Here is a 144,179-nt window from a genome sequence, read left to right as displayed (position 1 = left end):
AAGGGTGCGTGCTGGTGGCAGGGAAGTCAGGCGCAGGAGATCGAACTTGGTATAAAACGGAGCAGTTTAATAAGTGCTCAAAAACTCTGAAAAACAAAATATACAAAATAATACAAGTGGGTACAAAACCCGTCGCACACCAGAACATATCTTGCATATAGCTTACAAACAAACAATCACCGACAAGGACAATGAGGGGGAACAGAGGGTTAAATACACAACATCTAATGAATGTGATTGAAACCAGGTGTGATACAAGACAAGACAAAACCAAAGGAAAATGAAAAGAGGTTCAGCGATGGCTAGAAGGTCGGCGACTTTGACCGCCGAACGCCGCCCGAACAAGGAGAGGGACCAACTTTGGCGGAAGTCGTGACAGTACCCCCACCCCACGAGCCGCGCATCGACACCGGCCTAAGGAATGACCCGGGGGGCGAGGCGCAGGGCGATCCGGACGAAGACGGTGGAACTCCTGCAGCATAGATGGGTCCAACATGTCCTCGACCGGAACCCAGCACCTCTCCTCCGGACCGTACCCCTCCCACTCCACGAGATACTGAAGGCCCCTCGCCCGGCACCTCGAATCCAGTATGGAAGGAACGGAGTACGCCGGGGCCCCCCCGATGTCCAGAGGGGGCGGAGGAACCTCCCGCACCTCAGACTCCTGGAGCGGGCCAGCCACCACCGGCCTGAGGAGAGACACATGGAACGAGGGGTTAATACGGTAATCGGGTGGAAGCTGTAACCAAAAACAAACCTTGTTCACTCTCCTCAGGACTTTAAATGGCCCCACAAACTGCAGACCCAACTTCCAGCAGGGCAGGCGGAGGGGCAGGTTTCGGGTCGAGAGCCAAACCCGGTCCCCCGGTGCAAACACCGGGATCTCACAGTGGTGGCGATCTGCATTAACCTTCTGGCGTGTCACGGCCTGCTGAAGGTGGACACGGACGGCTTCTCATGTCTCCTCCGCGCGCCTGAGGCAGTCGTCCACCGCAGGAACCTCGGTCTGACCCTGATGCCAAGGCGCCAGAACCGGCTGGTACCCCAGTACACACTGGAAGGGAGAGATGTTAGTGGAGGAGTGGCGGAGCGAGTTCTGTGCCATCTCAGCCCAGGGCACGAACTCCGCCCACTCCCCCGGCCAGTCCTGGCAATAGGACCGCAGAAACCTGCCCACATCCTGGTTCACTCTCTCCACCTGCGCATTACTCTCGAGGTGAAACCCTGAAGTAAGGCTGATCGAGACTCCCAGACGTTCCATGAACGCCTTCGAGACCCTAGACATGAACTGGGGTCCCCGATCAGAGACTATGTCCTCAGGCACCCCGTAGTGCCGGAAGACGTGTGTAAACAAGGCCTCCACAGTCTGTAGGGCCGTAGGGAGACCGGGCAGAGGGAGGAGACGACAGGACTTAGAGAAACGATCCACAACGACCAGGATCGTGGTGTTACCCTGTGAGAGTGGAAGATCAGTAAGAAAATCCACTGACGGTGCGACCAAGGCCGCTGTGGAACGGGTAAGGGTTGTAGCTTACCTCTGGGCAGGTGCCTAGGAGCCTTACACTGGGCCCACACCGAGCAGGAGGAAACATAAACCCTCACGTCCTTAGCCAAGGTAGGCCACCAGTACCTCCCGCTCAAACAGCTCACTGTCCGACCAATCCCAGGATGACCAGAGGAGGGTGACATGTGGGCCAAATAGATCAACCGGTCACGGACAGCAGACGGGACGTACAGACGCCCAGCGGGACACTGGACGGGAGCGGGCTCTGCACGTAACGCCTGCTCAATGTCCGTGTCCAGCTCCCACACTACCGGTGCCACCAGGCAGGAGGCAGGGAGTATGGGAGTGGGATCCATGGGCCGCTCCTCTGTGCCATACAGCCGGGACAATGCGTCTGCCTTTGCGATCTGGGAGCCTGGTCTGTAAGAAAGGGTAAAAACAAAACGGGTGAAAAACATGGCCCACCTTGCCTGGCGAGGGTTCAGTCTCCTCGCTGCCCGGATGTACTCCAGATTGCGGTGGTCAGTCCAGATGAGAAAAGGGTGTCTAGCCCCCTCAAGCCAATGTCTCCACAGCTTCAAAGCCTTGACGACAGCCAACAACTCACGGCCCCCCACGTCATAGTTTCACTCCGAGAAGAAGGCACAGGGACGGAGCTTTGGTGGTGTTCCCGAGCGCTGAGAGAGCACAGCTCCTATCCCAGCCTCGGACGCGTCCACCTCCACTATGAATACCAAAGAGGGATCTGGATGAGCCAGCACGGGAGCCGAGGTAAACAGAGCCCTCAGGTGACTAAAAGCCCTGTCTGCCTCAGCTGTCCACTGCAAGCGCACCGGGTCCCCCCTTCAGCAGTGAGGTAATGGGAGCCCCTACCTGACCAAAACCCAGGATAAACATCTGGTAGTAGTTGGCAAACCCTAAGAACCGCTGCACCTCCTTTACCGTGGTGGGAGTCGGCCAATTACGCACGGTTGCAATGCGGTCACTCTCCATCTCCACCCCTGAGGTGGAAATGCGATACCCTAGGAAGGAGATGGACTGTTGGAAGAACAGGCATTTCTAAGCCTTGACGTATTGGTCATGCTCAAACAGGCGACCAAGTACTCTGCGCACCAGGGACACATGCTCGGCGCGTGTAGCGGAGTATATAAAAATGTCATCAATATACACCACTACACCCTGCCCATGCAGGTCCCCGAAAATCTCGCCTACAAAGGCTTGGAAGACTGATGGCGCATTCATCAACCCGTACGGCATGACGAGGTACTCATAGTGCCCAGAGGTGGTTCTGAAAGCCGTCTCCCTCTCGGATACGCACCAGGTTGTAAGCACTCCTGAGATCTAATTTGGTGAAGAAGCGCGCCCCATGCATTGACTCTATCGCTGTGGCTATGAGCGGTAGCGGGTAACTATACCTCACAGTGATCTGATTCAGACCCCGATAGTCAATACATGGGCGCAGACCTCCCTCCTTCTTCTTCACAAAAAAGAAACTCGAGGAGGCAGGTGAAGTGGAGGACCGAATGTACCCCTGACGCAAGGATTCGGAGACATATGTTTCCATAGCCTCCGTCTCCGCCTGTGAGAGGGGATACACGTGACTCCTGGGAAGTGCAGCGTCTGCCAGGAGATCTATCGCACAATCACCCCGTCGATAGGTGGTAATTGAGTCGCCTTCTTTTTGGAGAAGGCGAGAGCCAAATCGGCATATTCAGGGGTATGGTCTGGACCTGGTCTGGACTCTCCACCGTAGTAGAACCAATGGAAACCCCTAAATACCTACCTGAGCACTCTCGTGACCATCCCGTGAAAGCCCTCTGTGGCCAAGAAACAGTGGGGTTATGACAAGCTAACCAGGGTAGGCCCAGCACCACGGGAAATGCAGGAGAGTCAATAAGGAAGAGACTAATTCTCTCCTTATGACCCCCCTGTATCACCATGCCCAAAGGAGTGGAGACCTCCCTAATCAACCCGGACCCTAATGGTCGACTATCTAAGGCGTGAATGGGGAAAGGCACATCCACGGGAACGATGGGGATCCCTAAACTATGGGCTAAAGCGCTGTCAATAAAATTCCCAGCCCGCCTGAATCGACGAGTGCCTTATTCTGGGAATGCGGGGAAAACTCAGGGAAAATGACAAACACAAACATCTGTGCAACAGAGGGCGCCCTGCCTGCTGCCTCGATCCCCAGAGGAACCAACCCGACACCGACCTGCAGTGTGACCTCTGCGGCCACAGATGGTGCACGAGCGGGAACCCCCTCCGGTCTCCCTGCGCACCGCCCCTCCCAGCTCCATGGGTATCGGAGAGGGGGTGTAGGAGGATGGAACCACCAGACCCCGATCAGAACGTCCGCGGGTAACCAGCAGGTTGTCCAGCCAGATGGACAAGTCCACCAGCTGGTCGAACGTGAGGGTGGTGTCTCTGCAGGCCAACTCCCGACGGACGTCCTCACGCAGACTGCAGCGATAATGATCGATCAGGGACCTGTCGCTCTATCCCGCGCCGGCAGCCAGGGTCCTAAACTCCAGGGCGAACTCCTGGGTACTCCTCATTTCCTGCCTCAGATGGAAGAGGCGCTCACCCACTGCTCTACCCTCGGGCAGGTGGTTGAAGACTGCCCGGAAACGGCGGGTGAACTCCTCAAACTGGTCCAACGCCGCATCTCCCTCTCTCCACACGCGTTGTCCCACTCCAGGGCGGTCCCGGTGAGGCATGAGATAAGGGCGGACACCCTCTCACGGCCCGATGGAGCCGGGTGGACGGTGGCCAGGTATAGCTCCAGTTGAAGCAGGAACCCCTGGCAGTTCGCAGCCTCTCCGTGGTACTCCTGGGGCCGAGAGAGACGAATCCCACTGGAACCAGGTGGAAAAGGGGCGCTCAGAGAAGACCCCGGTTGGGCTGGTGGAGACGCTAGAAGAACTCCCTGTCTCTCCCAGCAGTCCATAGTCCGGACAACACGGTCCAAGGTGGTGCCAAGATGGTGAAGCATTGCTGCGTGCTACCGGACGCGCTCCTCCACCCCTATAACCGGGGTACCTGCTCCTGCTGACTCCATACGGGGTCGGTGATTCTGTAAGGGTGCGTGTTGGTGGCAGGGAAGTCAGGCGCAGGAGATCGAACTTGGTATAAAACGGAGCAGTTTAATAAGTGCTCAAAAACTATGAAAACCAAAATATACAAAATAATACAAGTGGGTACAAAACCCGTCGCACACCAGAACATATCTTGCACATAGCTTACAAACAAACAATCGCCGACAAGGACAATGAGGGGAAACAGAGGGTTAAATTCACAACATCTAATGAATGGGATTGGAACCAAGTGTAAGACAAGACAAAACCAAAGGAAAATGAAAAGAGGATCAGTGATGGCTAGAAGGTAGGCGACTTCGACGGCCGAACGCTGCCCGAACAAGGAGAGGGACCAACTTCGGCGGAAGTAGTGACATACACCTCGTTGATTTATGATTGGGACGGGACTTCTGCCTAGGATTTGAATATCACACCTATGTATGACTTCACACCAGGATGTAAACACTGTTTCACACCCATTGTTCTGATTTTATTATTTTTTTTACATTTTATTTCACCTTTATTTAACCAGGTAGGCCAGTTGAGAAAAGGTTCTCATTTACAACTGTGACCTGGCCAAGATAAAGCAATGCAGTGCGACAAAAACAACAGCACGGAGTTACACATGGGATAAACAAACGTACAGTCAATAACACAATAGAAAAATCTGTATACAGTGTGTGCAAATGAAGTAAGGAGGTAAAGCAATAAATAGGCCATAGTGGCGAAGTAAGTACAATTTAGCAATTAACACTAGAGTGATAGATGTGCAGATGAGGATGTGCAAGTATAAATACTGGTGTGCAAAAGAGCAGAAAAACAAAACAAATATGGGATGAGGTAGGTAGTTGGTTGGATGGGCTATTTACAGATGGCCGTGTACAGCTGCAGCGATCGGTAAGCTGCTCTGACAGCTGATGCTTAAAGTTAGTGAGGGAGATTTAAGACTCCAGCTTCAATGATTTTTGCAATTCGTTCCAGTCATTGGCAGCAGAGAACTGGAAGGAAAGGCGGCCAAAGGAGGTGTTGGCTTTTGGGGTGACCAGTGAAATATACCTGCTGGAGCGCGTGCTACGGGTGGGTGTTGCTATGGTGACCATTAAGCTGAGATAAGGCGGAGATATACCTAGCAAAGACTTATAGATGACCTGGAGCCAGTGGGTTTGGCGACAAATATGTAGCGAGGACCAGCTAACGAGAGCATACAGGTCGCAGTGGTGGGTAGTATATGGGGCTTTGGTGACTAAATGGATGGCACTGTGATAGACTGCATCCAATTTGCTGAGTAGAGTGTTGGAGGCTAATTTGTAAATGATATCGCCGAAGTCAAGGATCAGTAGGATAGTCAGTTCTACGAGGGTATGTTTGGCAGCATGAGTGAGGGGGGCTTTGTTGCGAAAAAGGCAGCCGATTCTAGATTTAATTTTGGATTGGAGATGCTTAATATGAGTCTGGAAGGAGAGTTTACAGTCTAACCAGACACCTAGGTATTTATAGTTGTCCACATATTCTAAGTCAGAACCGTCCGGAGTAATGATGCTAGTCGGGCAGGCGGGCGGGTGCGGGCAGCGATCGGTTGAAGAGCATGCATTTCGTTTTACTAGCATTTAAGAGCAGTTGGAGGCCACGGAAGGAGTGTTATATGGCATTGAAGCTCGTTTGAAGGTTTGTTAACCCTTTTATGCGTGAGTTCCAAATATCTCTAACGTTCGCCCCAGCGTGAGTTTTTTTATGCACGTGATGTGAGAACATTCTCTCCATTCCAGAATGTGATTGTTATGTAACAGTACATTTAATCCGCGCTGCCCTCAAACCAAAGCACGCAGACTGTTTTTATTTATCAGCTGTTTTCAACTTGTATATTTTAAATTATTTTCTAACACGTTTTTTATTTTCTAATAACAGTTTGAATTGAGGTGTGTTCCGCCTCATTCATTCACATAAATGTAGTCATTTTTACTGTTGCCGACCAATTGATTTTTTTGACATTTCTGACCCGGACAAAATTCCCCAAACACTTCCCAATTGTTTGTGCAGTTCAAGTCTGCAGACATTTGCTCATCTCCCGTCCTGCATACACGTGTTCACATTTTCTGTCTGTTGCCTGCATCGCAATCAAAGTTGTTTTCGTTACCAATAATAACTTTGGAAATGTGTGCGTTTCTATCAAAGTAAGTGCCTTATTACGTTATAATAGTTTCTGCATGTCGTGTTTTGTCATTTCTACTGTAGCATAATGTTTTTGTGTATATTCCTTATAACCGCGGACACACGATGTAACGTTACTCATTTCATAACTTTTATGGTGTTACACTCAATGCTTAGGTAGCTAGCTACATTCTTCTATTAGCTCTGGAAAACAATGCTAATTGCGTCAGAGAAGATTGAAGCATGGTGGTGGCAGCATCATGCTGTGGGGATGTTTTCCATCAGCAGGGACTGGGAAACTGGTCAGAATTGAAGGAATGATGGATGGCGCTAAATACAGGGAAATTCTTGAAGGAAACTTGTTTCAGTCTTCCAGAGATTTGAGACTGGGACGGAGGTTCACCTTCCAGCAGGACAATGACCCTAAGCATACTGTTAAAGCAACACTCAAGTGGTTTAAGGGGAAACATTTAAATGTCTTGGAATGACCTAATCAAAGCCCAGACCTCAATCCAATTGAGAATCTGTGGTATGGCTTAAAGATTTCTGTACACCAGCGGAACCCATCCAACTTGAAAGTGTTGGAGCAGTTTTGCCTTGTAGAATGGGCAAAAATCTCAGTGTCTAGATGTGCCAAGCTTATAGAGACATACCCCAAGAGACTTGCAGCTGTAATTGCTGCAAAAGGTGGCTCTACAGTGTATTGACTTTGGGTGGTGAATAGTTATGCATGCTCAAGTTTTCAGTTTTTTTGTCTTATTTCTTGTTTGTTTCACAATAAAAAATATTTTGAATCTTTAAAGTGGTAGGCATGTTGTGTAAATCAATTTTAATTCCAGGTTGTAAGGCAACAAAATAGGAAAAATGTCTAGGGGGGGTGAATACTTTCACAAGCCACTGTATAGTTTGATAACTGCTGAACAAAAAAAGTATATATTGTGTACCATTTATGTTTTCAATTTACATTTTAGTCATTCAGCAGATGCTCGAATCCAGAGTGATTTACAGAAGGAATTAGGTTTAAGTGCCATGCTCAAGTGATCCAAGTCATATATGGACGTGGCTGCACTACATTATCATTATCCATTTATAGTGTAATGTACAATGCATTGCTGCAATATCTGGGTTATACAGTGCCTTCGGAAAATATTCAGACCTCTTGACTTTTTAACATTTTGTTACGTTACAGCCTTATTGTAATATATATATATATTTAATTCTCAGCAATCTACACACAATACCCCATAATGACACGATGAAAACAGGTTTTGAGAAAAGAAAAAAAAAACAGAAATATCTCATTGACATCAGGGTGTTATGTAGATATCTATTTTGTTTGTAGCATGTGTTACAGTTGCATTTTTTAAAGACTTGTTTTGAGCATGCTTTCATTTACAGTATACAGTACCAATCAAAAGTTTGGACGCACCTACTCATTCAAAGGTTTTTCTTTATTTTTACTATTTTCTACATTTAGAATAATAGTGAAGACATCTAAACTATGAAATAACACATATGGAATCACGTAGTAATCAAAAAAGTGTTAAGCAAATCAAAACATATTTTATATTTGAGATTCTTTAAATTAGCCACCCTTTGCCTTGATGACAGCTTTGCACACTCTTGCCATTCTCTCAAGCAGCTTCATAAGGTAGTCTCCGGGAATGCGTTTCAATTAACAAGGTGTGACTTGTTAAAAGTTAATTTTTCGAATTTCTTTCCTTCTTAATGCGTTTGAGCCAGTCAGTTGTGTTGTGACAAGGTAGGGGTGGTATACAGAAGATAGCCCTATTTGGTAAACGACCAAGTCTAGTATCGCAAGAACAACTCAAATAATCAAAAAGAAACCACTACTAAAGGACACCGATAAGAAGAAGAGACTTGCTTCGGGCCAAGAAACAAGAGCAATGGAAATTAGACTGGTGGAAATCTGTCCTTTGGTCTGATGAGTCCAAATTTGAGATTGATGGTTCCAGCCGCAGTGTCTTTGTGAGACACAGAGTCGGTGAACGGATGATCTCCGCATGTGTGGTTCCCACCGTGAAGCATGGAGGAGGTGGTGTGATGGTGTGGTGGTGCTTTGCTGGTGACAATGTCAGTGTTTTATTTAGAATTCAAGACACACTTAACCAGCATGGCTACCACAGCATTCTGCAGCGATACGCCATCCCATCTGGTTTGCGCTTAGTGGGATTATCATTTGTTTTTCAACAGGAAAATTACCCAAAACAGCCTCTTGTTTGTGTAAGGACTATTTGACCAATAATGAGAGTGATGGAGAGCTGCATCAGATGACCTGGCCTCCACAATCACCCAACCTCAACCCAGTTGAAATGGTTTGGGATGAGTTGGACCGCAGAGGGAAGGGAAAGCTGCAAGTGCTCAGCATATGTGGGAACTCCTTCAGGACTGTTGGAAAAGCATTCCTCAAGCTGGTTGAGAGAATGCCAAGAGTGTGCTGTTGTCAAGGGTGGCTACTTTGACTGCAATGGTGGAAGAGTCAGTGGAAGGGTCGGTGGGATATCTCTGTTTTTTGCTTAAATGTATTACTCATTTCGGCCACGGAGAACGAAAGCCCACAGTCCTCGGGAGCGGCCTGCATCGTCTTGTGTCTGAGCCGTTGAATTGAGACCCATTTTCCGGATTGACTGACCTTTATGTCTTAAAGTAATGTTGGACTGTCGTTTCTCTTTGCTTATTTGAGCTGTTTTTGCCATTAAATGGACTTGGTCTTTTACCAAATAGGCCTATCTTCTGTATACCACCCCTACCTTGTCACAACACAACTGATTGGCTCAAACGCATTAAGAAGGAAATAAATTCCAAAATTGTACTTTTAACAAGGCACAACTGTTAATTGAAATGCATTCCAGGTAACTACCTCATGAATCAGGTTGAGAGAATGCCAAGAGTGTGCAAAGCTGTAATCAAGGCGAAGGGTGGCTACTTTGAAGAATCTCAAATATAAAATATATTTTGATTTGTTGAAAACATTTTTGGCTACTACATAATTCCATATGTGTTATTTCAGAGTTTTGATGTCTTCACTATTATTCTACAATGTAGAAAATAGTAAAAATAAAGAAAAACCCTGGAATGAGTAGGTGTGGTCAAACTTTTGACTAGTACTGTACATAAAACAAATGTTTTCACAGGTTGAATGTCTGTCTATAAGAATTAATATAATTGTGTGGCATCTTGGGAATAATTTTGACCCACCCTTGGTTTTTGATGTACATGACTTGATAATTCATTGGCTATTTTAGCAGCCCCATTTCACATGTTAATACTCAGAAAATATGTTTTTACAGGAAACTGAAATATTGTTTAAATGTTAAACTGTTGTGAAAAAGACCCTATGGTGAAACAGGGAGACACTGACGTTTTATATTCTACACATATCCAGATAGCTTGTTCTGACAATAAACAAGTATCTTTATACTTTTAAAGGATGTTACAATATATATTTTAATTGTCAAGATAACATACTACTACTGTACTACTATCCGAGGTGGTAACCCTTTACACTCGGACCCGTATGTATACGGGTCAAAAATGGCAGAGATTGGCACTGGTAAGCACCTAAACTGGAATGCAGTGGCTGTACAGTAGTATGATATAAATTACATCAGAGCTCAGGCTTGTCTTTGTGGGGGAAATGCTGTAAATTAAGAGGACTCAATGTATTTTGAAAGATATGACATTGAGGATTATAATAAATAACGCTTTGATGTCATACGATCAAGCCAAACACCCAAATGTGCACTTATGCCATATACAATGTCAACGTTTTTATCACTATGTTTGATGTACAGTTACAAGATCACGTGGTGTCATGCCCTGGGTTGTTCTGAACAGAATGACATATGTTTGTCTATTGTGAAGAAATTAGTCGCAGAACAAGCACCTGAATCATGAATGTTTTCTATGCGCACCAAAATTACAATTTGTTTCTCTGAATTTCCTTGTGAAAGCCTAACACTGTAAGATCACATTTCATAATTTAACTAGTCATGTTGACAATAGAACAGGCTTTCAAATGGTGCCCACCTGACCCAGATTATAATTTATAACAGGCCATTTTTGGATTGCATAAACAACAACAGTAATTGTGTGATGGTGGGGATGCAGAGTTGTGTTCCAAACAAAACTACTACAAGGTTGTGTTCCTCAACAGCCCAGCTTGAAGACCTTAAAAAAAAAAACTTAAAGTTGAAGACTCTTCTTTGAGTCATAAAAGTGCATTGCATTTACTTAGGAACTGTGCAAACTTCAGAGAGGTGTGGCCTCTCAATACCTTTGTAATTTTTTGTTTTATGTTGCACCTACTTTCCAGGAATATTATTATCATGTTACTAAATGTATCCAGAGTATTTTCAGATTTCGTTAGCAACAAATGCAGGAAAAATACAGTAAATGTAAAATGCACATAAAATGTGTAATGTTTGCATTCAGTGTAATGTCTGAATTCAGTCTTGTATCAGGTAAACTGTTGTGTCCTCAACTTTGGCCTAATAATTTTCTCATAATCGCTAAACTTCTCCCTTTCAATTGCTACAATGCTATGAAACACCAAGTTAAGCAGAGTGTAATGATATAATCTTTGTTATTTTTTTAATTATGTTTTGATAGTTTAATACATGTATAAAAAGTCTGTTAGCATAGAAGCAGACATCGGCTAAAGTTAGCTCCAGTCAAGCTAGCCTGTTGAAGACATGGCAACAGGACCAACGAATGTTAACACAGAGTGTAAACAGAGGGAAACATTCTTACTTGCTGTTTTTAGGGATATGTTGAGAATTACATGATGAATATGTATCTATGAGATAAGATGATAATGTGTACCTTTTTACACATTGTTTTTTAGTATGTTGACTATTTAGAATTGTACATGAGTAGCCAAGTCAGTTGAATGAAAGAGAGCCAACTGAAAACTGTGTTGAAGAGAGAAGCACCAGATAAATAATTTTAAATCTTCAAGGTTTTCAGACTCCCTTCATTCTTCTTACCCTAACCTATCCATTTCCCAAGGTTTAAAAGGGTACATTACACTACTAGACCATGTGTGTTGTGGTTTTTCACTATGAGCTAAAGGGGTTTAAGATAAGGTGACCAGATTTCTGAAATGAAAACCGGGGACATTTCCAGTTCGGAGGTCAATATATCATTAAAATATCCAATGTTATTATCTATGAAATAAAAAAGGGGGATAATTCCGGGTTCATGTATTTAGCCTAACAGGCTCACTGTGATAGAGAAAACAACTATATTACACAAACACTACAGACAAGAAAGAACTGTCCAATCTGAACAGCCATTCAGTGGTCCTGGTAGTCTGGGTAGAATAAGAGAACATGAGCAAAATAAAAAAAACAGACAATAGTATATGTGAAATACTTAACAACATAATAAAGAAATAAGACGATGATGAGGTTGGTACCTACATAGTATACTTATACCAACCTAATCTGTATATTTCTCAGAAGAATGTATCTTCTTCAGGATTGCTCTGTCTTTGGCATGCTTCTCCATGAACTCCTGGCAGGGGAGGTTGAAGTTTGTCTTCACAATAAGCATGGCCTTGATGGTAGGAACAGTGAACCTATTTCTTGCTGCTGTCCATAGATCATTCATTTGGGAGAACACTCTCTCGACTGGTGCATTACTTCCAGGTAAGCACATGACAACAGACGCTAATCTAGCCAGGTTAGTGTGTGGGATGTCATTCTCTTTGAAGTGGGTAACCACCATGCTCCATCTCTGACTAAGCAGTGTCTCAGATGTTTTCCATTCTTCAAGCTATCCCCCCTTTAGGAACTCTTGCAGGCCAGTAACCTCGTCAAACAATGCATCCTCATTGGTGGTCACATTGGGGCATTTTTCCTGCAGTGAGCCTGCTGCCTTCTGGATCTCTTCACGCTGAGGTTGCCTTTTTAAAAGGAGACAATGTAAATCTTTTAGATTATCTTGTGCTTTCCCATGCTTGCAAGTAGTTCACAGCCATAGTGAAGAATGATTGTGATGTTTTGAGAAAGCCCTCTTTAGACATTGCTCCATTTTCCTCTAGCTCTCTCAGAAGTCCTCTGACCAAAACTGGAATGAAGTTGTCATTATGTCTTGCAGTCAATTTTGCCTCAGTGTTTCTCAAAATTGCAGCGGACTCCACAGCACAGCGGTCCTGGTCTTCAAGCATCTTGATCGTGTCACTGAATACGGTCAGGTTTCCATGGACAAAGGCTAGTCAATGTTCAGTCAGTGGATCTTCGAACATTGTTCGCAGGACAACAGGGCATTTGTCTTCAGAAAGAAAAAAGGATTTCAATGGCACATACATTTTCAGCACTCTTTCTAGAGCAGGGAGCATGGACAGCCAGCGAACATTGCTGTGTCCTAAAATGTTATGGTACTCCTGGCCAACAAAATCACAAAAGCTCTTGTCTTTCTACTCTGACGGTGAAAATATGAAAATATCCAAATATCTTTGTGAGCAGGTACTCAACATCAAGGGGAATCATATCCAAAGCTGTTCTGGCCGTGTTATGAATGATGTGGGCAGGACAACCTAAGCCAATCACCTCCCGCTGCAGAGCATTTTTAACTTTGGTATGGACATTGACCCTCCCCAGCCTATTCAATCCACCAAAGTTGGTATTTGTGTTGTCGGCAGAGAATGCCACGACTTTGTTTTCCAGGTTACATTTTTGGATGACCACCAGGGCCTAAGTTGCAATTTTCTCCTTTCAATTCAACAAAATCAAGCAGTTTTGTTTCCACAGATGTGCTGCCATCATATATCTTACAATATCTGACTACTATTGGCAGTAGCTTTACATGTCCATGATTGGACGCATCAATGGACAGGGACACAAATTCAACCTGGTCTAGGTCCTGTGTTACCAAAGTAGTTGCCCATGTTGCTAACACGTTACTCACTATGGCTTCACATTTTGTCCTAGCACATCTAAACTTCGGCTCATAAAGCTTCCATGTGAGTTGTGCTGTGCAGTCCATAGATCTGTAACTATGATTGTGTTGCATAGTGTGGTATACAAAGACACCCTCCTGCAGAGCTAAATCATATTCTTCTTGGGAAGGCTCTACCTTCTTGAAGAATGTGGTGACAGAGGGCATACCAACACGGGCAATCAGAGAGGCTTTATGCTTTTTCATCTGTTGATGTTCTACCACTGCCGTTCTTCCCCGCTGTCAATTGAAAAAGAGGAATTACAAAGGGTGCAGTTAACCATTCTATTATCTTGACCTGAGCGTATAAATGGAAATTCTCTCATCATGTTGTCATTAAAATGGCATTTCCGTTTCTTGGAAAGAGCCATTGTACCTCCTCTGTCTGCTCTTCTTCACTCTCCTTGTGTCACTCTTCTTACTCTTAACTTTTTCTTCTCCTCCTCTTTTCTTCACTCATCTTCCTGCTCTTTCTTCCTTTCCTTCTCTTCACCTTTCCACCTCACTCTTCCACACTCTCCTCGCTTCACTCTTTTTACTCCCTTAATTTTTCCTTCTCTTTCCTCTCCAATCTTTAATAATAAATAGTACACTATTAGATAAAATACTTTGGTTAACAGATTTCCATTGCTTGCCTCATTTTTGTATTTAATCTTAAAAACATTGTTTGGAATAACAAATTGGCAGGTTTTCACACTACTTATAATGCCAAACCATTAAAATTGTAATCTACAAATAAATATTCTCAGAATTGTGCATTCATTTAACATAATCATATTTCCAAAATAGCCCGTCCACTGCATGTTTACATGTGAACGTTTTTTAACCTAGCTACCATGGAAGTAGCTAGCTAACCTAGCTAGATAATGTTAACTTAGTTGACATAGTTTATGCTAGTTAACATTAGCTATTTAAAACCTTATAAAGCAGATCATCCATCTATATAATAAATTGTGACATAACATTATTAGCTAGTATCTTAAACAATTGTAACTTACCTGTCTTGAAAAGACATTTGTGGTGATGTTGTGGATTCACTTGACACAGTTTTCTCTAAAACTAGCACGAGCAAGTAGTTAGTAGAAGAACTGTGAATGAAGCTGATATAGTGAGCAGCCCACCTCTGCTGGACAAAACAAGCACAACGCGATTGAGACGTCAACCGGTATGCTCTGCTGCCCCGTCTTTCTTGCCACGTAAAATATTATTTCACTTTGCAGTCTGTTTTTAACGCACAGTTAAAAACGGGGACATTTCCGGGGACAGCTCCAGCCGGGGACAGGCCACCAAAAACGGGGACTGTCCCCGGAAAACGGGGACGTCTGGTCACCCTAGTTTAAGCGCGTACTAGGCAGTGGAGGCTCCTCAGAGGAGGAAGGGGAGGACCATCCTCCTAAGTGAATTTCATGAAAATAAAAATGGTAAAACATTGAAAAAGTTATCCTTTTTAGATAAATCTATACTAAATATATTCACGTCACCAAATAATTGATTAAAAGAAACTGTTTTGCAATGAAGGTCTACAGTAGCCTCAACAGCACTCTGTAGGGTAGAACCATGGTGTAGCCGGAGGACAGCTAGCTTCCGTCCTCCTCTTGGTACATTGACTTCAATACAAACCCTAGAAGGATCTTGGTTCTCAGCCTCTTCCATAGACTTACACAGTAAATATGACAACTTCCGAAGGACGTCCTCCAACCTATCAGAGCTCTTGCAGCATGAACTGACAAGTTGTCCACTCAATCAAAGGATTAGAGAATTAATCTAGTACTGAAAGCTAAAACTACAGCTAGCTAGCACTGCAGTTCATAAAATGTGGTGAGTAGTTGACTCAAAGAGAGAGAAAGACAATAGTTGAACAGATTTCAACAAATGAATTTCTTCAAAAATGAAGGAGAAGCGAGAGAGAGAGAGAGAGAAAGAGAGAGAGATTGTCATTTTTTTTCCAGTTTCACTTACTTAGCTAGCAAATGCAGCTGTCTAGTTTAGTTACTCAAACACCTGGCTCAAACAGAGCTAGCTAGCTGGCTATGACTATCCAACACAACACTGGAACTCTTCCAAGTCAAGGTAAGCTTTTGGTTTTATTCATTTATTGCCAGCGGTGTAACTGCTTACTGACTATACACTGTAACATTACTGCGTGATTGTAGCGGGTTTACTAATTTGTTAGTTATATTAGCTATGTTGACTAGAACGTTACTTTAGCTAATATGGGGACAACTATGTGTTGGGGACAGATGATGTGTTGTTCATTTGAAGTCCACAAACGAAGGGAAAAGGTGAAAGGAGGAGAGTGCATAAAGGCTAGAATGAATACAACGTGGCTGCTATGTTCAGGGGTGTATTCATTCTGCCGATTCTGTTGAAAAACGTTTCTTAAACGAAAGCAAACGAAACGGGGATACAAATACCAGAATATGTACAATAGAAACTCTTGTTTGCAACTGTTGGACTAATGATTACACCCTAGATAAGGTAGATGCAGGCAAGAGTGTGCAAGGTGCTATTGAATGTGTCAGTGTCTGTCATCTCAAATATTTCTCTCTACCTGTGCGCGCCTACGTTGTAAACTTTCATTCATAGGCTAGGTTGTAGGAACCTCATGATGGGGATTGGGAAAATTTGAGTATCATGTAATAGCCTAAACCTATCGATGTTACATTGAACTGGGTGAATGGAATATGAATGACAGTCATCCAACATGCTGTAATAGAAATAAGGCCATGCTCATGGAAGAAAAAAAATTGTCCTCCCTCATCTTAAACGGCACTGACTGCCACTGGTACTACTTTGCCATTGCAGAGAGAGTAGTCAATGTTGCATTATGTGAGTAACATAAATTGCAACGTTTTTGGTCACTTTACCCCAAAAATGGTGGGACACAGACCATCATAATACATTGTAAACAATGACCATGCTTTCATGTCTCACTGCATACTGCTAGTACAAAACCATGGTATTTTTTTGCACCATGGTAGCTAGTACTATTAAAATGGCAGGAAAAAAACATGTTACTGGTGCAAATACCATGGTATTTTCCTGCCATGGTAATAAAATAAAAAAACAACCATGTATGTGCTGAGAAAATATACTATGTAGGCCTACTGTCAATATTTGTCAACATATAGAAAAAATAGGATGTCCACATAGGCCAATCTGAGGATATCTAATTAGTCCATGTCCGGCCATACCATGTATGATATCTCGAGGGACCTCAGCCAAGAAATATCTGCTCCTATTATAGCTTCCTATCTTGAATGTGCTGAGAAAACACAGATATGCTATGTATGCCGTTAGTATTTGTCAACATGAAGAGAGAAAAATAGGATGTCACATATCTCAGGATATCAAATGAGCAGTGGTGGAAAAAGTACCAATTGTCATACTTGAGTAAAAGTATAGATACCTTAACCGAAAGTCACCCAGTAAAATACTACTTGAGTAAAAGTCTAAAAGTATTCAGTTGTAAATAAACTTAAGTATCAAAAGTAAATTAAATTGCTAAAATATGCTTAAGTATCAAAAGCAAAAGTATAAATCATTATAATTCCTTATAATTAGCAAACAGATGCAAACAGATGGCACCATTTACTTGTTTATAAAATGTACGGATAGCCAGGGGTACACTCCAACACTCAGACATAATTTACAAATGATGCATTTGTATTGATGACAAAGTGTTCTCTTGATAAGTGTGTGAATTGGATGATGTACCCCAAAAAACGACTTAAGTAGTACTTTATAGTATTTTTACTAAAGTACTTTTCACCACTGCGAATGAATGAGTAAATATCTGGCCATAGGAAATGTCCATGTGTGTAATCCCAATATCATACATTGCCTTCAGAAAGTATTCACACCCCTTGACTATTTCCACGTTTTGTTGTGTTACAGCCTGGATTTAAAATGTATTACATTTCGATTTTTTTGTCACTGGCCTACTCACAATACCCCATAATGCCAAAGTGGAAGTATGTTTTTAGAAATGTTTACAAATGAATAAAAAAATGAAAAGCTGAAAGGTCTTAAGTATTCAACCTCTTTGTTGTGGCAAGCCTAAATAAGTTCACAAGTAAACATTTGCTTAACAAGTCATATTAATAAGTTGCATGGACTCACTCTGTGTGCTATAACACGTTGACCAGACCGGAAACGTCGTGTGCGCGAGCGTCGCAAAATAAATGTTGAAATCAATGTTATTCCATTATTGCTCAGGCGCCAACGAGCGTCTGTGTTGCCAAGGGCTAAAATAGAAATCCTTTCTATTTCTGACGCAGATCGCGCTGCAAGTCCTGCCTCTCCCATCTCCTCATTGGTTTATAGAAGCAGGTACCCACGTGGGAGATTGAAAGACAAACTGTTTTGCCGGTCATGGTAATACTATGAAAGTGTAGATGCCAATCACCATATAAGTTCAAAGATGAAAAGGCCTGGAAGGAGGAGAGATGACTAGAAACGATTCGGTTGGCAGTTTTATGTGTGGATTAATTGTCGGAGTAGAGGGCCTTGTGCATTTCAGGTAAAATAACAAGTCAATGTTTATATCCCAAGACAAATTAGCTAGCAACAGCAAGCTAGCTAAATAGGACAAATTAGCTAGCAAGTGCAAGCTAACTAGCTAAATTGCCGTACATGTTTAATGCTTTTCGACCTGTCCCCAAATGAATGTCATTGGTTCAGAGTTTGTTTTGATATTTTAACCTGCGTGTCGTGATCGCATTTGGTGTAGGGGGACAAAATACATTTATGCTCGATAGCGCACGATGGCGCACCCGCGCAGCCGGTTTGGGTTCTGTGTAAAAAAATGTATGACTACCTCATTTCTGTACGCCACACATACAATTATCTGTAAGGTCCTCAGTTGAGCAGTGAATTTTTAAACACCGATTCAACCACAAAGACCGGGAAGGTTTTCCAATGCCTTGCAAAGAAGGGCACCTATTGGTTGATGAGTAAAAATAAAAAATAAAACAGACATTTAATATCCCTTTGAGCATGGTGAAGTTTTTAATTACACTTTGGATATTGTATCAATACACCCAGTAATGACAAAGATACAGGTGTACTTCCTAACTCACTTGCCGGAGAAAAAATAAACCACTCAGGGATTTCACCATGAAGCCAATGGTGACTTTAAAACAGTTACAGAGTTTAATGGCTGTGATAGGAGAAAACTGAGGATGGAGCCACAATATTGTTGTTACTCCATAATACTAACCTAATTGACAGAGCAAGAAGAAGAAACCCTGTGGCTCAGTTGGTAGAGCATGGTGCTTACAACACCATGGTTGTGGGTTTGATTCCCATGGGGGACCAGTACTGGGGGCGAGTATGAAAATGAATGCAATCACTACTGTAAGTTGCTGTGGATAAGAGTGTTTGATAAATGACTAAAAGGTATTCTCTAGAGTATCAAACATGTGTCATGTAAAGCTATCCCCTGATATGGACCCTTTTTGCACAGTAACTTTGAATAAAGGATTGCAGCGGTCTAAGGCACTGCATCGCAGTGCTAGAGGTGTCACAACCGGATGTGATTGGGAGTCCCATAGGGCAGGGCACAATTGTCCCAGCGTCATCCGGGTTTGGCTGGGGTAGGCCGTCATTGTAAATAAGAATTTGTTCTTAACTGACTTGCCTAGTTAAATGAAGGTTAAAAATTAAATAAATACAGAACATTTCTAGTGTATATTTAGAGTTTGACCATTTCCAATCAATATCCTGACAATTTCTGAATTGAGATGTGTTTTTAGACATATACACTGGCTTCAGAAAGTATTCACACCCTTTGACTTATTCCATGTGTTGTTGTTACAGCCTGAATTCAAAATGGATTAAATTGATTTTTTTCTCACCCATCTATCTACACACAATACCCCATAATGACAAAATGAAAACATGTTTTAATACATTTTTGCACATTTATTGAAAATGAAATACAGAAATATCTCAATTACATAAGTATTCACACCCCTGAGTCAATACTTTGTATAAGCACCCTTGGCAGCGATTACATCTGTGAGTCTCTCTGGGTAAGTCTCTAAGAGCTGTCCACATCTGGATTGTCCAACATTTCCACATTATTATTTTCTAAATCCTTCAAGGTCTGTCAAATTGGTTGTTGATCATTGCTTGACAACCATTTTCAAGTCTTGACATAGATTTTCAAGTAGATTTAAGTCAAAACTATAACTCGGCCTCTCAGGAACATTCACTCTCTTCTTGGTAAGCAACTCCAGTGTAGATTTGGGCTGGATGTGTCAATGTGTAGTTCGTACATTCATAATCTATAAGCAGAATTACTATCTTACCTCAATAAGCCAAGAAATCCCTAGTTTGAAAGCTACAGTTTTTCTGGAAGCTGTGCTGTGCCATTTTCCCTATATTTTCCCCTAAATGGGCCAGTCCACTAGCAATTCGTGTTCAACCAATGAGCTTCAGCCCCTCGCCATTTGAGTGACAGCTAGCAAGATGCACACACAGCAGAGTGGGAGAGAGAGTAATGACGGGGTGCACATATCTGCACATATGTGACCTACTAGGATATTTTCTGGGATAACTTCTGGCTCTTGAGAAATACTGGCTAAAAAAGTCAACAAAAGTACCAGATAATCTCTTTAAGGCTATTGCCATTGGATAACCTTAGAGTTCACAAATACAGGCCTAGAATCAGGGAAAATAGACAGTTTGGGGGGAAAAGTCCACACCGGAGAATGTCGTAAAATAGAATGGTATTTTTTTTCTGGTTGAATTCTTTGGTTTTAATCTGATAGGCTACCATATAGATAGTCTAAACCCTAGTTTATAGGGTAATGTGGGGTAACTAGCCCACTCTAAGAACAATGTCCAACTGCTGACACAAAAAAGCAACGTTTGGTAAAAATGTGCTATGTGGATGATGGTTATGCTTAGGCAAACAAACTATGAAGGGAAATAAGTGGCTATAGTTTACACTTTTTTAGTTATTTAATAAAATTTTGTTTTTTAAAAGGGCATTTTTACCAAGTCCCGGGGTAACTTTGTCCTGATCGTGCACACATTCTGATTGTGCCCACATTTTCTATACTAAAATGTGCCACTTATCTGTCAACTGTGTCCGCATTGTGACCAGATTTCCTGGTCCGTCCCTGTATGTAAATTATTTGAAAGATATTATTTCAAAAGAATATCTATTTATTTATTTTAAGACACATATTGATGACATAAGTCAATGATTTTAGAATAATGATGATTTAAATGGTTTCACTGTCCAGATCGGTACACACTTGTAAGATATCCAGACACAATGCGTGTCTGACTACCTCCGGAGGTGGGCAGGATGATCTGATCACAATGTCTCTTTTAATAATCTACACCTGTCTACAAATGTGGGCACAGTCAGAGCGAACAAGATCAGAACAAAAGATGCATGTTAGCACCAGGTATAAACAGGGCTTCAGAAAGAGTCCTGTCATTGCCTCCTTTCCTTCAACACTGCACTGATGTGAAATAACTATGCAGGTGAATCTACATTTTAGGATGGGTGGAAGTCAATAACTTAGCATATTGCTTTCTCCTCTCCTATGTTTTTAGATCAGTGCTGAGGATCGACAAGAGAGGAAGGAAAGAAGACATGAAAATGAAGGAGTGGAGACGAGGAGAGGAGAGGAGTGAAGACGAAGCCAGCCAAGACTATGGAGATGAAGAGGAGACAGGAGGTAGGAGAGGTAAAGGTAAATAAGATGAACCAATACTGTATAAGAGCATTAAGATCAAGGAGATGAGATGAGGAGTTGAAGCCAAAATTAGATCATTGAGGTGCACCCCTCATGTTTCCTGTCAGCAGGTCAAAGGACCAGGTACTGTAGGTCCATATCTTTCAAGTGTAAAAGGACAGGACATCTCTCTCCTCTCAGATCGATCACCTTCTGTGGGATGCATTCGATTGGTATCATGGCAACCTGATAGCCACTCTCTCACCTAGTGTGTGTGTTTGTAGGCGTGTGTGTGCGCGTGTTAGTGCACAACTAAACAGGCCTCCACTCCCTCTTTAAGATGTCTGTATTGACATGATGTCACCCGTCTCTATGGGGCCACATGATTTAGGGAAGAAAATAATTGCTAATGTTATTTAGAAGTTTCAGTGAAGTTGGATTCACTGTGTAATCTGAGTTCACACATTGTTCAGAATCAGTAGTGCTGAAGGTGACAAAAAGCCACTTTGGGAGAAATAAAACAAGCAGATTGCAGGCTGCTTTTGTTCACAACTGAGTCACCGCAATTCACTTTGATAATGAGTTTCTGAATCTCAGAGATGGATTGTATACTCAGAGAGAAATACAGAGAGATGGAGGGAGCTCCTAATGGAGGGAGAAAGATACAATGAGGAAGGGAGGACGAGAAGATCAAAAAGAGGGGAGAAAGTTATACAACGAGAATCAGAGAGGGAGAAAATACAGAGAGGGGGAACAGAGAGAGAACACACACACAGCGCACCCTTATACCCTGTTATTTCCAGATTTATCTTGACTCTCCCTCTCTCTCTCTCTCTCTCTCTCTCTCTCTCTGTCTCTGTGTCTCTGTCTCTCTCTCTCTCTGTGTGTGTGTGTGAGAGAGAGCTGAATGAATAGTGAATGAGGAATTGGAGATTCATTTGTTTTTAATGTGCTGTGTCCATATTGGAGCAGAGCGAGGGGCCGTTACAGTAACAGCTGCTGTAAGACTTTGGATTACAGAGTAATAATACTACAATGTTTCTGGGCTAGCCTGACGTAGGGTCCTTTGGTTAATTATGTCACATGACCTGGATTTTAGGATTTTACCCTTCATATATATTTTGTTAATAATCAAACTCGCCTTTTCCTTTTTTTGACCAAGTTTTTATTTGTTTTGTCATTTTTTGTTGGGGGGTTTACAGGTACAATTTCAATTCATATATTTTGCAATATATTCATGTTGACAATAGATATTCTGCCGGTTAAAGCAGCTGAGATATTAGTCCATCTACTGAAGTCAGATTGAATTGATTTGAGCATTCTGTTAAAATTTCTGGCTATGATTTTATCTAAGGAAAGAAATCTATCTTTTCCCAAATATTTAGAATTGGAAACAATTGGGATTACGTAAGTAGAGATGGAGTCCTCCATTGGGGGTTTGAGAGGCAGTAGGGCAGATTTGGTTATATTTATTTTATAACTGGAGATGGAACTGAATTTTTCTATGATCTCCAAAGCGTTTGGGAGGGATTGAGATACATTGTCTAGAATACAGATGAAGTAAGATATCATTGGCTTATAATGAAATGACGTGATCTGTAGAATTAAGAGATATTGGTGTCATTTCTTTCGATTGTCGAATTGCCTGGGCCAGAGGCTCCATAGACAATAAGAATAGTAGAGATGAGATCGGCTCACCTTTCCTGCTACTTCTAGTTATTCTGAACTGAACAGAGCAGGTATTGCCTGTTATTACTATGGCTACTAGGGATGGAATATCATATTTTAATCATATTAATGAAATTGGAGTCAAGTCCCATATCTTCCAAAACAGACCAAAGACATGGCCATTCTAATCTATCAAAACCTTTTTCTATGTCTGTCACACCTTGATCTGTTCCACCTGTCTTGTGCTTGTCTCTACCCCGCTCCAGGTGTCGCCCATTTTCCCCTTTATCCCCTGTGCATTTATACCTGTGTTTTCTGTTTGTCTGTTGCCAGTTCATCTTGTCTAGTCAAGCCTACCAGCATGTTTTTCCGTACTCCTGTTCTCTTTAGTCCCTGTTTTCTAGTGCTTCCTGTTTTGACAATTTCTGCCTGCCCTGACCCTGAGCCTGCCTGCCTGCCGTTTTGTACCTTTTGACACTGCCCTGGATTACTGACCTCTGTCTGCCCTGACCCTGAGCCTGTCTTCCGATCTGTACATTACGGACTCTGTCTTGGATTACCGACCTCTGCCTGCCCTGACCCTGAGCCTGTCTTCCGATATGTACATTACGGACTCTGTCTTGTATTACTGACCTCTGCCTGCCCTGACCCTGAGCCTGTCTTCCGATATGTACGTTACGTACTCTGTCTTGGATTACTGACCTCTGTCTGCCCTTGACCTGTTGTTTGCCTGCCCCCTGTTTTGTAAATAAACTTCTGTGATTTGAACTGTCTCCATATGGGTCTGATAGCATCGAGAGCTGCCCAAGAAGCTTTGGATTCTGATGAAGCATGTAAGATATGTAATAGACAACAGAGGTTATATGAGGATAAAAAAATGTTTTTTAACAAACCCAGCTTTGGTCCGGATGTACCAAATAAGACGACATCATTTTTGAAAATAGTTTTATCTGTTTATCAAAGATAGGGGGCGATAGAGAGAACACTCGGTGGCATCCTTATTTTTTTTTTATAAATTAGTGCTGTATTGACATCCCTTCCAAATGAACCTTTGTGAACGGCTGTTTTAATCATTTCAAGTAACAGTGGACCTAATTGGTTCCAACCAGGTGATTTGCCTTTATTTATGTTATGCCTGTTTGAGTTAATGGAGAGAGATTTGGGCTCCCAGCAAGCTGGCTTCCACAGTTGAGAGAAGAGGAATTATTTTATAATTTAAAAAGGACTCAGTCTGGCTTGGTGTGGGTTTACAATCAGAGGTGTACAATTATTTATAGAAACGGGATAATCTTTGGTTGATTAATTTAGGTTCTGATAGTTATTAACCAGATTCAGATTCAATAGCTGTAATATCCGCTATATTACTGTGAAGCTTGTTAGCCAGTAGACGACTGGGTCGATTGCCATGGAAGTAATGGTAGAATCTAACTCGATTGGTGGCAAATTCTGCTCTCTGTCTTACCAATAAATGTAGTTCTATCTTGACTTTGGAGAAAGAAGTCGCTACCTGGTCTAAAAAAAGTGTATGTTGAGAACACTCTAACGTCATTAACAACTTTTCCAATTCTGATTTCTTCTTTAATTGTGATTTAGTCAACCCAAATTCAAGTGCAGTTCCATTTTTTTTTTTCAATTTAAAGTTTTATTAAGTTTTCTTGTTTTTCAATCAAGCAACAAAACACATTCCACATTCACAGATGACAGACTTTAAAAAAAAAAAAAACTAACAATAATAATAAAAATGTGAAAAAAAACGAAGAAAAAACCCCTGATAATAACCAACAATTATTACAAAAATAAAGATATATATTATAACTTGCAACAGCACTATCAAGGTTCTTATTAGCTATTTCCAGCCTTAGCTGAGATAGTTCCATTGTTTTTAATAAAAGCTTTGATGGGGTCCCATAAAACCAGAGGATCATCGACTGAATTTTTGTTAATAATTTTGAATTCATTAAATTCAGTTTCAAAATGTTGATATAAAATAGGATTTTGTAGTAAGGAAGCAATAAAGCGCCATCTTGTGGCTATTTTACGAGATTCTGATGTTTGCTTTTTGGTCGTAAGCATGATGATCAGAATTTCCATTTTCTTGAATAAAGAAAATAGAGGAGTACATAATAGTATGAGATCGATTCGGGAGAATGTTTTGTTTCTGTTTGAATAGAAAGTGTACTATTTTGCTTTAGGGTTATGAGCTCGCCAGGCATCAATGAGGTTGTAATCAGAGAGTGAGTATATGTTGCGGAGCCTTGGTTGCCTGTGGATTGTAGTTGGGCTTATTAGATTTGTGCCGGATATCCAGAATTGCATTCATGTCAGTCCCAATAACCAATTGGAATTCAATTAATTCTAACAACATGCTGTTCAGAGAATCAAAACAACTTTGGATCATATGAATTTGAGGCATACACATCAAAACCTCTTAGATGTAAAGTCCCCTGTTTAGGGAAACTGTGGGGTTCTGGTAGCAGTTCCGACAGACATTGTAGCTTATTAATTGATCTGTGGACACCATAGATCAAAATGGCTTGCATTGATAGCCCTGGTTCCCATGGACACGATAGTATGTTTTCTGAGTTTGTGTGATGTAGGATCTGAAATCTGAAACCATTTCAAGCTGGGATATCCCTCCTACCATTTAATTTGCTCTTCCGACTGTCCATCAACTCCTGGCTGAACCCTATGTCACAGCAACGGACAAAGCACATGCATGCAATCCTTACAGAGATTGCAGGCATAATGGTTTCATAACTGTAGCACACTGTAGCACATTCAGAGATCAATTTATATTAATGTACAATAATTGTGTGCCGCACTATTGGACTTCCAATCACGTCCGGTTGTGACACAGCCTGGAATCAAACCAGGGTCTGTTGTGACACCTCTAGCACTGAGATGCAGTGGTTTAGACCGCTGCACCACTCGGGAGCCCTTAGCCTACTGTTCTGACTTGGTGGTGCACATGTAGTCTATAGCCTGTTTTAGAGAAACGTTATCATCGAATATTGTAAGAGCTTTTATTGTCTGCTTATATGCCCCCTTTATTTATCCTACGGTTCTGACTTGGTGTACAGGGAGAATACTGTAAGAACGGCCTATGTTCTGAATTCTGTCACTTTGCATTTCAAAAGTGCTGAACAAATAGTTATATATTTCATTCTTTAGCAAGCACTCTTATCCAAAGTAGTTAGTATATACATGTTTAAATTTATTTTCATACTGGTCCCCTGTGGGAATCGAACCCACAACCCTGTCGCTGCAAGTGCCATGCACTACCAACTGATCAGTTGATTGGTAATATTGACTACGTCCGTCCTAGCTCACTCATTGTCTTAATCGAAATTACAGATTGCATTTTATCCGCTCATTGTCCCCTTAAGCCGTAGTTTGTACATCTCAATTGCCAGTAGAAACCACATTTGTTTAAGCAAGTCAGCCATATCAGCTATGTTTTTTTTAAGGCATTAAATGAGCCTGAATGAACTGTTTCGCTGCCAGACAAGGCTCCGCTGATAGCCAGGTATAGCTGTGCTAAGGTGTTGGGACTTCTGTTGGGACAGTTTTATGTAGGCCCTAACAGTTTTGTGGCACCGTTTGTCACTGTTATAGTGCAATTTAATGTATTGTTTAGTGTTGTGTAGTGGCTTTGCTGGCATGCATGAAAAAAATATAATTTAACTTGCCCCACCAAGATTTACATGCGAAAATGTAGAAAGCATGTAAGTCATTTCAAGCCTTATTCATCCAGTTTTGTTGAATAGGAAATACATCATATAAAATATTTCATATTCTCATGTTTGTATCATATTTGTACTGTGAACTTCAGCTTGTGTCCTGAAAAGTGACCACACCTCAGCAATTTCTAACTATTTTTCCCAGAAAGGTGAGATTTTAACCTCTCGTGGAGTATGCAGCATTACTGGCTATTGTTTATGGGGATTAAGCAGATTACATTTGATTACATTTAGTTACATTTAACTGGTTTAATAAAGGCAATTTTCTTTCCATTATGGATACATATAATTAATGAAAGTGATTCTGCCATCTTGTTCTTCACCTTTAACAAGGATGGTGATTTTGAGTTTCTTATGTAACATTATGATTTTACCCTTAGTGGGTAATGAAGAAAAAATAAAGAACATAAAGATATGACAGAAATGTCAGCCAAGTGCCTAAGCAGTCAAAAATAGGATAGATGTAGGACCAATAGCCCTTAATCCATTATCTTCATTTGTTATTAGCAATATGCTTTAAATTACCTTAAACGTACATTTGCCCACCTTTAAATGCTCTATACTATGTAAAAAAAAAATGTATGTTCAAAAGTCTGGACTCTAGATCAGGAGTATTCAACTCTTACCATACGAGGTCTGGAGCCTGCTGGTTTTCTGTTTCACCTGATAATGAATTACACACACCTAGTGTCCCAGGTCTAAATCAGTCCCTGATTAGAGGGGAACAATGAAAAAAAGCAGTGGAACTGGCTTCGACATCCAGAGTTGAGTTATAAGGCTCTAGATATTATATAATAATTCAGGGGCAAGTCCTCCCTCTGAGAAATTCTGTAGCCTAAACAGAGACAGATAGGAATCAACAGGAAGAAAAACAAGGAAAACCAAAAAAGCTATTGTGTAGTAGTAGCCCATCTCTCTTTACCAATAGCAAAAAATGAATACAAAATAAATAAATAAATAGTAGGGGGATAGCGACCAACTTATATTGCCATATTTAGCCCAGATAGATTCAGTGCTCTGTAGCCACACGAGAGCAGTCCCAGTATGTATATTGTCCATTGTTCATTAATTGCCATGGTGTCATCACTGTGTAAATATCCTGAACCATAGAGTTCAATGCTCAGCATTTTTGTTCTAATTCTCATTTCTGGAAAAGGCTTAAAATAAAGGTTAAAATCCAGGTCATGTGACATGATTAACAGTAACACAGTGCCCTAGTATATGGGATGGCTTGGTTCTATTACACCTGCTTAGGGGGTAGCTAGGCTTCTTAGAATGAGGTTTACAAGTGTGGGTGTACATCCGTGTGAATGTGTGCGTGTCAGAGCTGGGATCAAATGTGCATTTGTTATTTAAAATCAAATCAAATTGTCACATGCGCCGATTACAACAGGTGTAGACTGTAGCTCTATTCACGACAACAGACACAGGTTGGTTCCTTGAAACGGGCGTTTATTGCATTGCACGTCTTTTTCTCCGATGCATCCACGTCACGCCGTGAGAACTATATGTTTGAATGAACACAGCAACGTTGATAAATTATACAGTACTGAAACAAAGAAATACAAATGGCGCTCGGCGCAACAATACAAATGGCGCTCGGCGCGACAATACAAATAGAACTTGGCGCTTCTATAAACAAAGTTCTATAGGTTGAACAAAATACCTCGTTGGCTGCTTGTCCTGAAAAGAGGTTCTTGAATCCTTAAAGTCCCTTGAAAGTCCCTTTACTGTCTTTCTTAGCCTCTGCCAGCAACAATTATGACTCCGACTAAGATCTGCTTAAGTAAGATTGCACACAGTCAATTAACAAATTCCGTAGCAGTTACGTTAGTTCCGGGATGGAACATAAAAACACAAACAATGGCCTAACGTTAATTTACCTGTTACATCACATTTAAATTCTTATCTATACATCAATAAATCATTTATTTATTTACTACATCAAATAAACCTTGAATTATGTATTAATCATGCATAGTGAACACAGCATCTATGTAACAACACTTACATAGACCTTACAGTGAAATGGTTACTTACAAGCCCTTAACCAACAAAGCTTTAAGAAGTTAAGAAAAAAAAAGAAAAAATAAGTGTTAAGTAAAATTTTTTAAATAAATTAACAAATAATTAAACAGCAGCAGTAAAATACAAGCGAGGCAATATGCAGGGGGTACCGGTACAGATTCAATGTGTGGGGGCACCGGTTAGTTGAGGTAATATGTACATGTAGGTAGAGTTAAAGTGACTATTATAAACAGAGAGTAGCAGCAGCATAAAAGAGGGGTCTGGGTAGCCCTTTGATTAGCTGTTCAGGAGTCTTATGGCTTGGAGGTAGAAGATACATTTTGTTTGTTTATTTTTGTATTTTCAAATACACAGCCCAAAACAATAACTTTTATTTGAGTATTTGAATGGTTATTTGTAAAAACCAAATAGTCTTCCTAATTGTATTTGAAAGTATTTTCCAATACTTATTTAAAATACTGTTGTAGGCTCGACCTTAATGTATATGCTCTCTGTCACCTGGAGCTGCATGGCAAATGGTCCAGGAAAACAAGGAAAGCACAAAGGACAACGCCCAAGGACCAGTCCCTGGTTTAAATCCAGGCCGTATCACATCTGGCTGTGATTGAGAATCCCATAGGACAGCGCACAATTGCCCCAGCGTCGTCTGGGTTTGGCTGGGGTAGGCCGTCATTGTAAATAAGAATTTGTTCTTAACTGACTTGCCTAGTTAAATAAACCATTCCCCCTCTGAGGGGCCAAAATGTATCTCTCTGTTACAGTATCCAAAGGACTGACTACTGTGATAAAATAATGCTATAGTATCTATGTGAAACTTGTTCACTGAGGATAACTCTGATGCTCTCTATATGGATGTATGATCTCCGTAGTTACTTGTATCTGCACAGAGTAAACTCTGAATGACTCTATTACGTAAAGGGGTGTCTTCTCGTTAATTCTGTCTCGTTTACATTGGTCTCATCCCCCACACAAGCCTCTAAATGCTGTGACACCCTGTGGAGATTGGGTAGGTTTAAGTTACTGTAAACTTGGTATCAGTTGATTGGTCAATGGTGGTTGGTTTTAGGTTGAAAGGTTACACCTTCAGATGTTATAAATGGAACTAAATGCCTTTGTTTTCTCTATTATCCTGTATCCAGTCCATGGAGGAATGTTGTATGATCAATTCTAATTTCCTAGGCTACTAGCCCTCTGGCCTACTAGGCATCTCTTTGTGCGTTGTCTTCTAAATTAACCATAGGTTCTACATGGCTAGAAGTATGATTGGTAATGATTGTTAATGTTTGTAACTTAAGCTTCATGCCTTGTATGTGAATCCATTCATTGTACAATGTTAATTAAATATCTGCCTTTGATGTAGACAATTCTCAGACCAATTCTTGCTAGTCAACGTTAACTCATTGCCTAATGCTTGCTTGTATATTTTAAGTATCTTTATGGAGCCAGTTAAACATTTTAATAGGCAAATTGCTTAGTCTTATTACGAATCGCATGTGATACATACATATCAAATATTAATGTCCACTACACTATTTTGAAATGCATGGTCGCGGCTGCTGAGAAAGTCGCCCGGTACACCCCAATTGCTCCGTATATTGGAACTGCCCTGAAAGTGAGGAAAGTAAAGGTCTTTGGCTTTCCGCTGGGAGCTCGAGGCAAGTGGCCAGCCGGCAATAGCGGGCTGCTACGGGCCTTGGGGGTGAGTTGTAGCAGGGGGAAGCAGCTGGCCAAGCTGTTCAGCAGGAGGGCTCTTCTGTACTCCCTGGATGTCCTCAGGGATTTCTACAGAACGGGGGGGAGATAGTGGACTCGGATGGTGAGAGCGAAGAGAGCCAACCGTAGGCCCGGAAGGCGACTATTGGGGGGTGCCTGCCGCAGGGGGAGGCACTTTCGCTGTTGCCCCCTAAGCATGCTCAGAATTATTTATTTTTTTATCAATGAACCTACCAGGTACAACCCCAAATCCATAAACACGGGCACCCTCATAGATGTCATCATAACTAACTCATCCTCCAAATACACCTCTGCTGTTTTCAATCAAGATCTCACGACCACTGCCTTATTGCCTGCATCCGTAATGGGTCTGCGACCAAACGACCACCCCTCATCACTGTCAAACGCTTCCTAAAACACTTCTGCGAGCAGGCCTTTCTAATCGACCTGGCCGGGGTATCCTGGAATGACATTGACCTCATCTCGTCAGTAGATGATGCCTGGCTATTCTTTAAAAGTGCCTTCCTCACCATCTTAAATAAGCATGCCCCACTCAAAAAATGTTGAACTAGGAATAGATATAGTCCTTGGTTCACTCCAGACCTGTCTGCCCTTGACCAGCACAAAAACATCCTGTGGCGTTCTGCATTAGCATCGAATAGCCCCCGTGATATGCAACTTTTCAGGGAAGTTAGGAACAAATATACACAGGCAGTTAGAAAAGCTTTTTCAAACAGAAATTTGCATCCTGTAGTACTAACTCAAAAAGTTCTGGGACACTGTAAAGTCCATGGAGAAAAAGAGCACCTCCTCCCAGCTGCCAACTGCTCTGAGGCTAGGAAACACTGTTACCACCGATAAATCCACTCTAATTGAGAATTTCAATAAGCATTTCTCTACGGCTGGCCATGCTTTTCACCTGACTACCCCTACCCCGGTCAACTGCCCGGCACCCTCCACAGCAACCCGCCAAAGCCCCCACCATTTCTCCTTCACCCAAATCCAGATAGCTGATATTCTGAAAGAGTTGCAAAATCTGGACCCATACAAATCAGCCGGGCTAGACAATCTGGACCCTCTCTTTCTAAAATGATCTGCAGAAATTGTTGCAACCCCTATTACTAGCCTGTGCAACCTCTCTTTCGTATCGTCTGAGATTCCCAAAGATTGGAAAGCTGCCGCGGTCATCCCCCTCTTCAAAGGGGGTGACACTCTAGACCCAAACTGCTACAGACCTATATCTATCCTACTCTGTCTTTCTAAGGTCTTCGAAAGCCAAGTTAACAAACAGATTACCGACTATTTCGAATCCCACCGTACCTTCTCCGCTATGCAATCTGGTTTCAGAGCTGGTCATGGGTGCACCTCAGCCACGCTCAAGGTCCTAAACGACATCATAACCGCCATCGATAAGAGACATTACTGTGCAGCCGTATTCATCGGCCTGGCCAAGGCTTTCGACTCTGTCAATCACCACATTCTTATTGGCAGACTCGACAGCCTTGGTTTCCCAAATGATTGCCTCGCCTGGTTTACCAACTACCTCTCTGATAGAGTTCAGTGTGTCAAATCGGAGGGCCTGCTGTCCGGACCTCTGGCAGTCTCTATGGGTGTGCCACAGGGTTCAATTCTCAGGCTGACTCTCTTCTCTGTATACATCAATGATGTTGCTCTTGCTGCTGGTGATTCTCTGATCCACCTCTATGCAGACGACACAATTCTGTATACTTCTGGCCCCTCTTTGGACACTGTGTTAACTAACCTCCAGATGAGCTTCAATGCCATACAACTCTCCTTCCGTGGCCTCCAACTGCTCTTAAACGCAGGTAAAACTAAATGCATGCTATTCAATCGATCACTGCCCGCTCCTGCTCGCCCGTCCAGCATCACTACTCTGGACAGTTCTGACTTAGAATACGTGGACAACTACAAATACCTAGGTGTCTGGTTAGACTGTAAACTCTCCTTCCAGTCTCACATTAAGCATCTCCAATCCAAAATTAAATCTAGAATTGGCTTCGTATATCGCAACAAAGCATACTTCACTCATGCTGCCAAACACACCCTCGTAAAACGGACCATCCTACCGATCCTCGACTTCGGTGATGTCATCTATAAAATATCCTCCAACACTCTACTCAACAAACTGGATGCAGTCTATCACAGTGCCTTCCGTTTTGTCACCAAAGCCCCATACACTACCCACCATTGCGACCTGTACGCTCTCGTTGGTTGGCCCTCGCTTCATACGTCGCCAAACCCACTGGCTACAGGTTATCTACAAGTCTCTGCTAGGTAAAGCCCCGCCTTATCTCAGCTCACTGGTCACCATAGCAGCACCCACTCGTTGCATGCGCTCCAGCAGGTATATCTCACTGGTCACCCCCAAAGCTAATTCCTCCTTTGGCTGCCTTTCCTTCCAGTTCTCTGCTTTCAATGACTGGAACGAACTGCAAAAATCTCTGAAGCTGGAGACTCGTATCTCCCTCACTAGCTTTAAGCACCAGCTGTCAGAGCAGCTCACAGATCACTGCACCTGTACTTAGCCCATCTATCTACCTACCTCATCCCCATACTGTATTTATTTATTTATCTTGCTCCTTTGCACCCCAGTATCTCTACTTGCACATTCATCTTCTGCACATCTACCGTTCCAGTGTTTAATTGCTATATTGTAATTACTATATTGTAATTACTTCGCCAACATGGCCTATTTATTGCCTTAACTTACCTCATTTGCACTCACTGTATATAGGCTTTTTGTTTTCTTTTGTTCTACTGTATTATTGACTGTATGTTTTGTTTATTCCATGTGTAACTCTGTGTTGTTGTATGTGTCAAATTGCTACGTTTTATCTTGGCCAGGTCGCAGTTGCAAATGAGAACTTGTTCTCAACTAGCCTACCTGGTTAAATAAAGGTGAAATATATATTTTTTAATTCACTACTGTCTCTCTCGCATTTAATGTTTAAAAAAAGACTACATATCTTGAACTAAACCGAACAGACCTAAAAAAGCACTAATCACTCAGCACACACACAACAACACAGACCCACACAGACCCACACAGGCACACACACCAACACACAGACCCACACAAGCACACACACAATCACACAGACTCGCACACACACAACCACAAACCGACACAAGCACTTACACAACCACACAGACCGACACAAGCACAAACACACACAAGCACACACAGAAACCCACTCAAGCACACACACAATCACACAGACCCACACAAGCACACACACACACACAAGCACACACACAAACCCCCTCAAGCACACACAATCACACAGACCCACACAAGCACAAACACATCCTGATCTATGCTCATCAACCCTGCACTCACAGAAAACACACACACCATCTCCACTCGAACTATCTTATCTATCACTTACAATAGAAAATACTTCAAAAAGTGATTCACTGTTTTTATTAGCTGCATCTTCACTGATCAGAAGTCTCTACCTTCTCCTCTCTCTCCCTTTCCCTCTCTCTACTTATCTCTATTTCTCTCCGTCTCTGTCTCATTAATCAGAGTACCAGAGTGGAGCTCCACACAAGCTGGTTGATGGGTATCTGAGCCCCAGTTGGAGACCTCTAGGATGGGAAATCATCTTAGCCCTTTCCCCTGGGAGCGACATTCTAACACAATATTACTGGGCGTATAAGAGGAGAGGAAAGGAGAGATGAGCTCAAGTAGGGGTGAGGAAAGTGGAAGAGGGGGAATAGGAGGATCAAATCTTATCACACCCTGCTATCCCTCTATCTGTTCTCTCTATTTGAATCACTCTCTCTCCCTCCATCATCCTCACTCTCTCTGTACTACCCCTCTCTTTACCTCCATCTAACACATATGTCCTACCAATTACCTATACTTTAGGTTGTTATGATGTACAGTTGAAGTCTGAAGTTTACATACACCTTAGCCAAATACATTTAAACTCAGTTTTTCACAATTCCTGACATTTAATCCTAGTAAAAATTCCCTGTCTTAGGTCAGTTAGGATCACCACTTTATTTTAAGAATATGAAATGTCAGAATAATAATAGAGAGAATGCTTTTATTTCTTTCATCACATTCCCAGTGGGTCAGAAGTTTACATACACTCAGTTAGTATTTGGTAGCATTGCCTTTAAATTGATTAACTTGGGTCAAACGTTTCAGGTAGCCTTCCACAAGCTTCCCACAAAAAAGCTGGGTGAATTTTGGCCCATTCCTCCTGACAGTGCTGGTGTAACTGAGTCAAGTTTGTAGGCCTCCTTGCTCGCACACGCTTTTTCAGTTCTGCCCACACATTTTCTATGGGATTGAGGTCAGGGCTTTGTGATGGCCACTCCAATACCTTGACTTTGTTGTCCTTAAGCCATTTTGCAACAACTTTGGAAGTATGCTTAAGGTCATTGTCCATTTGGAAGACCCATTTGCGACCAAGCTTTAACTTCCTGACTGATGTCTTGAGATGTTGCTTCAATATATCCACATCATTTTCCTCCCTCATGATGCCATCTATTTTGTGAAGTGCACCAGTCCCTCCTGCAGCAAAGCACCCCCACAACATGATGCTGCCACCCCGTGCTTCACGGTTGGGATGATGTTCTTCGGCTTGCAAGCATCCCCCTTTTTCCTCCAAACATAACGATGGTCATTATGGCCAAACAGTTCTATTTTTGTTTCATCAGACCAGAGGACATTTCTCCAAAAAGTACGATCTTTGTCCCCATGTGCAGTTGCAAACCGTAGTCTGGCTTTTTTATGGCGGTTTTTGAGCAGTGGCTTCTTCCTTGCTGAGCGGCCTTTCAGGTTATGTCGATATAGGACTCGTTTTACTGTGGATATAGATACTTTTGTACCTGTTTCCTCCAGCATCTTCACAAGGTCCTTTGCTGTTGTTCTGGGATTGATTTGCACTTTTCGCATCAAAGTACGTTAATCTCTAGGAGACAGAACACATCTCCTTCATGAGCGGTTTGACGGCTGCTTGGTTCCATGGTGTTTTTACTTGCATACTATTGTTTGTACAGATGAACGTGGAACCTTCAGGAGTTTGGAAATTGCTCCCAAGGAAGAACCAGACTTGTGGAGGTCTACAATTATTTTTCTGAGGTCTTGGCTGATTTCTTTTGATTTTCCCATGATGTCAAGCAAAGAGACACTGAGTTTGAAGGTAGGCTTTGAAATACACCCACTGGGAACGTGATGAAAGAAATAAAAGCTGAAATGAATCATTCTTGCTACTATCTGACATTTCACATTCTTCAAATAAAGTGGTGATCCTAACCGACCTAAGACAGGGATTTTTTACTAGGATTAAATGTCAGGAATTGTGAAACTGAGTTTAGGTGTATTTGGCTAAGGTGTATGTAAACTTCCGACTTCAACAGTATGTACACAAGTATTCAGACCACTTTTTCCACATTTTGTTACGTTACAGGCTTATTCTAAAAATGATTGTTTATTTCCCCTCATCAATCTGCACACAATACCCCATAATGACAAAGCAAAAACAGGTTCATTTTTGCAAATTTACAAACAAATAGAAATTAAATAATATATTTACATACGTTTTCAGACCCTTTACTCAATACTTTGTTGAAGCACCTTTGGCAGCGATTACAGCCATGATTATTTTTGGATATGACGCTACAAGCTTGGCACACCTGTATTTGGGGAGTTTCTCATATTCTTCTCGGCATATCCTCTCAAGGTATGTACAGCTATTTTCAGGCATCTCCAGAGATGTTCTTTCGGGTTCAAGTACGGTCTCAAGGACATTCAGAGACTTTCAGAGTCTCGAAGCCACTCCTGCATTGTCTTGGCTGTGTGCTTACGGTTGTTGTCCTGTTGAAAGGTGAACCTTTGGCGCAGTCTGAGGTCTTGAGTGCTCTGGAGCAGGTTTTCATCAAGGATCTCTCAGTACTTTGCTTTCCCTCGATCCTGACTAGTCTCCCAGTCCCTGCCGCTAATACCATTCTTCACCCTAGGGAGAGTGCCACGTTTCCTCCAGTAGTCACACTTGGCATTCAGGCCAAAGAGTTCAATCTTGGTTTGATCATTTGACAAACTCCAAGCGGGCTGTCATGTGCCTTTTACTGAGGAGTGGCTTCAGTAAAGAGATGGTTGTCCTTCTGGAAAGTTCGGTCAGATTGACCATCGGGTTCTTGGTCATCTCCCTGACCAAGGCTCTTGTCCCGATTGCTCAGTTTGGCCGGGAGGCCAGCTCTAGGAAGAGTCTTGGTGGTTCCAAACTTCTTCCATTTAAGAATGATGAAGGCCACTGTGTTCTTGGATCCTTCAATGCTGCAGAAATGTTTTGGTACCCTTCCCTAGATCTATGTGGCTTTCCACGTCATATGCAATCAATTGAATTTAGCACAGGTGGACTCCAATCAAGTTGTAGATACATCTCAAGGATGATCAATAGAAACAGGATGCACCTGAGCTCAATTTCGAGTCTCATTGCTAAGGGTCTGAGTACTTATGTAAATAAATAAGTATTTATCCCATCATTGCACTGAGACTGCACTTGTGAAGGTGGTAAATTACCTTTTAATGGCATCAGACCGAGGCTCTGCATCTGTCCTTGTGCTCCTAGACCTTAGTGCTGCTTTTGATACCATCGATCACCACGTTCTTTGGGAGAGATTGGAAACCCAAATTGGTCAACACGGACAAGTTCTGGCCTGGTTTAGATCTTATCTGTCGGAAATTTATCAGTTTTTCTCTGTGTATGGTTTGTCTTCTGACAAATCAACTGTACATTTCGGTGTTCCTCAAGGTTCCATTTTAGGTCCACTATTGTTTTCACTATATATTTTACTTCTTGGTGATGTCATTCGGAAACACAATGTCAACTATCACTGCTATGGTGAAGCCCCAAAATTGCTCTCCCTGGAAGCCTGTGTTTCAGACATAAGGAAGTGGATGGTGGCAAATGTTCTACTTTTAAACTTGGACAAAACAGAGATGCTAGTTCTAGGTCCTAAGAAACAAAGAGATCTTCTGTTGAATCTGACAATTAATCTTGATGGTTGTACAGTCGTCTCTCAAATAAAACTGTGAAGGACCTCGGCGTTACTTTGGACCCTGATCTCTCTTTTGACGAACATATCAAGACTGTGTCAAGGACAGCTTTTTTCCATCTATGTAACATCTCAAAAATCAGGAACTTTCTGTACAAAAATTATACAGAAAAATGTATCCATGCTTTTGTCACTTCTAGATTAGACTACTGCAATGCTCTACTTTCCGGCTACCCGGATAAAGCACAAAATGAACTTCAGTTAGTGCTTAACACGGCTGCTAGAATCTTGACTAGAACCAAAAAATTTGATCATATTACTCCAGTGCTAGCCTCTCTACACTGGCTTCCTGTTAAGGCTAGGGATGATTTCAAGGTTTTACTGCTAACCTACAAAGCATTACATGGGCTTGCTCCTACCTATCTTTCCGATTTGGTCCTGCCGTACATACCTACACGTACGCTATGGTCACAAGACACAGGCCTCCTTACTGTCCCTAGAATTTCTAAGCAAACAGCTGGAGGCAGGACTTTCTCCTATAGAGCTCCATTTTTATGGAATGGTCTGCCTATGCAAGTGAGAGACGCAGGCTCGGTCTCAACCTTTAAGTCTTTATTGAAGACTCATCTCTTCAGTAGGTGCTATAATTGAGTGTAGTCTGGCCCAGGAGTGTGAAGGTGAACGGAAAGGCACTGGAGAAACAAACCTGCCTTGCTGTCTTTACCTGGCCGGTTCCCCTCTCTCCACTGGGATTCTCTGCCTCAAACCCTATTACGGGGGCTGAGTCACTGGCTTACTGGTGCTCTTCCATGCCGTCCCTAGGGTGGGTTGAGTAACTGACGTGGTATTCCTATTGGGGTTGGCGCCCTCCCTTGGATTCTTGCCGTGGGGGAGATCTTCGTGTGCTATACTCGGCCTTGTCTCAGGATAGTAAGTTGGTGGTTGAAGATATCCCTCTAGTGGTGTGGGGCCTGGGCTTTGGAAAAGTGGGTAGGGTTATATCCTGCCTGTTTGGCCCTGTCTGGGGGTATCGTTGGACGGGGCCACAGTGTCTCCCGACCCCTCCTGTCTCATCCTCCAGTATTTATGCTGCAATTGTTTGTGTCGGGGGGCTAGGGTCAGTCTGTTATATCTGGAGTATTTCTCCTGTCTTATCCGGTGTCCTGTGTGAATTTAAGTATGCTCTCTCTAATTCTCTCTCTTTCTCTCAGAGGACCTAGGCCCTAAGACCATGCCTCAGGACTACCTGGCCTGATGACTTCTTGCTGTCCCCAGTCCACCTGACCGTGCTCTTGCTCCAGTTTCAACTGTTCTGACTGCGGCTATGGAACCTTAACGTGTTCACTGGACGTGCTGCCTTGTCCCAGACCTGCTGTTTTCAACTCTCTAGAGACAGCAGTTGCGGTAGAGATACTCTGAATGATCGGCTATGAAAAGCCAATTGACATTTACTCCTGAGGTGCTGACCTGTTGCACCCTCTACAACCACTGTGATTATTATTATCTGACCCTGCTGGTCATCTTTGAACATCTTGGCCATGTCCTGTTATAATCTCCAACCGGCACAGCCAGAAGAGGACTGGCCACCCATCATAGCCTGGTTCCTCTCTAGGTTTCTTCCTAGGTTTTGACCTTTCTAAGGAGTTTTTTTCCCTAGCCACCGTGCTTCTACACCTGCATTGCTTACTGTTTGGGGTTTTAGGCTGGGTTTTTGTACAGCACTTTGTGACATCAGCTGATGTAAGAAGGGCTTTATAAATACATTTGATTGATTGATGTTTATTATTTATTTTTTATTTGCAAAGATTTCTAAAAACCTGTTTTCACTTCATCATGATGGGGTAGTGTGTGCAGATTAAAAAAAATATTTTAATCCATTTTAGAATAAGGCTGTAACGCATCAAAATGTGGTAAAAGTCATGGGATCTGAATACTTTCCAAATGCGCTGTATATAACAGTGGTATCCAGTTGATCTAGTAGAACTGATCCCTGGCACACATGGAGGAGTCCAAGCACTCCGCCATAGTGCAGGATTTCATTTCCAACTCAGTTTGATTTGGGTGGAGCCGCCAGCCATGTCAGAAAGTGCATTAAGGAGGGAGATGAAAATCAAGATTCAGTCATTTTTTTCAAGGGTGCAGTTAGAGTGGAAAGTTAGTAGGTTGGAGAATTAGGGTGGCGAGTTGGTGAATAAAGTGCACAGTGTTATGGTGTTTAGGGTGCCGACTTAGCGCATAGTGAAAGTAGATTGAGTCTGAAGTTATCAGTGTTGGACCAAGCGATCATGGGACCTGGGGGTACCACTTTTTCCAGACCTGGGAGTTAGTTCTGAGGATAAATAGTTTGTTTTAGTTTGAACATGAGCATCTACAGATATACAAACTCAAAAAGGAGAATGGTGTAATAACACGCTGTTAAACACAACACACACTCCCCCGCCTCAACATTTGCTTGTTAGCAGACACACCCTCTCCACTGCAATTACAGGACTGTTTCCATGACAACAATTATCACTTTGATCCTCCAATCAGGGGGTGGCCTCAACAGTAAATGTGCTTAATGAAGTAAGTGGTGGCACTGGCTCGTGATGACAGGCTGTGTGTTTTTGTGTAACGGACACCACGCTGCTTGCTTCCTGCAGAAGCGGTACTCAAACCCATAACCTCTGCCCTGCTAGCACATGAATGCCCTCCTGAAGCGTCTGTCTACCTGTCGCGCCACATGAAGAGCTAACTATTGGGACACTTCAAGCTGAGGAGTGTTTCACACATCCCCATGTGCTACCATCAAGTTATATTCTAGTGCTTGGCTAGGCAGACGGTTGTTCGCACGCACGAGCGGTGTGGGTGAAATTATTCGATTTTTTTTGCAACACTCGTGTACTGCAACATGGCAGGTGAGGTTTGGATGAAAGAGAGACAGAGGAAAAAAAGAGAGGTGGGGTGTGTGGGTGGGAGACTGACAGGCTAGAGATTACACCGATCTGCTCTATCTGTATGCAGACTATGCTGTCTGCCTTCACCGTAATAACCACCATGCTAATATTGACATTGTTGATAGAGGTTAATAATTGAAAGTGTTGACTATTTATCTCTCTCTCTGTGTGTGTAATCTTTCCATATTCAGGCAGCCTGCAGGCCAGTGCTTTTGTTCCCATCTCTCAGCTGCGTATCAAATAGAAAAATACACGTGTTAATGAGCCGGACGTGATGGGTGGCATGTGTGCATGTTGGCGTGTCAATAGGCTAATGAGCAACAGCTTGATACAACCTCATTGTGTATGTGTCTGGGAATAAGTTAAACAGACCATCAGCTATCCTTCACAATCAGTTACAGCCAGATGTCATTGAAGTGGCCAAGGCGTCGGGGGCCAACTTTAACTTTCACAAAAGAGACACCGAAATACAGCGATGTACCCAGAGAACCTGTAGTGAGAACACACACACACACAAACAGAAATACAGCCGGGTCAGGGAAAGGAAGGTCTGACTGACTCGGATGCATCGGGCTGATCTGACCCTAGTAGCCCGGGGCTGGAGCTGACAGGAGGCTCTTGCAGCAGACATTCCCATAGACATTAAGCCCTCCATGGGAGGATGACAGGGTCAGACACCCTGGACCTCAAGGAGGGGAGACCAGGCCAGCAGCAGCCTGAAGGCAGGACAGTTTCCTCCACATCAGACCTCTGTGTCTCGGAACGAAGGAGAGAAGAGAGAGACAGGAGTTGCATTGCAATAAAGGGAGAGTGAGAGTGAGCGAGAGAGAGAAAAAGGAATGAGAAGGAAAGAAGAGCAGTAAACAAGTAGCATCCTCTCTGCATCTTAAAGTCAGCACAGCTTACGTAATCCTCCTGGGTTCTCCTCCCTAAACCCATAGCCTTTCTCCCTCCTTTCTATATACCTCTTCACCTCTCTATGCATTCACCCTCTCCCTTATCACTCATCATATCCCCCCTCTTTTTCTCTCTACACCCTCCTTTCCTTCAGTATAAATCATTTCCCAGGTTGCCCTGCTCAAGTCTGGCATTTCTCAGACCTGTAGGACGTGACTGTCCTTCTCTTTTCCAACCCCTCCCTCCCCCTTCATCCTATCCACTCTTACTCCTCTCAAACTCTCCCCTCTAAGTGAGAGTAAATTAGTAGTAATGTGTAGAGGAGAGGGCAGTAATGAAGGACCAGGAATGATTCCTAAATACGCAGAAAAAAGCATACATACACACACAATGATTAATTGGGCATCACTGTCCTTTCCTTTCGGTAACCATGGAAACTCAACTTCATAGGCCACAGGGGATTATAGCCCTGGGCAAATCTCCAATGACAACCTAAACCTAGGCTATTCCCTCTCCATTTAGTTGCCCTATATGGGGATCAGGGTGCCATTTAAATGTAGTGCACTCTATGGGGGATATGGTGTCATTTAAAAGGAGTGCACTATACAGAATGTGTCATTTGAGACACAGTTGGTGCCTTTGAAAGAATCCACATATTTCTGGCCACAATAGCATCATCAGCACTGTGGTAAGACTTGGGTCATCATCAACATACTATGAAAGAGAATGGAATAACACTAATGAGACTATGATTCAAGACTAAAAAACTGAGACATTTGTTGATGTTCTGTCTGATACAGGATGAATTGTGGCGAGAGCATGACAGAGATGTAGATGAGCTTGAAACAAACAGCTGTTCCTCTCTCCAAACTAACCAGCTCAATGACTCCCTTACAAAGTCTGAAGAACTAGCCAGATGAGATGTGGTTTTATAATGACACCAATCGGTCAGTGCCTGAATAACATCCGATGTCATTTTATAGGATGTCTATGGAACATCTGAAGAAAAACACAAAACTGGGATAATCTGGTGGTAAATATTACCCTCTGCTGGTGACTCCACAAGTTACAGAAGTAAGTCATATCGAATCAAATCAAATATGATGTCGCATGCACCGAATACAACATCGTGAAATGCTTACTTAGAAGCCCTTAACCATCAATGCAGTGAAGAAAATATTTACTAAATCACCTAAAGTAAAAAATAAAAAAGTAACAATAATGAGGCTTTATACAGTGGGTACCAGTACCGAGTCAATGTGCGAGGATACAGGTTAGTTGAGGTAATTTGTACAGGTAGGGGTAAAGTGACTATGCATAGATAATAAACAGTGAGTAGCAGCAGTGTAAAAACAAAGGGGTGGGGTGGGGGTAAATGCAAATCCTCCGGGTGGCCATTTGATTAGCTGCTCAGCAGTTTTATGGCTTGGGTATAGAGGCTGTTCAGGAGCCTTTTGAAAGTAGACTTGGCTCTCTGGCACCAATTGCCTTGCAGTCTATGACAATTTTTTGGGCCTTCCTCTGATATCTCCTACTACACTGCTCAAAAAAATAAAGGGAACACTTAAACAACACAATGTAACTCCAAGTCAATCACACTTCTGTGAAATCAAACTGTCCACTTAGGAAGCAACACTGATTGACAACAAATTTCACATGCTGTTGTGCAAATGGTATAGACAACAGGTGGAAATTATAGGCAATTAGCAAGACACCCCCAATAAAGGAGTGGTTCTGCAGGTGGGGACCACAGACCACTTCTCAGTTCCTATGCTTCCTGGCTGATGTTTTGGTCACTTTTGAATGCTGGTGGTGCTTTCACTCTAGTGGTAGCATGAGACGGAGTCTACAACCCACACAAGTGGCTCAGGTAGTGCAGCTCATCCAGGATGGCACATCAATGCGAGCTGTGGCAAGAAGGTTTGCTGTGTCTGTCAGCGTAGTGTCCAGAGCATGGAGGCGCTACCAGGAGACAGGCCAGTACATCAGGAGACGTGGAGGAGGCCGTTGGAGGGCAACAACCCAGCAGCAGGACCGCTACCTCCGCCTTTGTGCAAGGAGGAGCAGGAGAAGCACTGCCAGAGCCCTGTAAAATGACCTCCAGCAGGCCACAAATGTGCATGTGTCTGCTCAAACGGTCAGAAACAGACTCCATGAGGGTGGTATGAGGGCCCGACGTCCACAGGTGGGGGTTGTGCTTACAGCCCAACACCGTGCAGGACGTTTGGCATTTGCCAGAGAACACCAAGATTGGCAAATTCGCCACTGGCGCCCTGTGCTCTTCACAGATGAAAGCAGGTTCACACTGAGCACGTGACAGACGTGACAGAGTCTGGAGACGCCATGGAGAACGTTTTGCTGCCTGCAACATCCTCCAGCATGACCGGTTTGGCGGTGGGTCAGTCATGGTGTGGGGTGGCATTTCTTTGAGGGGCCGCACAGCCCTCCATGTGCTTGCCAGAGGTAGCCTGACTGCCATTAGGTACCGAGATGAGATCCTCAGACCCCTTGTGAGACCATATGCTGGTGTGGTTGGCCCTGGGTTCCTCCTAATGCAAGAAAATGCTAGACCTCATGTGGCTGGAGTGTGTCAGCAGTTCCTGCAAGAGGAAGGCATTGATGCTATGGACTGGCCCGCCCGTTCCCCAGACCTGAATCCAATTGAGCACATCTGGGACATCATGTCTCGCTCCATCCACCAACGCCACGTTGCACCACAGACTGTCCAGGAGTTGGCGGATGCTTTAGTCCAGGTCTGGGAGGAGATCCCTCAGGAGACCATCCGCCACCTCATCAGGAGCATGCCCAGGCGTTGTAGGGAGGTCATACAGGCACGTGGAGGCCACACACACTACTGAGCCTCATTTTGACTTGTTTTAAGGACATTACATCAAAGGTGGATCAGCCTGTAGTGTGGTTTTCCACTTTAATTTTGAGTGTGACTCCAAATCCAGACCTCCATGGGTTGATAAATTGGATTTCCATTGATTATTTTTGTGTGATTTTGTTGTCAGCACATTCAACTATGTAAAGAAAAAAGTGTTTAATACGATTATTTATTTCATTCAGATCTAGGATGTGTTGTTTAAGTGTTCCCTTTATTTTTTTTAGCAGTATATATAGGCACTGGATGGCAGGAAGGTTGGCCATACTCACTACCCTCTGTTGCGCCTTATGGCCGGATGCAGAGTAGTTGCCATACCAGGGTTGATGCAACTGGTCAGGATGCTCTCGATGATGCAGATTTAGAACTTTTTGAGGATCTGGGGACCCATGCCAAATCTTTTCAGTCTCCTGAGGGGGAAAAGGCATTGTCGTGCCCTCTTTACAACTGTCTTGGTGTGTTTGGACAATGATAGTTTGTTGGTGATGTGGACACTAAGTAACTTGAAACTCTCGACCCGCTCCACTACAGCCCCGTCGATGTGAATAGGGGTGTGTTCGGACCACACTGCCAGGTCTCTGACCTCCCTATAGGCTGTCTCATTGTTGTCGGTGATCAGGTTTATCACTCACTGTTGTGCCGTCAGCTAACTTAATGATGGTGTAGGAGTTGTGCTTGGCCACAGTCGTGGGTGAACAGCGAGTACAGAAGGGGACTAAGCACTCACCCCTGAGGTGCCCCTGTGTTGAGGATCAGCGTGGCAGATGTGTTGTTGCCTACCATTACGACCTGGGTGCAACGCGTCAGGAAGTCTAGGATTCAGTTGCAGAGGGAGGTGTTTAGTCCCAGGGTCCTTAGCTTAGTGATGAACCCTTGTGGGCACTACAGTGTTTAATGCTGAGCTGTAGTCAATGAACAGCATTCTCACATAGGTGTTCCTTTTATCCAGGTGAGAAAGGGCAGTGTGGAGTGCAATTGAGATTGCATCATCTGTGGATTTGTTGGTCTGGTATGCGAATTGGAGTGGGTCTAGGGTTTCTGGGATGATGGTGTTGATGTGAGCCATGACCAGCCTTTTAAAGCACTTTATGGCTACCGACGTAAGTGCTACGGGGTGGTAGTCATTTAGACAGGTTACCTTTGCTTTCTTGGGCACAGGGACTATGGTGGTCTGCTTGAAACATACAGTTGAAGTTGGAAGTTTACATACACTTAGGTTGGACCACTCCACAAATTTCTTGTTAACAAGCTATAGTTTTGGCAAGTTGGTTAGGACATCTACTTCGTGCGTGACACACGTAATGTTTACAACAATTGTTTACAGAGAGATTATTTCACTTATAATTCACTGTATCATAATTCCAGTGGGTCAGAAGTTTACATACACTAAGTTGACGGTGCTTTTAAACAGCTTGGAAAATTCCAGAAAATGTAATTCTGATTCTGATAGGCTAATTGACATCATTTAGTCAATTGGAGGTGTACCTGTGGATGTTTTTCAAGGTCTACCTTCAAACTCAGTGCCTCTTTGCTTGACATCATGTGAAAATCCAAAGAAATCAGCCAAGATCTCAGAAAAAAAAATTGTAGACCTCCACAAGTCTGGTTCTTCCTTGGGAGCAATTTCCAAACGCATAAAGGTACCACATTCATCTGTACAAACAATAGTATGCAAATATAAACACCATGGGACCACGCAGCTGTCATACCGCTCAGGAAGGAGACACATTCTGTCTCCTAGAGATTAATGTACTTTGGTGAGAAACGTGCAAATCAATCCCAGAACAACAGCAAAGGACCTTGTGAAGATGCTGGAGGAAACAGGTACAAGGGTATCTATATCCACAGTAAAACGAGTCCTATATCGACATAACCTGAAAGGCCGCTCAGCAAGGAAGAAGCCACTGCTCCAAAACCACCATAAAAAAGCCAGACTACGGTTTGCAACTGCACATGGGGACAAAGATCATACTTTTTGGAGAAATTTCCTCTGGTCTGATGAAACAAAAATAGAATTGTTTGGCCATAATGACCATTGTTATGTTTGGAGGAAAAAGGGGGATGCTTGCAAGTCGAAGAACACCATCCCAACTGTGAAGCACGGGGGTGGTAGCATCATGTTGTGGGGGTGCTTTGCTGCAGGAGGGACTGGTGCACTTCACAAAATAGATGGCATCATGAGGGAGGAAAATGATGTGGATATATTGAAGCAACATCTATGTGATGAAAGAAATAAAAGCTGATATAAATAATTATCTCTACTACTATTCTGACATTTCACATTCTTAAAATAAAGTGGTGATCCTAACTGACCTAAGACAGCAAATTCTTACTAGGATTAAATGTCAGGAATTGTGAAATACTGAGTTTAAATGTATTCGGCTATGGTGTATGTAAACTTCCGACTTCAAGTGTAGATATTACAGACTCGGTCAGGGAGAGGTTGAAAATGCCAGTGAAGACACTTTCCAGTTGGTCCGCGTATGCTCTGAGTACACGTCCTGGTAATCCGTCTGGCCCCATGATCTTGTGAATTTTGACCTGTTTAAAGGTCTTGCTCAAATCGGCTACGGAGAGCGTGATCACACAGTCGTCCGGAAAAGTTGGTGCTCTCATGCATGCTTCAGTGTTGCTTGCCTTGAAGCAATAATAAAAAAGGCATTTAGACTGTCAGGTAGGCTCGCGTCACTGGGCAGCTCACGGCTGGGTTTCCCTTTGTAGTCCGTAATAGTTTACAAGCCCCATCACATCCGACGAACGTCAGTGCCGGCGTAGTAGGATTCAATCTTAGTCCTGTATTGACACTTTGCTTGTTTGAAGGTTCATCTGAGGGCATAGCGGGATTTCTTATAAGCGTCCGGGTTAGTGTCTCACTCAGTGTCCCACTCCTTGAAAGTGGCAGCTCTAGCCTTTAGCTCAGTACGGATGTTGCCTGTAATCCATGGCTTCTGGTTGGGATATATACGTACGGTCACTGTGGGGACGACGTCGTCGATGCACTTATTGATGAAGCCGGTGACTGAGGTGGTATACTCCTCAATGACATTGGATGAATCCCAGAACATATTCCAGTCTGTGCTAGCAAAACAGTCATGTAGCGTAGCATCCGCGTCATCTGACCACTTCCGTATTGAGCGAGTCACTGGTACTTCCTGCTTTAGTTTTTGCTTGTAAGCAGGAATCAGGATAGAATTATGGTCAGATTTGCCAAAAGGAGGCTGAGGGAGAACTTTGTATGCGTCTCTGTGTGTGGAGTATTGGTGGTCTAGAGTTTTTTTCCCCCTCTGGTTGCATGTGACATGCTGGTAGAGATGAGGTAAAACAGATTTGTCTGCCTGCATTAAAATCCCCATCCACTAGTAGCGCCGCGTCTGGATGAGCATTTTTCTTGTTTGCTTATGGCCTTATACAGTCTTGGTGCCAGCATCGGTTTTGTGATGGTCAATGTACAGCTACGAAAAATATTGATGAAAACTCTCTTTGTAGATAGTGGTCTACGGCTTATCATGAGGTACTCTACCTCAGGCAAGCAATACCTCGAGACTTTCTTAATATTAGACATCGCGCACCAGCTGCTATTGACAAATAGACACACCCCCACCCCTTTTCTTCCCGGACGTAGCTGTTGTCCTGCCGATGCACGGAAAACCTAGCCAATTGCATATTATCCGTGTCGTCGTTCAGCCACAACTTGGTGACCCAAAAGATGTTACCGTTTTTAATGTCCTGTTGGTAGATAGTCTTGGACGGAGCTCACCCAGTTTATTCTCCAATTGTTGTACGTTGGCCAATAGAATAGATGGTAGAGGAGGGTTACCCACTCACCCACAAATTATCACATGGCACCCAGAACTGTCCCCCCTGGACCTGTCTTTTTTTCATGTGAATGACAGGGATTTGGGCCTGGTCTGGGAGAAACAATATATCCTTCGCGTCAGACTCATTAAAGAAAACAATCTTCGTCCAGTTACAAGTGAGTAATCGCTGTTCTGATATCCAGAAGCTCTTTTCTGTCATAAGAGACAGAAGCAACAACATTATGTACAAAATAAGTTAATGTGAAGAAAAAAATACACAATTAAACGTAATTTATCCCCTCCGTGCCATTAGCTTGCTCTTACAAAAAGCAGGGTACTATACATTACACATGGCACCACAATGAAAACTGTCAAAATAAGTGTGACAACCATAGTCCTTGAATGAATACACCATTATATGCACCGGCTTCTCAGATCCAGATGACCTAAATAATCTTAATTTTTGCTCGAGGGCCACATTGGGATTTCGAAATTCAACAGAGTGCCACTGATTGTGTGGACAGATTTGCTGGTCAAAACCAATTTAAGTCCTAGAAAACTGGCACTCATTTCTAATTATATAGGTCTATCATTTCTACATACTTTCCATACGGTTTTAGGGATTTAGTATATATATTTTTAATTTTAACACAGGCTGTATTTTGCCCACCCCTGACCTAAACCATCACGCTATTCTACATCACCACCGAAACAGCAAGAGGAGTTAAGGGAGTAGACTTTATTGATTTGATAAGACCAAGTGTACAGTACATACATCAACGTAAACTGCTGTTTGAATGGAATTGCTTGAAAAAAATAACATTGCGTCCCACACCGTTAGGCCTAGGCCTTCGGTAAGTTTTAAACAATAACTGGTCCTTTGATCACAGACTGACATTGAGGATAGCAGGTTAGATAGATTTTCAAGTAGATGCTAGGATGAGAAAGAAATTGGACAGCAAACACATGATTAAAAGGAACCAAAGGGTACACACAGAGGCCCAACATTCTAATTTAGAACACCTAACTCCCAGTGCAAATACACTTCCTGAAAGAACAGATTTGACATCACCATCTAACCCCCTTCATCCTAAAGAAGCAGAAATCTTTCAGTGAATGTAATGTCATGTAAAGGTACTAGGAGATCTGTGTATGTATATAAGAGGGTGTGTGTTGGTGTGCATTTTAGTGGGGCAGCTCGTGGGGCACCAGTTTGTAGTGGGAGCCACATGAGGGACAGCGCTGAGCATCACCCTGATGGAGCCAGAACCACACCACTGCAGTGTTATCCTCCTCACCTAGAGAGAGAGGATGGAGAAAGTGAGAGAGAAGGGGGAGAAAGATAGGAGGGAGAGATCAGTTGAAGGAGACATTAGATATGAGCAGGAAGGACAACCCTCAGACAGCCATGACAAATCAGAGTGGTACAGCTTCTGGCCACAGAACTAGCAGACAACTAGTGTAAAGACTAATATAAAGCTAGTCACATACAGACACAGCCCACAATCCTCTTGGTGGTGATGGAGGGCACCAGATGGGGGTCGGCCTTTGAGCCAGCATACTCTTTGGGCTTCAACATGCTGTAGGGGTCCTGGAAAGAAATCACACAAGACAGGTTCAGTATTAGACCTAGGTATGACTTGGTGACATGGAGAACAAAGCACACAGAAACCTTGTAAGGATCCTAAATGTGGCTAGATAAAGTTAGAGGCATGTCGGGCCAATGCTGAGAGAAAATAATGTGATTACTGCCAAACTAATACTTGACATGTTAAACTATCGGTGTTACGTAAATGTTGGCTATGGCAACACAGCAGACGCAAATAATATTAATTTCATACAAATGTAATCTCGACTTACCGCGCCCTGTTGCGCAGCCTTCATAACGATCTTCTCCAGACCAGTGGCCTGCTCCTCGTCGGTGGGGATGCCTGAAAACATGTCATCAGTGTTAGCTAGCAAGGTTAACTAGTTAGTTGGCTAATCACTTAGTTGGCATTAGCTAGTTTATTAGCTAGCAAAATGAGCAGTGGGCTACTTCCGCGCTAAGCACATTGAATGATAAAGTCGACACGGATAGCTCGCTACCGCGCTAGCTAGAACCCTAAACTAAGGTACCATCTTTGACTTTGACAAAGGTCGCTATAAAAGGCAAAATAGCTCAGTATTGGACATGAAAACATCTGCTCAGCTAGCTACTTAGTGGGAACAAAATGTGGACAGATTGAAAATTGTATTTTGATACAACGAATATTGTGATAACTTGGCTAGGATGCCTTGCGCCATTGCCTGGCAATGCATCGCCTGTCCTTGGCAAGACATCAATATGTCAAATACGATGCTTCCATGGCTTCTGCCCAAAACCTCCACATTACCGACTCACCTCCAACCGCCATGCCGCGGGTGAGAGCAGGGACCGGGGCGGCCCGGCAAGTTGTAGCGGCCCTGACGGCCGAGCGAAGCAATAACCTTGCAGCCATTTCTCTTTCTGGTCGAAAAACAACTGGCAGCACACTGATGACGTTTAATATTTACGTGACAGTCGCATTATTCTTACGTCTGTGCTCTTGTATTTAAAAAATAGACGCGTTCACGGCTCTGGTGGTTGACTAACGTTACCTGAAAAGGTAGGCTATGCATTTACTTTATCATGCAAACTGATTCAACCTTTCGTTCCCAAAAACAACTAAGGAAACATTGCAGTGCATTCAGTAGGCCTACATGACATCATCTGTCAATAATCTATTTTTTATTTAACCTTTATTAAACTAGGCAAGATTAGTCCAAATTAATACACCATCCCCATTTCATAGAAGAGGGATGAGCATAAATAATTTAGAACTCATGAGGCTTCAAATGGTAGAAAAGATTAAGCACATGGAAACAGTTGGACATGCATCTTTATTTATTGAAAAGTGGATCAAAAGCAGAAGTCAACTTCAAGACACATATAAAACCCCAAACATCCCCATAATCCCATAGAAGACTGCTAGTCTGAGACCTGACTAAAACCAGACAATCATAAAGACTAGAATACACTGACATTAGCTCTGTTGTACATTAAAATACAGTAATCAAGTGACAGTCACTTTCCCTGACATCCCCGATAAGTCCTGCACCCCCATTCTCTTCACTTTCTACTTACAAACCTAATATCTGTGCAGAGAGGAAAACATCCCCCTTCCTACCCCTGTATTGTTCGCATGGGTCGCAGTCAGAATGATCCAACTGATGCTCTAATTGGTTGTACAGGCATGTGGGAGGGCTTTGGAACTACAGGAGCTCAACGTAATTGGCCGGGAACATTCCGTAGTGTCCATCCGGTCCGTAGCCTCTCCACCAACCCTCATCCACCATGTCTATCCCTGTGATGATGTCATCAGGATCAATGGTAATCTCAGAGTCGTCAGCTGAGGAGGAGAGGAGAGAAGGATGAAAGAAGATTAAATTCAATACAACTTTATGGATAGAGATGAGATAGGGATGAGTGGTGCCAGAAGAGATGAAAGAAGGGAAGGAATATGACGTGGGACATCAGAGAAAAGATGAGAAAAGCAAAGAAGGATCAGATGAAAGAAGATAAAATGAGAAAAAGAGAGGGACTTGATTTGAACCCAGAGCTGGGCAACACTCACTGGCTTGGTAGTCATACAGAGCCCTGGCACGCACATCCTGTCCACTGGCCTCCTCTCTCTGCTGCAGCACCTGAGAGAGATTGTTCAAGTGATAGGGAGTTAAATAAGATTTGAAGAGGAATAAAACAGTGGTCATAACACCACAGAGTTTTCCAACCTATTTGGAATAATATTTGATAACATGGCTAAGAGCAAAGTCATTATACTTCCTGTAGACTTACTTTGGGTGTGTCCTGGTAGATATCATCATAAATGTTATCCTCCTCATTTGTTTCTGCCAATGGCAGGAGCTCGTATACCTCATCTGGGCCAATGTGCTCCTCTCTACCCTGAACCAGACCGGCAACTGTTGGCTCTGAGAGATTCAATATTTAAAGACCCTCACCAGCTGTAGTTTTTAAGTGGTAACAATGCGAGAGTGGAAAATAGTTTGCGTGTGTGTGTGTGTGTGTGTGTGTGTGTGTGTGGTGTGTGTGTGTGTGTGTGTGTGTATGTGTATGTGAGGCGGAGGCCTACCATCCTCTGGTGCTGTGTCCTGTGTATCATCATCAAAATCATCCGACCAGTACTCCTCTTCAGTGAAGGAAGACTCTGTGACACACATACACCCACATATTATTTAGACAGCCTTATCACTATGACATAAATCAGCCTGTGGTGGAAAGAGTTAGCTGCATGGCTGTATGCATGCGTGTTTGGCTTGTGGGTTGGACATGTGAGTGTAGGGCAGCAGGTGCCTCAGGCTGTAGGAACACAGTAGCAGGGGTTTCTGGGAGTAGAGGAGCAGGGGGTTCTGGGAGCAGAGAAGTAAGGAGTTAAAGGCTTAGCTATGATACAGTCTGACTTGTGGGTTGGACAGGTGAGAGTGGGGCAGCTGCTTCTGGGAGCAGTGGAGCAGGGTATTCTGGGACCAGTGGAGCAGGGGTTAAAGGGTTATCTATGATACAGGTGTGTGTGGGTGGGTGGGTGGGTGGGTGCATGTATTACCTGCGGGTTGGACAGGTGACAGTGGGGCTGCCTGTGCCCTGGGCTCTGAGAGCAGAGCAGGTATTTTTGGTAGCAGTGGAGCTGGGGCTTCTGGGTGAAGAAAAGCTGGGTATTGTGGGGAACGTGGTTCGATGGGTGTTTCTCTCTCAGTGGACTTCTGAGTCAGGAAGGGGCTCTGCAGCTTCCCTGAGGGAGGGGGAGAGGGGAATAATATGTGTTATATGTTATTGGGGCTAGGGGAATATGTGTAGAATATGTGTTATGGGGGGGAGCAGGATGTGTTATTGATATGTCATAATGATTTATTGATAACTTTATTTAAGTTATTAATTGTGTTTAGCTTTGACCAGTTTTCTATATCGATACCCACCTTGTTGCTTATCTATACAACACTATTACAACATTCTAGGTGATTTTACCAGGTCTGGAGCTGGGCGTGTTGTCCAGTGAAGCACTCTGCTCTCTCTTTTTAAACAGCTCTCTGGGGTTCAAGGACCTCTGGGAGATCAGACGTGCTGCCTCCTGACACACACACACACACACACACACACACACACACACACACACACACACACACACACACACACACACACACACACACACACACACACACACACTCACACAAAGTTCAGTAAATTATGACATATTGAACACACACACACACACACACACACAGTGAGTGCGGACTCACGTTTGCTTTTTGTACAGATGCAGGTCTTATCCTCTGAGAGTTCTGACGCTCACTGTCCTGCTGCTCCTAAAAAGCAGACACACACACAAAAACACACACACAAATACGTTTGGAATACTGCAACTCACAAAAGCATTTTGTGCAACGCATAGAAATCACACATAGTACCACATAGAAGGCTCACCGGCTGATGTTGTTCCTGGTCTCTATACCCTGACTCCTGCTGCTTCTGGTAAGTCCTGTCACACACAAACACACACACACAAACGGACACACACACAGACAATATTATATTATTGAGCATGTGTTTGTGTGTGTGTGCGCGCATGTGTGTGACTGACTTTGCCTGGTCGATTTGAGAGGCTCTCTCCTTTGCCCTCGTTTCTCTCTCTGCAGCCTCCTTTTCATCCCTCTCTTTTCGCTCTCTTTTCACCCTTTGCCTCTCCTCCTCCACTCTCTTGCTCTCCTCCTTCTGACGCACCTCCTCATCTCTCTGAAAGATTGAGAAAAAAAGAGTGAGAAATGTAACATTCTGTTGGAACCAAACTCCCAAAGAACCAGCAGCAGAGTAACTCAAAACAGGATTGCATACCACATTAGGAATAGGGAGATAACAATATAGTATTACTTTTGTCTGGAATTTTGTTATGTCTTAAGAGCAAGCACTTCAATGTAGCTTACTAGTTACATACGACAAATAAAATGTAGGCTTGGCTATCTGAGAAGGTCTACCTGAGATTGGGCCCAGAAGTTGTCCTTGTTGGTTTGCAGAATCTCATCCACAGCGTTAGTCTTCTGGTACACCGACCCCTGAAACACAACAATACATTCTCTGTTGCCAATGACTGGAACGAATTGCAAAAATCACTGAAGCTGGAGACTCATATCTCCCTCACTAACTTTAAGCATCAGCTGTCAGAGCAGCTCACAGATCATTGCACCTGTACATCGCCCATCCAGCTACCTCATCCCATATTGTTATTTATTTAATTATTTTGCTCCTTTGTACCCCAGTATCTCTACTTGCACATTCATCTTCTGCACATCTATCACTCCAGTGTTTAATTGCTAAATTGTAATTACTTTGCCACTACGGCCTATTTATTGCCTTACCTCCCTAATCTTACCTCATTTGCACACACTGTATATAGATTTTATTTCCTATTGTGTTATTGACTGTACGTTTGTTTATTTCATGTGTAACTCTGTGTTGTTGTTTGTGTCACACTGCTTTGCTTTATCTTGGCCAGGTCGCAGATGTAAATGAGAACTTGTTCTCAACTGGTCTACCTGGTTAAATAAAGGTGAAATAAAAACTAAAAAAATATTACAGCTGTTTGTGTGTGTGTGTGTGTGTGTCAAATCAAATCAAATTTTATTGGTCACATACACATGTTTAGCAGACGTCATTGCGGGTGTAGCGAAATGCTTGTGTTTCTAGACCCGCCCGTGCAGTAATATCTAACAAGTAATACATAACAATTTCACAATATATGCCCAATACACATAAATCTAAGTGAAGGAATGGAATTAAGAATATATAAATATATGGACAAGCAATGTCAGAGCGGCATAGACTAAGATACAGTAGAATAAAATAGAACACAGAATATACATATGAGATGAGTAATGCATAATATGTAAACATCATTAAAGTGACTATTGTTCAATTTCTTTAAGTGGCCAGTGATTTCAAGTCTATGTACAGTTGAAGTCGGAAGTTTACATACACCTTAGAAAAGTACATTTCAACTCAGTATTTCACAATTCCTGACATTTAATCCTAGTAAAAATTCCCTGTTTTAGGTCAGTTAGGATCACCACTTTATTTGAAGAATGTGAAATGTCAGAATAATAGTAGACAGAATGATTTATTTCAGCTTTTATTTCTTTCATCACATTCCCAGTGGGTCAGAAGTTTACATACACTCAATTAGTATTTGGTAGCATTGCCTTTAAATTGTTTAACTTGGGTCAAACGTTTTGGGTAGCCTTCCACAAGCTTCCCACAATAAGTTGGGTGAATTTTGGCCCATTCCTCCTGACAGAGCTGGTGTAAGTGAGTCAAGTTTGTAGGCCTCCTTGCTCGCACACGCTTTTTCAGTTCTGCCCACAAATGTTCTATAGGATTAAGGTCAGGGCTTTGTGATGGCCACTCCAATACCTTGACTTTGTTGTCCTTAAGCCATTTTGCAACAACTTTGGAAGTATGCTTGGGGTCATTGTCCATTTGGAAGACCCATTTGCGACCAAGCTTTAACTTCCTGACTGATGTCTTGAGATGTTGCTTCAATATATCCACATAATTTTCCTCCCTCATGATGCCATCTATTTTGTGAAGCGCACCAGTCCCTCCTTCAGCAAAGCACCCCACAAAATGATGCTGCCACCCCTTTGCTTCACGGTTGGGATGGTGTTCTTCGGCTTGCAAGCCTCCCCCTTTTTCCTCCAAATATAACGATGGTCATTATGGCCAAACAGTTCTATTTTTGTTTTATCAGTCCAGAGGACATTTCTCCAAAAAGTACGATCTTTGTCCCCATGTGCAATTGCAAACCGTAGTCTTGCTTTTTTAATGGCGGTTTTGGAGCAGTGGCTTCTTCCTTGCTGAGCGGCCTTTCAGGTTATGTTGATATAGAACTCGTTTTACTGTGGATATAGATCATTTTATACCTGTTTCCTCCAGCATCTTCACAAGGTCCTTTGCTGTTGTTCTGGGATTGATTTGCACTTTTCGCACCAAAGTACGTTAATCTCTAGGAGACAGAACACGTCTCCTTCCTGAGCGGTATGACGGCTGCGTGGTCCCATGGTGTTTATACTTGCATACTATTTTTTGTACAGATGAACATAGTATCTTCAGGCATTTGGAAATTGCTCCCAAGGAGGAACCAGACTTGTGGAGGTCTACAATTTTTTTCTGAGGTCTTGGCTGATTTCTTTTGATTTTCCCATGATGTCAAGCAAAGAGGCACTGAGTTTGAAGCTAGGCCTTGAAATACATCCACATGTACACCTCCAATTGACTCAAATGGTGTCAATTAGCCTACTAGAAGCTTTTAAAGCCATGACATAATTTTGTGGAATGTTCCAAGCTGTTTAAAGGCACAGTCAACTTAGTGTGTGTAAACGTCTTACCCACTGGAATTGTGATACAGTGAATTATAAGTGAAATAATCTGTATGTAAACAATTGTTGGGAAAATGACTTGTGTCATGCACAAAGTACATGTCCTAACCGACTTGCCAAAACTATAGTTTGTTAACAAGAATTTTGTGGAGTGGTTGTAAAACGAGTTTTAATGACTCCAACCTTAGTGTATGTAAACTTCCGACTTCAACTGTATATAGGCAGCAGCCTCTAATGTGCTAGTGATGGCTATTTAACAGTCTGATGGCCTTGCGATAAAAGCTGTTTGTCAGTCTTTCAGTCCCAGCTTTGATGCACCTGTACTGACCTCACATTCTGGATGATAGCGGGGTGAACAGGCAGTGGCTTGGGTGGTTGTTGTCCTTGATGAGCTTTTTGGCCTTCCTGTGACATCAGGTGCTGTAGGTGTCCTGGAGGGCAGGTAGTTTGCCTCCGGTGATGCATTGGGCAGACCGCTCCACCCTCTGGAGAGGCCTGAGATTGTGCCTTGTGCAGGTGCCGTACCAGGCGGTGATACAGCCCGACAGGATGCTGTCAATTGTGCATCTGTAAACGGTTGTGAGGTTTTTAGGTGCCAAACCAAATTTATTCAGCCTCCTGAGGTTAAAGAGGCGCTGTTGCGCCTTCTTCGCCACACTGTACGTGTGGGTGGACCATTTCAGTTTGTCAGTGTTGTGTACGCCAAGGAACTTGAAGCTTTCCGCCGTCTCCACTGCATTCCCGTCGATGTCGATGGGGGATGCTCCCTCTGCTGTTTCCTGAAGTCCACGATCATCTCCGTTGTTTTGTTGACATTGAGTGAGAGGTTATTTTCCTGGCACCACACTCCCAGAGCCCTCACATCCTCCCTGTAGGCTGTCTCGTCATTGTTGGTAATCAAGCCTGCTACTGTTGTGTCATCTGCAAATTATGATTGAGTTGGAGGCATGCTTGGCCACACAGTCATGGGTGAACAGGGCGTACAGGAGGGGGCTGAGCACGCACCCTTGTGGGGCTCCAGTTATGAGGATCAACGAAGTGGATGTGTTGTTTCCGACCTTCACCACCTGGGGGTGGCCCGTCAGGAAGTCCAGGACCCAGTTGCACAGGGTGGGGTTCAGACCCAGGGCCTCAAGCTTAATGATGAGCTTGGAGGGTACTATGGTGTTGAATGCTGAGCTATAATCAATGAACAGCATTCTTACATAGGTATTCCTCTTGTCCAGATGGGATAGGGCAGTGTGCAGTGTGATGGCGATTGCATCATCTGTGGATCTATTGGGGCAGTATGTAAACTGAAGTGGGTCTAAGGTGACAGGTAATGTAGAAGTGATATGATCCTTAACTAGCCTCTCAAAGCACTTCATGATGACAGAAGTGACAGCTAAGGGGCAATAGTCATTTAGTCCAGTTACCTTTGCTATCTTGGGTACAGGAACAATGGTGGCCATCTTGAAGCATGTGGGGACAGCAGACTGGGATGTGGAGAGATTGAACATGTCCGTAAACACACAGGCCAGCTGGTCTGCGCATGCTCTGATGACGCAGCTAGGGATGCCGTCTGGGCCAGCAGCCTTGTGAGGGATAACATGCTTAAATGTCTTACTCGCGTCGGCCACGGAGAAGGAGAGCCCACAGTCCTTGGTAGCAGGCCGCGTCGGTGGCACTGTGTTATCCGCAAAGTGGGCGAAGAAGGTGATTAGCTTGTCTGTAAGCACGAGGTTGGTGTCCGTGATGTGGCTGGTTTTCCTTTTGTAGTCCGTGATTGTCTGTAGACCCTGTCACATATGTCTCGTGTCTGAGATGTTGAATTGCAACTCCACTTTGTCTCTACACTGACGTTTTGCCTGTTTGATTGCCTTGAGGAGGGAATAACTACACTGTTTTGTGTGTGTGTGTGTGTGTGTGTGTGTGTGTGTGTGTGTGTGTGTGTGTGTGTGTGTGTGTGTGTGTGTGTGTGTGTGTGTGTGTGTGTGGAGAGAGTGTGTTCTCACCACAGGTCCTCTGGGTATGTCATATTTCTGTGTCTCTTGGGTTTGCAGAATCTCATCCACAGCATTAGTCTTCTGGTACACCGACCCCTGAAACACAACAACACATTACTCTGCGTGTGTGTGTGTGTATTCTTGTGTGTGTGCGTGAGTGTGTGTGTGTTCTCACCACAGGTCCACTGGGTACATCACTGTATTTCTGTGTCTCTTTGCGAAAGTTAAAGTTGGCCCCCGACGCCTTGGCCACTTTACCCATGATGCTTTCTGGCTCCACGTCATCCTCTCCCCGTGCATTGATGGTCACATGGGCACCCTGCAGGAAAGAGATTGGTCAGAGAGAGAGTCTACACAGCTCGATTTTAGAGAATTAACATTTTGGAGCATCTCTCTCTTTAAAGCAGGTAAAACTCACCCTTAGGAAGTTACCCATGGAAATGACATGGTTGGCGCACTGTCCTTTCCGAGAGTCCTTTACCCCTTCACCTGTCTAAAACACACACACAAAGGTGAATAGCTGATTTGACAAAGGTCTCTAGTGATCGTTATGCTTCGAGGGTGGTGTGTGTGTGTGCTACTTACCCAGTTGATGAGGACATATTTACACAGGCAAGAGTTGGGGTCCTTGACGCAACAGAAGGCATACATCACCTTCCCACTGCTCAACTCCTCCACCATCTCCTCCAGACCGCCGTCTACATACAGATACATATACACAAACATACAGATACACATGCTACAATCACCTATCCAGACCCGTTTTACTGCCGATGCAGAGCCCCACCGGGCCTTCACGACTGGACTACTGACGTTATTTGCCCGAGGGAGTTATCCAACTGGCCCCTCCGTCGCGACGTAACCTGAACGCCCATCTGCGGCCCGCTAATCGTTACCTGTCTTATCGGCTACTATCTGAATAGGTCTATCGGACAATTTTCTTGGGCCACTATAACTATAACTATTTTGCCAATTGGATTGGTCCCCTCTACCACACGGAACCCCACTAATCTACCGACGGAAACTCACGAGGTGGCTAAAAACAGACCATCTTCTGCCAGCTTGCTACCCATGGCCCAGCTAGCTGTCTGAATCTCCGTGACCCCAACCAACCTCACTACTCACTGGACCCTTATGATCACTCGGCTAAGCATGCCTCTCCTTAATGTCAATATGCCTTGTTGTTCTGGTTAGTGTTTATTGGCTTATTTCACTGTAGAGCCTCTAGCCCTGCTCATTATACCTTATACCTTATCCAACCTTTCAGTTCCACCACCCACACATGCGATGACATCACCTGGTTTCAATAATGTTTCTAGAGACAATATCTCTCTCATCATCACTCAATGCCTAGGTTTACCTCCACTGTATTCACATCCTACCATACCTTTGTCTGTACATTAAAGCTATTTTATCGCCCCCAGAAACCTGCTCCTTTTACTCTCTGTTCCAGACGTCCTAGACAACCAATTCTCATAGCTTTTAGCCGTACCCTTATCCTACTCCTCCTCTGTTCCTCTGGCGATGTAGAGGTGAATCCAGGCCCTGCAGTGCCTAGCTCCACTCCTATTCCCCAGGCGCTCTCTTTTGATGACTTCTGTAACCGTAATAGCCTTGGTTTCATGCATGTTAACATTAGAAGCCTCCTCCCTATGTTTGTTTTATTCACTGCTTTAGCACACTCTGCCAACCCGGATGTCCTAACCATGTCTGAATCCTGGCTTAGGAAGACCACCAAAAACTCTGAAATCTCCATCCCTAGCTACAACATTTTCAGACACGATAGAACGACCAAAGGGGGCGGTGTTGCAATCTACTGCAAAGATAGCCTGCAGAGTTCTGTCCTACTATCCAGGTCTGTACCGAAACAATTTCAACTTCTACTTTTAAAAATCCACCTCTCTAAAAACAAGTCTCTCACCGTTGCCGCCTGCTATAGACCACCCTATGCCCCCAGCTGTGCTCTGGACACCATATGTGAACTGATTGCCCCCCATCTATCTTCAGAGCTCGTGCTGCTAGGTGACCTAAACTGGGACATGCTTAACACCCCAGCCATCCTACAATCTAAGCTTGATGCCCTCAATCTCACACAAATGATCAATGAACCTACCAGGTACCACCCCAAAGCCGTAAACACGGGCATCCTCATTGATATCATCCTAACCAACTTGCCCTCTAAATACACCTCTGCCTTTTTCAACCAAGATTTCAGGGATCACTGCCTCATTGCCTGCATCCGTAATGGGTCAGCGGTCAAACGACCTCCACTCATCACTGTCAAACGCTCCCTGAAACACTTCAGCGAGCAGGCCTTTCTAATCGACCTGACCCGGTTATCGTGGAAGGATATTGACCTCATCCCGTCAGTAGAGGATGCCTGGTTATTTAAAAAAAATGTCTTCCTCGCCATCTTAAATAAGCATGCCCCATTCAAGAAATGTAGAACCAGGAACAGATATAGCCCTTGGTTCTCTCCAGACCTGACTGCCCTTAACCAACACAAAAACATCCTGTGGCGTTCTGCATTAGCATCGAACAGCCCCCGTGATATGCAACTTTTCAGGGAAGTTAGAAACCAATATACACAGGCAGTTAGAAAAGCCAAGGCTAGCTTTTTCAAGCATAAATATTCTTCCTGCAACACAAACTCAAAAAAGTTCTGGGACACTGTAAAATCCTTGGAGAATAAGAGCACCTCCTCCCAGCTGCCCACTGCACTGAGGATAGGAAACTCTGTCACTACCGATAAATCCACTATAATTGAGAATTTCAATAAGCATTTTTCTACGTCTGGCCATGCTTTCCACCTGACTACCCCTACCCCGGTCAACAGTACTGCACCCCCCACAGCAACTCGCCCAAGCCTTTCCCATTTCTCCTTCTCCCAAATCCAATCAGCTGATGTTCTGAAAGAGCTGCAAAATCTGGACCTCTACAAATCAGCCGGGCTAGACAATCTGGACCCTTTCTTTCTAAAATGATCTGCCGAAATTGTTGCAACCCCGATTACTAGCCTGTTCAACCTCTCTTTCGTGTCGTCTGAGATTCCCAAAGATTGGAAAGCAGCTGCGGTCATCCCCCACTTCAAAGGGGGGGACACTCTTGACCCAAACTGCCACAGACCTATATCTATCCTACCCTGCCTTTCTAAGGTCTTCGAAAGCCAAGTTAACAAACAGATTACCGACCATTTTGAATCCCACCGCACCTTCTCCGGCTATGCAAACTGGTTTCAGAGCTGGTCATGGGTGCACCTCAGCCACGCTCAAGGTCCTAAACGATATCGTAACCGCCATCGATAAGAAACAATACTGTGCAGCCGTATTCATTGACCAGGCCAAGGCTTTCGACTCAGTCAATCACTACATCCTCATCAACAGACTCAATAGTCTTGGTTTCTCAAATGATTGCCTCGCCTGGTTCACCAACTACTTCTCTGATAGAGTTCAGTGTGTCAAATGGGAGGGCCTGTTGTCCGGACCTCTGGCAGTCTCTATGGGGCTGCCACAGGGTTCAATTCTTGGGCCGACTCTCTTCTCTGTATACATCAATGATGTCGCTCTTGCTGCTGGTGAGTCTCTGATCCACCTCTACGCAGACGACACCATTCTGTATACTTCTGGCCCTTCTTTGAACACTGTGTAACAACCCTCCAGACGAGCTTCAATGCCATACAACTCTCCTTCCGTGGCCTCCAACTGCTCTTAAATAGAAGAAAAACTAAATGCATGCTCTTCAACCGATCGCTGCCTGCACCTGCCCGCCCGTCCAGCATCACTACTCTGGACGGTTCTGACTTAGAATATGTGGACAACTACAAATACCTAGGTGTCTGGTTAGACTGTAAACTCTCCTTCCAGACTCACATAAAACATCTCCAATCCAAAGTTAAATCTAGAATTGGCTTCCTGTTACGCAACAAAGCATCCTTCACTCTTGCTGCCAAACATACCCTCGTTAAACTGACCATCCTACCGATCCTCGACTTCGGCGATGTCATTTACAAAATAGCCTCCAATACCCTACTCAATAAACTGGATGCAGTCTATCACAGTGCCATCTGTTTTGTCACCAAAGCCCCATATACTACCCACCACTGCGACCTGTACTCTCTCGTTGGCTGGCCCTCGCTTCATAATCGTCGCTAAACCCACTGGCTCCAGGTCATCTACAAGACCCTGCTAGGTAAAGTCCCCCCTTATCTCAGCTCGCTGGTCACCATAGCAGCACCCACCTGTAGCACGCACTCCAGCAGGTATATCTCACTGGTCACCCCCAAAGCCAATTCCTCCTTCGGCCGCCTCTCCTTCCAGTTCTCTGCTGCCAATGACTGGAACGAACTACAAAAATCTCTGAAACTAGAAACACTTATCTCCCTCACTAGCTTTAAGCACCAGCTTTCAGAGCAGTTCACAGATTACTGCACCTGTACATAGCCCATCTATAATTTAGCCCATACAACTACCGCTTCCCCTACTGTATTTATTTATTTTGCTCCTTTGCACCCCGTTATTTCTATTTCTACTTTGCACTTTCTTCCACTGCAAATCTACCATTCGTGTTTTACTTGCTATATTGTATGTACTTCGCCACCATGGCATTTTTTTGCCTTTACCTCCCTTATCTCACCTCATTTGCTCACATTATATATAGACTTATTTTTCTACTGTATTATTGACTGTATGTTTGTTTTACTCCATGTGTAACTCTGTGTTGTAGTATGTGTCAAACTGCTTTGCTTTATCTTGGCCAGGTCGCAATTGTAAATGAGAACTTGTTCTCAACTTGCCTACCTGGTTAAATAAAGGTGAAATATATATATATATATATATATATATATATATATATATATATATATATATATTTAAACATACACAAACACACAAATCGAACGTGGGCCGTCAACGTTACTGATGACCATGTCAGCCAGCTAGACTAAAGCCTACGTGGTATGGTGTATCTTCAGTTTTCAGTTATCATACAACAAGTTCCCTGAACCCCTCCCCCCATTACACACATGCACAAACAACTCATATTGCAGACCCACACTCACCTCCCTTCTCTGCCAGGCGGATGTCATTGGTGTTCCCCTCATAGGTGAACAGAGCCCTGTAGACAGACAGAAAAACAACTGGAAGATTCTCTCTCTCTTGTCATTGCTGAATCACAAACACACACATACAGATACAACTGTGATACCAAATCAACTGATCCAATCCTTCTCTCAGTTCTTGCTCACCAGTTGGTATCAGACTTCACATCCACCACTTCTTTATACGCGGCCGTGAGCGCTGCTCCGTTTTTACTTAGATTCACCGACATTCTCCTGTTTGTCTACCTGTGCCGTGGCATCCACTGCGTCAAAGAAAACGCAGCACCAAAACTTTATCCAGGAAATAAGAAATGGTCTCTTCAGTTGGAGTATCTGAGATACACTGAATGATGAAAGAGCACTCTAGTGGGTAAAGGCAGAACTTCCAATGACAAGCAAGTCTTGTACCAAGGGGATTCTTTCAGCTTTGTCAAAACTGGGATGGATCAGGACCAAATCGGCAAAAGAATAGTCTTTTCTCTGTGTCAAAGTAAGACTCAAATATTCTACCTAGAGAAATCAAGGAAAGAGGACCACAACACACACAGGCTGTCCGAGCTGATTCAGTATGAAGGAACTACTACACACACACCCCTCTGAAACTTGTCAGGGCAGTGTGTGTGTGTGTGTGTGTGTGTGTGTGTGTGTGTGTGAGAGAGAGAGAGAGAGAGAGAGAGAGAGAGAGAGAGAGCGAGTGAAAGAAACCGGTCAGGGCAGAACCGGAAAAGTCAAATTTTTTAGATTGGTGCTGCAGAACCGCAAGTTCTTCAGTACAAGCAGGTTGGCAGACTAAATGCTTCCTGCTAACTATTCAAGTGGTGGAAGAGTCTACTGTAAAGTGACTGAAGGTGATTGCTGGTTAGACTACAGAAGGTTCACAAACATCAGCCTTGTTGATAAGTAGATCTTCACTCTTTCTCTATCCTATCACATACTCTCTTTCTATCTCATTATCTCTTTGCTGTTGGTGAGCAGTTCTCTCTCCCTCCTTTTCTATCCCTGCCATCCCTCTCTCGCTCTCTCTCTTGTGCACGCTCTCTCTCTCTCTGTGTGTAGATGAGCACCCTCCAGCTTCCTCTTTTACACATGCACACGCACCCACACACCCACACACACACACACATACTGAACATACACTAGCTTTCTCAGGAACAAAAGAGGAAATTCCTTTTCACCAATGTACACAGACAGACATAGAGGTGTAGACACAAATACACACACACACTATTTCAGATGCAGTCTAATCCCTTGTCTCCTTTGCTCGTTGGTGGGTGGTTTTATTATGAGGGAGGGGGGCATGACACTCATCATTCCCAACACCCCCATCACACACACATGTTTGCACTACACACACATGCACAAACACACTATTGTGCAGTAGTATTATGTTAGCTTGGAAATGCCTGTGGTTTGCTAGAGGGTTGAGTGTCAAATATATATGGGGGGGGGGGGGGGGGGGGGGGGGGGTGTTAGAGCTGATAACAGACCAAGGGAGGCTCGGGTTACAGTCCCACAGAAAAAAGTACACACACAAAGAATAAAGAAAGAAGGAGAGCGGCATTATCAACACCATAATCTTCATTATAATCATTAGCCTACCATTACATCCTTCAGTTCTCTCCTATGAATATGCACATGAAGCCAGCTGGAATCCAATATAATTCAGTGTGGTGAAACAACAGTAAAACTGAGCGATATTCAGTGGGGATGCAACCTGATTTGTATTTTTAATTGTGTGCCACCCTATGGGACTCCCAATCACAGCCTGATGTGATACAGCCTGGATTCGAACCAGGGACTGTAATGACGCCTCTTGCACTGAGATGCAGTGCCTTAGACCACTGTATCACGGGTGATCTGGCTGGGAATCCAGACATTGCAAAGATGTACTTTCCCCCTGACCAATATTTTTTTTCAGCTCAAGAAATCAGATGGGGAAAAACTCCTGGCGCCATTGACATACATCGTTGATAGCTGGACTGGAATTACTCTGCCCAAACGTTTTCCCTCCTCCCCCAGTCTTCCCTCCTCGCCCACCCCACTTTCTTCCTCCACTCTCCCTTCTCCCCCACCCCCAGTCTCCCGGCGGCGGCCTAGCTTTTCCTTCCACTCCACCTCAGAAACACCAAGCGACTTGTATTATTTCCCACGCGACCATATACACGCTACACAACCAGCGACTAACTTTTTCTCAAACTCGCAAGGATTGCATTTTCTATTTTTGAGGGATAATGGACGACAAAATAATTAAGAAAGTAGGCTTGTGAGCTGACTTTTCTTCGGGCTGATTTTACTCGGGAGGGTAAGTAGGAGGAGAACGTATGTGCAGGAGGACAAACTTATGTGCGTGCGTGTTTTAAACTTCTGCGACGTACAACTTTCCATTGTTTTCGTTTTCAGTTTTAAGAGGTTGCTAGTTGTTTTTACACCAGTATACGATTATTCGTGAATTAAACTGTTTGGAATCGTCGATGTGGGTTGTAGCGTTAGCTAGTTTTTCTAGCCCAAAATAAAATACGCGACAAGAAACGAGTGGAACAACTCCAGGAATCAACTAGCTAGTTAACTAGTTAGCTTAGCATGGCTAACTAACGTTAGCTAGCTAACACACTGAACAGTCGTTGGATGCTTATTTTTGCAGAGTTTGCAACAACTCGTCTTGTTCATGGCTAATCTCGTTACTACCACTGGAAATCGTGGTATTCCAAATAATACAGGGAACTAGCTAGCTAACGTTAGCAGGGTGTTTTGAAACTCGGTGGGTACGACATCACTTCCACGGCAAGACAACAGTGAGTGTGTTTTTAGAAATTCAAGATGCCGCAGCTGGACGGAGGAGGAGGAGATGATTTGGGAGCCAACGACGAGTTGATCTCGTTTAAAGACGAGGGGGAGCAGGAGGAAAAGACTGCCGAGAATGTGTCATCTGAGCGGGACCTGGACGATGTTAAGTCTTCACTGGTCAACGAGACGGAGAACAACAGCAGTTCGTCTGACTCCGAGGTAGCTAACTTTACTAGCTAGCCAGTTAGGGACAGAAGATTGAATCACTATATAAACAACTACAGTACTAATCCCTTTCTTCTAGCTACCAATCTCCAGTGTTTTTTGGCAAACAACGTTTGTGTGTGTTTGTCAGCAGGCAGTCAGTCATAGACGTCCCCAGCATCACATACCGGATTGGGAGAGTTATGTCAGACAGAGAGAGTTCGTTGCAGAAGGTAAAACACCACAAACTCATAGTAAAACTATAACACTGTTTACCTGTAACTCTCACTTTGATCCTTCATATGAGTGCCCCCTGCTCTCCCCCACTGTTCTCTATATTCCCCTCTTCATCCTCTCCTCCTTTCTCTCCCTCCCAGTCCATTCCTTTATTTCTCAATTCATTTAAAAAAGCTGTGTTGAAAGAGTTAGGTCATCTTACACCCCTTACAAGAAATACAGTACATATAGCAATAAATGAACAACCACAAGCAATCTTGCCTTGGCTGCAGCTCTGCAGGGTGGTCACTAGCTGGCACAGTCATACAATCTGATTTGAAACATAACCTTAAACACACTGCAAACCCGAATGCCTAAACTTAAATTAAGACCAAAAAGCTACTTTTTGTTTATATGAATTTTTGCGATATAGCCGATTTTGACTTTGCAGCTAGAACATCTAGTGGAAACCGCTCAGTTCTTCCTCCAGAATCCTCCTCTCTCCAGCCTCCTTTCCCCCCCTATCTCCCACACCCTCCCTTTCTCTCAATTCAATGAGCCCTGTTGACAAGAGAAGTCACTGTCTTACATGCTAACAAAGCAACTAAACAGATTATAATTGATTGACAACAACCCATCTCTAGTCTATCCTCCAGCTCTGAGGAGGCATGGTTGTTGAAGTTAACTCAGTCTCAATTTTTTATTCAATTTAGGGGCTCTATTGGCATGGGAAACATATGCTAACGTTGCCAAAGCAAGTGAAGTAGATAATAAACAAAAGTGAAATAAATGAAAATTAACACTAAACATTACACTCTCAGAAGTTCCAAAAGAATAAAGACATTTCAAATGTCATTATGTCTTTATACAGTGTCTCTCTCTCCCTCTCTCTCCCAGCTCTGAGGAGACAGCAACACGACAGTGGATTGTTCAAGGCATCTCTGTACGCTGGCTATCCCTTACTGATGATCCCTGACCTGGGTAACCTAGCCAACCTGGGCCACTTGGGGAACCTTGGCAACCCCTACCTTTCTCCTGGAGTCCTCTCACCCGGCGCCAGGACGGTGAGTCAGTCACATGCACGCAGGAACATGCATCACAAACTGCCACTCTGTAATTGTTCTTATTTTTGCAAGTAAGGCTGCTGTACCACCATAGCTGTCTGTGTGGTGTATGGTCTGTGTGTGGTGGCTGGCGGTGTGTGTATCGACTGTGTGGGATGTCTGGTGTGTGTTATAAGGGACAGTGAATGATGAGTTGTGTGTGTGCGCTCTGACTCTGAGCAGTGTGATCTATCTCATAGCGATTAATGGTGTGTTAACACACTGGCACTACCGCAGCAGACAGGCCTCAACACAGCCCTGATATAAAACACTGCTGCTGGAATGTGTGTGACTGAGTGTGCGAGGGGGGAGAGAGAGGCTACAGTATTTCATCACCATCCATGTGTAACTATGCTACAGTTGTAGCTAACGTTGTTTTTTTTTGCTTTCTGTGTTTTGGGATTGAGGCTAGAGGTCGACCGATTATGATTTTAACCCCGATACCGATTATTGGAGGACCAAAAAAAGCTGATACCGAATAATCAGCTGTTTTTTATATATATTTGTAATAATGACAATTACAACAATACTCAATGAACCCTTTTATTTTAACTTAATATAATACATAAAATCTATTTAGTCTCAAATAAATAATGAAACGTTCAATTTGGTTTAAATAATGCAAAAACACTGTTGGAGAAGAAAGTAAAAGTGCAATATGTGCCATGTAAAAAAGCTAAGGTTTAAATTCCTTGCTCAGAAGAACATGAGAACATATGAAAGCTGGTGGTTCAATATTCCCAGTTAAGAAGTTTTAGGTTGTAGTTATTATTGGAATTATGATGCCTCGACTATTTCTCTCTATACCATTTGTATTTCATACACCTTTGACTATTGGATGTTCTTATAGGCACTTTACTATTGCCAGCCTAATCTCAGGAGTTGATGGGCTTGAAGTCATTAAGAGCACTGTGCTTCATGCATTGCTAAGAGCTGCTGAAAAACGCAGTGAAGTGCTGTTTGAATGAATGTTTACGAGTCTGCCACTGCCTACCACCGCTCAGTCAGACTGCTCTATCAAATATCAAATCATAGACTTAATTATAAAATAATATCAAATCCGGAAACTATCATTTCAAAAACAAAACGTTTATTCTTTCAGTGAAATACGGAACCATTCCGTATTTTGTCGTATGGGTGGCAACCCCAAGTCTAAATATTGCTGTTACATTGCACAACCTTCAATGTTATGTCATAATTATGAACAATTCTGGCAAATTAATTCTGGTCTTCGTTAGGAAGAAACACAGTTGCATATACCCTGACTCTGCGTGCACTGAACGCAAGAGATGTGACACAATTTCCCTTGTTTTTTCGCGAAGGTGCTTTTGTTAAATCGGCACCCGTTTGGCGAAGTTGAAGTAGGCTGTGATTCAATGATAAATAAAATAAGGACAGCGGAGTCAATCACCACCTTCCGGAGACACCTGAAACCCCACCTCTAAGGAATACCTAGGATAGGATAAAGTAATCCTTCTAACGCCCTCCCCCCCTTAAAAGATTTAGATGCACTATTGTAAAGTGGTTGTTCCACTGGATATCATAAGGTGAATGCACCATTTTGTAAGTCGCTCTGGATAAGAGCGTCTGCTAAATGACTTAAATGTAATGTAATGTAATAAATTAACAGGCACTGCATTGATTATATGCAACACAGGACAAGGTAGTTAACCTAGTATTATCATCAACCATGTGTAGTTAACTAGTGATTATGTGAAGATTGTTTTTTTTAATATGATAAGTTTAATGCTAGCTAGCAACTTATAATGGCTCTTTGCAGCCACAAGGTCATTTTGACGCTACACTGGCTTAACAGGTGGTCGGCCTGCCAAGCAGTTTCCTCATGGATTGCAATGTAATTGGCCATAATTGACATCCAAAAGGCAGATTACCGATTGTTCTAAACTTGAAATCGGCCCTAATTAATCAGCCATGCCGATTAATCGGTCAACCTCTAATTGATGCCCTCTTTGGGTGTCTTCACTCTGAATCGTGTATGTGAAAGGAGACAAAAAGCTAACATTCCGATCTAAGGTTTTATAAGTCTGATGTGGAAATGTTTCCCCTCGACACAACTGGTAGTAGTGGCTCTTTTTCCGTATACATTAACTCCACACACACCCTGTCTGCCTGCCTTTGCATTCCCCTCCCCAGGTATTAATGGGATATTGTTGTCATTAGGAGGAGGGGGAGAAGCTGAATGGACCTAATACTGTTCTCAACAGGAGATCATCCCCACACACAGTGGTTGATACTCCTTCCTCCTCCCCAGACTTCCTCCCCTATTAGATGGTGATAGAGATGCCCACTTCTCTGTCTGAGAGAAGATAAACATACTAATGTTAACCTCTTAAATGTAGGGATGCACCAATATTACATTTTTTGACCGATACTCGATAATACATTTTTTTTGCGGCCTTTTTAGCATTCTAGTACAGTTATAGTTGAAACACACACACACACACACACCAAACGTTATTTTGTTGCCATTTACGCATGTCCCCATTACCAGTAAAGCATAATAAAATCCTCTTTCTTTCACTTACTTGCTGTTTCGTTGTTCATTTGTTTAATCGTTTCATTCTCAACCAGGATTTCATCATACATGTCAAGCAGTGAAGTTTCAGCTCTGTCTGTCCGTGCCTCTTCTGTCGGGGGGCCTCTTCAGCGCGCACTGTCACTGTGTTTCCATCTTGTCCAGCTGTGTCATGTAAACCCTGTTTCTTGTCTGCATCGAAGTAGCGGTCCTTGTACCTAGCATTGAGCATGCTGACGACAGAGTAAAGAGGCTCAGAGAGAATGACACAAGTCGCTTGTTCACAGCCTCTAGCAGAGTACTTTTGCAAGTTTTGTTGAGCAGGCATCAATGCCATGACAGAGGGTATCACGTCTGCTGCAGGCGCAGTTGATGAGCTTATTTCTCCAGTCTGTTCAAATGGAGCTAGGAGTGTGTTCATGTTTCTAACATGTTCTCAAATGCCATTGAAATGGCAGCAGCGGTATGAGAATCAGCACATTCTTGAGCATGCAATAAGGCTTTCCTCAGTACGAAATCCTTGTCGACACACTGCTGTTAGACTCAGCATACTCATGGGGCTGATATCGCTGGTCCAAATGTCAGTTGTGAAGCTAATAGCAGTGATGCCCATAGCAAGTAGCTCATGAATGTGCGTTTCAACGATACTGTGTAACTCCGGTAGGGCAACATCTTAAAAATAGTGCCAGCTTGGTAGTGTGTACTGGGGCTTGAGGTGCCCAACCAGTCGGCAAAAGCCAACATCATCCACGACAGACAACGGTTGATTGTCAAGGGCAATGAATTCCATTATCTTGGCGTTAATGGATTTTACCTTTGAGTTGTCTTGCTGAAATGTTCTTACTCTTTCAAATGACTGCTCAACTTAAACTTGTTTAGTTGTTGGAAGTGTGCACCTAGTTTTTTTTTCTGCTTTTGTTCTACGTAGTCGCTGAACGTCTGGGGGTGATACACTTTCAAATGAGTAATTAGGTTTGTGGTATTGAAAGATTTCACTTTCTCCCCTCAGGAAATAATAGCAGCACAAACGTTGCATTTGGCCTTTTTGATATCTTCCTTTGAAACTTCAAAGTAGATCCACACAGCAGACATTGTGGGCTAGGTTAGGAATACTGTGTTGCGCGTGTAGCGTTGTATTTTTTTGTGGCGTCATTACGTCATCTACCTACGTTATATAGGTATGCATGTGAGCTTTGACATCGGTGTTAAACTAGACATTGGTCCGATGTTGGCATTTTTGGCTGATATCGTCCGATTCTGATATGCATACCGATATATCATGCATCCCTACTTAAATGTAAAGTCCCCATATTTGGGGAGCCTATTAGATTTTTTTATTAAATTCAGTCTGGTATGAGAACGGTAGCCCCTAGCTGCAAAAGCAGGGTGTCTGCAGAAAGCTGAGTATCTTGATTATTGATCTCTGCCTTAAAATCTTTGGTGTGACCTCAGCCTGACTAACCGGTGTCTGTATGTAGCCTCGCTACTTTTATAGCCTCGCTACTGTATATAGCCTGTCTTTTTGCTGTTGTTTTATTTCTTTACTTACCTATTGTTCACCTAATACTTTTTTGCACTATTGGTTAGAGCCTGTAAGTAAGCATTTCACTGTAAAGTCTACACCTGTTGTATTCGGCGCACGTGACAAATAAACTTGGATTTGACTAACTACAATATATGGGCATACAAATGTATAAGGGCAGGCCAAGCCAATGACCTCATTTCAAGATAGTTGCTACCTACATTCCTGTTAGCGCTGTGGAGCGTAAACAAAATAAACACAGAATACGTCGATTCACACCGAGAGCCGGGACTCTGCAGATCATGATGATGTCTTATTTGTCTGCCTGTGACCAACTGTTATTGATCACCAGCCCTGAGATTGAAAATGTTTATTTTACACAATGTTTTTATCAAACAGCAAACATCTTACAAGGTAAGCTTCCATTTGGTCTGTGTTTGAGCTACATGGGGGTATGAAATTAATCCTTAGGTTGGTAGGAACAAATCTACCCTATTGCCAATGTTATCTGATGATCTATGACTTAATGGCAACATTGAATGTCCACCAAGTGACTTTTGCTCATCATAAATATGCCGTCGCCTGCTTACACGCCGTAGGCATCCATTACACAGGGTATTGGCTGCTATGGCACCTTGACAGTCTTGTAGCCAATGGGATAAGCTTTTCAGGGATATGCAGTTGGCCTGGGTGGGACAAAGCAAGGCCTAGAACCTTTTATGCGTAATGCGAACTATTGCTACCTGGCTCAGAGACGAGACGCACCGAGCACGCTACATTACATTGTAAACAGATTTCCTCTATAATTTCATCGCTTTAGCATAAAATATCACTTCTCAAGGAAGAAAACAAAGGGGGGGGGGGGGGGGGGCTAAGAATATCGAACAGGAAGCTAGAAAAAAGGCAGCTATGTATACCGATCTCGGAACAGGGGAGCGATTTGGGCAATAAATTATTATTTTGACTCAGCCGAGGAAGATTGCTTTCTAGAAGGATTGGATCCACTTTTAGCTCTGTAAGTAAATTATTTTCATGACTTTATATCATTAATTTTCTAAATGCATTTCATTTTTTATAAGTTGTCTGTTATTTGTGCTTTGGATTTAGTTTACATAGGCCTATGTAACAAGTAATTTAAATGTTATATATTTCCAAAGTAGTTATTGTCTATGTTTCATATTAGTTCACTGTTCGAAGTTTCATCCTTGTAACTTTGGAGAGGCCACTAAACTCTCCTAGCCATTGTTTATTTGTGGTTCTCACTGTTTGCATTGTGTCCTTAACACCTATGAGTCACTGTATAGATACAATTTAGGCTTGGTGTGTTTACAGTAAAATGTTGTAAATTTAGTGACCTGTAATTCTGTGTCTTCAACAATATCCCTTTATTTAATTCACAACAGAGTGGAGGAATCTGGATTTGGATAATGACATTTGGGAGCCATCCCTCCCCAGCAAGCGCCCCCGCTGGTCAACTTCTTCACCCACACTGCTATGTCAATCACCCCATCTGATGGTTCCACATCCACTTTTAATAGACCCCTTGAAAAAGAAAACGGGGTCTTGTGGCACCATTCATCCTAACAGAATCGGTTTCCCCAAGACCTAGGTAAACGACATGACAAAGAAAGCAGAGAGGAGGACCATACGGTCGATCAGGACTAACAAGCTGCTTTTTGTGAAATGGAAGATCACTAGGGAAGTAACCATACTCACCACACAGCATAAGGCATTCAATACAACCATGTCTCAAGGAGGGTGAAAAAATTACTGTTTCTATGAAGGACTACAATGCTGTCATGGGGGGTGTCGACCTATCTGATGCTCTGATAGGCTACTACCAGGTCCTCCACAAGACCAGGAAGCGGTAGAATAATTTTTTTATTTCACCTTTAATTAACCAGGTAAGCTAGTTGAGAGCAAGTTCTCATTTACAACTGCGACCTGGCCAAGATAAAGCAAAGCAGTATGACAGAAACAACAACACAGAGTTACATGGAGTAAACAAGCGTACAATCAACACAATAGAAAAAAAGAACGTCTATACAGTGTGTGCAAATGACATGAGGAGGTATGGCAATAAATAGGCCATAGTAGCAAAGTAATTACAATTTAGCAGATTAACACTGGAGTGATGGATGAGCTGTTGGTGTGTAAGTAGTGGTACTGGTGTGCAAAAGAGCAGCAAAGTAAATTAAAAACAATATGGGGATGAGGTAGGTAGATTGTGTGGGCTATTTACAGATGGACTATGTACAGCTGCTCAGATAGCTGATGTTTAAAGTTAGTGAGGGGAAATGTAAGTCTCCAGCTTCAGGGATTTTTGCAATTCGTTCCAGTCACTGGCAGCAGAGAACCGGAAGGAAAGGTGGCCAAAGTAGGTGTTGGCTTTGGGGGTGACCAGTGAGATATACCTGCTGGAGCACGTGCTACGCATGGGTGTTGTTATCGTGACCAGTGAACTGAGATAAGGCGGAGCTATACCTAGCATAGACTTGTAGATAACCTGGAGCCAGTGGGTCTGGCGACGAATATGTAGCGAGGGCCAGCCGACTAGAGCATACAGGTCGCAGTGGTGGGTGGTATAATGCGCTTTGGTAACAAAACGGATGGCACTGTGATAGACTGCATCCAATTTGCTGAGCAGGGTATTGGAAGCTGTTTTGTAGATGACATCACCGAAGTCGAGGATCGGTAGGATAGTCAGTTTTACTAGGGTAAGTTTGGCGGCGTGAGTGAAGGAGGCTTTGTTGCGAAATAGAAAGCCGATTCTAGATTTGATTTTGGATTGGAGATGTTTGATATGAGTTTACAGTCTAGCCAGACACCTAGGTATTTGTAGTTGTCCACGTATTCTAGGTCAGAACCGTCCAGAGTAGTGATGCTAGGCGGGCGGGCGGGTGCGCTCTGAAGTTTCTAAAACTGTTTGAATGATGTCTGTGAGTATAACGGAACTCATTAGCAGGCGAAAACCTGAGAAAAATCCAACCAGGAAGTGGGAAATCTGAGGTTTGTAGTTTTTCAAGTGATTGCCTATCCAATATACAGTGTATATGGGGTCATATTGCACTTCCTAAGGCTTCCACTAGATGTCAACAGTCTTTAGGACGTTGTTTCAGGCTTCTACTGTGAATGGGGAGAGAATAACAGTTGTTTGTATCAGGTGTCTGGCAGTAGGCCATGAGCTCAGTCGCGCGCAGCAGTGAGCACGAGCTCTGTTGTCTTTCCTTTCTGAAGACAGGAATTATCCGGTTGGAATATTATTGAAGATTTATGATAAAAACATCCTAAATATTGATTCTATATCGTTTGACATGTTTCTACAAACTGTAATTTAACTTTTTTGACTTTTCGTCGTGAACAAAACAAAATTGAGGTATTTGGACTTAAATATGGACTTTATCGAAACAAAACTAACATTTATTGTGGAACTGGGATTCCTGGGAGTGCATTCCGATGAAGATCATCAATGGTAAGTGAATATTTATAATGCTATTTCTGACTTTTGTTGACTCCACAACATGGCTGGTATCGGTATGGCTTGTTTTGGTGTCTGAGCGCTGTACTCAGATTATTGCATGGTGTGCTTTTGCCGTGAAGCTTTTTTGAAATCTGACACAGCGGTTGCATTAAGGAGAAGTTTATCTTTAATTTTGTGCATAACACTTGTATATTTTATCAAAGTTTATGATAAGTATTTCTGTAAATTGATGTGACTCTGCAAATTCGCCGGAGTTTTGGAGGCAAAACATTTTGCCTTATGGCAAGGTGTGCCATCATGCTGGAAAAGGCATTGTTCGTCACCAAACTGTTCCTGGATGGTTGGGAGAAGTTGCTCTCGGAGGATGCATTGGTACCATTCTTTATTCATGGCTGTGTTCTTAGGCAAAGTTGTGAGTGAGCCCACTCCCTTGGCTGATAAGCAACCCCACACATGAATGGTCTCAGGATGCTTTACTGTTGGAATGACACAGGACTGATGGTAGCGCTCACCTTGTCTTCTCCGGACAAGCTTTTTTCCAGATGCCCAAAACAATCTGAAAGGGGATTTATCAGAGAAAATGACTACCCCTGTCCTCAGCAGTCCAATCCCTGTACCTTTTGCAGATTTTGCAGAATATCAGTGTCCCTGATGTTTTTCCTGGAGAGAAGTGGCTTCTTTGCTGCCCTTCTTGACACCAGACCATCCTCCAAAAGTCTTCGCCTCACTGATTCCAGAGGCTGATCCAAAACATCGCCAGAGGAGAAGAGGTATTCGGAGTGGACTTCTCTGGAAGGATTTCCTTCCAATGAGACATCAGGAATTGTAACTAACTCTGTTTCAAGGAAACATTGCTCTCTCGGGATGTACTCTCTGAGTCCGTAGAGCCATTTGGGTTCTCAGTTCATCGTGCAGACAGGAATAAATATCTCTCTGGGAAGGAGGAGGGCGGGGGTGTATGTTTCATGATGAACTACTCATGGTGTGATTGTGATCACATACAGGAACTCAAGACCTTTTGTTCACCCGACCTACAATATCTCACAATCAAATACTGACCGTGTTACCTCCGAAGATAATTATCTTTGGTTATAGTCACAGCCGTGTATATTCCCCCTCAAGCCGATACCACGACGGCCCTCAAAGACCTTCACTGCTCTTTATGCAAACTGGATCTAGCTGGTATAACTGAGTCAGGTTTGTAGGCCTCCTTGCTCGCACACGCTTTTTCAGTTCTGCCCACAAATGTTCTATAGGATTATGGTCAGGGCTTTGTGATGGCCACTCCAATACCTTAAGCCATTTCGCCACAACTTTGGAAGTATGCTTGGGGTCATTGTCCATTTGGAAGACCCATTTGCGACCAAGCTTTAACCTCTCTTGGGCAGGTCCCACCCACGGGACACACTATTCAACAGCCAGTGAAAAATCAGAGCGCCAAATTCAAAATGTCATAATTCAAAGTTCTCAAACATACGACTATTTTACACCATTTTAAAGGTAGACTTCTCCTTAATGTAACCACATTGTCCGATTTCAAAAAGGCTTTACGGCGAAAGCATAAAGTTAGATTATGTTAGGACAGGTACAACACAAGAAAAACCACACAGCCATTTTCCAGGCAGGAGAGGGGTCACAAATACCAGAAATTCAGCTAAAATTCAGCACTAACCTTTGACGATCTTCATCAGATGACACTCCTAGGACTCAATGTTAGACAATACATGTATGTTTTGTTCGATAAAGTTCATATTTATATCCAAAAACAGCAATTTACATTGGCGCGTTATGTTCAGAAAATATTTTGCCTCCAATAATTCTGGTGAATCAGCACAACAATTTACAAAAATACTCATCATAAACATTGATAAAATATTAAACTGTTATTCAAAGAATTATAGATAACCATCTCCTTTATGCAACCGCTGTGACAGATTTAAAAATAAAAATCTTCACGGGGAAAGCACATTTTGCAATAATCTGAGTACGGCGCACAGAAACATACACTAGGCAATACAGATACCCGCCATTTTGGAGTCATCTAAAATCATTAAATATTCACTTGCCTTCATCAGAAGGCACTTCCAGGAATCCCAGGTCCACAATAAATGTTGTTTTGTTCGATAAAGTCCATAATGTATGTCCAAATACATCCTTGTTGTTTGCGCGTTCAGTAAGCTACTCCAAATGTAGGAAGCGCGCCCAAAATCTCATGACGAACAGTCAAAACAATATATATTTACGTTCGTTGAAACATGTCAAACGTTGTATAGCATCAATCTTTAGGGCCTTTTTAACCTCTTACATCTAGACGTTCCGCTAGCGGAACACCTGCTCCAATATCCAATGATAGGCGTGGCGGCGAATTACAAATTCCTCAAAAATACAAAAACTTAAATTTTTCAAACATATGACTATTTCACAGCATTTTAAAGACAAGACTCTCCTTTATCTAACCACACTGTCCGATTTATAAAAAGGCTTTACAGCGAAAGCAAAACATTAGATTATGTCAGCAAAGTACCCAGCTAGAAATAATCAGACACCCATTTTTCAAGCTAGCATATAATGTCACAAAAAAAAAAACACAGCTAAATGCAGCACTAACCTTTGATGATCTTCATCAGATGACACACCTAGGACATTGTTATACAATACATGCATGTTTTGTTCAATCAAGTTAATATTTATATCAAAAAACAGCTTTTTACATTAGCATGTGACGTTCAGAACTAGCATAACCCCCGCAAACCTCCGGTGAATTTACTAAATTACTCACGATAAACGTTCACAAAAAGCATAACAATTATTTTAAGAATTATAGATACAGAACTCCTTTGTGCAATCGAGGTGTCCGATTTTAAAATCGCTTTTCGGTGAAAGCACATTTTGCAATATTCTGAGTAGATAGCCCAGCCATCATGGCTAGCTATTTAGACACCCACCAAGTTTAGCCCTGACCAAACTCCGATTTACTATTACAAAAGTTTGATTACCTTTGGTGTTCTTCGTCAGAATGCACTCCCAGGACTGCTACTTCAATAACAAATGTTGGTTTGGTTCAAAATAATCCATTGTTATATCCAAATAGCGGTGTTTTGTTCGTGCGTTCAAGACACTATCCGAAGTGTAAATAAGGGTCACGAGCATGGCGCATTTCGTGACAAAAGATTTCTAAATATTCCATTACCGTACTTCGAAGCATGTCAACCGCTGTTTAAAATAAATTTTTATGCCATTTTTCTCGTAAAAAAGCGATAATGTTCCGACCGGGAATCTGCGTTTAGGTAAACAGACGAAAGAAAATAAAGCATGGGGTCGACTCGGGCACGAGCCTGAGTCTGACAGTACTGTGACCAGCCACTACCCAAACGCGCTACTTTTTTTCAGCCAGAGCCTGCAAAGCCACGATTCAGCTTTTTGCCACCTTCTGAGAGCCCATGGGAGCCGTAGGAAGTGTCACGTAACAGCAGAGATCCCCTGTAATGGATAGAGATAATCAAGAAGGGCAAGAAATTGTCAGACAGGGCACTTCCTGCATGGAGTCTTCTCAGGTTTTGGCCTGCCAAATGAGTTCTGTTATACTCACAGACACCATTCAAACAGTTTTAGAAACGTTGGAGTGTTTTCTATCCAAAGCTAATAATTATATGCATATTCTAGTTTCTGGGCAGGAGTAATAATCAGATTAAATCGGGTACGTTTTTTATCCGGCTGTGTCAATACTGCCCCCTAGCCATAACAGGTTAACATAAAACTTCAATAATATTCCAGACGGATGATTCCAATGTCCTGAAAAAAGATTTGGAACACAGCTACCTCTCACGTGAAGCGCGCCAATGAACTCATGTCCTTTCCTGAGTCACCAACTTCCCGGCCTTCTTCTTCGCTCTCTGTTCACTGCAAAAGCCTGAAACTAGGTTCTAAAGACTGTTGACATCTAGTGGAAGCCTTAGGAAGTACAAAATGAACCCTAAGTCACTGTGTGTTGGATAGGCAATGACTTGAAAAGACTACAAGCACCAGATTTCCCACTTCCTGGTGAGATGTTTCTCAGGTTTTTGCCTGCCATATGAGTTCTGTTATACTCACAGACATCATTCAAACAGTTTTAGAAACGTCAGAGTGTTTTCTATCCAAATCTACTAATAATATGCATATTCTAGTTCCTGGGCCCGAAGTTGTAGGCCGTTTAATTTGGGTAAGTTTTTAATCCGTGAAAATACTACCCCCTACCCTAGAGAGGTTAACTTCCTGACTGATGTCTTGAGATGTTGCTTCAATATATCCACATAATTTTCCTCCCTCATGTGGCCATCTATTTTGTGAAGTGCACCAGTCCCTCCTGCAGCAAAGCACCCCCACAACATGATGCTGCCACCCCCGTGCTTCACGGTTGGGATGGTGTTCTTCGGCTTGCAAGCATCCCCCTTTTTCCTCCAAATATAACGATGGTCATTATGGCCAAACAGTTCTATTTTTGTTTCATCAGACCAGAGGACATTTCTCCAAAAAGTACAATCTTTGTCCACATGTGCAGTTGCAAACCGTGGTCTGGCTTTTTTATGGCGGTTTTGGTGCAGTGGCTTCTTCCTTGCTGAGCGACCTTTCAGGTTATGTCGATATATGACTCGTTTTACTGTGGATATAGATACTTTTGTACCTGTTTCCTCCAGCATGTTCACAATGTCCTTTGCTGTTGTTCTGGGATTGATTTGCACTTTTCTCACCAAAATACGTTCATCTCTAGGAGACAGAACACGTCTCCTTCCTGATCGGTATGCCGGCTCTGTGGTCCCATGGTATTTATACTTGCGTACTATTGTTTGTACAGATGAACGTGGTACCTTCAGGCGTTTGGAAATTGCTCCCAAGGATGAACCAGACTTGTGGTCTACATTTTTTTGGGGGGGAGATCTTGGCTGATTTCTTTTGATTTTCCCATGATGTCAAGCAAAGAGGCACTGAGTTTGAAGGTAGGCCTGGAAGTACATCCACAGGTACGCCTCCAATTGACTCAGGCTAATTTACATCATTTATCAGAAGCCTCTAAAGCCGTGACACAATTTTCTGGAATTTTCCAAGCTGTTTAAAGACACTTAAGTCGACTGTGCATGTAAACTTCTGACCCACTGGAATTGTGATACAGTGAATATATTACAAGTGAAATAATCTGTCTGTAAACAATTGTTGGAAAAATGACTTGTGTTGTGCACAAAGTATAGTTTGTTTGCAAGAAATTTGTGGAGTGGTTGAAAAACAAGTCTTTGACTCCAACCTAAGTGTATGTAAACTTCCGACTTCAACTGTGTATACTGTATTCTATTCTAATGTATCTTAGTCTATGCCGCTCCGACATTACTCGTCCAAATATTTATTTATTCTTAATTACTTTGGGTTTGAGTGTATTGTTGTGAAGTTGTTAGATATTACTTGTTGTATATTACTGTACTGTTGGAGCAAGAAACGCAAGCATTTCGCTACACCCGCAATAACATCGGCTAAACACGTGTGTGACCAATAACATTTTATTTGATTGAGCTGAACCATAGCACACCATCTATCCTCACCGAAATATGGACCAAAAACTCTAGGGGTGAAATCAGATTCAGTCACAAAAGGAGATATCTCCTCTCCAGGACTGGAAGTTAAAGATGCGCACTCAAACTTTTATATGATTTCAGCCAGTAATTTTGAAAATGATGCACATGAGCCAAAATGGGTTCCATTTAATTTTTAAGTACTACATCTGTTTCCTATGATGTTAGTCCTGCAATGATTATTATTTATAATAACATATCATACTGACAATTTTTTTTTATAGTGTACAAAATGTTGCAAATTTGTTTTGCTTAAGATCCCGGGCTGCATCTTTGTCTAGCTCTCCAGGACCAGGGAAACCCCGAAAAGCTGTTTCCCACGGATACTGTAACCCCAGGGAGAGTTGTTCAGGAACCCTTTCCCGTTTTAACACGCACCCTTTTTCCCTTATTTTTTCTTCCCCTTTTTCTCCCCAATTTTGTGGTATCCAATTGGTAGTTAGTCTTGTCCCATCGCTGCAACTCCCGTACGGACTCGGGAGAGGCGAAGGTCGAGAGCCGTGCGTCCTCCTAAACACAACCCCGCCATGCCACACTGCTTCTTGACACAATGCCCACTTAACCCGGAAGCCAGCTGCACCAATGTGTCGGCATGCATTGTGCCCGGCCCGCCACAGGAGTCGCTAGAGCGCGATGGGACAAGAACATCCCTGCTGGCCAAACCCTCCCCTAACCTGGACGACGCTGGGCCAATGGGTGTAAGACGCCCTATGGGCCTTCCGGGTGCGGCCAGCTGCGACAGAGCCTGGACTCGAACCAGGATCTCTAGTGGCACAGCTAGCACTGCGGTGCAGTACCTTAGACCACTGCGCCACTCGGGAGGCACACACACACACTTTTGAGTTTAAGGCTTCCACGTGCTTTGGTTCGGCAGGCACCGAACAAGTATGTGGACACCTGCTCGTCGAACATCTCATTCCAAAATAATGGGCATTAATATGCAGTTGGTCCCCCTTTGCTGCTATAACAGTGTCCACTCTTCTGGGAAGGGTTCCCACTAGATGTTGGAACATTGCTGCGGGGACTTGCTTCCATTCAGCCACGAGAGCATTAGTGATTCATCACTCCAGTGAATGTGTTTCCACTGCTCCAGAGTCCAATGGCGGTGTGCTTTACACCACTCCAGCTGACGCTTGGCACTGAGCATGGTCTTATTAGACTTGTGTGCGGCTGCTCGGCCACGGAAACACATTTCATGAAGCTCCTTACAAACAGTTATTGTGCTGATGTTGCTTCCAGAGGCAGTTTGAAACTTGGCAGTCAGTGCTGCAACCAAGGACAGATGATTATTATTTTTTTAAACCCTTTTTTCTCCCCAATTTCGTGGTATCCAATTGGTAGTAGTTAGTCTTGTCTCATTGCTGCAACTCCAGTACGGACTCGGGAGAGGCGAAGGTCGAGAGCCATGCGTCCTCCGAAACACAACCCAACTTAGCCGCACTGCTTCTTGACACAATGCACATCCAACCCGGAAGCCAGCCGCACCAATGTGTCGGAGGAAACACCGTACACCTGGCGACCTGGTCAGCGTGCACTGCGCCCAGCCCGCCACAGGAGTCGCTAGTGCGCGATGAGACAAGGATATCCCTGCCGGCCAAATCCTCCCTAACCCAGACGACGCAGGGCCAATTGTGCGTCGCCCCATGGACATCCCGGTCGCGTCCGGCTGCGACAGAGCTTGGGCTCGAACCCAGAATCTCTGGTGGCACAGCTAGCACTGCGATGCAGTGCCTTAGACCACTGCGCCACCCGGGAGGCGACAGACGATTTTTACGCGCTTTGTCACTCGGTTGTCCCTTCCTATGAGCTTGTGTGGTCTACCACTCAGCCGTTATTGCTCTTAGACGTTTCCACTTCACAATAACAGCACTTACAGTTGACCGGGGCAGCTCTAGCAGGGCAGACATTTGGAATAAAAAAAGCGGCAGTAGTACTGTTTGTCCGTCTTGAGACACCGTGGCCAGTATACACTTCCTCAAAATAGTTACTTAAACGACGAACTCGGAATCTGTCATTAATTGTGATGTTCTTGCTGAGGAGATCTTAGTCACTCAATGTTAGATTTAACTTGGGTGTTTGGTGTTGTGAAGTGAAGAAATGTGCATGAAAACTAGTCATGTCTTGTTGAATGATGACAAACACTTAATTGAGGAGTCCCTACTGTTGACCAATCACCAACGAAGGGGCGTAGACTTTGGCTTGCCTCGAGGGAAAAATTATTGCCGGAGGCCAAAACATCACAAAATGTCGTCATAATATATGCATAAACTGTTTCGAATGGGAAACTTGCAGAAGCCTTTAGCGTTAGATAGGAGATATGAAGAATGCGCCGAAGAACATGGCTGACGTTTTACATTCTCTCAACCAATTGTGCAATTTGGTTATTTTTTTTTGCGGTTTGTGTAACTTATTTTTTTACTTATTGTGTAGATAATTTTGCTGCTGCCGTCTCTTATGAACGAAGATAACTTCTGGACATCAGAAAAGTGATTACTCACCGCGGACTGGAAGAAACGTTTTCCTTTAACGAGTCCGACGAGAAGTATATCCTGCTTTCACTGGAACAGGCCCAGATCCACGCCTTCTGCGTGAAGAAAAGATGCCGGAAAAATGCAGATCGGGGATCCTTCTGAGAATCCGGAGGCGAGCGAGTAAACTCCCACTGCCATCCATTCTTCTTGCTAACGTACAATCATTGGAAAATAAAATTGATGACCTACGATTTAAGATTATCCTACCAACGGGACATAAAAAATTGTAACATCTTATGTTTCACCGAGACGTGGCTGAACGAAGAAATGGACAATATAGAGCTGGCCGGATTTTCATGCACCGGCAGAACAGAGACCCTACCTCTGGTAAGACAAGGGGTGGGGGTGTGTGTGTGTGTCCTTTTCGTCAATAACAGCTGGTGCGCAATGTGTAATATTATTAAAGAAGTCTCGAGGTATTGCTCGCCTGAGATAGTGTGGTTGACAGCTTATCATAAGGTACTCTATCTACCAAGAGAGTTCTCGTCTGTATTTTTCGTAGCCGTCTATTTACCACCACAAAGCGACTTGAATGCAGGCAAACTTTAAATCCGTTTTACCAAATGTTTACCAGCATGTCACGTGCAAACATGAAGAAAAAATCCTAGACCACCTTTACTCCACCAACAGATGCATACAAAGCTCTCCCCCGTCCTCCATTTGGCAAATCTGAGCACAATTCTATCCTCCTAATTCCTGCTTACAAGCAAAACCTAAAGCCGGAAGTACCAGTGACTCGCTCAATACGGAAGTGGTCAGATGATGTGGATGCTTCGCTACAGGACTGTTTTGCTAGCACAGACTGGAATATGCTCCCGGGATTCATCCAATGGCATTGAGGAATACACAACCTCAGTCATCGACTTCATCAATAAGTGCATCGATGACGTCGTCCCCACAGTGACTGTACGTACATATCCCAACCAGAAGCCAAGGAATACAGGCACCATCCGCATCGAGCTAAAGGCTACAGCTAAACAAGGACATTTCTAAGTGACCCCAAACTTTTGAACGGTAGTGTGTGTATATATATATATGTGTGTGTGTGTATATGTATGTATGTATGTATGTGTGTGTGTGTGTGTGTATATATATATGTATATATATATATATATATATATATATATATATATATATATATATATATATATATATATATATATATATATGCTGAACAAAAATAAACATTCAACAATGTAATTGTAATAATCCCAGTCAAAACTGTTCGCTGCTCTGGCACCCCAATGGTGGAACAAGCTCCCTCACGACGCCAGGACAGCGGAGTCAATCACCACCTTCCGGAGACACCTGAAACCCCACCTCTTTAAGGAATACCTAGGATAGGATAAAGTAATCCTTCTACCCCCCCCCCCCCCCCCCCCCCCCCTTAAAAGATTTAGATGCACTATTGTAAAGTGGTTGTTCCACTGGATATCATAAGGTGAATGCACCATTTTGTAAGTCGCTCTGGATAAGAGCGTCTGCTAAATGACTGAAATGTAAATGTAATGTAAATGTAATTTTTTTTACAGTCCATTAGGCCTTAATCTATGGATTTAACACGACTGGGAATACAGATATGCATCCGTTGATCACAGGTACCGTTTAAAAAATATGGAACTCACAGTATATCTGCGCATTGAAATTGCTATTGATAAAATACAATTGTATTCGTTGTCCGTAGGTTATGCCTGCCCATACCATTACCCCACCACCACCATGGGGAACTCTGTTCACAACGTTGGAATCAGCAAACCGCTCGCCCACACGATGCCATACACGTGAGGCCGGTTAGATGTACTGCCAAAATCTCTAAAATTACATTGAGGCGACTTATGGTAGAGAAATGAACATTACATTCTCTGGCAACAGCACAGGTGGACATTCCTGCCTTCATGTCAATTGCACGCTCCCTCAAAACATGAGACATCTGTGGCGTTGTGTGACAAAACGACACATTTTACTGTGGCCTTTTGTCCCAAGCACAAGGTGCACCTGTGTAATAATGTTCATGCTATTTAATCAGCTTCTTGATATGCCAGGTGGATGGATTATTATAACAAGGACGTAAACAAATTTGTGCACTAAATTTGAGAGAAATACGATGTACCGTTGGAACATTCTAGGGATCTTTTATTTCAGCTCCTGAAACATGGGATCAGCACTTTACATGTTGCGTTTTATATTTTTTTCAGTGTACATCACTATTCAAATAACATGTTTTTTGTTGTTGGATATCCGGATATTCGATGTGGCTTTTTAAACACGTATTTAACCTGAGCAGTGCTGCGAGAAGGAGAGGCTGATACTCTATTGCTGCAGCTTCCATCTGTGAGTTCAGATGGGAGCAAGCAGACGGAGGGAGAGCGAAACAACTCGGCTACAGCCAAAACGACCTAACTTGTAGCAGCCACAATGTTATTTATCATCCCATATAACAGTGCCTGTCTTGACTGTAAGAAGCTTGCTAGCTCACTAATTAGCTAAGCTAGCCAGTTATAGCTAGCTAGGCTTTGAGGCTGCGCTTTCTCCCCAACCCCATTCAGATAAAACAGCAGCCTGCTTTTTGGTTGCTCGTTGTAGCCTACTCCTTCTCATTTTGTTAACTTAAAATTCCGTAATTTTATTCCATCTTGAATTGCATTAGTCAACTCCCACTCCACTTCCTACACATTAAGCCTGTCGCTTTGATTGGCCAACATAAACAAGGCAACATGAAACACGCCATCGGTCTTTTTATGGGGCACCCATCATAAAAACTGAATTCTAAAGTTTGTTTGATTTAAATTAATCATTTGAAATGTCATTGTATATCCTTGTATGCAAATATGACATGGATAATTTAATTTAGAAAAAAAGCTTTGTTACAATAGGCATATCTTTTATTTTATTTTGCTAAAATGAATACACAATACACAATATTCAAATAACCATGCACATCCCTACTGCAGACTAAGAGCAACTGACCTCAATGTCCCATGTGAGTGCACGATTCTGATATAATATAAAAAAGTCTGTGTGTGTTATGTTAAGTGTGAGGCCCTATTGCCTGTGTTGACTCCATATTGTCTCACTGGTCTTAAAATACCAGGAGACAAGGCTATCATCACCACCAACCTGTACACATACAAGAGAGGGAGAGGGGTATGTTAGAACAGTCACTAATCTCTCCATCCATTCCTTTCTGAAATGCACTAATGCCCAGGGGTGACTGAGAACCGATTTGTGTGTGTTGAAAGATTGCTGAGTGAGCAACCTGAGCCACACTTCTGCCTCCATCTCCAACACTCATATCAAATCAAACTTTATTTGCCACATGCGCCGAATACATCCAGTGTAGACTTTACCGTAAAATGCTTACTTACAAGCCTTTAACCAACAGTGCAGTTCAAGAAGAAGAAAATATTAACCAAGTAGGCTAAAATAAAAAAGTAACACAATAATAATAACAATAGAGGCTATATACAGGGGGCACCGGTACCGAGTCAGTGTGCAGGGGTACAGGCTAGTTGAGGTAATCTGTACATGTAGGTGTAACAGTTTAGCTTCCTTCCCTCTCCTCGCCCCAACCTGGGCTTGAACCAGGGACCCTCTGCACACATCAACAACTGGCACCCACTAAGCATCGTTACCCATCGCGCCACAAAAGCCACAGCCCTTGCAGAGCAAGGAGAACAACTACTTCAGGTCTCAGAGCGAGTGACATCACCCAATTGAAACACTATTAGCGCGCACCACCGCTAACTAACTAGCCATTTCACATTGGTTACATAGGTGGGGATGAAGTGACTACGCGTAGGTAACAAACAAACAGTGAGTAGCAGCAGTGTACAAGAGGGGGGGTAAATGTAAATTGTCCAGTGGTGATTTTTATGAATTGCTCTCTTATGAATTGCCTTTTGGTCCGAGACTTGGCACTCCGGTACCGCATGCCGTGCGGTAGTAGAGAAAACAGTCTATAACTTAGGTGACTGGATTCTTTGACAATTTTATGGGCTTTCCTCTGACACCGCCTATTATAAAGGTCCTGGATGGCAGGAAGCTTGGCCCCAGTGATGTACTGGGCCATTCGCACTACCTTCTGTAGGGCCTTACGGTCAGATGCCGAGCAGTTGCCATACCAGGCGGTGATGCAACCGGTCAGGATGCTCTCGATGGTGCAGGTGTAGAACCTTTTGAGGATCAAGGGGCACATGCCAAATCTTTTCAGTCTGCTGAGGAGGTGAAGGTTTTGTCGTGCCCTCTTCAAGACTGTCTTGAAGTGTTTGGACCATGATAGTTCGTTGGTGATGTGGACACCAAGGAACTTGACACTCTCGACCCGTTCCACTACAGCTCCGTCGATGTTAATGGGGGCCTGTTCGGCCCGTCTTTTCCTGTCTTGCTGACATTGAGGGAGAGGTTGTTGTCCTGGCACCACACTGCCAGTTCTCTGAACTCTCATCGTTGTCGGTGATCAGGCCTAACACTGTTGTGTCGTCAGCAAACTTAATGATGGTGTTGGAGTCGTGCTTGGCCTCGCAGTCGTGGGTGAACAGGGAATACAGGAGGGAACTAAGTACACACCCCTGAGGAGCCACAGTGTTAAGGATCAGCGTGGCAGATGTGGTGTTGCCTACTCTTACCACCTGGGGGCGGCCCGTCAGGAAGACCAGGATCCAGTTGCAGAGGGAGGTGTTTAGTCCCAGGGTCCTTATCTTAGTGATGAGCTTTGAGGACACTATGGTGTTGAACGCTGAGCTGTAGTCGATGTGAGAATGCTGTTCATAGGTGTTCCCTTTGTCCAGGTGAGAAAGGGCGGTGTGTAGTGCGATTGAGATTGCGTCATCTATGGATCTGTTGGGGCGGTATGCGAATTGGAGTGGGTCTAGGGCGGGGGTCGGCAACCCGCGGCTCTAGAGCCGCATGCGGCTCTTTAGCGCCGCCCTAGTGGCTCCCTGGAGCTTTTTCAAAAATATGAAAATGGAAAAAGATGGTGTGAATATATTTTTTGTTTTAATATAATTTATTATCCAATGCTGTAAAAATGTGTATAATAAATATTTAATTTCAACATTTCTGTCAACGAAGATTTACGTCATAGCCTGCGACACACGTTTCTTTCAGCTCGGCGTAGTGCCAGACAGGTGGCTGTTGCAAACAAACCGGCAGGTGTGTCATGGGCCATGGATCCCAAAGGGAAAAAGAGAAAGATAGCTGAGGAGAACAGAAGATTCCACAGTTCTTGGACCGAATCATTTGCTTTCATTGCCAATGCGGAAGGATTGCCTGCATGTTTGCTTTGTAATGAGAAGTTGTCAAATAACAAAAAGAGTAACGTGGAAAGACATTTCCATTCTTCCTGGCAATTATAGGAACATGAAGAAATATGCATTTGGAGTATTATCCATCTTTGGATCAACATACCTGTGCGAGCAGATATTCTCAAACATGAACTACATAAAATCCAAATACCGCACCCGCCTCACAGATGAGAGCTTGCGGTCCTGCGTGAAGATTAAAGTTACATCTTACATGCCCGACGTTGAGAAGCTGTCCAGTGATGTCCGAAAACAGAAGTCACATTAAACGGGTAAGAACACAATCCTGTCATAGGCACATATTTAGTAACAAAGTGGCTGTTTTTATGAAGTGATTTCTGATTTTGCTCAGGTCCGAGGATGGTTGCATTGTATTGTGTGTGTCAAAAGAGAAGAGGGTGCTGCTGCATTTTACCCTTGCACATTTGCAGAAAACTAAAGAGAATAGGATAATGCACAGAAATTGGACTTAAACTGTATTATTTTAATTTTATATACTTTACCTTTTCAAAAGGCTGCTGTTTTATTACACTCTGTCTGTTGCCCAGATAAGGTGAAAAAGAGAAGAGGATTGTATGGTATTATTGAGGATTGAAAAGGACTGCATTTTATTTCCATGGGGAGGTCTGAAATTACAGGAGGCCTATTATGCACGTTGCACATTTTGTTGTTTTTTCGAATCCTAAAATAAAAAAATCTGATTTCTGTATTGTATTTCTATAATTTCATCAATGCAACAAAACATAATACATTAATATTATAATGGAAGTTAAACTTAAAGCACCATCGTACAGCAGAGTAGTCACGTGGTGCGTCATTCTCTCCAGGATGCGCTGCAGGTAAAATAAAGGTTTAATCATGAATGCTCATTATGTATTTGTAGCCTACTTATCATTTTGATAGTAGGCTAATATAGTTAATATAGACACTTACAGCATGTGTTGCCTTCATTATAAGGCTTATATAAGGCTTTTAATTTTTTCGGCTCCAGACAGATTTGTTTTTAGTTTTTTTGGTCCAATATGGCTCTTTCAACATTTTGGGTTGCCGACCCCTGGTCTAGGGTGTCGGGGAGGATGCTGTTGATGTGAGCCATGACCAGCCTTTTAAAGCACTTCATGGCTACCGACGGGAGTGCCACAGGGCGGTAATCATTAAGGCAGGTTACTTTCGCTTCCTTGGGCACAGGGACTATGGTGGTCTGCTTGAAACATGTAGGTATTACAGACTCGGTCAGGGAGAGGTTGGAAATGTCAGTGCAGACACTTGACAGTTGGTCCGCGCATGCTCTGAGTACACGTTCTGGTAATCCGTCTGGCCAAGTTGCTTTGTGAATGTTGACCTGTTTAATAAAGGTTTGTTCACATCGGCTACCGAGAGCGTTATCACACAGTTGTCCAGAACAGCTGGTGCTCTCGTGCATGCTTCAGTGTTCCTTGCCTCGAAGCGAGCATAAAGGCATTTAGCTCGTCTGGTAGGCTCGCGTCACTGGGCAGCTCGCGTCTGGGGTTCCCTTTAAATTCAGTAATAGTTTAAGCCCTGCCACATCTGACGAGCATCAGAGCCGGTGTAGTAGGATTCAATCTTAATCCTGTATTGATGCTTTGCTTGTTTGATGGTTTGTCTGAGGGCATAGCGGTATTTCTTATAAACTGCCGCTCCTTGAAAGCGGCAGCTCTAGCCTTTAGCTTGATGCAGATGTTGCCTGTATTCCTTGGCTTCTGGTTGGGATATGTACGTACAGTCACTGTGGGGACAACGTCATCGATGCACTTATTGATGAAGCCGATGACTGAGGTTGTGTATTCCTCAATGCCATTGGATGAATCCCGGGAACATATTCCAGTCTGTGCTAGCAAAACAGTCCTGTAGCGAAGCATCCACATCATCTGACCACTTCCGTATTGAGCGAGTCACTGGTACTTCCGGCTTTAGGTTTTGCTTGTAAGCAGGAATCAGGAGGATAGAATTGTGCTCAGATTTGCCAAATGGAGGACGGGGGAGAGCTTTGTATGCATCTCTGTTGGTGGAGTAAAGGTGGTCTAATTGCAAAGAAACTGAAGATCTTGTACCACGCTGCGTACTACTCCCTTCACAAAACAGTGCAAACTGGCTCTAACCAGAATAGAAAAAGAGTGGGAGGCCCCGGTGCACAACTGAGCAACAGGACAAGTACATTTGTGTCTAGTTTGAGAAACGGACGCCTCACAAGTCCTCAACTGCCAGGTTCATTAAATAGTACCCATAAAACACCAGTCTCAACGTCAACCGTGAAGAGGTGACTCCGGGATGCTGGCCTTCTTGGCAGAGTTGCAAAGAAAAAGCCATATCTCAGACTGGCCAATAAAATATTTAGATATGCAAAAAAGAACAGACACTGGACAGAGGAACTCTGCCTACAAGGCCAGCATCCCGGAGTCGCCTCTTCACTGTTGACGTTGAGACTGGTGTTTTGCGGGTACTATTTAATGAAGCTGCCAGTTGAGGACTTGTGAGGCGTCCGTTTCTCAAACTAGACACTCTAATGTACTTGTCCTCTTGCTCAGTTGTGCACCGGGGTCTCCCGCTCCTCCTCCTATTCTGGTTAGAGACAGTTTGCGCTGTTCTGTGAAGGGAGTAGTACACAGCGTTGTACGAGATCTTCAGTTTCTTGGCAATTTCTCGCCAGGAATAGCCTTCATTTCTCAGAACAAGAATAGACTGACGAGTTTCAGAAGAAAGTTATTTTGTTTCTGGCCATTTTGAGCCTGTAATCAAACCCACAAATGCTGATGCTCCAGATACTCAACTAGTCTAAAGAAGGTCAGTTTTATTGCTGCTTTAATCAGAACAACAGTTTTCAGCTGTGCTAACATAATTGCAAAAAGGTTTTCTAATGATCAATTAGCCGTTTAAAATTATTCACTTGGTTTAGCTAACAACGTGCCATTGGAACACAGAAGTGATGGTTGCTGATAATGGGTCTCTGTAGATATTCCATTAAAATTCTGCTGTTTCCAGCTACAATAGTCATTTACAACATTAACAATGTCTACACTGTATTTCTGATCAATTTGATGTTATTTTAATGGACAAAAATATGCTTTTCTTTCAAAAACAAGAACATTTCTTAGTGACCTCAAACTTTTGAACGGTAGTGTATATTTTTTTACCTACCTAGTTTGCAGAGAGAAACTGACGTGGACTTAAATTCCTTTGTTTCTCTCACCGAACTACAAAAATTATTCTGTTGTATTCTGCAATCAAATGTTTTTGAAACATACAAAGAAAGCTAAATGATGCTACCTACTGCTGTTTACAGCTTTTTATTTATGGTGAATAGTGTTTACAAAACTGCTTATGAAACCTATTATGCTAAATTAAGGAGGGTTGGGGGGTGTTGGTGTGTGTGGTTTGTGTCTTGGTGTTTTATAAGAAGCTGTATGTTTAGCCTCCAGCCGTGCAGTGACTTCATGATAGAGCAGCTAACTCCTTATTGTTCAGGGATAAAGAATGAGAGAAAGGGAGAGTGTGTGTGTAGGCTTCATCAGTATGGTATTTCTAACAGCTGGTTTCAGTTAGAGCTCACAGCCAGAACTTCCTGGGGCCTTGGGATGTGTTTGTGTGTGGGTGAGAGAGAGAGGTAACAATCGAGAGTATGGAGGAAGAGCTGCTCAGCCTCTCTCACACACTTTCTCTCCTTGTGCAGTGAACACACACTCCCTGCACAGGCAAACACCTATGTTCTTGTGGTCCTCATTATTTTAGTTTTATTTGATCTGCTACACAATGGGACCCTTATTCATGATCTGTGTGCTACATTAGTTTTTTCCTCAGCTGTAGTCAGCGACTCAATGTAGCATGTTGGTCTGCTGTGAACAAAACTGGGACCCATTTTGTGATGGCGAATTCATCAGTGACCCCTCATAAATACAACACAAGGAGTTCTACTATGACTTTGGAAGTGCATGGCTGGACAAACCAAGTTTCGGGCCCTGGGAAGGAACAATTTAAAGGCCCATCTCTTGGAAATGGAGAGAACGTGAAGCAAATGTTCTGCAATTCTACACATTTTATCATGGGGCAGAGAGAGAACTTTAAATTACAGTACATTTATGCCTGTAACTTTTGGATACCAATATACTAGTGAGCATCCCAGGCCCAGGTGGCCAAGGGTTACACAAACTGTAGATTAATAATATTGTATTACACTCTCAACTTATTCCACGGAGCCCTTGGCCAAAATTAGTTTGATCTGTTAGTAATATTAACTTAAAAAATAATCTACTCCCTGCAGTACCTCCGCAGACCCCTGTCCACTTTGAGAACCCCTGCATTATACCCGTCACACACATTCTCTCTCCCCCTCTATGGCACATCTTACTACTCCTCTCTCAACCTCTAGGTCACTTTCCACCTCAAGATTCTTGTCCCTACACAGATACTAGACCTCTCTACTCCTGCATATTGCCATGTCCATTTTTAGCCCCCTCTCTTATCCCTTCCTTCCTGTCTCACTTCCTTTGAGTGGAGACTGACCCCTGAGCTGTTGTGGTTTACGTCAGTGTTTCCCTTATATGCATTTAGCAGTGGTGCACTGCCGCTGCTAAATCGTGGCCGGGTTTTCGGGAAGGTAAAACATTTTCAGTGTAAGCTTAAACGTCCAAAACCAGATATAAAGTATGTAGAAAAGATTGAGAGCAATACATAATTTTTTTTTTTTTTTAAATCGATCATATTTCAGAACTAACTATCACCAAAATAAAAACTTCAGTCTGGGAGAATCTGAAATTCCCAAAATGTCACAGCATGGGCCCCACATTGATTTGTTTCAGTAACTCCGATAGCATAAGAGCAAGGCATAAGCCATGACCATTGCAGGAGATTAGCTTTGAAACTGCAATTTGTCTCTTAGCCCCCATGACAAATGTATAAAATTGCAGGAAACAAGCTTCAAAAGTATAAAATATTCTATCTTCCTCATGGCAAAATGTGTATAATTGCAGGAAATTGGCTTTAAAATAAAGGTGAAATTTAAAAAAAAAACATTGTATTTTAGTCCATGGCCAAGAGGGCCTTTAAAACTGCAGCATTGCCCATGCCCACTACCACGTCCCCCCCTTCCACCCCGCTAACTTTGCCACGGCTGCAGAAAGAAATCCTAAGGGAAACACTATGTTTAAGCGCTGGTTGTGTCCACTGCTTTTCTAAAAGCAAGCGTTCCCACACATAAACCCTAATGTAGAGAGACGTGCAGCTGGGGCCTGACTGATGCACTCACCAGATAGAGGGGGTGTGTGTGTCTGTCTGCATACATTAATCTGACCCAGACCCATGTGGAGAGTCATCGGAATTCACTCTCTCAACCTCTCACACTGTAACACACACACACCTATTGCACACACATCCTCCCTCGTACGTCCCTCCACAGACACCCCTCTTCATACCCGTTTCACGAAATGTCATATTTGTCCATGAAATCTTTTTTAATATGTAGTGCATGCAAACAATTAATCAGTCGTATGTTTTAAATCACTCTCGCTCGCTCTCTCTAGTATCTGCAGATGAAGTGGCCCATTCTGGATGTTCCTGGAACCTCTGCTTTAAAAGACCCTCGCTCTCCCTCCCCTGCTCACATGGTGAGTGTGTGCACTACAGTCTAGTGACTGTGCAGTAACATCACTTGCCCTGACACATAACATGCTACGTACAGTTGTCCTTTTACAAGTAAGCTTCTAGCTACATACTTTACTGAAGTACTTTGTTTTTCTTACAAAACTTACCCTGGTTAGTTACCCTGCTCTGCTACTATCAGCCATTTAGCATGTCTCCCGGAGTATCCACACATGGCACTCGGGTGACCTGAATTGTGTCCTCCCACACCCTCTCCAGGCTCACACACACACACACACACTCTGACCTCCCTCAAACCTGCTGCAGACAGACAGACGCTGGAATGTTAAAGCTGAATGGTGTTAATCCGTCCAGAGACAATGAGGACTTTAGCACCTCCGGGTGGTGTGTGTAGCGATGGCTGTGTGTGTTCTGATACAGAGACCAGGACCGTGAGTGTGTGTATGTAACGGAGTGCATGTTAGGTATCTGAGGATATCCCTGAAGACCTGTTTGAGGACTGACCCCCTGTCACTGATACAGCCAGTCAGCCCAGAAACAACCCAAGGCCCTAGGGCCAAGGCTCATGTCGATTTGAAAGCATTGTATAGCTGTTCCAAATCTAATCCCTTCCTCTTCCCTCTCTATCTCCCTCTCTTTCTCTCTCTAGTCCAATAAGGTACCAGTGGTGCAGCATAGTCACCTGTCCCCCTTCTCCCCACTCCTGTCCTACAGTCCAGACCCCTTCCCCCCACGGACACCCCCTCCTCACCTCTCAGCTGACACGGGTATGAAAGTTCTTCTCCTCTCTCATGCCTCTTTCTGCTTTTGTCTGGAATACTCAGTATTAATGTTAAATCCTAGGTGATTCACATTTTTCGTTTGATATCTGTCAGATGACACATTTATATGTTGCGCTCCCCTCTCCAGGTCTTCCCCCCACCCCCCACCCAGCAGAGCTCTCTCCTTACTACCCTCTCTCTCCTGGAGGCATGGAACACATGACACACCCCCTGAGCTGGCTGTGAGTCACACACGCGCCCATTCAAACTCTCATGATAAATACAATAATGGTTTAGTTTATTTTGCCAACAATTTTTAGCACAACATATGCTATTACAAAAGTGACACTGTTTCCCCTCCCTCGCTTTCTGTCTCCAGGCAGGGCCAGTCCATGTACGGTATTCCAGTGGGGGGGTTTAGACCATCCTACCCTGCAGCTCTCGCCTTGAACTCTTCCATGTCCAGGTACAGCTCACCTAATCATTCACACACATCCACGTATCACTCCTCTGGGTACAGCTCACCCAATCACTCATACACATCCACGTATCACTCCTCTGGGTACAGCTCACCTAATCACTCATACACATCCACGCATCACTCCTCTGGGTACAGCTCACCTAATCACTCATACACATCCACGCATCACTCCTCTGGGTACAGCTCACCTAATCACTCATACACATCCACGCATCACTCCTCTGGGTACAGCTCACCTAATCACTCATACACATCCATGCATCACTCCTCTGGGTACAGCTCACCGAATCACTCATACACATCCATGTATCACTCCTCTGGGTACAGCTCACCGAATCACTCATACACATCCATGTATCACTCCTCTGGAGACTACATACTGTGAAGACTGGACTTCTGTAAAGAATGCAAACATGTCATTTAATTGTTATTTATGTTTGTGGTATGGTGTGTGTTTGACAGCTTTGTGTCCAGTCGTTTCTCACCCCACATGGTCCCGCCTCCCCAGACGTCAGTCCCCCACCCTGCCATTGTTTCCACGGCGATCAAACAGGAACCGAGAGACAGCAACCAGCACGGGTACGCACACACACAGCTCTTTAAACCACACACCTTTCTTACACCCCTTTTGCTGACTCCGTAACTCTGTGGTGTGTGTAGGAGGTGTGCTGTGTCTATGGGGGACAGAGAGAAGGAGGAGAAGAAGCCTCATGTGAAGAAGCCTCTGAATGCCTTTATGCTGTACATGAAGGAGCAGAGACCCAAGGTGGTGGCTGAGTGCACCCTGAAGGAGAGCGCTGCCATCAACCAGATTCTGGGACGCAGGGTGAGTGTCAGTGTGTGTATGTGTGCTCACACACGGTCATTGTTTGTACGATGTGTGCGTTCATAGTGAACGTTGTTGTCAATGACCTATGCTCCAGAAGGGAGTGTGTGTGTTAACCCTGTGTGTCTGTCTACAGTGGCACACTCTGTCTCGTGAGGAGCAGTCTAAGTACTATGATATGGCCCGCAAGGAGAGACAGCTACACTCCCAACTCTACCCTGGATGGTCAGCTAGAGACAACTACGTAAGTACTATAGGAATTATTTAGTAGTGATTTGATTGGTTGCTGTGTGGTGGTGGAGGACATGATGTGATTGGTTGTGTGTGCAGGGGAAGAGGAAGAAAAGGAAGAGAGATGGCAGGCCAGAGACTGCTCCAGAGGGACAGATGACACATCTCCAGTCAGCTGCTTCAGAGGGTAAGAACCACCTAATACATTCAAGATCAGAGCAATATGAAGACGTGAGAAGTGACCTAGTCTGTTTTACTTAATGATATAACTGGAAAGTAACAGTAAGACTGATCAGTGTGTTTTTATTTTGTCTCTAGAGCACTTCTCCGCGCAGCTCAAAAAGTCGTGTGTGTCGTATGGAACTCAGGAGAGACCCAGTGTGTCTCACACACACCTGACACACACACACCTGTCCCAGGCTAGTCCCGCCTCCTCTCTGGACTCTCCAGCCACGCCCACCACTGCTCTGGCCTCCCCTGCCGCTCCCGCACCCACACACACCGAACACACACACTCACACTCCGAGCACACACATCCTGAGCAGGTCCAGCCCCTCTCCCTCACCACCAAACCCCCTCGTCTGCAGTCACACAGGGACACACACGGTCAGGCTTACACCCACATCCAGTCTCACACACATCCACATTTATTAACTCACACACACCTCCCCCCGCCCCCTACCCCCAATACCTCTTCATCTTCATCCCCCTCCTCTCATCCCCCATTTTCTCTCCACATGAACTCATCCAGCAAACAGACTCCACCACTTCTGTCTCGACCAATCCCCTTTGCCTCTGGCTTAGCTCCTCCCACCTCTATCCACGAATCAACAATGAGCTCCCATCATGCCATGCTCCAGTCCCAGCCACTCTCCCTCGTCACTAGAAATAATAATTAAAACCCAAAGACGCTAACCACAGATCTATGATCAGATTCCTCTAAGGCCAGCCGTAACCTTAAGCATTACACTACCCCTAACCACAGATACCTCTAAACCCTGTCTAATCATGGGTGGGATGAAAGAATATCTGACCCCTTGTCAGTGTGTAGGACAGTCCACTCTACTCTGTGGGCAGGGGTGAACAACTCCTTGAGGGCTACATGATGCTCCAGCCTAGCAACACACACAATTTAAATAGTGTTTGAATAGAGGTTTAAATGAAGATCATTATTCATTGATTAGCGGAATCATGTTAGTGTTGGGCTGGGGAAAAAGCCTGCAACACCCCCTGTTGCCTTAGGATTAGGGCCAATTTCTTCCTACTTTTTTATTGCTTTTTTTGTCTGTAAATAAACTTTTTTAACCTTTTATAGATATTAGACCTGGTTTTATATTAGTATGAAAAGGAAACAATTATTGGTCAATATTTGACCACACCTCTTAACTTGTGTTCATGTAACTACATTCTTTTGTCAAATGGTATTGCAACATCTTACCTTTTTTTGTATTCATTTGTCCAATTTGCTACTTGTATAAAATACAAAAAAGTAAAGGTTAATTTTTTAAAGAAAAATAGATCAAAGTACGTTTCAGTCTTTGTTGTAGTAATGTGTGTAGATCTGTTTTCCCTCCCTCCCCTATTCTTTTATAACCCCCCGTATGACTGAGTCTTGATAATAAACATCTACTTATTTCTGAAAAGTGTCTGTTTCTGTGTTGTCTTTGCCTTTGGTAGCATAGTCTTTCAAATAAACACACTGCATCTTCAATGGATCTCATCATCGAAGGTAGGTGTTTCCTATGAACCTCAATGTTTGACCAGCACAAATAAAATGTGCGTGCTTAGTCCCCTCCTGTTCACCCATGACTGAGTGGCCAAGTATGACTTGGCACATCAAGTCACCAAGTTTGCTGGCGATAACGGTGGTAGGCCTGATCACCGACAATGATGAGACACCCTATAGGGAGGAGATCAGAGACCTGGCAGTGTGGTGCCCAGACAACAATCTCTCCCTCAACGTGAGCAAGACATAGGAGATGATCGTGGACTACAGCAAAAGGAGGGCCGAACATGTCCTCATTAACATTGACGGGGCTGTAGTGGAGCAGGTAGAGTTTCAAGTTCCTTGGAGTACACATCACCAACAAACAATCATGGTCCAAACACACCAAGACAGTCGTGAAGAGGGCACGACCGCGCCTTTTCCCCCTCAGGAGACTGAAAAGATTTGACATGGGTCCCCAGATCCTTAAGTTCTACAGCTGTACCATCGAGAGCATCCTGACCGGTTGCATCACTGCCTGGAATGGAATCTGACCGTAAGGCGCTACAGAGGGTACTGCGTTCAGCCCAGTACATCACTGGGGCCAAGCTTCCTGACATCCAGGACCTATATACTAGGCGTTGTCAGAGGAAGGCCCAAAACATTGTCAAAGACTCCAGTCACCCAAGTAATGCTGTTCTCTCTGCTACCGCATGGCAAGCGGTACCGGAGCGCCAAGTCTATGTCCCAAAAGGGTCCTTAACAGCTTCTACCACCAAGCCATAAGACGGCTGAACAATTAATCAAATGGCCACCCTGACTATTTACATTGACACCTCCACCCCCTTTGTTTTTACACTGCTGCTACTCACTGTTTATTTTATATGCATAGTCACTTTACCCCTACCTAAATGTACAAATTACCTCAACTAACCTGTACCCCCGCACATTGACTCGGTACCGGTACCCCCCTGTATATAGCCTCGTTATTGTTATTTTTTTATTGTTATATATTTATATTTTTTTTAACTTTAGTTTATTTAGTAAATATTTTCTTAACCAACAATGCAGTTCAAGAAATTAAGGGCTTGTAAGGTCTACACCATTTGTTTTTGGCGCATGTGACAAGTAACATTTGATTTGATTTTGATATCTGTTCAAGAACAAGTTTCCTCAACTCAACCTTTATTACTACAATAAAGTGCACAGTCACTGATCTAATCGTCTTACAATCGGAGCAAGGCTGAATTTGGGTATTTGGAACGCAGACGTCGTGTGTGTGTGTCTGTACCAGCCCTGGGTAATCTCTGAGCAGGTATTCTAGAGGTTAAAAGCCAGTAACTGAATGGTTGCTGGCTCGAATACCCGACCAGGTATAAAATATGTTGATGTGCCCTTGAGCAAGGCACTTAACCCTAATTGCTCCTGTCAGTCCTGGATAAGAGCGTCGGCTCAATGGGTAAAATGTAAATGCATAGGTGTATGGTATCAGTTGCTCTACTAAATTTAATCAGCTGGTTGAAGGAACTCCCAGGTTAATGATTAAACATGTAACTCTTATGTTCATGACCTCAGAGTTCCTCAGCAGAGAGTCCGTCTTACTGTAAATGAGTCTTGAGAGTGAAAAGTGATAGTGCTGAGAAGTACATTTGTATCAGTAATGGATCAGATGTTGTGTGTGGAAGGCGTTTATGAGGTGGTTTATCAGTGTGCTTTGTTTGTGGTAGGTAATTATGTGCCAGAGTGTATCAGGTGACAGGCGTTCATGTTATGTGTTCTTCTTTCCCTGTCTTGTCTGTCTGGGGAAAGGCCTATAGTCCTTCTCACAGCTCAGTATGTGGGTTCAAAGAGTAAAGACGCATTCCAGCAATCTTTCTACTTTTCCTGTTGGAAAAACAATATGCCACGTATACAGTAATATACACACACTTAAGGGTAAAGAATAACACGTTTTTAGCAAGAACAAAAAATTACACAAGTTCAAACTTCTTGGAGTCAGCCATTCAAGGAGTTGGTCTGATGGACTCCCCCATGCTTCCGGGAACAATAGTTGAGAAATAGAGAACCCCACTTGTGCCATGTCATGAGGATACCTGGGCCACTTATTGAGATGTTTTGTTAAGTAAATGAGGTGAAAAGGAGACTGTAGCGTGACTTTAATCTTTTAGTCTACCTGGACTGGTGTTCCTCCTACAGCAGAGGTACTCAAATCTGAGCCTGCTGGTGCACTGGTCTGGCGTAAAGCTGTGTCTTCTTCAACTTACTCTCCATCTCACTGTATCAGTCAGAATGCTACAACTTAGGAATACAGTCATGTATTGTCTCAGTTAAAATACTGAAAACACCTTGAACATTATATTTATCAAAGCAATGAATGAAAACAATATATTGTCACACGCAAGTCGTTTTTAACATACTCAACATTGAGCATGTGTGTTCAACTTACATTTAGTGGTTTCAAATAAAAGCATAGAAGCAGAAGCTTAGGCATAGATTGCCATTTTGATTAAAGAAATAGACTCAAATAACATAGTATACCGTTCATTATCTAGAATATTTTAAGATGCATCAGTTGTCTGTAAAGGAAGACGCCATGATCATCTACTCTGTGGTGAAACTATCAACTCCTCCAGATCTGATCCTTTATCCGCATATCTGATCTTCACAATGTCCTGTTTCTATTATGCACACGAACATGCACACAAGTAACAGAGTGGAAATTCTGTCCCAACCTTGGCACAAACTCACAACCCTCTGGCTAACAACACATCGAAAGTCATCCATACTAATGTAGCTGACAGAGCAAGTCTACCCTGTCAATCTGTGAGCGACAAGTGTCTTTAGATCTCACAAAGGCTTCGGGTTTAGCTTATAGATGGTTTGCGAGGTCTGTTGTACTCTGGGTTGACCAATGTCGTTGCAGAAAGCCCATTGGCCCCGCCCTCCTTCCCGGGCTCGGCGAATGGGAACACCTCTCTGGTCAGTCGCGATACGAAGCAAGGCATTTCCTTCTTCCCCCCCAGCAGACGACCTTTGGCCTGGAAGCCAAAGGCTACACGGTGGGAGAGGCGTGTCAGGAGGCGTGTCAGCTCCAAGGCTCTGCCCCCTTCCTCCTCCAATAGGATGCAGAGTGTCTGGAGGAAGACAGCCCCCAGAGGGTGCATGAAGGCCCCGTAACCTGGCGTGGTGGCGTACATCACCGCTGTATCCATGGGGATGGACAGGTACTGAGACAGAGTGTCCTCAGTGACATCACTTCCTGCTGAATCCGTCTCCACTGTCACCCCATCATCCAGCTCACCCCCACGACACGCCTAGGGAGAGAGGGAGAGATGATTACTAATGATGATTGTTATATCACTGACTGATTTTTTTGTTGTGGATGTGGTGATTGATGATAATGGTACTGACCTGGATAAAGAACAGTTTGGTCTTTCCCTCCATGTGTGAGTTGTTGAAGCAGGAGAAGATGTGGGACAGTCTAACCGGTCTTCCATCCGCCCCGAACACACAGCCCTCCTCCCCGTGAGACGACAGCACTGCCAGGAAACACTCCTTCACTGGCCGCTCACTCTCTGCAATCAATCAATGCATCAATCAATTAATGAAATTGCATTAATTTATAAATGTTTTGTCAGAAAGTGCTTTACTGGCCTAGACCCAGTAAGAGCTAATAGCAGCACAGTGGCAAGGAAACAGTCCCTAAAAGGAAGAAACCTTTAGAAGAACCAGACTATGGGTCGGCCCATCCCTCCCTGACTGTACTGGTTAGAAGAAAAAACATTAATAGAACATTATCTCCCCTGTTGGGTCATGTGATGATTGTGGTATGTGATTCCTCAGAACAGTTTGCTTTAGTGAAAGATTAGCTTATCCATCTGTCATCATGTCTGCAGGGCACAGCACGGTGTGTGCATATGTCCGCAGGTATTTGCACAGTAGTTATTAAACAGGTGTGTATAGGACTGTGGCATCCTTTATTACTAGGACATTCTGTCTCGTGAGTGTGTGTGTTTGTGTGTGTCATCATTTCATTCTGTCTGCACGCCATACATACAGTATTTCAAATCTCCTATGATTTCTACTGTAAGTAACTGTAAATAACAATGAATGGCAAAGAATCTTTCCTCTGCCTCCCCCCTGAAGGGGACGAGACAGGTTAAAGAAGGATTTTTAAGCCTTGAGACAATTGAGACATGGATTGTGTGTGTGCCATTCAGAGGGTGAATGGGCAAGACAAGAGATACAATCTGTTAGGAAGGTGTCCTTAATGTTTTGTTTTGTACACTCTGTTTATGTGCGTGTATACACTGAGTGTACCAAACATTAAGAACACCTTCCTAATATTGAGGTGTACTCCCCCTTTTGCCCTCAGAAGAGCATCAATTTGTCGGGGAATGGACTCCACAGGGATGCTGGCCCATGTAGACTCCAATTCTTCCCACAGTTTTGTCAAGGTGGGGTAAAGCACCTACTACCATACCCTGTTCAAAAGCACGTAAATCTTTTGTCTTGCCCATTCACCGTCTGAATGGTACATATATACAATCCATGTTTCAGGGCTTAAAATTCCTTCCTAACCTGTCTCCCGTTCATCTACAATGATTTAAGTTGATTTAACTAGGGACATCAATAAGGGATCATAGCTTTCACCTGGATTCACCTGGTCAGTCTATGTCATGGAAAGAGCAGGTGTCCTTAATGTTTTGTACACTCAGTGTAGGTTTTCAATTGTTTTGTATTCAGGGCTGCAGTGGACTCTGTGACCGTCCCCTAATTGCTAACATTATGTAAGAACTCTGATACGTTTGATAAAATGGATAAAACCAGGATATAAAGTATTTATTATTGTTTTAGAGCTGATGTAGAGCAGGGGTGTGTGCGTTTAAGGTATGTGTGTGTCTGTGTGTGTTACCTGTCTTGAAGAGTGTGTACATCTCATGAGAGGTGAGGTCAGTGTGTATGTCCACTCTGTATCCCAGTCTGGTCAGGGTACGGTGGAGTCTTTTGGCATCTTTCTCTGCCCCCGGCCTCCTGCACAGTGGTACACCGTGGTCAAAGTTCGACATTGTGACCAGGACAGCGCGGTTACACTCCTCATCGCCAGCCTTTGTCCGTCTCCACAGCGGCATTTCCAAAAATATAGAGACCATTGGCCCAGTTGGTCGCTGCAGTCTGGTTCCTCTCAAGGTTTCTACCAATCCCTTTGGAGTATCTACCTATCCCTTGCTTCTGTCGTCTCTGCTTGCTCTCTGGGGGTTTAGGTCGGATTCACTGTCTCAGACAAATGTACTAGTATATTGTGCACAAAGTCCAATGTGATAGAAAGAGTGTAGATCAGAGTGCCGAATGGAGTGACTTCTCTCTTGGGGTAAGGTTCAACAGGTAAAAGCCACCTGAATACACCACCAGCAGGTAACACCCACCTGAATACACCACCAGCAGGTAACACCCACCTGAATACACCACCAGCAGGTAACACCCACCTGAATACACCACCAGCAGGTAACACCCACCTGAATACACCACCAGCAGGTAACACCCACCTGAATACACCACCAGCAGGTAAATATCCACCTGAATACACCACCAGCAGGTACATATCCACCTGAATACACCACCAGCAGGTAAATATCCACCTGAATACACCACCAGCAGGTAAAAGCCACCTGAATACACCACCAGCAGGTAAATATCCACCTGAATACACCACCAGCAGGTAAATATCCACCTGAATACACCACCAGCAGGTAAATATCCACCTGAATACACCACCAGCAGGTAAATATCCACCTGAATACACCACCAGCAGGTAAATATCCACCTGAATACACCACCAGCAGGTAAAAGCCACCTGAATACACCACCAGCAGGTAAATATCCACCTGAATACACCACCAGCAGGTAAATATCCACCTGAATACACCACCAGCAGGTAAAAGCCACCTGAATACACCACCAGCAGGTAAATATCCACCTGAATACACCACCAGCAGGTAAATATCCACCTGAATACACCACCAGCAGGTAAATATCCACCTGAATACACCACCAGCAGGTAAAAGCCACCTGAATACACCACCAGCAGGTAAATATCCACCTGAATACACCACCAGCAGGTAAAAGCCACCTGAATACACCACCAGCAGGTAAATATCCACCTGAATACACCACCAGCAGGTAAAAGCCACCTGAATACACCACCAGCAGGTAAAAGCCACCTGAATACACCACCAGCAGGTAAATATCCACCTGAATACACCACCAGCAGGTAAAAGCCACCTGAATACACCACCAGCAGGTAAAAGCCACCTGAATACACCACCAGCAGGTAAAAGCCACCTGAATACACCACCAGCAGGTAAATATCCACCTAAGCTGTGTCTCAGCTTCTTCAGAATGTCAGTGTAAGGTCTGTCTGTTTATGAGTCAGGTTCAGGTGTGTATGTATTTATCCTGCAGCTGAGCACTGTTCCAACTTGCAGACAAATGGGCTACCGCCAATAGCCCTGCCCTTTACACTAACACACCTGGAAGGCCAGAAGCGGAATGTCAGTATCACATCCTGTTGCGTCACAGTATTACCTAACTCTGTTCTTCCCTCATTTCCTCCTCCATTCATCTACTATGTTCTTTTCTGTCTGCTGGGAAAGCCATCTCAGTGAAACCCGTTTTAGCTCATCTCTGGACTTATTTCACAACCTATACTATAGCAATGAATAACCAGCTCAAGTGGTTCTGAGTAATCACATTACTCAGGGATTGCCAATTTCAGAAAATTTAACCAGCTATATTCACCTACATAACCAGAAAGAACAGACTACTGGAATGTTTTGCTTTTTAGTTGTTGTTAGGGATGGTCGTGAGTACACGAGTAATCAATTCAAGGTTTGTATTTGATTAATAATAATCAAATGCAAGCACTTGAAATGTTCATTGAACAAAAATGTAAGCACAACATGTAAAGTGTTGGTCCCATGTTTCATGAGCTGAAATAAAATATCCCAGAAAGCTTATTTATCTCAAATCTTGTGCACACATTTTTTTACATCCCTATTAGTGAGCATTTCTCATTTGCCAAGATAATCCATCCACCTGACAGGTGTGGCATATCAATAAGCTGATTAAACAGCATGATCATTACACAGGTGCACCTTATGCTGGTGACAATAAAAGGTCACTCTAAAATGTGCAGTCTTGTCACACAACACAATGCCAAGTTTTGAGGGAGTGTGCAATTGGCATGCTGACTGCAGGCATGTCCACCAGCACTGTTGCAAGATAATTGAATCTTAATGTCTCTAAAATAATCCACATCCAACATCCTTTTAGAGAATTTGGCACTACGGCCAAACGGCCTCACAACTGCAGACCACATATAACCATGCCAGCCCAGGACCTCCACATCCGGCTTCTTCACCTGCGGGATTGTCTGAGACTGTGGGTTTGCACAAGCGAAGAATTTCTGCACAAACTGTCAGAAACTGTTACAGGGAAAATCATCTGCGTGCTCGTTGTCCTCACCATGTTCTTGACCTGACTGCAGTTTGCGTCGTAACTGACTTCAGCGGGCAAATGCTCACCTTAAATGGCCACTGGCACTCTGGAGAATTGTGCTCTTCGCAGATGAATCCTGGTTTCAACTGTACCGGGTAGATGGCAGACAGCGTGTATGGAGTTGTGTGGGCGAGCGGTTTGCTGATGTCAACGTTGTGAACAGAGTATCCCATGGTGGCGGCGGAGTTATGGTATGAGCAGGCATAAGCTATGGACAACGAACAGAATTGTATTTTATCGATGGTAATTTGAATGCACAGAGATACCGTGATGCACATTGTCGTGCCATTGTCGTGTAATTTGAATGCACAGAGATCTTGAGGCACATTGTCGTGCCATTCATCCACAGCCATCACCTCATGTTTCAGCATGATAATGCACGGCCTCATGTTGCAAGGATCTGCACACAATTCCTGGAAGCTGAAAATCTCCCAGTTCTTCCATGTCCTGCATACTCACCAGACATGCCACCCATTAAGCATGTTTGTGGTGCTCTGGATCTGGATCTACGTTTTCCAGTTCCCGCCAATATCCAGCAACTTCACACAGCCATTGAAGAAGGGTGGGACAACATTCCACAGGCCACAATCAACAGCCTGATCAACTCTATGCATAGGAGATGTGTCATGCTGCATGAGCAAATGGTGGTCACACGAGATACTGACTGGTTTTCTGATTCACACCCCTACTTTAAAAAAGGTATCTCCATCAAATGTATTTATAAAGCCCTTCTTAGATCAGCTGATGTCACAAAGTGCTGTACAGAAACCCAGCCTAAAACCCCAAACAGCAAGCAATGCAGGTGTAGAAGCACGGTGGCTAGGAAAAACTCCCTAGAAGGGCCAGAACCTAGGAAGAAACCTATGAGGGGTGGCCAGTCCTCTTCTGGCTGTGCCGGGTGGAGATTATAACAGACCATGGCCAAAAGGTTCAAATGTTCAGAGATGACCAGCAGGGTCAGATAATAATAATCACAGTGTTTGTAGAGGGTGCAACAGGTCAATACCTGTCAGTTGGCTTTCATAGCCGATCATTCAGAGTATCTCTACCACACCTGCTGTCTCTAGAGAGTTGAAAACAGCAGGTCTGGGACAAGGTAGCACATCCGGTGAACAGGTCAGGGTTCCATAGCCACAGTCAGAACAGTTGAAACTGGAGCAGCAGCACGACCAGGTGGACTGGGGACAGCAAGGAGTCATCAGCCGTCCTTGGCCAGCTCTCCTGCTATCTCTCTCAGAATGACCTTCTTGATCCTAATCAGTCAGGTTTCAAGACTGGGCATTCAACTGAGACTGCTCTTCTCTGTGTCACGGAGGCTCTCCGCATTGCTAAAGCTAACTCTCTCTCCTCTGCTCTCATCCTTCTAGACCTATCTGCTGCCTTTGATACTGTGAACCATCAGATCCTCCTCCCCACCCTCTCCGAGTTGGGCATCTCCGGCGCGGCCCACGCTTGGATTGCATCCTACCTGACAGGTCGCTCCTACCAGGTGGCGTGGCGAGAATCTGTCTCCGCACCACGCGCTCTCACCACTGGTGTCCCCCAGGGCTCTGTTCCAGGCCCTCTCCTATTCTCGCTATACACCAAGTCACTTGGCTCTGTCATATCCTCACATGGTCTCTCCTATCATTGCTATGCAGACGACACACAATTAATCTTCTCCTTTCCCCCTTCTGATAACCAGGCGGCGAATCGCATCTCTGCATGTCTGGCAGACATATCAGTGTGGATGACGGATCACCACCTCAAGCTGAACCTCGGCAAGACGGAGCTGCTCTTCCTCCCGGGGAAGGACTGCCCGTTCCATGATCTCGCCATCACGGTTGACAACTCCCTTGTGTCCTCCTCCCAGAGTGCTAAGAACCTTGGCGTGATCCTGGACAACACCCTGTCGTTCTCCACTAACATCAAGGCGGTGACCCGATCCTGTAGGTTCATGCTATACAACATTCGCAGAGTACGACCCTGCCTCACACAGGAAGCGGCGCAGGTCCTAATCCAGGCACTTGTCATCTCCCGTCTGGATTACTGCAACTCGCTGTTGGCTGGGCTCCCTGCCTGTGCCACTAAACCCCTACAACTCATCCAGAACGCCGCAGCCCGTCTGGTGTTCAACCTTCCCAAGTTCTCTCACGTCACCCCGCTCCTCCGCTCTCTCCACTGGCTTCCAGTTGAAGCTCGCATCCGCTACAAGACCATGGTGCTTGCCTACGGAGCTGTGAGGGGAACGGCACCTCCATACCTTCAGGCTCTGATCAGGCCCTACACCCAAACAAGGGCACTGCGTTCATCCACCTCTGGCCTGCTGGCCCCCCTACCTCTGAGGAAGCACGGTTCCCGCTCAGCCCAGTCCAAACTGTTCGCTGCTCTGGCACCCCAATGGTGGAACAAGCTTCCTCACGACGCCAGGACAGCGGAGTCAATCACCACTTTCCGGAGACACCTGAAACCCCACCTCTTTAAGGAATACCTGGGATAGGATAAAGTAATCCTTCTAACCCCCCCCCCCCCTTAAAAGATTTAGATGCACTATTGTAAAGTGGTTGTTCCACTGGATATCATAAGGTGAATGCACCAATTTGTAAGTCGCTCTGGATAAGAGCGTCTGCTAAATGACTTAAATGTAAAATGTAAATCAGGCCAGGTAGTCCCGAGGCATGGTCATAGGGCTCAGGTCCTCTGAGAGAGAGAGAGAAAAAAAGAGAGGAAAAGAGAGAGAGAGAAAGACAGGACAAATACTCCAGATATAACAGACTGACCCTAGCCCCCGACACATAAACTACTACAGGATTAATACTGGAGGCTGAGACAGGAGGGTCGGGAGACACTGTGGACCCGTCCGACAATACCCCCGGACAGGGCACAACAGGCAGGCTCCGAGACAGGATTGTGTCGAGGCACAGATCTCGGTAATGGTACCGAAACTTTTCTGCAGCATTGAAGGTCCCCAAGAACACATTCGTAAATGCAAGAAGTTTCTGAATGTCCTTGAGGGGCCCAGCCAGAGCCCGGACTTGAACCCGATCGAACATCTCTGGAGAGACCTAAAAATAGCTGTCCAGCGATGCTCCCAAGGGTGTTGAGACACAGACTGTGTGGATATTGGTCTATCTGCTATGCTTGTACTGAAGTTTCAGTTGTCACATCTCTTTCTATGACACATCCAAACCAGTAGGGGGAACGAGAGACATTCGGGCCGTGAGATACTGCTTATGTCATCCACATGCGGCAGCAGAAACGTGGAAAGCCAATAAGGGAAATCTTTTACACTGGCCTGGGTTGAACCGGGCAATGGCTGTCACATCATCGGGAGCGAAAGTGAGGAGGGAGGAGCGCCAGCGCAAAACAGGCGAGGTTAATCGAACCCCCTCATTCATGCAAAATAGTTTTTTGTTAAATAAATTGGGTTACTTTCTTTTCAGTTACAATACAACATGAATTATGTTAAGAACTGTTTAGAAGAGTTTGTGAGTGTTTTTCGAATGAAACCGAATGAACCCTAGCAACATGATTTGAGGAAGGAGGGTTGAAGGAAGTCGTTAAGATGGCGGACAAGGAAAAAAGGAAGAAAGTAGAACACATTATGAATAAATATGGAGTGAGGGATTACAACAGCCTTCTGGAAAGATCTGGTGAAGGAGAAGATGGCGGATAAGGGAAAAAGGAGAAAAGTGGAATATGTTTTAGGGGGCAGTATTTTCACGGCCGGATAAAAAACGTACCCGATTTAATCTGATTATTACTCCTGCCCAGAAACTAGAATATGCATATAATTAGTAGCTTTGGATAGAAAACACTCCAAAGTTTCTAAAACTGTTTGAATGGTGTCTGTGAGTATAACAGAACTCAAATGGCAGGCCAAAACCTGAGAAGATTCTGTACAGGAAGTACCCTGTCTGACCATTTCATGGCCTTCTTTGTCATCTCTATCCAAAACAAAGGATCTCTGCTGTAACGTGACATTTTCTAAGGCTCCCATAGGCTCTCAGAAGGCGCCAGAACGTTGAATGATGACTTTGCAGCCCATGGCTGAAAAACAGTAGCGCATTTGGTAAGTGGTCGATCTGAGAACAATGAGACGGGCGTGCGCATGCACGTGAAGAGTCCATTTTAGATTTTGAGTCTTTGAACGGAAAGGACGTCTCCCGGTCGGAATATTATCGCTTTTTTTACGAGAAAAATCGCATAAAAATTGATTTCAAACAGCGTTTGACATGCTTCGAAGTACGGTAATGGAATATTTTGAAATGTTTTGTCACGATACGCGTCACCCTTCGTTACCCTTCGGATAGTGTCTTGAACGCACAAACAAAACGCCGCTATTTGGATATAACTATGGATTATTTGGAACCAAACCAACATTTGTTGTTGAAGTAGAAGTCCTGGGAGTGCATTCTGACAAAGAACAGCAAAGGTAATCCAATTTTTCTTATAGTAAATCTGAGTTTGGTAAGTACCAAACTTGGTGGGTGTCAAAATAGCTAGCCTGTGATGGCGAGCTATCTACTCAGAATATTGCAAAATGTGCTTTCACCGGAGAGCTATTTTAAAATCAGACACCGCGATTGCATAAAGGAGTTCTGTATCTATAATTCTTAAAATAATTGTTATGTTTTTGTGAACGTTTATCGTGAGTAATTTAGTAAATTCACCGGAAGTGTTCGGTGGGAATGCTAGTTCTGAACGTCACATCCTAATGTAAAAAGCTGTTTTTTTATATAAATATGAACTTGATTGAACAAAACATGCATGTATTGTATAACATAATGTCCTAGGAGTGTCATCTGATGAAGATCATCAAAGGTTAGTGCTGCATTTAGCTGTGGTTTTGGTTTTTGTGACATTATATGCTAGCTTGAAAAATGGGTGTGTGATTATTTCTGGCTGGGTACTCTCCTGACATAATCTAATGTTTTGCTTTCGTTGTAAAGCCTTTTTGAAATCGGACAGTGTGGTTAGATAAAGGAGAGTCTTGTCTTTAAAATGCTGTAAAATAGTCATATGTTTGAAAAATTGAAGTTTTCGGATTTTCGAGGAGTTTGTATTTCGCGCCACGCCTTATCATTGGATATTGGAGCGGTGTTCCGCTAGCGGAACGTCTAGATGTAAGAGGTTAATGGAATATGGAATGGAGGATCGCACAGAACTATTAGAAGAGCTCGAGGAAAGGGAATGTGATGAGAGTGAGGGTGAATTAATTGTGGTGACAGGTGCAGTGATGACTGCTGAGAAGGAGCTGAGTGTAAAGGGAAGCGGTTTGGTGAGGAGGGTTGGTATCAAGTGCAAAAAGGGGGATTCTTGCTCTAGTAGCTGAGAGATGGAACATGACGAGAGCATAGATGTAGTACCTGCGGTGAGGACTGCCGAGTTCAGGCCTCGTCCTGTGGATGAAAAGGATGCTTCTGGTCCAGTGGGAGTGAGGTTTGTGGGGAGAATGGATCCTTGTATTTTGGCTGATCCATATGTGGTGTCAGTTTGGGTGGAGAAGAGGTTGGGTCTGTTGAGTTGGTGAGAGTAACTCGGAGGGGATTAGTGATGATCTATTGTGTTTCTTCAGTCCAGAGGGAGCCGGCACTCTGGATCATGCAATTAGGGACAAGAAATGGGACTTGATTTGCTCTCCGGAGCAGGGCGTCGTTGAAAGGGGTGATAACGGGGTGCATTAAGTGTTGAAGATGATCAGTTGAAATTGAAGATTCACGAGGAGAAGACATTGTCTGTCCTGTTGGGTTTTGATGTAGAATCTTTGCCCGACAAGGTCAAGTTAGGATTACTTTATCCTATCCCAGGTATTCCTTAAAGAGGTGGGGTTTCAGGTGTCTCCAGAAGGTGGTGATTGACTCCGCTGTCCTGGTGTCGTGAGGGAGCTTGTTCCACCATTGGGGTGCCAGAGCAGCGAACAGTTTTGACTGGGCTGAGTGGGAACTGTGCTTCCGCAGAGGTAGGGGGGCCAGCAGGCCAGAGGTGGATGAACGCAGTGCCCTTCTTTGGGTGTAGGGACTGATCAGAGCCTGAAGGTACGGAGGTGCCGTTCCCCTCACAGCTCCATAGGCAAGCACCATGGTCTTGTAGCAGATGCGAGCTTCAACTGGAAGCCAGTGGAGTGTGCGGAGGAGCGGGGTGATGTGAGAGATCTTGGGAAGGTTGAACACCAGACGGACTGCGGCGTTCTGGATGAGTTGTAGGGGTTTAATGGCACAGGCAGGGAGCCCCGCCAACAGGGAGTTGCAGTAATCCAGACGGGAGATGACAAGTGCCTGGATTAGGACCTGCGCCGCTTCCTGTGTAAGGCAGGGTCGTACTCTGCGAATGTTGTATAGCATGAACCTACAGGATCGGGTCACCGCCTTGATGTTAGTGGAGAATGACAGGGTGTTGTCCAGGGTCACGCCGAGGCTCTTAGCACTCTGGGAGGAGGACACAATGGAGTTGTCCACCGTGATGGCGAGATCATGGAAAGGGCAGTCCTTCCCCGGGAGGAAGAGCAGCTCCGTCTTGCCGAGGTTCAGCTTGAGGTGGTGATCCGTCATCCACACTGATATGTCTGCCAGACATGCAGAGATGCGATTCGCCACCTGGTTATCAGAAGGGGGAAAGGAGAAGATTAATTAAGACAACGTTGACAAACCAAATGGGAAATCAGATCAATTTGGGCCATGTGCTCAAGGTTTGGGTCAATATCATCAAAAATGTAATTTGGTAATTGGATATAGGTCAAATAGATTAGGATCAGTTTCACTCTCAGGATCAGTTTACCCTCTCCATTCACCAGGGCATGCTGAGAATAGTGTCAACATTCAAAATTTGAATGGCAATGCTTCATTGATTCCCATTAGTCCTAGTACTCAAAGTTTAAAACCCCTCAGTTTAGCACACATCGACACTGGCAGAATGTACATTTATATTAACATACAGTATGATTATCCATAACTACAGTATTCACTTTCTTATCATGATTATAACCACAGACCAGTATCCCAATGCATTCTAATACAAATTACTATACATTTAGCAGTGTGTAGACCGCTATAATCAACTTGATACCCCAAATTAAAGACGAGCCTAAATCAATTCTGGGCACAGTTGACCCCCCCCTTCATGCACTCAATCTTCTGGCGTCTGTTCATAGTCTTCTTCCGATAGCTTCATTGTTCAAGTGGATGGCTCATTATAATGTCTCAACTTCAACGTCTCACCTGGGCCGCCCCCACCTTTACCACCCATTATATCTTGACCATTTGCCAACCAGCATACCAGCAACATGAGAGAAGTTTTGAAATGGATCTCTCTTCATGCTTACTCCAGATGGACTCCTGTCACACTCCTGAGAGAAAAAGCAGTTGATAGCTTTGAATGGATGCTGTACACCGGTTGCTGGCTCGGACTCAGGTCTCTCAGTAAAAATGGTGCGGACACGTCCGTATTGAACGCCTTTGTTACTCTTCTTCAGCCGGTTAGAGGGGGTTTTGAGGTTCACATGTTCTAGTGGTCAAATGATTCCTTCCATGCATTAAGTCACCGACCGTAGTCACCCTCACGATAACCTAGAGAGAGGACAGATCAGAACAACATTTTGGTTCAGTTCATTTCTGATTCAGGAAATCCAAACAAGCATTGACTATATGACAAATTATTACTTTTACCAATTATTCTTAATACAAATCTCTAAACACATGTCAAAGAGAATAACAACACATTCTGTTGAAGACAATTTTTTCAAATTGGCTTATACTCCCCATCACACTGTCAACTTCATCGCAGAGTCACAGGATCAGGAAGTCAGACCCCTAACCCATCGGGAGAAATCCCAACAATCCAACAAACCCAATCTGTTGAGATTTGTATCGAAACAGAACAGAACAAGCAACATAACGGCAGGGGGCGGCAGGGTAGCCTAGTGGTTAGAGCATTGGACTAGTAACCAAAAGGTTGCAAGTTCAAATCCCCGAGCTGACGAGGTACCAATCTGTCATTCTGCCCCTGAACAAGGCAGTTAACCCACTGTTCCTAGGCCGTCATTGAAAATGAGAATTTGTTCTTAACTGACTTGCCTAGGTAAATAAAATAAATAACAATACACTCTTTCATGTATCGCTTGATACAGTGGGGCAAAAAAGTATTTAGTCAGCCACCAATTGTGCAAGTTCTCCCACTTAAAAAGATGAGAGAGGCCTGTAATTTTCATTATAGGTACACGTCAACTATGACAGACAAAATGAGGAGAAGAAAATCCAGAAAATCACATTGTAGGATTTTTTATGAATTTATTTGCAAATTATGCTCGCTTTCACCAGCAGACTAAAACATGGCATTAGTAGTCTATCCAAAAACCACCAAAAACGAATAACATATTTCCATTCAAATTATTAGAAGGCATTCCAGTCTACCCAAACAATATTACTCTATATTTTTAATACCAACCTCTGCTTCACACTTATTAAATGTCCATGACTTTAAAATTAAAATGTAATGCACCAAATAAAATGCATCCGTCAATTCATAAGGAAAATGTTTATTTCGACGGGAGCTAATAATTCACATTGATAGAGCCTCTTTCTGTCCACAACATCAATCCATTTCTGTTGTACCCTTGTATTACCATGCAATAATTAATACTCATATATCCTGTCGTGTCTTTGGCTATGCCGGATTAAGTGATGTGACATGCTAACCTATAAAATTCTTTCTCTAATTAATATTACCTGATTAAGCTAATCATGTAAATGTAATTAACTAGAAAGTCGGGGCACCACGGAAGAACGTTTATAGAGCCGTTATCTTCCGAATAAACTCTTAAAATACTTAGTAATACTTTACATCGGTAGCAGTCAATATTAACCCTTATCTTATTTTCAGTCTCATAATGAAAGTTGTAAATTCTTGGCTATCTTCACGAACCCTGGCTAACAAGTTGAATCAGCAATACCAAATTGGGTTTAATTATTTATTTACTAAATACCTAATCACACAGAATTACATATACACAGAATACAAATGATGTCATACCGAAAACGTCCCGGTAGACGGAACAGATATGACGGCTGGTTACACAAAGGAAAGGGGGTTGGGCTTGAATGAAAGAGCGGGAAGACTTAGGAATAAAGAAACAGCAGCTATGCTATCGTAAATACATTATCTTATGCATTCTAAATTACCGCCCATTTGGAAAAGGAAAATGCAATAAATATTTACTCTGAGCTGCGCTTCGGTAGATTGGTCGTAGATGCTGGCCGGGTTGGCCAACAGATCTTCCGGTCCTTGGAAGAATGTCTCTGGTGGTAAATTGGATACGTGGTGGTATCTTCGTCTGTCTGTTAGACTGGATCCGTCGTCCGTCCTTTCCTAGCCCACGTCTACAGCGGCCGCTGCTAACTCAACGGCTAGGAAGTAGCACTTCTGTAGTGAATAAGCTCAAAGTTCATACCAGTTCATACCATAGCTCACGCCGAGGTTGGCTTAGTTCTGTCCTTGACATGTGTGTCCTTCTAACGTAGAGGCTGCAGACCTCACGTGCTGGAACAACCTGGTTATCTTTTCGTCAAAGGCTTATATAGTGGAGAGGGGGGAAGGATGTGTTTCATCGTTTATAACCCCTCCTCTTCACAGGGGTGGGCCACTGATCAAGCAGGGCACTTTCCTTATGAAAACCCAAATCTCTCATTTGGAAGCTAAAATTACATTTAATCTCCTAACAAACAATTTCAATATCAAACATTTCAATTGCATAACAATTCCATGTTACTCTGATAACTAGAGGGTGTATACTTTCTCAGGTACAGTTTATGTCGTCCTGTCATCAGTCATAATGTCTCAGATAACAACGAACTTTACATACATACTCATTACGTTCCCAAGCATATTTCCAACTGGTTTTATTACCAAAATATGGTTCCTTTTCCCCATTTGTTTGATGTTCCCAGACTCTCTATATTTAACACAGGCTATTCAAGTCCTTCAGTAGGGTCAGAGAGGGGAAGGGAGAAAGGTATTTATGGGGGGGGGGGGGGTCATAAACCTTACCCACAGGCCAACGTCATGACAATCCTCTCTAGTCAACAGCCAGTGGAATCGCGTCGCGAGAAATACAAAACCTCATAAATGCTATAACTTCAATTTCTCGAACATATGACTATTTTACACCGTTTTATAGATACACCTCTCCTGAATTGAACCACGTTGTCCGATTTCAAAAAGGCTTTACAGCTAAAGCAAAACATTAGATTATGTTAGGAGAGTATCCAGCCCAAAATAATCACACTGCCATTTTCAAAGCAACTAGCATGCATCACAAATACCCAAAACACAGCTAAATTCAGCACTAACCTTTGACAATCTTCATCAGATGACACTCCTAGGACATCATGTTACACAATACATGCATTTTTTGTTCGATAAAGTTCATATTTATATATAAAAACAGCATTTTACATCGGCGCGTGACGTTCAGAAAATATTTTCCCTCAAATGCTTCCGGTGAATCAGCGGTACAATTTACAAAATTACTATTCAAAAACATTGTTAAAATGTAATATTGTCATTCAAAGAATTATAAATTAACATCTCGTGTATGCAACCGCATTGCCAGATTTAAAAACAACTTTACTGGGAAATCACACTTTGCAATAAACGACGTGGTATAGGCTAGGCGATACATGTTAGCGCCATCTTGGAACCATCAACCATCAAAAATACTATTGTAAATATTCCCTTACCTTTGATTATCTTCATCAGAAGGCACTTCCAGGAATCCCAGGTCCACAACAAATGTAGTTTTGTTAGAAAAAGTTTATAATTTATGTCCCAATAGTTACTTCTTGTTAGCACGTTCCGAAGGCTACTCATAATGTACTGAAGCGCGCAGGACTTGTCGTCACGAATGTGCAAAAAATATATATTTACGTTCGTTCAAACATGTCAAACGTTGTATAACATAAATCTTTAGGGCCTTTTTCAACCAGAGCTTCAATAATATTCAAGGCGGACGATTGCATTGTCTTACTAAATGTTTCGAAAGGGGAGGGTAGCCATGGGCGCCCGCGTCATAGTAGTAAATGGCCCTCCCCCTGTGACCAACTTCCCAAGCCTCTCTTTGGGTCAGTTTCTACCATAGAAGACTCAAACCACTTTGTAAAGACTGTCGACATCTAGTGGAAGCCTTAGGAAGTGCTAAATGATTAATAAGTCCCCGTGTGTTTCAATGGCAAAGGTTTGAAGTTATTCCACACATCAGATTTCCATTTCCTGTTAGGATTTGTCTCAGGGTTTTGACTGCCATATGAGTTCTGTTATACTCACAGACACCATTCAAACAGTTTTAGAAGCTTTAGAGTGTTTTCTATCCAAATATACTAATTACATGCATATTCTAGTTACTGGGCAGGAGTAGTAACCAGATTAAATCGGGTACGATTTTATTCGGCCATGCAAATACTGCCCCCTATCCCCAACAGGATATAGTTATAAATTATGATCATGGTCACAGATCTATCGCAATTGCCTATCCGCTATTATTTGTATTCATTAGATTTCGTAACTGTCCCTTCTGATTTGTCTACAGGTAATAAAACGAACACTTCCAATTTTTAACAAGCATATATTCAGTTCATATCCATATCATTAATATTTGATTCAGTGATTTAAATTACGACATCATTCCTAGTAGCCTATTCTATCAGGCGATTAAAGAGTCGTTCAAAATCGAACTAAGCAAGCTGTAAAATCATCCAGTTTATATCTTACAACAAACACTGCTATAACTTTCTAAGAAAAAACATGGCAATAGTTGAAATTACAGTCAGTAACATAGACCCAATGCTATTGAAATAAGTCCTGCAAATTACCCAATTATAATGGTCTGTAGTCTTAACATCTGGCACATAATAACGACACAATTTTCCCCGAAAATAGCCTTAAAGTTCGTTCAAGTGTTTCTCTGCATAGATTTTCACATGTGCAAAGGGGATTTACTGACAATCATAGCAGTCAAACAAATTAAATCGACATACAATGACTCAAAACCAGATCTTGCGCCTTGTAATAAAAGCAGATTATCTTTTCTCATGCAACATATTTAAATTACTTTAGTACATCACATTAGCTCCGCAAAGATAATTAGTTTGATGGAAACCCTAATTTGGCTTTGTATGACGGTATAAGTTACGTCGAGATTCCATCTTAATTCGCTGTAAACGTATGGGAAAAGGATCTATTCAATAAATATAGCAACTCATCTCTTACTGCGGAAAATACATTTCCCAGGCCTTAAGGGCAGTTTTCTCTAAATGTATTACCTGGACAGAGAAAATCCCATAAGCATTTAGACAGTCATATAATGCTTTAACCTTATCTCTTATCAAATGATCCATAAAGGGGATTGTTGGTCAATTTCTTCAACAGATGATCAGGTCTATATAATTATCAAACATAGATTAGTAATGGAAAGGAAACACATGCTTTGTTTTAGTATTAAAATTCTCCTTTAGTAATACAATTGTAGGCAGAAGTTGGTACAGAGTACAGTATATGATAGCTCTCCCCAGGTTCTGCAAAATGTCTAAGACATCCTGTAACTCATATAGCCTCCCCAGTCCTCCTTGCATGACTTTCCCTGGCAACAACATTTTAATAAATCTGACCTCCCCCTGACAGCAGCAACCATCTTGTCAGCAATTAAAAGCTCAGAAGTGGGTTTGACCGAAACTTGACCTTTCGTCACAAGTATAAAATCATAACAAGGTGAACAAGTCTAAGCGTCTTCTGACAGGTGGCTGTTTTCATCAGGCCTGCGGCAGCCTTGTGTTCTCAGAAAACCAGTCATATTCTCAGAACCTCAGACAGCCAGGTGGGGCCCAGACAGGAGGAGTATGAAGGTAGGCGGATTCTGCCTTCTGATAGTGTCTGAAGGGCACAACACTCAAAACAGGTGTCTCCTAGAAGAGGAGACCTTACAGTTTATCATAACACAATTTATTAATCTTTAAAATGTATGAGGTCTTGGTTTAAAAGGGTTGGGCGAATAACTTGAAAAATATTATCCATAAGCCTACTAATACATTAATGATTAAATAAAATACATTCACATATAAGAAACAGAGAAATTGAAAGAAAAGTTATTTCAAACTTGTAATAATAACTTTTCTTTCAATTTGCTCTTTATAATCTAATTATCAACATAGTAAAACTAGGCCTATGATATTTCCTTTAAAAATGCCTGTAGCCTACTCAAATGTCATATTTGGCTTTAGCAAGGTGCTGTTCAGATTCATTCATTTTCAGCTCATGAGGAGTGTTTTAGGATTCATTTTCAGCTCATGAGGAGTGTTTTAGGATTCATTTTCAGCTCATGAGGAGTGTTTTAGGATTCATTTTCAGCTCATGAGGAGTGTTTTAGGATTCATTTTCAGCTCATGAGGAGTGTTTTAGGATTCATTTTCAGCACATGAAGAGTGTTTTAGGATTCATTTTCAGCTCATGAGGAGTGTTTTAGGATTCATTTTCAGCTCATGGGGAGTGTTTTAGGATTAATTTTCAGCACATTATGATTCGTTTTTAAGGTGATGCTAATTATTTGAGATTCTACACCGCTGTTTGGCAGCAGCAGACTAAATCTTTCAGAATGGAGGAGTATTAGGCTATAGTGATCAGAACCAATAGCCTATGTAAAGTCTGTATCAATAGGCTACCAGTTGCATTTTTTCGATATGAAAAGGAGACGGAAATATGACTGACCTGTACTGCACAGGTAAGAAAGTGTCCTGACGACTGTTAGCTTATTGACCAGTAGGCTAGGTGTGAGTGTTCTGTAAGAAACCCATCGACCCCTTACAAAAGTCTTGCTGAGTCTATGAGATGGTGCGCTATTAACGGCAGCCCCGTGAAAACAGTAGCATAGTCAGAAATTCGTTGATGGGTGGGCCTGCAGAAAATTGTGTGAGTCCAAAAAAATTACCATGGGGCAAAGAGAAAGATTTGCAGTTTTATAGAAAATCTCACGCTATTCTACACATTTTGCCATGAGGCTGAGAAAATGTAGCTGTTTTAAAGCTAATTAAAGCTAAAATATAGCCCACTTTGCACAGATGTCAGTTCAACATCTAGTTTTGATTTACATTTGGATGAGTTGTCAACTAACGTGAATTCAACGTGAAATTAACAAAACATTTCAACATGTAATTGGATTTAGGTTAAAAGTGGGATGAAAAAAAGACAAAATGCCCTTATGTCGATTACTTTTTACAAATCCAGTCAGTTTTCCCCATAGATTCAACATCACCAAAATTTTTGTTGTTGTTGAAATTATGTGGAAACAACGTTAATTCAACCAGTTTCTGCCTAGTATGAGGTGTGTTGACTGTGATAAAGGCACTGGATTATGAGCGGTCTTTTTTGCTAAATGAACAAATGAGGTAGGCAGTGGCATGGTGTATATTGCACAGTGAAATATGCCTCAATGCTGTCATATTCGTGGCTTATTGGGGGTATGGTTTTCAGTTAGTTATTTTTGGCCACTTATCCCATAAAAGTGCAGGTCATTGCAGTTCATTTGAATGTCATTCCAGGGCTCTGCTTGCTATGAATTCTAACTGATGCTGTTTAGGTAAAAATACAAATAATATCCCATTTGGAACACTGACAAGTAGAGAGCATTTCTTTTGGCTCATTCTAATTGGGTGGGCCTGGCACCCGAGTGGGTGGGCCCAGGCCCATCCAGGCCCACCCATGCCTACGAGGCTGCGTAAAAAAAAACATTTTCATGGGCACACAAATTCAAAATGATGTATGTGATTGCAAAATCAAATGCTTCTAACCAAAAGAGTCGCCTAACGCCAGGAAATATTTTTCTGAATGACAACTAAGTGGCTGTTGTGATATAGCTTGCCATGCAAAAACAGCCAAAGTGCGGGAAAACGGTGTTCGGAATGTCCCGAATATTTTCATGTCTCTTTTGTTGCGCCAGTGAAGACAGTTGTGGTCCACTTTGGATCCAATCTAATACCCCTACATTTATGTTGATTATCTGCTATTGTCAGCTTGATTTACACAGCACAGTACCTTCCACAAAAGGTTCTACTCGACACGTAAGCCATCTTAGTATTGATGTTAAGTGTGTATAACTTTCCTATCAGGTCTCAAAAACACACGTCTTACAATTCTGTGCCCTCTGTTAACTCTCATCTCCTGGTGCGTGTGTGTGTGTGTGTGTGTGTGTGTGTGTGTGTGTGTGTGTGTGTGTGTGTGTGTGTGTGTGTGTGTGTGTGTGTGTGTGTGTGTGTGTGTGTGTGTGTGTGTGTGTGTGTGTGTGTGTGTGTGTGTGTGTTTGAGGGGACATCAGGTATTGATGCTAAGACCAGCTATGAGTTTACAGGAGACATCCTACACACACCTGTCTCTGAAGATATGCTGGGTAGGAATGTAATACTTTTTACACACATACAGTAACACACGTCCCTGAAGAATTTGTGTGTGTGTGTGTGTGTGTGTGTGTGTGTGTGTGTGTGTGTGTGTGTGTGTGTGTGTGTGTGTGTGTGTGTGTGTGTGTGTGTGTGTGTGTGTGTGTGTGTGTGTGTGTGTGTGTTTCTGTTTGCAGGTCCTGTGTTTAATGGATCAGGCAAGCCCATGGATAAAGGCCCCACAGTAATGGCAGAAGACCACCAGGACATCATGGGTACACATCAACTGATATAGATGGAAAGAAATGTATATAAAGATACAGTGTTGTTTCTACCCAGATGAGATGATAATGTGTGTGTGTGTCCAGGCCAGCCTATCAACCCTCAATGTCGTATCTACCAGGAGGAGATGATCCAGACAGGGATTTCTGCTATAGACGGCATGAACAGCATCGCTAGGGGTCAGAAATACACATTTTCTCTGCTGCAGGACTGCCATAAAACGAGGTACACACACACATACACAACACACACATATACACACACAGTGTACCTCCCTCAACACCCATATTTAGCATTAAGAGCTGTGTGAATGTATTAAAGTAGCATATCCAAAGGGTCTAGTACTGATTAAACCCACTAATGAAATTGATTCATTCATTTCCTTTTAATTATTTCAGTTTGATTAAATGGGAAATGAGCTTTGAGCTTTTCATATCCTTCGCTGTGTGTATATTTTACTATCTCTCTCTCTCTCTCTCTTTCTCTTTCAATTCAAATGGACTTTATTGGCATGAGAAATGTGTTTACATTGCCAAAGCAAGTGAAATAAACAATAAACAAAAGTAAGAAGACACCAAATAATATCAACTAAAAACGATTCGAAATGAACCTTAAACATTGCACTCACTAAGGTTTGAAAAAGATAAAGACAAGTGTTATATTGTCAGCTACAGTGCATTCAGAAAGTATTCAGAACCCTTGACTTTTCCCACATTTTGTTACATTACAGGCTTATTCTAAAATCAAATCAAATCAAACGCCACATGCGCCAAATACAACATGTTCAGACCTTACCATGAAATGCTTACTTACAAGCCCTTAACCAACAGCGCAGTTCAAGAAAGAGTTAAGAAAATATTTACCAAATAAACTCAAAGAAAAAATAATAACAAGAAAAAATAACACAATAAAATAACTATAGCGCGGCTATATACAGGGGGTACCGGTACTGAGTCAATGTGCGGGGGTACAGGTTACTCGCTGTAATTTGTACATGTAGGTAGGGGTGAAGTGACTATGCATAGATAATAAGCAGCGAGTAGCAGCAGTGTAAAATGCAAATAGAGGGGTCAGGGTGTCACTGTAAATAATCCGGTGGCCATTTGGTTAATTGTTCAACAGTTTTATGGCTTGGGGGTAGAAGCTTTAAAGGAGCTACAGCTTGCCATGCAGTAGCAGAGAAAACAGTCTATGACTTGGGTGACTAGAGTATTTGACCATTTTTTTAGCTTTCCACTGACATCGCCTAGCACAGTTGAAGTCGGAGGTGTACATACAGCTTAACCAAATACATTTAAACTCAGTTTTTCACAATTCCTGACATTTAATCCTAGTAAAAATGTCAAGTCTTAGGTCAGTTAGAATCACCACTTTATTTGAAGAATGTGAAATGTCAGAATAATATTAGAGAGAATGATTTATTTCAGCTTTTATTTCTTTCATCACATTCCAAGTGGGTCAGAAGTTTACATACACTCAATTAGTATTTGGTAGCATTGCCTTTAAATTGTTTAACTTGGCTCAAACGTTTCGGGGAGCCTTCCACAAGCTTCCCACAATAAGTTGGGTGAATTTTGGCCCATTCCTCCTGACAGAGCTGGTGTAACTGAGTCAGGTTTGTAGGCCTCCTTGCTCGCACACGCTTTTTCAGTTCTGCCCACAAATTTTCTATGAGATTGAGGTCAGGGCTATGTGATTGCCATTCCAATACCTTGACTTTGTTGTCCTTAAGCCATTTTGCCACAACTTTGGAAGTATGCTTGGGGTCATTGTCCATTTGGAAGACCCATTTGCGACCAAGCTTTAACTTCCTGACTGATGTCTTGGGATGTTGCTTCAATATATCTACATCATTTCCCCCCCTCATGATGCCATCTATTTTGTGAAGTGCACCTGTCCCTCCTGCAGCAAAGCACCCCCACAACATGATGATGCCACCCCCGTGCTTCACGGTTGGGATGGTGTTCTTTGGCTTGCAAGCCTCCCCCTTTTTCCTCCAAACATAACAATGGTCATTATGGCCAAACAGTTCTATTTTTGTTTCATCAGACCAGAGGACATTTCTCCAAAAAGTACGATCTTTGTCCCTTTGTGCAGTTGAAAACCGTAGTCTTGCTTTTTTAATGGCGCTTTTGGAGCAGTATCTTCTTTCTTGCTGAGTGGACATTTTACATTTTTAGTCATTTAGCAGACGCTCTTATCCAGAGCGACTTACAGTAGTGAATGCATACATTTCATACATTTTTTTTTTTTCAGGTTATGTTGATATAGGACTTGTTTTACTGTGGAAATTGATACTTTTGTACCTGTTTCCTCCAGCATCTTCACAAGGTCCTTTGCTGTTGTTTTGGGATTGATTTGCACTTTTCGCACCAAAGTACGTTAATCTCTAGGAGAAAGAACGCGTCCCCTTCCTGAGCGGTATGACGGCCATGGTGTTTATACTTGCGTACAATTGTTTGTACAGATGAACGTGGTACCTTCAGGTGTTTGGAAATTGCTCCCAAGGATGAACCAGACCTGTGGAGGTCTACAATATTTTTTCTGAGGTCTTGGCTGATTTCTTTTGATTTTCCCATGATGTCAAGTGAAGAGGCACTGTGTTTGAAGGTAGGCCTTGAAATACATCCACAGGTACACCTCCAATTGACTCAAATGATGTCAATTAGCCTATCTGAAGCTTCTAAAGCCATGACATAATTTTCTGGAATGTTCCAAGCTGTTTAAAGGCACAGTCAACTTAGTGTATGTAAACTTCTGACCCACTGGAATTGTGATACAGTGAGTTATAAGTGAAATAATCTGTCTGTAAACAATTCTTGGAAAAATTACTTGTGTCATGCACAAAGTAGATGTCCTAACCGACTTGCCACAATTATAGTTTGTTAACAAGAAATTTGTGGAGTGGTTGAAAAATGAGTTTTAATGACTCCAACCTAAGTGTATGTAAACTTCCGACTTCAACTGTATATAGGTCCTGGATGGCAGGAAGCTTTGCCCCAGTGATGTACTGGGCCTTACGCATTACCCTCTGTTGCGTCTTACGGTCAGATGCTGAGCAGTTACTATACCAGGTGGTGATTCAACCGGTCAGGATGCTCTTGATGGTGCAGCTGTAGAACGTTTTGAGGATCTGGAGACCCATGCCAAATTTTTTCAGTTTCCTGAGGGGGAAAAGGTGTTGTTGTGCTCTCTTCACGACTGTCTTGGTGTGTTTGGACCATGATAGTTTGTTGGTGATGTGGACACCAAGGAACTTGAAACTCTTGACCCTCTCCACTACAGCCCCGTTGATGTTAATTCGGCCTGGCTTTCCCTTTAGTCCACGATCAGCTCCTTTGTCTTGCTCATATTGAGGGAGAGGTTGTTGTCCTGGCACCACACTGTGAGGTGTGGTGCCCTATAGGCTGTCTCATCGTTGTTGGTAATCAGGCCTACCACTGTTGTGTCGTCAGCAAATTTAATGATGGTGTTAGCGTCGTGTTTGGCCACGCAATCGTGGGTGAACAGGGAGTACAGGAGGGGACTAACACACACCCCTGCGGGGCCCCAGTGTTGAGGATCAGCGTAAAATACGTGTTGTTGCCTACCCTTACCACCTGGGGTCGGCCTGTCGGGAAGTCCAGGATCCAGATGCAGAGGGAGGTGTTTAGTCCCAGGTTCCTTAGCTTAGTGATGAGCTTTGTGGGCACTATGGTGTTGAACACTGAGTTGTAGTCAATGAACAGCATTCTCACATAGGTTTTCCTTTTGTCCAGGTGGAAGAGGGCGGTGTGGAGTGCGTTTGAAATTGCGTCATCTGTGGATCTGTTATGGCGGTATGCGAATTGGATTGGGTGAAGGGTGTCCGGGAGGATGCTGTTTATGTGAGCCATGACCAGCCTTTCAAAGCACTTCATGGCTACCAACGTGAGTTCTACAGGGCAGTAATCATTTAGGCAGGTTTCCTTCGCTTCCTTGGGCACAGGGACTATGGTGGTCTGCTTGAAACAAGTAGGTATTACAGACTCGGTTAGGGAGAGGTTGAAAATGTCAGTGGAGACACTTGCCAGTTGGTTTGCGCATGCTTTGAGTACACATCCTGGTAATCCGTCTGGCCCCACGGCTTTGTGAATGTTGACCTGTTTACAGGTCTTGCTCACATTGGCTACTGAAAGCGTTATCACACAGTCGTCCAGAACAGCTGTTGCTCTCATGCATGCTTCAGTGTTGCTTGCCTCAAAGCGATCATAAAAGGTATTTCGCTCATCTGTTAGGCTTGCGTCACTGGGCGGCTCGCGTCTGGGTTTCCCTTTGTAGTCCGTAATAGTTTTCAAGCCCTGCCACATCCGACGAGTGTCAGAGCCGGTGTAGTAGGATTCAATCTTAATCCTGTGTTGACGCTTTGCTTGTTTGATGGTTCAACTGAGGGCATAGCAGGATTAGTGTCCTGCTCCTTGAAAGCGGCAGCTCTAGCCTTTAGCTCGATGCGGATGTTGCCTGGAATCCATGGCTTCTGGTTGGGATATGTACGTACGGTCACTGTGGGGACAACATCATCGATGCACTTATTGATGAAGCCGATGAATGAGGCGGTATACTCCTCAATGGCATTTGATGATTCCCGGAACATATTCCAGTCTGTGCTAGCAAAACAGTCCTGTAGCGTAGCATCTGCATCATCTGACCACTTCCGTATTGAGTGAGTCACTGGTACTTCCTGATTTCGTTTTTGTTTGTAATCAGGAATCAGGAGGATAGAATTATGGTCAGATTTGCCAAATAGAGGGTGGGGGAGAGCTTTGTATGCATCTCTGTGTGTGGTGTAAAGGTGGTCTTGAGTTTTTTTTCATCTAATTTCACATGTGACATGCTGGAATAAATTAGGTAAAATGGATTTAAGTTTGCCTGCATTGAAGTCCCCGGCCACTAGGAGCGCCACTTCTGTATGAGCATTTTCTTCTTTGCTTATGGCCTTATACAGCTGGTCTTAGTGCCAGCATCGGTTTGTGGTGGTAAATAGACAGCTACAAATAATATAGATGAGATCTCTCTTGGTAGATAGTGTGGTCGATAGCTTATAATAAGGTACACTACCTCAGGCGAGCAATACCTCAAGACTTCTTTAATATTAGACATCGCGCACCAGCTGTTATTGACAAAGATACACACCCCTGTCCCTCATCTTACCAGACGTAGCTTCTCTGTCCTACGAAGGACAGGGGATTTGGGCCCGTTACGTTTTTGTCTGCACTGGTTGCCCTTTTCTCATGGCATCGGGCCACAAATAATGCTGCTGTGATTGCGGACTGCAATATTTTGCCTAACACATATGGGAGTTTATCAATGTTTGATTTGTTTTCAAATGATTTGTGGGTCCGTGTGATATGGTGGAACTATTTGTCTCTAAGGTAGTCATACATTTGGCAGGAGGTTAGGAGGTGCAGCTCAGTTTCCACTTCATTTTGTGGGCAGTTTTCACATAGCCTGTCTTCTCTCGAGAGCCAGGTCTGCCTATGACGGCCTCTCTCAATAGCAAGCTCACTGAGTCTGTACATATTTGTATTTGTATTTATTATGGATCCCCATTAGCTGCTGCCATCTACTATTTTTTGGGTCCAGCAAAATTAAGGCAGTTATATACAATTAAAAACATTAAATTACATTTCACAACAGATTTCACAACACATTAAGTGTGTGTTCTCAGGCCACTACTCTACTCCCCCATATCTACAACACAGAATCCATGTGTACCTGTGTGTATAGTGCGTATTTTATTATGTGTCTGTATGCGTGTGTCTGTGCCTGTGTGTAGCTCTTCACAGTCCCCGCTGTTCCATAAGGTGTATTTTTATCTGTTTTTTAAAATCTGATTTTAATGCTTGCATGAGTTACTTGATGTGGAACAGAGTTGCATGTAATCATGGCTTTATCTAGTACTGTGCGCCTCCCATAGTATGTTCTGGACTTGGGGACTGTGAAGAGACCCTCTGGTGGCATGTTTTGTGGGGTATGCATGAGTGTCTGAGCTGTGTGCTTTTAGTTTCAACATGTCAAAACTTCTCACGAATACAAGTAATGATGAAGTCAATCTCACTTCTAATTTGATCCAGGAGAGATTGAAGTGCATGTTTTTTATGTTAGCTTTCCATGTACATTTAAGGGCCAACAGTAAAGGAATTTCTTAATCAGTCACCGTGGTCAGGTATTCTACCACTGTGTACTCTCTGTTTAGGGCCAGATAGCATTCCAATTTCCTCCGTTTTTTTGGTTGATTCTTTCCAGTGTGTCAAATACACTGAAAAAAAATAAGTTACAGTTCATATAAGGAAATCAGTCAATTTAAATAAATAAATTAGGCCCTAATCTATGGATTTCACATGACTTATAATGCTGATATGCAGCTGTTGGTCACAGATACCTTAAAAAAAGGTAGGGGCGTGGATCCGAAAACCTGTCAGTATCTGGTGTGACCACCAACTGTGCAAAGTTGCTGGATATTGGCGGCAACTGGAATACGCTGTCGTACACAGCGATCCAGAGCAGCCCAACATGCTCAATGGGTGACATGTCTGGTAAGAATGCAAGCCATGGAAGAACTGGGACATTTTCAGCTTCCAGTTACTGGGTACAGATCCTTGCGACATGGGGCCGTGCATTATCATACTGAAACATGAGGTGATGGCGGCGGATGAATGGCACGACAATGAGCTTCAGGATCTCGTCACAGTTTCTCTGTGCATTCAAATTGCCATCGATAAGATGCAATTGTGTTCGTTGTCCGTAGCTTATGCCTGCCCATACCATACATGCTGTCTGCCATCTGCTGGGTATAGTTGAAACCAGGATTCATCCGTGAAGAGCACACATCTCCAGCGTGCCAGTTGCCATCGAAGGTGAGCGTTTGCCCACTGAAGTCAGTTACGACTCCGAACTGCAGTCAGGTCAAGACCCTGGTGAGGACGACGAGCACACAGATGAGCTTCTCTGAGACAGTTTGTGACAGTTTATGCTGAAATTCTTTGGTTGTGCAAACCCACAGTTTCATCAGCTGTCCGGGTGGCTGGTCTCAGATGATCCTGCAGACGAAGAAGTCAGATGTGGAGGTCCTGGGCTGGCGTGGTTACACTTGGTCTGCGGTTGTGAGGCCGGTTGGACGTTCTGCCAAATTCTCTAAAACAACGTTGGAGGCGGCTTAAAGTAGAGAAATTAACATTAAATTCTCTGGCAACAGCTCTTGTGGACATTCCTGCAGTCAGCATTCCAATTGCACACTCCCTCAAAACGACGATACATCTGTGACATTGTGTTGTGTGACAAAACTGCACATTTTAGAGTTCCTTTTATTGTCCCCAGCACAAGGTGCACCTGTGTAATCATCATGCTGTTTAATCAGCTTCTTGATATGCCACACCTGTCAGGTGGATGGATTATCTTGGCAAAGGAGAAATGCTTCCTAACAGGGATGTAAATACATTTGTGGACAACATTTGAGAGAAATACACTTTTTGTGTATATGGAAAATGTCTGGGATCTTTTATTTCAGCTCATGAAACATGGGACTAACACTTTACATGTTGCGGTTATATTTTTGTTCAGTATAGTTATCTTTTTTCTGTCTCATAATTTGGTTGGGTATAATTGTGTTGCTGTCCTGGGGCTCTGTGTGGTCTGTTTGTGTTTGAGAACGGAGCCCCAGAACCAGCTGGCTGAGGGAACGCTTCTCTAGGTGAATCTCTCTGTAGGTGGAATGTGTAAACATCACTTCCATTTAGGCGTTTGTAGAATTTAACAGCTCTTTTCTGGATTTTGATAACTAGCAAGTTTCCAGTTTTATGTTGCATACAAAGGGTCTCAATTGGTTGTTTGTCCCATTTTGTGAATTGTTGGTCGGTGAGTGGATCTCAGAACTCACAACCATAGAAGGCAATGGGTTCTGTAACTGATTGAAGTATTTCTTTGCCAGATCCTAATTTTGAGATTTATGTTCCTTTTGATGGCGTTGAAGGCCCTTCTTGCCTTGTCTCTCAGATCGTTCACAGTCTTGTGGAAATTACCTGTGGATGTGGAATGTTGAATAGGGTGGGGCTCAAGCTGCATCCCTGTCTCACCCCACAGCCCTTAGGATAGAAATATGTGTGTTTATTATTTAACTGGCTACTTTGAAGAATCTCAAAGATAGAATATATTTTGATTTGTTTAACCCTTTTTTGGTTACTACATGATTCCATATGTGTGATTTCAGAGTTTTGAAGTCATCACTAGTATCCTACAATGTAGAAAATAGTAAAAAATAAAGAAAACCCTGAAATGAGTAGGTGTGTCCAAACTTTTCAATGGTACAGTATACTTCCAATACATTTTTTCAACTGGTACCAGGGGACCTTCAGATGGGTCTTGTGAGGCCTGTGGGCGACCTAGAGCAAAACAACCGACATGTACATATTCATGAGAGTCACATATTAGTGTGTAGACTAAACTGTTCAAACAAAAAAAGTTGGCAGATCGGCTGTACCGACTTCAGACTAGTCCCAAGAAGCGTGTGGGGGTCGTAGAGGATAACTGAGAACACCATCGTGTTTGTGAGAGGCTCATCTTTCCATAGAGTGATCATAATAATTGTAGCTTTTGGTCGCTAAAGACGATCCTTTCACTGCAGATGTGGAAGTGCTACATCGGTGGTGTATTGAGACGCATCCGATGTAAAAAGACAGATATCTGTAGCTTAAATTGACAGATTATTATTGGAATGTTTTTAAAATGCAATGGCTCTATCACCCAGATCCCTATACCCACTATGCCTAATGATGGTATGTTTATCACCCAAATCCCTATACTAACTATGCCCAATGATGGTATGTCTATCACCCAGATCCCCATTGTCTTACATCAGATAGCACGTGGATTCTGCCTACACTGATCTGTCTCGTATCTCACAAAGAGTAATAGGATAGATCAAAAGTAGTTTGGCTACAATGTGCTATCTAAAATTCCAAAATATTACCTTGTTGACATCGTCTGCTGAATACCATTTCTGCCTCATAACAGTCTGAATCACTATAAGCTAAAATAATACATCTGTCAATAATTGTGATTTTCTTCGGCCCATTTTACATCTAACTAAGGATTTTTGTTCTTCAAAAAACACAATTTCTCACATTTGACAATGGGAACTAAAGCTAGTGTAAATTTGTCCAACATCAGACTGCTAGCTGAGCCAGTCACTGAAACAATGCTACAAACCAACCAGCTAGCTATCTACTTAGTGCTGCACACAAAATGTTGAATGCTTTCAACAAAAGATAGCTAGCAAGCTACTGTAGTAGTACTAATGCTAACATTATTTTGAGTTTTCATGGAGCAGCGGTTCTGCCACGAGTCATTACAGTAGCCTCCCGTCCCGAGTCAGCTGCTCTGCTCAGCTGACCCAAAGTTAGCTACAGATTGTATGTCAGATAATGTGATATAATCAAAGATGTTTGGTATCCATTACTTGGCGTTACAGGAAAGCCCCATACAAACCGCTACCATAGATTTTTCAGCTAACCTGTTCTTGGCGATACTTTCTTTATATTCGAGTCGGTAAAAAAAGTATCTTAGAAATGTCAGTTTCCAGTTGCCTGTGATTCTACAAAAACCTGCGAAAGTATGTGGACAACCCTTCAAATGTGTATATTTGGCTATTTCAGCCACACTCGTTGTTGACAGGTGTATAAAATCGAGTACACAGCCATGCAATCTCTATAGACAAATATTGGCAGTAGAATGGTCGTATTGAAGAGCACAATGACTTTCAACGTGGCACCGTCATAGGACCGTCAACAAGTCAGTTTGTCAAATTTCTGCCCTGCTAGAGCTGCCCGGTCAACTGCAAGTCCTGTTATTGTGAAGTGGAAACATCTAGAAGCAACCACAAAGTGGTAGGCCACACAAGCTCACAGAACGGGACCGCGGGTTCTGAAAGCAATGTCAGTACAAGAACTGTTTGTCTAGAACTTAATGAAATGGGTTTCCATGGCCGAGTAGCCTCACACAAGCCTAAGATCACCCTGCGCAATACCAAGTCTCGGCTGGGGTGGTGTAAAGCTCTGGAGCAGTGGAAATGCGTTATTTGGAGTGATGAATCACACTTCACCATCTGGCAGTCCAATGGAATAATCTGGGTTTGGCAGTTTCCAGCGAACGCTACCTGCCCCAATGCATAGTGCCAACTGTAAAGTATGGTGAAGGAGGAATAATGGTCTGGGGCGGGCTGTTTTTCATGGTTCAGGCTAGGCCCCTTAGATCCAGTGAAGGGAAATCTTAACGCTACAGCACACAATGGCATTCTAGACAATTCTGTGCTTCCAACTTTGTGGGAACAGTTTGGGAAAGACCCTTTCCTGTTTCAGAATGAAACCCTGTGCACAAAGCGAGGTACATTCAGAAAAGTTTTTTGGAGATCGGTGTGGAATAACTTGTCTGGTTTGCACAGAGCCCTGACCTTAACCCCATCGAACACCTTTGGGATGAATTGGAACGCCGACTGCGAGCCAGGCCTAATCGATCCCAACATCAGTGCCTGACCTCACTAATGCTCTTGTGGCAAAATGGAAGCAAGTCCCCGCAGAAATGTTCCAACATCTAGTGGAACGCCTTCCCAGAAGAGTGGAGACAGCAAAGGGAGGACCAACTCCATATTAATACCCATGATTTTGGAATGAGATGTTCAATGAGCAGGTGTCCACATACTTTTGGTCATGTAGTGTATTAAATCCATGTTTTGTACCACGCAAGGAAGTTCCTCGCCATCTTAGCTACCTCACATATATCATTTCCCAGCATCTTTGCAGGAACTATTTGTTTCTATGTGATGCGGCCTCTTGTGAAGTACATGACACCGCATCCACAGATTTTCTAAACCCAGAGGCGCAACATCGTGAGACTTCCGGGAACACTTGTGAAGCAAACCAAGCATAGGCCGGGGTTAGGTGTTTGAGAAGTCTATGAGAAGAGTGAAAAATTCTTCTATAGTTGTTAATTTTCTTGAAAAATAAAGACACAACCTAGATTTGAGGCAATGTCTTAAGTAGTTGAACATGTTATTAATCCAACCTCGGGAAAGTGACAAACTGATACGTTTTCATTTTCGTCAAAAAATAACTTTACATTGAAGGAGTGCTTTTGATTTTACGGCCTGCACATGTGCAGTGCGGTGTGTGATGACCATTAGACCCAATTATGTGTTTCTGTGCATGAGCTTAGCTAGCCAATGTCACCATGACATCGCCTACAAGCGTGATCAGGGATTTCTATTGGAGAAGCAGTTTCTGCCTACCTTCATAATGTATTGTGCCACATTACACAATGCGACCAAAACAAAGATCTACACAGATGAATCTCACTCGATACAAAACATGGATTTAATATCTTTCTGAATTTTCCATGATTTTTATAGAACCACCTGCAACAGGAAATTGACATTTCTAAGATACTTCTTTATTCTTGATTCAGTGAAAAAAAGTATCGCAAGGAACTGGTTAGTTGAAAAAAATATGGCTGCGTTTTGTATAGGGCTTCCTGTAATGGACACCAAAAATATTTGGCATTATATCACATTATCTGGCATACAATCTGTAACTAACCCAAAGTAACCTATGTAATTGCGGAGGAACTTCGGACTGATTTCTGAAAACAGTCCCTCTTAATTGTGGGGCTGATTGCATGTCTATAACGTCAGGGTAATTTAAACACACAAAGCAAAAAAAATTTCATGTCAGTAAAGGTAGAGCTAGCTTGCTAACTGTATCAGCAAACTAGCTACAATAACAGTAAGCTAAACAGCTGATGAAGTTGAAGTCACTGCACTGGCGACCGACGTCCTTGTGTTTATTTTCTCACAATTGCTAATTTTGCTAGTTATTCTGCCTATTTAATCCCAGCCCGCGTCCCCGCAGGAGGCCTTTTAGTAGGTAGTCATTGTAAATGATAATTTGTTCTTAACTGACTTGCCTAGTTAAAAAGGTTATATTAAAAAATAAATAAAAATACGAGAGCGCAGTAATACCAAAAAGTAGGAACTAATATTGTTGAATGGCGGATGCTCGGGAATATTCAAGTTTTGAATACAAGTTCCTCGGCCTACAAGATTTAAAATATCTTATTTTTTATTCATAATACAAAAATCAACAACTTACAATGCTACATCAAACATGTCTAACAAAACACAGGTTTTGTCAGGAGACTCAAAGCAGCAGGAGGGGTGAAGTCAGGCGCAGGAGACCAAGGTCCGTGAACACACGTTTAATAGGCAATAGTCCAAAAACTGCCAACAACATGAAGGCAGGGCAAAAATACAAACACAGAAAGAGCCCAAAACACGCAGCCTTACATACACAAAAGGCAGAGGAAAATGCCTTAACCCCAACCTAACCAAACCAGACAAAAAACAATCACGCACAATACCCAAACCTAAATAGAGAGACTAAATTACCCCCCACAAACGATCTAACGCAATACAGGTGCACACATAAACCAGACCTAACCAAAAGAAAATGAAGAGGATCGGTGGCAGCTAGTAGGCCGACGACCGCTGAGCGCCGCCCGAACGAGGAGAGGCGCCACCTTCAGTCGACGTTGTGACAGGTATTAACAAAAAAATACTAAAACATACAATAAATATCAATAAAATAATAAAACATTATAATAATAAACAATTCTAGTGCAATTGTATTCACTCTGAAAAAATCTCATAATGATTCAGGAAGATGTTATTCTTGTTGTTATTCACTAGGGATAATGTTTTAACAAGATAATTAAATTATATCAAAAATATGTGTGATTTTGCTATAGAATTCTGGAATTTTTGTTTGTGTATAAAGTATTTGGCAAGAAGAATAAAAAAATTGACAATCATTTCAATGGTCTTGTTATCATTGCAATAGTAACATATTATATCCTCCATGTCATAAACATGGGTAGTGTTCATAATGGTAAATAAGTATTCTGCAAGGTTTTTCCAAAATTCTGACACAAATTTACAGTCAAAGAACAAGTGAGTCAGATTCTCACCTTTTTCCACAGAAAACACAGATATAATGAATAGCCACAAATTTGGACAATGAATATATCTTATGTAGAATTTTAAAGTGCACTTCCTTAAATTTGTTTGGTATACAATATTTGTAAGGCCTTAACCAAGCTTTTTTTTACAGATAATGTCAGGAATAAGCATGTTCCAGAAAAATGTTCCTCTAGGCATCAGTTGGTTCCGCGAATGGAGAATTTGTCTTTCTCAAGTAAGCCCACGCCTTCCAAACTGAGTTCTGGATAAGCTTTGTGATCATTACCAAAGCTAAGATGAGTTTTCATTAGTTTAGTTAGACCACTGGGAATGGCTTAGATCACAGAAATAAACTCTCTGAAAGGTATTGGGAACTCATTCAATGTTATAAATTGTTCATATGTAAGAATATTACCCCTGTTGTCAAAAACATCAAAAACAAAATCAATATTCCTCTCATGCTAGCTGAGGTAGAACAATAACTTATTCCTTACAGTTTTGTCTGAATTATTCCACAAAATCGCTTTAAGTGGGGAAAAAATGTGCAGGAGACATGTTTTCCTGGCCATTAAAGCTTGTTGGTGAAACCTTGCCAATTTAGCAGGTAATGTTTCAGGAATATAATTACATTTCAGTAAAAAACGAAGACCTCCCAACTTGTTAAACACATTATTTGGAATGAAATACCATATTGATTCAGTATTGATCAAACATCTTTTCAACCAGTTAATTGTGAAAGTGTTATTTATGTCAACAAAATCCAATACTTCCAGACCTCCGTCAGCTCTTTTATTAGAGAAGACTGACTTTTTTAGTTTGTGAGACTTATTTTCCAGATTAGGTCAAGAAAGGTCTTGTTGATCTTTTTACAAGTAGAGGGATTTACAAATAAAGATAATGAGGGGTACACAAAGCGAGACAGTCCCTCTGCCTTGGACAGAAGTACTCTTCCAAGTATAGATAGTTCCCTTTGTTGCCAATTATTGAAAATAGTTTGGGTTTTCTAGAGAGAAATTCATGTTATCTAACTAAGTGGTTTGACAGATGTATTCCTAAATATTTAACACAGTCCTTTACAGGAATATCTTCTATTTATTTATCATCAGATTCATATAAACATAAGATTTCACATTTAGAAACGTTCAGTTTTAATCCAGATGCAATAGAGAATGCAGTGATAGCATTAAGGGCGACCTGGTCTTTGTCTCTTAAAAAAGAGTAGTATCAAAAGCCAGTTTGGGAAATGTTGATTTATTTGTTAAAAATGGTTAAGCCATGCAGGTATGCATTATTCAGAATATCTAGAGATAGAAGTTCCACAACCAAAATTAATAAAAATGTCGAAATTGGGCATCCCTGTCATACACTTCTGTTTATACTGAATCTTTTGGATGTATTAAGATTTAGTAACACAGAACTATTTATATCTTTGTAAAACATGCAAATGACTTTGATAAAATGTAGTGGCCTAAAGTGGCCTAAAGAGAAATTCATGTTCAATTGTGTCAAAGGCTTTACAGAAGTCCGAAAATAAGACAACCGCATCTGAGTCAATTGCATCTGAATAATCTAGAAGGTCCAAGACTAAACGAATGTTAGAGTTTATGTGACGGCACTTCATAAATCCTGTTTGAGTCTCATTTACAATTGTATCTATTCCTTTCTTTAATCTTTTGGCATAAACCAGAGCAATCAATTTGTAATCAACATTGAGAGAAGGGTCTTTATCGGGCTTCGGAATCATTGAAATATGGCCCTGTTTCATTGTGGAGACCATTTCCCCATTTTCAATGCAATCTTGAAACATATTAAAAATAGGGTATTCTAGTAACTGTCACGCCCTGATCTGTTTCACCTGTCCTTGTGATTGTCTCCACCCCCTCCAGGTTTCGCTGATCTTCCCCAGTGTATTTATCCCTGTTTCCTGTCTCTCTGTGTCAGTTCAACTTGTATGTTTCCAAGTCAACTGGGGTGGCAGTGTAGCCTAGTTGTTAGAGCATTGGACTTGTAACTGAAAGGTTGCAAGTTCAAATCCCTGAGCTGACAAGGTACAAATTGGTTGTTCTGCCCCTGAACAAGGCAGGTAACCCACTGTTCCTAGGCTGTCATTGAAAATAAGAATTTGTTCTTAACTGACTTGCCTAGTAAAATAAAAAAACATTGTTTTTCCCGTTCTCCTGCTTTTTGCATTCTCCTTTTTGTTGTCCTCCCGGTTTTGACACTTGCCTCTTTCTGGACTTTGTACCCGCCTGCCTGACCATTCTGCCTGCCTTGAACATGAGCCTGTCTGCCACTCTGTATCTCCTGGACTCTGATCTGGTTTTGACTTTTTTACCTGTCCACGACCATTCTCTTGACTACCCCTTTGGATTAATAAACATTGTAAGACTCCAACTATCTGCCTCCTGTGTTTGCATCTGGGTCTCGCCTTGTGCCTTGATAGTAACTCCCAAAACTGTCTATAGAATTCAACTGACAGGCCATCAGGGCCAGGTGATTTCCCTTTTTTCATTGAATTCAGAGCCTCTCTAATCTCTTCAGTTGACACAGGTGAATCGGCAAACTGAGTGGAAATCATCCTCAGTTACAGGGACATAATTCTGAATGTGGTAAATGTAGCTTTCATATCCATCTTCCTGAAATTGTGAGTTGTTTGTGAGTTTTAGTGACCTAAAGAGAAATTGATGTTCAATTGTGTCAAAGGCTTTACGGAATGGACAAATGTTGATATTATAATGGGATCTTTGCATAACACATTACATTTGAGTGCAGTTATAGATTTTCTTTTGTAGTTTCTCTTTTCAAGTGCAAAAAGTAACTAGTGTTTCTTTCACCCTCTTCAATCCATTTTGCTCTTGATCTGACAAAGGCACACTTTCCCAGATCTGTGTAGAACTGTTCTAATTCTAGTTGTAAAGAATTAAATACAGACTTCTTGAGATAATCTTTCTTTAGAAAACTGTCAAGCTTGCTCATCAACTCTTTTACTCTAAGGTTCTTTAAGTGCATCAGCCCTTTGGCACATTTAATGGCTATAACTCTGACTTTATACCAATTTGTAAGTCGCTCTGGTTAAGAGTGTCTGCTAAATGACGTAAATGTAAATGTATATTTGAAAAATTCCCATCTACTTCCATGACCCAAGTCTTTTCTTGCAAAAATATATTTGGCTAACGATTTGGTGTTTCCAATGAGAATAGGATCTTGAAGAAGTGTGTTGTTTAATTTCTAATATCCTCGAGTACCTTTTAGATTTTGTAGTAGCTTGTAAATTCAGGGAAATCAAGTGATGATTATAATGAACACGATGGGAGACAGAGAGCTGGTTTCAAGCGCAGGGTGCAGCAGGTGTTTATTGTAAAGGACCACAGGAGGAGGCAGGTAGCTGGTCCTGGGGGCAGGGAGAAGGTCATACACAGGAGGAGGCAGGTAGCTGGGTCCAGTGGCAGGCAGAAGGTTATACACAGGGGGTCCAAAAAGGCAACAGTACAGGCAGGGAAAAGGCTAATTACGTCATCCGGGAGATCAGGCAATGGGTTGATAACAGGAAATCTGATAGGCTAAAGTACAGACAGGGAATAGGCAAAAGGTGTCATTAGTGAGGCAGGCAAAAACTATCATACACGGGAGGATTCAATTACAGGGAAAAACAGAGCTTTGAATAGACATGTGTCACAAAACAAACAATGCCTCACAATAACGGGGTGCAAAGAACTGAACTAAATAGTGTGTGATGATGACATACAGGTGTGTGAACAGGTGATCAGAATTCAGGTGATTGGGATCTGGAGAGTGAGCTGCATTTAGGCGACCTATGTGTTTGAGAGTGTGAGCTGGAAAGTGGGCTGGAAAGTGAGCTGTGTTCAGGGGATCTACGTGTTTGAGAGTGTGAGTTGGAAGCTGTCAGAAGGTGGGTGTAGCTGGTGCATGAAGTCAGGTACAGGAGAGCAGAATGAGTGAGCAACGTACTTTACTCAAAATAAAGGCACAAGGTAACAATACACTTGACCAACAATAAATGGTAATCAATTACGCACGGGTGAAAACAGCACCCGTTGAAAACCAGCCATAATGGACCGAATGAACATAGAAACAATCACACACAACAACATGGGGGAAACAGGGTTAAATACATGAACATGTAATTGGGGAATGAAACCAGGTGTGTAGAAAACAAAGACAAACAAATGGAAAATGAATGGTGGATCGGCGATGGCTAGAAGACTGGTGACGTCGACCACCGAACGCCTCCCGAACAAGGAGATGGACTGACTTCGGCGGAAGTCGTGACAGTACCCCCCCCCCCTTGAGAGCGCGCCGACACCGGCCTCGGGGACGACCCGCAGGGCGATCCGGATGGAGATGATGGAACTCCCGCAGCATCGATGGGTCTAACACATCTTCTACCGGCACCCAGCATCTCTCCTCCGGACCGTACCCCTCCCACTCCACGAGGTACTGAAGGCCCCTTGCACGACGCCTCGAATCCAGTATGGATCGAACTGCATACGCCGGGGCCCCCTCGATGTCCAGAGGGGGTGGAGGAACCTCCCGCACCTCAGACTCCTGGAGTGGACCAGCCACCACCGGCCTGAGGAGAGACACATGGAACGAGGGGTTAATTTACTATACCCAAACATGGTATGTTTATCACCCAGATCCCTATACAATGGACAATACTTTACACTCTCTCTCTCTCTCTCTCTCTCTCTCTCTGTCTTTCTCAGACATCATTCACCCCATCTCTAACCTGACAGGATACATCACCGAGGGACAGATCTACATGGACAGACAGCTGCATAACAGATAGGTAACACCACAGAGACACACACAGCAGTATGACTGTTACCTTCAACAGCTCCTCTGGGCATTGACAGGATACTAGCTGAACGTGTCTGGCAAATCGATTCTCTCAAGTGATGTTCAGAATAGAATAAAGAATCGTCAAATATGAATAACAACACTATACTTCTCACTGGCTGTTCCTCAGGTTGTGGCAGGAGGCCACAAATGTGGCTGCTAAAACACTGCATTTTGTTTTTTCACTAAATTGTTTATTAGTTGGGATGAGATTTTTGATGTACCGATTCCATGGTATAGGGTGTATGCGTTGATATACAAAACGACTCAAGATTCAATACTTAGTGCTTTTCAGCTAAAATTATTGTACAGAATTCTTGCCATCAACAAAATGTGGAATATTTAGAGCATACAATCATCGCAGCTCTCCAGGTTTTGTTGTGAGGATACAGAACCATTAGACCATTTGTTCTGGTATTGCCCTCAGGTAGCCTGTTTCTGGACTCAGGTTCAGGAATGGCTGAAAATGCATAACATTAAGATGAAATTGACCCTAGAAATAGTATTGTTGGGAGATCTGGAGTGACTGGGTCAGTCAATTACTAATATACTAAAACTCTTAGTAAAAGTATTTATCTTCAACTTGCAATCTGTGGAATCTATTCGATTAGATAGATTCAAATTGTATGTTTAAAATCACAGCATAGTTGAAAGATATATGGTGCATAGAAATCCGAAGAGGGTGGCCAGGAAAGATAGATGGGATGGGCTGAGGGAAGCTGAGGGTTGGGATGTGGAATTATAGACAAGTGGGAGTGGAGTTGCTGGGTGGGGGTTAGAATGACGGTCAAAGATAAAAGTCAAATTAAGTCAAAAGAAAAAGTACGTTTGAATGACACTGAGGAGCAGTGTTGTTACAGCTAATACCTGTTTTCCCGAGGCTGATGCCACGCAGGTGTTTGTACACATGCATATACACACACTCTCATTCAAATGCACACATGAGCAAATACACGGACACACACACATACTCACATGTAAAAAGTGTCATACATGCACTCAAACAGATACAGTTGGCCTTGCTGTTATGATTTTTGTTGTCCTTGATGTCTTTAGTTTTTTTTGCATTGTTGTTTTCTGTTTTCCTTTGTCGTTCTCTTTTTTCTTTTTTGTTCATTTTTATGGTTGTTGGTGTGTGTGTGTCTGTGTGTGTGTGTGTGTGGGGGTTCAGATTGTTGAGAAGCAGCTCTTGGAGGAACTGTGGAGGGGATCTTGGAGGGCTGGTGGCCTGGGGGTTGGGAGCTTGGGCCGGTGGCTGATAGGTCACAGGTTCGGGTCCCCATTTTTTACTTTGTATGAGATCTGTCGACGTGCTCTTGAGCAGGGTGTTGACCCTGGTTGCTTCTGTTGGTCTCTCTGGATGGCAGTCTGTTAGATGACTGATGTGATGTAGATGTTTTGTGGATTCAGTGCAAATAGATTGTATGTTTTATATATGAAATAAAAAAACAAAAAAAGATCTTTATTTAAGTTTGTCTTCATCATTTAGGTTGTCTAATTCTTTGTATTGTTTTATAATTTGGGGAAAGAATGTATTTCTTATGTCAGAATATCTGTCACAGTTTGACAGAAAATGCAGCTCTGTCAATGTCTCTTCCTGGGGGCAGAATGAGCACAGCCTGTCCTCTCTGGTCAGCTAGGTTTGCCTGTGATGACCGTTCTCTATGGCTAGGTTGTGTTCACTGAGTCTGTACATAGTGCTTTCCTCATTTTTCTATCAGTTACAGTGGTCAGTCTGCCACCATGTACTGTCTGTTTAGAGGCAAATAGTATTGAAGTTTACTTAGATTTTTTGTGATTTCTTTCCAATAGGTGATATATTTAAATTTGTATTTTGTGATAATTTGGTTGGGCCAGATTTTCTGAGTGCTGTCCTTAGGCTTTGTTGGGTTGGTAGTGGTTAGTGAATTGAGCCACAGGACCAGTGGCTGAGGGGACTCTTCTCTATGGTCACCTCTTGGCAGTTAAGGGCTTGGTAATGGTTGGATTGGGGGTCACTTGTTTTTAAATTATTATAACATTTGGTGGCTCTTTTTTAGATATTAATCAGAAGATTAGGGTGTGTAGGATATAAATGTGATCTTATGTTCGATAATTTGGTAGGAATCCAATTTGACTTTTGCTCAGGACATTGTGTTCACTGAGAAAGTGCAGTAATCTGCTGTTCATGATGGCGAAAAATATTTCCTCTCTCTAGATCTATCCTCCCATCAACGTTCTGCCGTCTCTCTCTTGTCTGATGAAGTCAGCCATCGGAGAAGGGATGAAACGCATAGACCACTCGGATGTCTCCAACCAGCTGGCACACACACACACACACACACACACGCACACACGCACACACGCACACACCCGCACACATGCTTACACGCGCACATGCACGCACGCACACACACACACACACACACACACTGCTCAACAACGTTCAGCACTTCTACTAGTAAAATCTGTAATCGTGTACGTGTGTTTGTATATATAGTTTGCGTGTTATGCTATAGGTAAGGACGTGCAGGCGATGAAGGCTGTGGTGGGAGAGGAGGCTCTCACGCATGATGATCTGCTCCAGCTGGAGTTCCCACAGAAGTTTCAGAAGAACTTCATCGCCCAGGGTACACTGGTGTATAGGGGAGGGGGGTGGGGCTATGTGTGTGTTTTTATAACATCTCATTTAATTCTCTCTGTTCTCGTAGCCTATGAGAACAGGACTGTGTTTGAGACGCTGGACATCAGCTGGTAGCTGATGAGAATCTTCCTCACAGAGATGATGAAGAGAATCCCTCAGAGCACCCTAGCAGAGTTCTACCCTCGCTTGAAGTAATGATGACAACATAAAGAGGCACAGTGGCTTACACACCACTCAAGCCCTTCCCTCTTGTCTCTCTCTCTCTCTCTATATATGGGTGTTTCTGTTCTAACATTGACATTTCTGTACTGTCTATATCGTAATGACTAGTACTGATACTGTCACTACGGCAGACTACACTATGCTATGTTTCTGCACACACACAGACAACATCTTGCCCTAACCATTAAGCCTGTATGAACCAGAGAAGTAGGATAAGCACATGATGGAGATGTTAGTTTCGAAGCCAGAGAGATTTTCTCTGACCAGCAGAGCCAAGTAGTCTGGTACTAGGACCTGGAGTTTTCCCTGGTCAGATCACATGGTTAGGAAAACCTCCTGGTCCTAGCTGGTGGATGGATGGATAGATAGATAGATTAATTAATGGTCGGTGAATGGTGTGTCAGAAGTCAGAGGGATGGTGTGGTTTGTATTTAAGACGATATGTAGATGCACTGTAGATCAGTGATGATGCATGTGTATGACAGATGAGATTACGCCGAACAGCACATTTCACTCAGTGATTTTTTTTTTACATTTTCAATGGTCTTTTGTTACGACCAGAATGTTGCCTGTGTGTTGTTGCTGCTGGTATGTTTTGAACAGATCAGTGCTGTTTTTGCAGTGTCAATCCAAATGCTTACACTTACTTTCATATATGAACTGAAACCAGACACGCAACTAAACAGATGCCTATTGTTATTCCTGCCTATTTAACTATGTGCCATCTATATATTTCTCTATATTGTGTGTGATATTGTAGCTGCTTCTTCAACACGCACACTGTGGTTTAGTAATGACAATGTCTTGTTATTTACAGTGAAGACTTCCAGAGCAGATGGATATATTTCTGTTTGTTTCTCTATATTCTTTGAAATATATTTTGGTGTATGTCTATATTTCAGTATGGTTGTTTAGTGTAGTTTCGGTCTAAATGCACACATGACTGCTCAGCTTTTTGGAATGTGTCTGTACAGTAAAGGAATAAACGCTGCTCGACCTCCCTTATGCCATACAGATATTTTGTGTCTGAAAATGATTGAGCCAATAGTTTTTCAATGGAAGTCTTACGTTGATGGATGATGGACAATGCAATGGAAATGATTGTCTGACAAAAAAACACACATTCTATATCCTTTTACATATACAACTCCTCAGAAAATACTCGTCACACAGTTCCAGGCACAATCCTCTGTGACAGCAAAGAAGATGCAGTGCTGTATAAGGCCACAGGGTGGTGCTGTTGGTCTGTGTAATAACGGATGTGATGAACCTCTCCTCTCTCTTCAATCAGCACATCTACACCTAACAGGTAGACTGTCTGCAAGTCGTGACAACTGCACTCTACTGAACACGTGCTGAGAAACAAGCTGGTTTGATCTTCAATCCCACTGAGAACAGATAGGATAGGGGTTAATGTTGATATTTAGGAAGGTAGCGAGGAGAGAAGGGGGAGCGAGAGATGTGTGTTCCACGGTATCCTCATACACAAGGACAGTTTGTTCTCTCTCTCTTTATCGGTCTCCCTCTCGCTTTCCTCCCTCTCGCTTAACTCCCTGCTCTGCCAGACTCACACCTTCACTGAACACCTCTCTGTGGGGCGGAAATGGCCTGTATCCTCCCCTGGTGTGTCTGGGTTTGTGTGTGTGTTTATATGTGTGTGTGTGCATGTGTCCACGTAGGTGCATGTGTGTAGGGGGTCAGTTGAGTCCTAGAGGGAGCTGA

At 43.1% G+C, this 144,179-nt stretch overlaps 4 protein-coding genes and 1 pseudogene across 5 annotated transcripts; 2 read left to right on the top strand and 3 right to left on the bottom strand.

Annotated features, from left to right (window-relative positions):
- Window positions 1-48,811: 48,811 nt before the first annotated feature.
- LOC106567989 (cytochrome c oxidase subunit 5B, mitochondrial) lies at window positions 48,812-50,646 on the bottom strand. The gene is made up of 4 exons (XM_014137953.3): window positions 50,471-50,646; window positions 49,948-50,018; window positions 49,579-49,678; window positions 48,812-49,385 (listed from the first exon to the last, which is right to left on the bottom strand). Exons 1-4 carry the CDS (start codon window positions 50,565-50,567, stop codon window positions 49,273-49,275), a joined length of 381 nt encoding a protein of 126 aa, XP_013993428.1. The 5' UTR covers window positions 50,568-50,646; the 3' UTR covers window positions 48,812-49,272.
- Window positions 50,647-50,969: 323 nt separating this feature from the next.
- LOC106567986 (drebrin-like protein B) lies at window positions 50,970-64,179 on the bottom strand. The gene is made up of 16 exons (XM_014137939.3): window positions 63,757-64,179; window positions 63,571-63,626; window positions 59,100-59,212; window positions 58,933-59,007; window positions 58,690-58,833; window positions 58,524-58,610; window positions 54,133-54,210; window positions 53,742-53,893; window positions 53,585-53,639; window positions 53,401-53,466; window positions 53,129-53,231; window positions 52,710-52,895; window positions 52,239-52,313; window positions 51,944-52,077; window positions 51,723-51,792; window positions 50,970-51,497 (listed from the first exon to the last, which is right to left on the bottom strand). Exons 1-16 carry the CDS (start codon window positions 63,837-63,839, stop codon window positions 51,361-51,363), a joined length of 1,614 nt encoding a protein of 537 aa, XP_013993414.1. The 5' UTR covers window positions 63,840-64,179; the 3' UTR covers window positions 50,970-51,360.
- Window positions 64,180-65,600: 1,421 nt separating this feature from the next.
- On the top strand, window positions 65,601-98,441 carry LOC106567996 (transcription factor 7-like 1-B). 2 transcript variants are annotated; one of them, XM_014137975.3, is made up of 13 exons: window positions 65,601-65,911; window positions 66,418-66,612; window positions 66,752-66,830; window positions 67,711-67,877; window positions 94,421-94,504; window positions 95,149-95,266; window positions 95,409-95,502; window positions 95,640-95,726; window positions 96,204-96,320; window positions 96,402-96,567; window positions 96,704-96,811; window positions 96,898-96,985; window positions 97,117-98,441. In XM_014137975.3, the coding sequence occupies exons 2-13, from the start codon at window positions 66,427-66,429 to the stop codon at window positions 97,695-97,697; spliced, it is 1,875 nt and encodes a 624-aa protein (XP_013993450.1). In that variant the 5' UTR covers window positions 65,601-65,911; window positions 66,418-66,426; the 3' UTR covers window positions 97,698-98,441. The 2 variants fall into 2 exon arrangements, with proteins under 2 accessions (XP_013993450.1, XP_013993441.1); XM_014137966.3 differs by having other exon boundaries at window positions 65,606-65,911; window positions 66,749-66,830.
- Window positions 98,442-100,364: 1,923 nt separating this feature from the next.
- Window positions 100,365-104,952, bottom strand: LOC106568012 (caspase-7). Its single transcript, XM_045692162.2, has 3 exons — window positions 103,419-104,952; window positions 101,915-102,078; window positions 100,365-101,817 (listed from the first exon to the last, which is right to left on the bottom strand). The coding sequence occupies exons 1-3, from the start codon at window positions 103,654-103,656 to the stop codon at window positions 101,368-101,370; spliced, it is 852 nt and encodes a 283-aa protein (XP_045548118.2). The 5' UTR covers window positions 103,657-104,952; the 3' UTR covers window positions 100,365-101,367.
- A 25,507-nt stretch (window positions 104,953-130,459) lies between these two features.
- Window positions 130,460-142,430, top strand: LOC106567907 (V-type proton ATPase subunit B-like; annotated as a pseudogene).
- The last annotated feature ends 1,749 nt before the right edge of the window (window positions 142,431-144,179 follow it).

The sequence above is a fragment of the Salmo salar genome, chromosome 01 (assembly GCF_965601325.2).
Source record: "Salmo salar chromosome 01, fSalSal1, whole genome shotgun sequence".
Classification (NCBI taxonomy): domain Eukaryota; kingdom Metazoa; phylum Chordata; class Actinopteri; order Salmoniformes; family Salmonidae; genus Salmo; species Salmo salar.
This window is presented reverse-complemented; position numbering and strand designations above follow the sequence as displayed.

Coding starts and splice junctions, on each gene's coding strand:
- LOC106567989 (XM_014137953.3), bottom strand. CDS start 50,567: ATGGCTGCAAGGTTATTGCTTCGCTCGGCCGTCAGGGCCGCTACAACT. Junction 50,019..50,470: donor CCGCGGCATGGCGGTTGGAG/GTGAGTCGGTAA, acceptor ACATGTTTTCAG/GCATCCCCACCGACGAGGAG. Junction 49,679..49,947: donor AGGCTGCGCAACAGGGCGCG/GTAAGTCGAGAT, acceptor ATTTCTTTCCAG/GACCCCTACAGCATGTTGAA.
- LOC106567986 (XM_014137939.3), bottom strand. CDS start 63,839: ATGTCGGTGAATCTAAGTAAAAACGGAGCAGCGCTCACGGCCGCGTAT. Junction 58,834..58,932: donor CCATGGGTAACTTCCTAAGG/GTGAGTTTTACC, acceptor TCTTTCCTGCAG/GGTGCCCATGTGACCATCAA. Junction 54,211..58,523: donor ACATACCCAGAGGACCTGTG/GTGAGAACACAC, acceptor GTTGTGTTTCAG/GGGTCGGTGTACCAGAAGAC.
- LOC106567996 (XM_014137966.3), top strand. CDS start 66,427: ATGCCGCAGCTGGACGGAGGAGGAGGAGATGATTTGGGAGCCAACGAC. Junction 66,613..66,748: donor GCAGTTCGTCTGACTCCGAG/GTAGCTAACTTT, acceptor TGTGTTTGTCAG/CAGGCAGTCAGTCATAGACG. Junction 94,505..95,148: donor CTCCCTCCCCTGCTCACATG/GTGAGTGTGTGC, acceptor TTCTCTCTCTAG/TCCAATAAGGTACCAGTGGT.
- LOC106568012 (XM_045692162.2), bottom strand. CDS start 103,656: ATGGTCTCTATATTTTTGGAAATGCCGCTGTGGAGACGGACAAAGGCT. Junction 102,079..103,418: donor GTACACACTCTTCAAGACAG/GTAACACACACA, acceptor GATTGATTGCAG/AGAGTGAGCGGCCAGTGAAG. Junction 101,818..101,914: donor CCAAACTGTTCTTTATCCAG/GTCAGTACCATT, acceptor CTCTCTCCCTAG/GCGTGTCGTGGGGGTGAGCT.